General features: G+C 42.5%; 1 long non-coding RNA gene across 4 annotated transcripts; it reads right to left on the reverse strand.

Annotated features, from left to right (window-relative positions):
• Positions 1 to 21,660: 21,660 nt before the first annotated feature.
• On the reverse strand, positions 21,661 to 117,534 carry LOC137570543 (uncharacterized). Of its 4 annotated transcripts, none has more exons than XR_011031081.1 (5): positions 117,354 to 117,534; positions 79,548 to 79,616; positions 77,857 to 77,985; positions 61,294 to 61,350; positions 21,661 to 22,020 (listed from the first exon to the last, which is right to left on the reverse strand). It is a non-coding gene; the product is annotated as an uncharacterized lncRNA (long non-coding RNA). The 4 variants fall into 4 exon arrangements; XR_011031080.1 differs by having other exon boundaries at positions 61,294 to 61,361; XR_011031082.1 differs by lacking the exon at positions 21,661 to 22,020 and adding an exon at positions 60,742 to 61,146.
• Between the last annotated feature and the right edge of the window lie 26,645 nt (positions 117,535 to 144,179).

Genomic DNA, 144,179 nt, shown 5'->3' on the forward strand with positions numbered 1-144,179 from the left:
ATTTGCCATGTTGTGATTGCTTTGTGGCTTCTAGTCATTAAGAAACCAAAGGGGACATATATTTTTGAAAAATGTGCCCTAGCACTCGAAACAAAACTGTGCCCCAGTCAATTTAATCTAAATCACTTGAACATGAATTAGGCAGATCCGTGTTTAGAACCACATTTCACATGGTATTATTTAGGTTTATTACCAAAATCATTTATAGTGAGCCATTTGTAACAATAATATACAGGTGAAAGCATTGATTCAATTAAATTGTGTTGTTGGGAAAGATTTGACGGATACAGTAATAAAACCAGTTTTGCGTGGATTTTGCTTGCTTTTTTTATTTCAGTGGCTCCAAATCTCTCATTAGCGTGAAAAATGATAGATGGAGACAATAAGGCAGGTAACTAAGGGCTGCAAATTAAAAATCCCCAGGAAAGGGCGAGAGGAATTCTGCTGCTGGTGAGAAATGCTGAAGAAGTTCCCTTACTGAGGCCTGGGAAGGAACGTCAGGAATCTGCTAACACAAAAGGCAAAGTATGTGGCAAGGAGACATTCTTTTATCAATCAAATTAGATGTATCAACAAGCAAAATTTGGGAGTGACATTGACCCTGATCTGTGGCTTCAAAGTATATTTGGAAAACGTTTTATTCACAGGGCCCCGATTGTGTGACATTTGTAAGAAATAAAGAAGAAAGGAACGCAGTTCAGAAGTTTAAATCCCTTTATTTGTAACCCGTTTTGCCCATCGCAGGCATCTGTTTTTATATTTTGTCAAACTTCCTGTTTCGGAGTTCGTTGTTATTCACAGGTACTGTAGATAATGCAAATTTAAAACTACCAAGGTGATTTATTAAAGACTGACACATTTTACTTCAGTTCAGATAGCTGGTGAAAAAGGAAGGAAAAGTTCCACTAACCTGATTTATTGTTCAGGAAAGACATAAACGTTATGTAGTGAAATAATAAATCATGCACCACATGTAAACCTGACCAAATACAAACTTCTTGTTTCAGGAACACTTTTTAAAGGAGAACTCAGAAGAACTAAAAGTTGTAATATAATGCAAAATAAGCAAAACTGAGAGATAATAATAATGGAGAGGTATGTCCCAATCGATCACAAAATTAGATTTCAAGTAAAAAAATTAAAATGTTATTAATACTCACAACATTAAAAACATTGGTAAATTTTAAAAGTGTGTGAAAGGATCCCTTTACAGTCTCAATCCCCTCCCCCACTCACTCAAACCCGCCAAACTTGTGCCCTCAATGGCAAAATAAAGTTCATATGATGATCTTGGCCAACTATAACATAGAAATGACATTAAAGTCTATCCATTAGTCATGCATAGAATGGCACAATGTAGCAAAGCAAAGCAGCATGGAATCAGGCAGCGTCCACTGCTATAACATGGATAAGCAGGTTCATATAGACAAGCAAGCAACACAGCTTAGTAAGTTTCCAGCAGACTAATGAAAGCAAGCATAGCAGACTGATAAGCAGAGTCACTTGCTTTAGCATACACAGAGTTATCACTTAGGACTACAGCAGAGCATGTTATGCAAGATTGCTGTAACAGTAAATAATGAGCAACATCCATTCAAGGATAGCTGGCATGCCGTAACTCATAGGTTTGTTGGTCCATAGTCCACAACGCTAGATGGCTTGCCTTGAATTGTCTGTCAACGCTGTCCTTGCTGCGGTGGCGGTATGCAGGAGAGGAGATAGTGGGAAGTGTGGCTGGTTGGATCCAGCAGGCTGGATGAGGTAAGATGGAGAGCCATGAGGGGTCTGGACATAGAGTTTGTGTCACATCAGCTGCTCCTACATTTTTTGCCTGACTTCTGGCTTCATCAGGAGGCGTGGCAACATGCACACTTAGTCACATATATTTGACAGGCACAGCCTGCAGCCAATCGCATGCCAGACCCCACCACCTCTGCCCACCCCGCCGCTCAGGATGTCGGGGCAGGGCAGATAGACACAGAGCACAAATCTCATCTGCATGCTTGTTCAGGGTTTGTGGCTAGAAGTATTAGAAGCAGATGATCAGAAGGATTGTCAGGCACCTGGTATTGTTTAAAGGAAATAAAATTGCAATAAAATTGATTTAAAGGGACACTGCAGTGACAGGGATGTGAAGCCATTTTTTATTGTTGTTGTTTATAAACTATGCCAATTTCCTGGCTCTCTTTCTAACCATATTAGCCACATGCTTGTTTCAGGTGTGGTTCACTATTGCAGCCACAAGAATCTGCAGGACTGTAAAGCAATTTGCATTATTTAAAAGGAAATACATATGGAGGCATCTCTATCCTTTTCATCGACCATTTGCAAAAAAGAAGGGAAATGGAAAATAAGGTGTAGGTAAAAAAAAAAAATAAAAAATAAATAAAATGTAGTCATTTACTAAATGTTACACCAAGGTCTTGCTGCCTAAATCAAAAAGGGCGCACGGGCTGGTGACCTTAAACTCTAGCTTTAAGGATGGTCATAGAAAGGTAAAGAAAGCCTCTGATTAGCTGTGTGACCTGACAGTTAGGTAGCCAATCAAAAGCTTTGTTAAGGCTGTCATTCACTGGTTGATTGCCACCAGATCTGCCAACAGATAAATCCCTCTCTGATCAAATCTGATCAGAGAAGGATCTAATGGCTGCCCATACACTGCACACAGATTTTTTTATCGATTTCAGCATGAAATTGATTCACCACCTGTGGAACTTCCGCTACCTCCTGCCTCTGCTCGCCTGGCCAGCCGCAATACATTACCTGTCCGCCGGCGTGAGTCCCTTGGTCTCTCATTTCTTCCAGCATACTCCTCCATCTTCGCTTCACTTTTTGTCCCGTCCTGTCACAAGCAGAAAGTTCAAACAGTAGAGCACCCTCTACCGTTTAAACTTTGCGTTCTCTCAGGATGGGACAGGAAGTGAAGATGCCGGAAAAAGTGAGAGACTGCAGGGACCCAGTGACTCGCGACGGCCGGACAGGTGATGTATTGTTGCACTGATCGTCGCCATATCGAACACCGCTAACGATTTGCTCCTGACCCACCGGCAGTCGAGCAAAATTTTCTGCCTGGGCAGATCGACACAATCGATCGATTTCAGATGGAAATCGGTCATTCAGTCCGCGTTTGAGTTATCGATTTCATAGCAGATTCGACGATCACAGTGATCAAATCTGCTGTCTATTGGTGGGAAATCGCATTAGTGTATGGGGACCTTTAGTCTATGAAAGCTAACACCTACCACATAAAAAGTGTTGAAAACCCCCAGTGAACATACCAGTTTGTGAAGAAGGCTGTCACCTCAGAAATCCAAATCAGCCTTAACCCTCATCTGAGCATAAACCGCAACACTGCTAGGCACTGGTCTCTCAAGGTCCTTCAATGCCCTTCCCAAAATACTTAATTGGACAGGGAGAGGAGGAATACGGAGGCCTTATAACCAATGCCAGTTGCCTGGCTGTCACACTGAGACTTTAATTATTTTTAAGTCACATACCTGCAACAAGCATGCAGGCAGTGGTGTCAGATGACAGTAAAAGCATCTGCATGCTAATTTCGGGCCAGTGACTTATTGTGAGAAAACGCGGAAAAGCCGCCGCGTGTACTCAAAACAAGGCGGCTGATTCCGCGTCCAACGCGGCGGTTGGCACTCATAGGCCTACACCTGGTAGTATGGCCAAGCGCTGAGAAACCGCCGCATGCTTTGATAGCGGTGCGGCGGATTCCGCGTCCAGCACGTCTGGTGTAGCTGGGACTGATAGTCCACACAGGTTCAGAAGGACGTGCGCGCGCGCTGAGAGGCAGAACTTATATGACAGCCAGAAGGGAGTCAGCTGACCAAGCCGGTCAGCTGACGGTTCTACCACTTCCCATTGGTCCAGCACTTAGGGGAGGCGCTGGAGAGCGATTTGCTATATATACTGGGTGCTGGTCATTCTCTGGTTGTCTGCCGTTGCAATCACTGCGTGGTAGCACTCAGACCTTATTGTCAGAATCTGTATTATCTCTGTTATACTTCAGACTAGTTCCAGGGTGTTGATGATCAAGGACCTCACACCCAAAGATTAGGAATCTGTGTTATCATTCTGTTATACTTCAGACTAGTTCCAGGGTGTTGATGATCAAGGACCTCACACCCAAAGATTAGGAATCTGTGTTATCATTCTGTTATACTTCAGACTAGTTCCAGGGTGTTGACGATCAAGGACCTCACACCCCAAAGACTAGGAATACTGTGTACCATCTGTGTTATACTTCAGACTAGTTCCAGGGTGTTGACGATCAAGGACCTATCACCCATAGACTAGGAATAATGTGTATCATCTGTGTTATACTTCAGACTAGTTCCAGGGTGTTGATGACTACGGAGCTCACACCCAAGACTAGGAATTAGCTTTACCATCCTGTTATTCTTCAGACTAGTTCCAGGGTGTTGATGATCAAGGAGCTCACACCTAAAGACTAGACATTTTTGACTATTTGTTATGACCTTCTGCTTTCCTGACCTCTCTTCTGATCTCTGATTTTGTACCTCGCTATATCTGATACTCTGTTGCCAAACCTTGCTTGTCTTAGGACTCCTAATCAGTCTCTTTCCACTGTATCTTATCTGTCTGTCTGTTGCCGACCTGGCTTGTCCGACCTCGAGAGCTATCCCCTCTGTTTAGAGATAGTTCACAGATCTGTCAGTGACACTCCACCATTGGTGTCACTTACACTCTGGTCCTTCCCTCTCTCAGCCTGACTCCTCCTCTTAGGGAGCTTCAGGCCATTGGAAGGAGCTTGTTCTTGGGCAGGATCTCTTACTGCCTTGCACCCTCGATACGGGTGCTCTCCTCAAAGTATTACTGTTGCACCAAACACTCATCTTACTCAGGTGTCCAGAGGTTAGAGGTATATCGGATTATCGGTGATACTGCAGATCATCAATAATCGGGTATATATCTGTATTCTCGGTGATACTGCAGATCACCGATAATCAGATCCTCTCTGTATTACACCGATCGTTACACTTATAGCATTAGAGGCAAAGCATCAGTTCAGACGTCAGGCAACCAGGGCCGGCCCTAGACTTTTTGCCGCCTGAGGCAAACTTAAATGAAATCGCTGCCCCCCCCACATGGGTGCGGGGGGCCGGCCGCCGAGCTGGAGGGGTAGCGGGCAGGTAGGGGGTATTGGGCCTAGCGGCGGAGAGGGGGGTCGGACCCCCCCTCCCTCACCTGGGTCCCCCAATCTGCGCTCCCACCTCCAGCTTTAAAAAGTTAAGTTGCAGCCGCTACTAAGTAAGAGGCACGGGCGGGGATCACTCACCTTCCGCGTTCCAGCGTGCGTTCCACTGTCGTCACTTGCTGCAATGCCGCCCACTGTATAGTATCCAGAGGCTTCCCCCTCTAGAGGTAAGTACCACATAAGGGAACTTTTTTCACTTACAGATTTAGGTCATGAATATAGTTAAAAGCAGGTTTGTTTTAATTTATAACATTTGTATTTAATATACAGACTTAAAGTTTCAGTATCATGTGCAATGATGTTGTACCTTCAAATGCTTTGGGTAAAAAATTAAAAGAAGTTAAAAAGTGAAAAAAAAATCTGAGGACAGAAAATTAGATAAAGAAATCCAGTGTGCTTGAGAGATACAAAAAGGTGCATAGAAAGGCAAAAAAAGGCAAGTGAAAACTTCTAGGTCATCGTACATCTGCTGTGTCAGCATTTTTCCATTTATTATTCTTAAATGGAATGAATACCAACATGTTGAAGTCTTGTTCCACGTTATGCCATCACAAACACATGAGCTCACAAGGGGACCTTTAGTGTTTGCTCAGCAATTTAGAAACACAGGTTGTTTTATTTTAAGCATGTTTCCTAGCAATTATCTTGTTAACTTTTTTATTTATTCAGTATGCAAAAGCAATACTTACACCGCATGTATAAAATACCCCTTGTAAATTTGTTTTGTGTACATCTAGTGCAGCATCCTCTACCTGTGGATTCTGGGCCTTTTTTAGTTAATGCTGATTGTTCTGGCCTTGGCACCTTATGAATGGCTTTGTTTTCTTTCCCTTTATGAATTCAGTTCTGGTATTTAGTTCCTCTCAGGCTATTTTCCTTTCATTTGCCTTATTAGTAGGTAGGTCAGTGGTCGTTGCCACCCACTGTGGGCATCTAAAGACTTTTCTCTGTTCTCATTTTTCATCCATGCCTGAGAACTTTACGTGTTTTCATATATAACATATAAAATTAATCTAGAAGTAAACATATTGAAAGAAAAATGATTTTTTTTTCCTGCAATGTTAGAAAAAAAATGAATGATGATGTTAAAAAAAATAATAAAATAATAATAATAATTCAACATAGTTTGTAGATAGCATATGAAAATGTATTTGTTTTCATAAAAAAAAGGCTAGAAAGATTAATTAAATAGTGAATATTAAACGGAACCTTAAGTGTCATGTTACCGGTTGAGATAGACATGTGTATGTACGGTGCATAGCACACAAATATATACGCAGTGATGCTATACTTCTTTCCCTGTCTGAAATAATTAATATTCTACTATGCAAATGACAGTTTTTCTCTAGTCGGGATCCAGTCGGACTACTGATAAAGAATTACAGCCATAAAATACTTTGCTCTAGGAAGCCCAGTTCTGGCAGGAGAGGATAGATTAAAAAAAAAAAACAGTCAATAGTTCATATATTTGAGGACTCTGAGAGACAGACTGTTACATTTAGCTGAGACAAAACAATAAATCTTCTTTTTTTAAGTTCATAAACATAACATAAAACTGTGGGATATTGAAAAGTTATTTTTAGGAGTAGGATGATAGATGTAATTGTTTATCTGTTCACTTTTTTTTTTACTTAAGTATCACTTTAAAGGAAACCAGAGAACAATAAAAAAAAGTTTAATACACACCTGGGGCTTCCTCCAGCCCCATGCACACGGATCACTCCTATGCCGCGGTCCTCCACTGCCTGCAGCTCCGGTACTGGGTCCTGTAACTTCTGCCAGTCGCGGCTATTCTGTGCAAGAGAAGTGCGCCCTCTATGAATCTCTCCAGTGGCTGCCAGAAAGATATGTAGAGAGCGCACTTCCTCTTGCGCAGACTGGCCGTGACGGGCAGAACCAATGGGACTGAGGATGGGGGCATGGGAGCGATCTGTGCGCATGGGGCTGGAGGAAGCACCAGATATGTATAAAACTTTTTTTTAATTGGTCTCTGGTACATTTTAAGCACTTCATAGCTTTCTTGGGAGACACAAGTAGCTCACTGACACCTTTGATGTTTTTATGGCAACTTGTGTAGAGTGCCAAGTACCTGCCTACGCACAGGGAGAGTTATTCACTTTTGGAGCACTTTCCCCATCTTGTGATATGCATATTTTAATCATATAAAGGCCCTATTTACTTCAGGGCACTTGAGGATCAGTGGTGGGTGGCTCATTGGGTTAGTCAGGCACTATTTAACAATCAATATTTTACTTTCTGCAGCCAAAAAAAACATTTATACTGAAATCCAGAGGGCATTTGAGGGAAGGAAGATTAAGGTCTGCATCACTGTGTAACTGTATGTAGGGTATACAGCAGGAAGTAAGCTGTTGTATATCAGTAAAAGCTCAAATAATAACTTACACATGACAGGAAGGTTTTTTAGAGCTCCCTTTGATAATGATCTAGATCTTAGAGCCAGCATTTCTTTCTCCCTGGGCAAGACTTGCATCAGAATACAAGTGATCATTAAAGCCTAAAGGTACCCACTAATGAAACAATCTTGATTGTACAATCTTACCACTTCTATGCAATATCAGGAATTACCTAATGTATATATGCAAAGTATATTCACTCAGTTTGCCTTTTTTACTATATAGCTTAATCAAGATTGTACATTCAATATTGTATCATTAGTGGGAACCTTTAGACAGGATGTAAGAGATTTCCCCCCCAACAGCAAAACAGACAGCACTTCAATCATGACAATTTTAACACTACACTACACAAAGTAACTCACAAAAAAAAATGGACATATTTTTACTGGGTTTTGGTTTTAAGGGACATCAATACACCTTTGCAAGGTGTTTGATTAATGTAACTTTTGGTTAATGGAATTTTTAGTGTTGAGCTCTAGGAACTGGAAAGAAAAAGGGGAAACAGATGTCAGAGAACACCAGGGTCACATGACCACTGGATGTGACATCACAGGGGGTACTCCTAGTAGGGGAGGTTGTCTATATGAAGTGGAAGGATGCGACCCAAGATGTTATGGATAGGATATATATGGAATAAATTAATAATTTAAAACAGTCTTACCTCGATATGTTGATTAAGAAAATGTTTATTGTATACAAATACAAGATGATGCGTTTCACAGGATTTGCTTGCTTCCTCAGCTCAACACAATAGTGTCTAAAATATTGATAAAGTATCGATACACTTTAGTACTTATGTAATATAAAGAATAGCAGTTCTACAGAGTACTCCATTAGATTATAGGGGACCTGAACCAGTAGGATTTTACAAGAGTTTAAACGAACCAAAAAGATCTACCACTGAAAATAATATGGTGGTAAGTACAAGTTCTTAAACATCTATTGTTTTAGTTTGAAGAATAATAGTAACAGGATGTAAAAAGGCATACATTTTTTCAAAAGCTGCAAATTAAAATGTAAATTTCCCAATATTCTACTACCTCCTTTTAGTGTTAGTAGAATATCAGGAAATTGACCGATATTCCTCTATTCCTTCACCCTAACCTAATTCTCACATTACCCCTCCCCCCACCTATGCCTAACAATAACCTGCAATTGGCCTGGTGCCCAAATCACCTTTTTGACGCCAGCTTCTGCTGCTGAATTTGAAAGCCAGAGTTATGTTATAGTATAGTGGAATTCCAGCACCTGCCTAAATTACCACCCCTGAGCTGACATAGCAGCAATTCTGACAGTGGCCCATGGCCGCACCCAATGTGCAATCTGTGTCTGCATGAACTGATTTGGTACAAATACTCATTTATAATGTTACTATAAAATGTTACTTCAATTGCAATATGATGACTCTCTGCAGTACATCAGAAAAGGAAAATGTTACCCTATTAATAAAAATGTAAAGTCTTCTTCAATAACTATGACACAAATGATCTAAAATGATATTTCTCCCACTTGCAGATAGACCTTTAAGACTTCTAACCAGTCCCACTGCTAATTACATGGAAGCTGATGCTCTGCAGTAGTTTACCTCTGGGGATTACCAGTTTAGTATCAGGAAAATTTCCTTAGTATGGTCTGTTGCACCATCACTGAAAAGCTAATACATCTTCTCTGAAGTGGGCTTATAAAAAACAAAACAAAAGGAGAAAGTAAGAAAACAGCAAAGAAATATTTTATAGGGAGAGTATGTTCATTCATTAGATACTGTAGGTAAAATATAGGTGTATATTATATTTTTGAAAGAACCCAGCTGCGAAAATGACATAGAAGTTGTCATCTTTGTTTTCTTTTTTTATAGCTTAAAAAAAAATCCACACTGGAGACTCTAGCTCAAACAACCCTCTGTCCCATTTATTGCACTATTGGATGGACTGTTCCATGGCTGGTTTTTCCCTGATTTGACTCGTGACTACCTGATTGTTTTTACAATAGACTTATGGCCTTTAGTTCCTGAATTGCTCATTGCTACAATACAGACCTTCTACTTTGCATACAACTCAGGTCAGTAGTGTAGCTAGAGATTATAGGGCCCCATAGCAAAACCTTTATGGGGCCCTCAGATGTAGGCACTCTTTAGTTATGCCACATGCCCCACCCTATGGATATGAGTTAATAATTGGCAATTTACATTCTCTTACAATCTACACTGCATATAGTCCATGGGCACCGATAGACACAAGCTAGAGGAACACAAAAAAGTTAATAGTGAATACATCAAGTACCACCTGGGCCCTTCTGCTCAAGGGCCCCGTAGCAGCTGCGCCCCTGACTCAGGTCTGTGTTCACTATGATTCCGCGAAAATGAATTTTCCAATTGGAAATATTTCATTTTCTAGGGAAATTTTGCATTATTGCAACTCGGTAGTTTTAGCCCAATCACAGAACTCGGAAGCATTGGACCAATCAGAGAATGCATAGTCAGTTTGGAAGTATTTGGCCAATCAGAGAATGCAAAAAAAGGACCAAAAAAAAAAGACCCCCCCGGGAATCAGAAATCAGTGGAATCGGTAATCGGCGTTGGCAGAAATCCATTTTTTTGTGGAATCGGAAATCGGTATTTCCGACCATCCCTAATAGATTCTACTCAAGCCGAAAGACAGCAAATTGAATTTTGTAAAAAGCCACAAAAGATCAGTAAATGATTTGTTTTCATACCAGTATTCCTGTCACCAAAGAAGGTCCACCACAAATGCTGGTGAGGCTTCTAAAATCTGCAAACTTTGCTCTTCCAGAGGGTTTTAGGAAAATAGACATCACAGGAAGCAACTAAGTTTTCTTGAAGACTCCAGGGTTCTTTATATCTTGAATTAGTTGCCACCATACCCGCTCCTATGGATATTGTATGATAATACAAAAGTATAGATATAGTACATGCTCTAGCAGCAAAGCAAAAGACCTATACTGTATGTTTGGATTAGCACCACATCACTGTAGGTGTGATCAGCCTGTGGTCAAACGTGTGGCAAATCCAGAGGAGAGTCAATTACAAGGAAACAGCCACGCAAGCAGGGGCGTAACTAGAGGGAAGCAGCCCCTGCGATTGCAGGGGGGCCCAGAGCTGTGAGGGGCATCATCTACTAACCTTCCCTTCCTCTGATACAAGGGATTATACTTCTGATCAGGTATTTTCGCGGCTACACTTGTTATTGGTGTGAAGATCATGCTGGCCACACTTGTTTTATGACCATTGTGAGATGGGCTCCAAGGCAGTGAAGGGCACCAAGAGAAGGCAAGGGAATATTTAGGAACCCCAACAAAGCTTTGCTGGGGGGCCGTATGGATTGTAGTTACACCATTGCACACAAGCCACTGAACTAGACTAGCTAATACAGAGGATAAATGTAATACTGCATCCAGTGTACATCAAAAAGCACAGACTAAACAACGTTTAAGGTCCTCATGCTGTCAATATGTCAGCCTGAAGGATTGGATATTTGAAGGTTTGTGCTCAGGCTTAACGATAGCGTTCTGCTGCTTTTTCCACGTGAGATTCTTCTTTCTTTGTACAGATACTAACTCCTTTAATAAAGACCTAAAACTGTATTCTGAAGTCTATTGACTTTCTGGACTAACTTAAAACACATACAAAAGCTTTCATGAACAGAATAGATATCTCGGGGTCAGAGCATAATGTTTGTGTTGAAAGGAAGAGCCAGAATCCCAGGCAGCTGACTGACTATTCCAAGAGGTCAACCCTTTTATAGATTATTAAAGACAGAAGCAAAATGAACATTTCTGAAGGGAGCATTGCAACCAGGAAGGCTAAAGAGCTCTACAGATTGTTTGTATTTGGTTTGCCTGCGTCTGGAATGAGAACATTCATCTCAACATAGGCCAGGAGTGCAGTGGAGATTAACAGTACATTTAAATTTTGAGAGGATTTATATCTGTAACGACATCAACACTTATAACAGAAATGAGTCAATAGAAAAAAAATGCTTAACACGATATACTTCATATTATGTTTGACAGCTCAATTTCATGGGAATAATAAGGCAACAGTTTTTAATTTTATTATGTAAATCAGTCAAACAAATCTACTTGTACTCTAAGATGTCAGTTTTGTGTAAATTGTCAGGACTGAGGAGATGTTCTCTGAGGTTCCTTCATCCACAGGGCTTTATAACAATCTGATTGTGGCTAAAGCCTCATACAACATGCTAACCTGCTCTCGGATAGATAGAGCCATCTCAGCTGAGAATCTAGCATATGTATTGCTTCCTTAGGTCTGCCGAGGTGACTTAAAGAAAACCTGAACTGAAAATTAAAAGTCAAAATAAGCATACACAAGTCATACTTACCTTCCATGTAGTCTACTCCTCAGTGTCTTTCTCCTGTCCCGCGTCCTGTTTGTTCACTGTGTTCAAGGGAATTTTCCGTCCTCCATTTTGAAAATGGCCATTACCCATAACAGCTTTCTGGTCAGCACACAGTTAAACTGTAACATCGACCACTTGAGCCATAGGGAAACATAGACATTACCTGGTACATCAGTTTTCCTCTCAGCTGTAACTGACAGCAACTGATATTTTACTGACAGCAACTGATATATTTCAGATCTGACAAAATATTGTCAGAACTGGAAGGGATAATTGTCAGAAGAAAATGGTGAGCTTCTGAGAGAAACTGATGGCAAGGTAACTATGTAATGTTCATTTGAAGTTACCTCATGTGTTTATTTTAAATATTTTTACTCAGTACAGGTTCTCTTTAAAGCAATACTGAAGTGACTGTGAGGAAAGGAAGGCAATTACTCACCTATGGAGAGGGAAGCCTCTGGATCTCATAGAGTCTTTTTTGGTTCTCTCTCGTGTCCTCATTCCCGTACTGTCCCTCATTCTTATTTGCCATCTATGGAAGCCCTTTGGAAGGCTTTGGAAAAACTTGTGTCCCCGAGTTCTTCCAAAGACAGGTGGCTCTGCACTGCACATGCGTGAGTGTGCAAGAGTGAGCACTTGCACATGCACAGTACAGTACAGAGCTGCCTGTCTTCAGAAGAACTTGCAGACACAAGTTGTCCTGTTCCCCTTATTGTGAAGAATAATTCGACAGGTAGTTTACTCGCCCTTCAATCATCACACTGTGTAAGTTCCGGTAACTTGTTTAATGTAAATGATCAAAAGAAAGTAAAATTGTAAATGCAAATAAAAGCATAGTATCAGACAATGCATGCACTGTACAACATAGAATGCTGCTGCAGATGAGGAAACTATCACATCATGAACTAAGGATCAGAACATGTATAACAGCATGATGAATGAATCTGAGTGCAGAAGAACTACACAGATCTCAGAGCATGTGACAGGCATCTTCGAACATACATGAGCTATGGCCTAGCTATAAAGCTCTAACAAATGCATGTATACAACAAATATGCATTCTACATTACAGATATAGGTAATAGATGAGGTTTGACATACCATCGATGCTTGGATTGGCGTGGATGATGGATAGATGGATGTGGATTGCAACAGCACAGTGGGAATCTGGCTGGGCCTGTACAACAAACTGCTTCCTGTTCACAGAGCATCTACTTCCTCCCTGTCACATGACTTCTGCATAATACAGCAAGGAACAAATCCTATTTTGAAAGTGTCCACTAGAGGGAGTAGAGTTCAATTATACTGATTAATAGAATCTAGCTGTGGACAGACAGCACACAAGTACTTCTGATGCTTCCTGAGGATCCCTGAAAGTGTATCGGACCAGTTGCTCGAATACCTGCAATGGGGTTGAAAGTACTGGAATGAGGACACCAAGAGAGGAGAAAGCTCCATGCGATCCAGGGGCTTCTCTCTTTATAGATGAGTGTCTTTTTCTTTTCACAGTGGTGGTGGTGAGTGGTGGAACGCTTCTTATAGGTCGCGTATTACAGCAATGACACGCATAGGATCCACGGACTTCTTCTAAGTTAACCCACCCATCCCGCAGTCACAGGTGCAGTAATTAATCTTCATTAGAATTCCAAGTTCAAGTAGATCGCTACTCAGAAGCCCATCCCTGCTTTTAATATCACATTGACATAGGCTTAAGTTGAGATTATACTGTAGTTGATGAATAGAACTAGTCTGACTGAGACAGGATGAATGGTAACAATTATAACAAACAGGCAAAAATGTATGCAAAAAAACCAAACTAAACTAAACTAAAAGCTGGTTTAAAACTCGTAACTTTTCCCACTAACATGAAATATAACTTACTCATGTTAAATCCGCTAAGGTTAGACTTTTTAAAAGAAAATAAGATGAGGATTACATTATTCTATTCTTCGCTGCAGAGCCTTGTACAATAAAACTGTAAATTGGCTAACACCCGTAAAGCAAATAAAAATTTCTGTTGTTTTCTAAGACATAACTATTTGTAAACCTAGATGTATAGACTACATTTCAATTCACACGCTATCTCTAAATTCAGCATTTCAGCATCTGACAAGGTATATGTCTTCTGCATGTTTTATAACCATTACTATATTTTATTCGCCCATTTTTAAAGCCGTTTAGCATCTGACATCTTTTGCGACTATTTTGTTTTATTATTTTACAGCACGACTCCCATATCATAACATTTATAATGAATTAAAAGAGCTAAAGCAAGGAGAAAAAATGAATAATAACTCTTTCAAGGGTGATAAAGAAAAACCTTAGCTGAGTTAAAATCAGCCACAGGAGGCTGCTTTTCTGGGTCATTTTTCAACTTGCTTGGGGCAAATGAAGATTAAGTCATTCTTAAACCTTCTACCCAGCAGAAAGGTGTAATCCATCTAAACTTAAGGTAACTTATAAATGTCGAGTGCTGGATGGCAGCTCATTCTATTAGTGGATAATGTGCTTTGACTTCTTACACTCTTGGACTTCCCAATGCCTTTGATAATGTCAGACGGTGTGTAGATGTATTTCCTAAAAACATCTTTTTTCTATGACAAATAGGAACATTGGCTAGAAGAATAATAATTCTACAGCCATGTGAAAATTATTGTTAAATTAGGTTCACTTCTCCTTTATAATCATGATGAATAATTGTTAGTAATGGCTCATTGGTTTGATACATTTGACTTAGGAAAGTATTTTCTTATTTTCATTTTATTGTAAATACTTTCTTTTTTTAAGAAAGCATTTTTTTTTCATGGCATTTTTTTTTAGTAAGAGGGTGTTTTGGTCCATTGTGCCCCTTACACACTCCAATAAGTTCTGGTTCACCATGAGCTTGCTGTTTACTCTGTACCTCTGGGTGTTTCAAGTTCTACTTCATAGAGCCACATTATCAATGCCATGCACTGATGAGGATCAATCAATTCAAAACAGCCTATATGCACATTGGATTAGTGTGGCTCTGTAACGTTAAAAAGCTGACACATCGTTACATTCCAGCAGATCTGGAGGTGTGTTTAGCTTACAGGGACAACAATGGGTAATTTGCATATTTCAGCAGTGATGCACTGGGAGAAATCTCGGAGCTAACTCCAACCTGATTTATTGCAAATACTTACTGTTTTAAGAAAGCATTTTTTTTTGTTTTTCATAGCATTTTAGTAAAAGGATTTTTTGGTTCATTTTAGCTCCTTACACACTCCAATGGATTTTGGTTCGCCATGAACTTTCTGGGTAGTCTGTAACTCTGGGTGTTTCAAGTCCTACCCCATAGAGCCACATTGATCCATGCCATGCACTGATGAGGATCAATCAATCAATCCGAAACAGACTGTATGCATGTTGGATTAGTGTAGCTCTGTAGTATTAAATAGATGACACATCATTGCATTGCAGCGGATCTGGAGGTGTGTTTAGCTCACAGGGCCAACAATGGGTAATTTGCATATTTCAGCAGTGATGCACTGGGAGAAATCTCGGAGGTCACGCCAACCTGAATTATTGCAAATACTTTCTGTTTTAAGAAAGCAAATTTTTTGTTTTTCATTTTCATTTTACAAATGCATAAAAAAAAATCCCGATCAGTAGCCGATACCCCTTTTCCCACAAGAAATCTTTACCTTTTTTTCAATACATCATCAGGGGATCTGTGTGGCTGATATTGTGGTGGAACCCCTCCCACAGTGTGATGTCAGGGCCATGAACCGCATTGCATTGTGGGAAATAACTACTGTTTCCGGCGGCCAAGCAAGCATTATATTCCTCTGTGCATAGAACTCTCAGTAAATGAATAATCTGCAGAGATCACCTAATAGGACTAAAGATGTTGCCACCTGTGATAAATTCAGAAATGCACTCAACACCATGTTACCATCACTGTTAGGCCTTGTTCACATTGCGTTTGGCTTGTGTGCCTGTCGGCGGTGGGCTTTTCTTTCTGCATTTTTTAAAGCGTTTTCCGGCAATTTTTTGCATGTTCACTCGTTTTTGTGGGCATTTTTGTAAGCGCTTTTGCAGAGCGCTTCCGTCTTTTGATCCGGAAAAAAATCCAGAAACAATAAATACAATGAATTAAAAAAAAAAACGCTTGCACAATCGCTTGCCAAAGTTTGTGTTTTTCCTATACCTTCCACTGAGGCAAATCACCTCAAAAATGGCCCGAGCACCGCTTTTCTAAGTGGATCGCAAACGAACCACTCAGATATAAACTCTCTCGTAGAGAATCATTGCACAAGCATTTTCTTGGTGATTTTGAAAATTGCCCGTGCTTAAATTTTTACAAAAACGCCTATAATGTGAACAAAGCTTTACCCAGCAAGCTCTCCCAACCAACTTTAGCTGAACTTATCTGCATATAGAGAACCAACTTCTTGACTGATAGCAGAAAACATGTTAGGCTGGGGAAGCACATCTAAAACTAAGTGACTGTTTGAGATGATCACAGACTGAACACTAAGGCCCATCTGCACTTCACCTTTTCTCCTAGGTAATATTCTCGCAACTTGTAAATAAAATGCATTTTAAATTACCAGCCTGCAATTTAATACTCAAAATAATTTTGATAGCAGTTTTTCAACTACTTTTTAAGTATTTTTTTCAATTGCAAAATGCTGAGAATGCAAAGTTATTTTAAATACCAAATGAAAAATTAGAGGAAAACCTTGGAGAAAACATTAATTGCAGGGGTGCTCGTTTGGGTTCTGAGGAATTGAAATTTCTGCATTTCCGTTTGCAAAGCGAAAATCGGAAAATGGAAATTGGAAGTTGGAATTCTGTGGAAATCGGGTTTACCGCAACTCTGTAATTTTAGCCCAATCACAGAACTCGGAATCATTGGACCAATCAGAGAATGCAGAATGTCTCTGTCAGGATTTCACTTGTTTTGCACGTCTGCAGGGAATCTTGCACGCCAGGAAGCCAATCTGAAAGCCCAAATTCTTCAAAAGGCATGCCCAGCTCATCTGCAGACATGCTCTCTGCAAAGTTTGGCTGTTCTAATAAAAAAGGCCTTCCAAGACACGGTTTCTGGAACTAAACTGAATATGTGGAAAGCCACTCAGGATGTGCGCACTAAGAGTCGAACACGCCATTTGTCTCCTACAATGCATTACGTTGTAGACGTTGAATGCTGCAGATCACTGCTCATTGCTATGCGTGAGTGATCTGCAGGGTGTGGTTTCTGATTACTGCTGGGAGGTGTGGTCTGTTGTATATAAGCCTGCTCAGATCATTGTACCCATGCCCGTAATAGCTCTAGTTTGTTACTACTGCTGGGTGTGATAAAACTGCTGGATAACTATGTTTGAACTTTGCTTGGCTTGACTACTCCTTGCCTGCTGCCTGAACCGACCTTGGATTGTTACTGGAATCTCCTTGCTTGCTGATTTGGTACCGTATTACTCTGATTTACCGTGTATGGCCCTGGACTATTACTGGATGTGTTTTGTCTGCGGATTCTGTGCCATGCAATTCTGATCTGCTTTGTATCACCCTGGACTCTTATTTCGATACGCTTGACTGCTGATACTATGCCACATGATTCTGATCTACTGTGTATGAAACGGATTGTTTCTGGATTGCTTCTGTCAGTTTCTGTTTGGCTCTGGTGGACTATTTGTCTGCCTTACCTTCAGCTCCTATACCTTGCACCTTAAAGGCCTGGGTATAAGCGAAGTCGGGCAGGTGTTGTTTCCTCGCCTCGCGTTCAAGCAGGGACGCACCATACAGGGTGAAGACGGTGGAGTTAGATTGGGAAATAGGCCCTGTTCTGTGGGTGAATAGTCTGCCAAGCCTTACAGTTTCCTTAAAATTTTAATTTTAGACCAATCACAAGATTTTTTGTTTTTCCGATTTCCACATTTAATTTTCATTTTTTCCATTCTCTGAAGCAAAAAATGACTAATAATATACTCCTTGAAAATAGGAAATTGGAAAAATGGAAATTCGGAAAAATTAAAAGATCGGAATTCAGAATTTCCACGGAATCTGAAACGAGCATTTCCGACCATCCCTAGTTAATTGCGTATGGGCCTCCGATATTTAGCATTTAAACTGCAGATCATGGAATACTGTAAATAAATAAATACATAAATAAAAAAGACGGAAGATTTCCTCCAGAGAGTTTCCATGACAGCAGTTTTCACCATCGGCCTTCCATTCTACAAGACACCTGAGATTGGACTAAGTAGTCAGGCACTCCTCATATCAACAAATTGAGAGGGTTTTAATTTATCACAGATCTAATATACTTCAGCCTTGTCATCAGTCTATGGGAATTGACTTTGTATGGAACAATGAATAATGCTTACAATAAATAGCCTGCTGAGCATCTCAATTATATAGGAAATTTCAAGCATATAAATATCAAAGATAAAGACTGCCAGTACAGCATTTAACAGCCTTTATCTACAAAGAGAAGTCGAGAAAAGACAATCTGTTTATTAATCAGCAGTTCTGCAATAAAACTTTTTTTTCCGTAGAAGTCACTTGCCGCAGTATAGTAGTTTTTGAAATTACAGTATAAATTAATTGGAAACAAGTGTTCTCTGGCGTCTAGTTATTAAGACGTTTTCTAATTTATCCATGCAGGGCATATTCAACCTGACAAGTCATGTAGCGATTAAAAATTGGTATGCTTAAACAACAGTGTCAGAATTAGGATCAGTGACTGGTTTAACTCCCACTGACAAGGCAAGCTTGGTGAGTAACTTGTTTCCCGTCGGTAGGGAATCTTCAGCCTCACTGCATACTTCCAATAAGCACTGACAACTCACATTATGGCAGCATCCACAAGTCTCCCAAATGGGTCTGGAAGTGTTTTCTTAATGCTGAATTCTAAACAGGTGTCTTAATTCGTGCTAAATGAATTACAAAGGAACAGCGTCCTATTACTTTCAATTATCAGGAAATTTAAAAGCACTGTATGGTCGTATAGCAACCAATAAGATTTCAGCTTTTATCATCTCTGAGAATGGTAACACCTATGAAAGGTGACTTATGATTGGATTCTATGGATCACTGTACATAAGCATATCAAGCCTGGTTGAAGAAAATATGGTGCCTGGTGGAGGACAGTGAACCTGAACTACATAGGCTATCCTTAGCTGGTGAAACATTAGAGATATTAAGTGATCCATCAAATCTGGCCTGGAGGTGTACTGTGATATGCAAGAAGAGGGACCTTGAAACATCTGCAAAGGAGGATATATATATATGGTATATACTGTATATATATACCTGAAGGTGCATACACATGCACACTTTCCCCTAAATTTGTGTTGCTTACCAGGATCAAACTTGAATCTGCAAGGGACATTGAGGGGTCCTGCACCGACTTAGGCTGCTGGGGGGCATTATGATATGGTGGGGGGGGGGGCGGCATGTACCTTTGTTAACACTGCACAATTTATATCACTCCTGACAAAGCCCTTTAGGGTGAAACCTGTTGAGTGTATGTGTATATAATATGAGAAGCTTTTAAGTATCCTTAGTATCTCTGCTAACTTAGAGTTACCATACTGCTCACTGCTGTTTTTTGGCTGACAGTGTCACACTATAAATAGTATAGTGTATAGTATAGCTCACTAATGCTGTGTGTTCTGTTGAGTTATAAGTCACAAGAAGTTGGGTGATAGCAACAACCCCCCCTTGTACATTTACAAGCAACAAACTCCCCTTGTACATTTACAGGGATGGTGGGGTTTGACAAGGAACCCCTCCATCCCCTCTGATAAGTGTGACCTACCCGGCTAACTGGCCTACACTAAGCATTATTATAGTCCTATATGTATGACCTTGAGACATTTTAAATTATACTAATAAAATTATACTATTTATCTGTACAAATGGGGTTTTTCCAATCGGATGCAGTATTCCTGGAGTTTTTAGCCTTGTGTTTGCAGGGTCCTAATGCTGTACAGATGTATCACTGGGAAACAGCAGAACAACTCGTTCTGTGTCTTTGAAGAAAGGAGGTGGGAATAATGGTGCCAGGAGCAACAGAGTGATGCCAGAATACCTCTAGGGACACCAACTGGCTGTCTCATCTGAGAACAGTCTAGTATGTGTACAAGGCTTTAAGCCACTGTGAGGAGAAATACAATGGCCCCTTCAGCCACCAACCACTGACTCAAGCAATCATCAGGGACACTGGCATCACACTGCCCCAGCAGCCATTGGACCCATGCTCTCCTCCACCGCTGCCAGAGCCTCTCCACCACAGGGGCAACAGGGTACCTGATGTCCTGCACCCCACCACCACTGTGCCTGCAGCCCCACTGCTGTACATCAGCTGCTCCGACAGCCATTGGGACATTTGACCAGGCCACTAGCCAGCTGCAGCAATGCCCAGGGACTATCTCTCTCCTCTCTCTCTGCTCTGTCCTCACTTTCTCTCTCACTTTATCTTCCTCCTTTTCTCTTGCATCTTCTCTCGCATCTCTCTCCTCCCCAGGGTTGGAGGGGGGGGGGTGCATCTGATTCAAGTATCGCTGCAGAAGCGTTTGAGTGCCATATACGGCAGCGGATTACCCCCTCCAGTCCTTCTCCTGGGTCCTTCTGTAAGCTTCTATTCTTGCTATCTCTCTACACTTCTTTTCCCGGAATCCTGGGGGGCATCCAAATAGCTGCAGAGCTGTTGAGGGCTGCAGAGAAGGTAGCGCTCCACTCACATAGCACTGGATGCCTCCTCGGGACCTTCCACTATGTAACTATGTAACTAAGTATTATGTTCCATGCACTGTGTACTCACTACTAATGTAATGTACATTACTGCTTGTGTTTTGCTGTACCATCACCGACCCTGTATGTGCCAAAAATAATTCCGGGTACAACCCCCGTTGTACTTGGCGAAATAAATGATTCTGATTCTGATTCTGAACTGATAAAGAGACCACCACGATACTAGAAGGTAGAGCATATTCTGCAGCAGATGTCCAAACTCATTCTTTAAGATGTGTACACGGGCTATACTAAACTCAGCCGGGGCAGGCATTCATGGCTGCCGCAGCCAAGAACCCGGCTTCTGTACAGGTGTTCACAAGCTCCTTTTATGATCTGGAGTGCTGTATCTTTAAATAACAATGTCTCCCAGGTGCATTGTTCCCCTCTCCACCTCTCCTGTTGGAAGCCACTACATCACTCGCTGTGTCAGCATCCCTCCTCCCTTTTCCATAGCAACAGCATGTGTTGCTCTCTTATAGCAGAGTAAGGTGTCTGCCTAGCACTTGTGGGTGATAACCATTGTGCATATGTATGAACCTTCAGGCTGCTTACACACTAAGACGTTACAGGCGCACGTTAGTGCGCCTGTAACGCTCCCCCAACGCACAGCAATGTAATACAAGTGGGCTGTTCTGCCGAAAGTGCAGCATGCTACGGCGTTAGAGCGGCTATAGCCACGTTAGACTGTTTGCACATGCGCAGTGGGGGGTGAGAGGAGGCAGGGAGATGCTGCTACAGTAGCCGCGCACATGGCTACTTAATATTCACTGCACTGGCGGCCGCTGATTGGCCGGCGGGACCACGTGATGCGGAGTGTCTCGCTCCGCATCACGTGGTCCCGCCGGCCAATCAGCGCCACTCTGGGAGACCTTATACGGATAGAGCCGCCTACGCGGCTCACTCTACCGTCCTCTCCCGCACCACCATGCGTTGCATTAGGTGCACATTATGCGACCTTAACGTAGCACCTAACGCAATGTCTTGGTGTGCAAGTAGCCTTAGAGTAATCTAGGGGATAATGTCTGTGATAGATTCTTGAATTAAAAAAAAAAATTTCATTGTAGAAGTCCGATGCACACTCCAGATACACTGCGGACTTGTCTTTGATGGGGTTATTTAGCCTTATGTTCCCAATCAGGGTGCCAAAATAAATCTCTTGATTGCCGTTATTACTTTCCAGTGTATTCTTTTTGCCGCCCTGTTACGCCCTTGAAAGATGATCTACACTCTGAAATATATGTTTAGAAACAGTAAAATAGCATCAGTCACATTGTACACCCAGTGTAAAAGTATGCTCATACTTAAAAAGACACGGAAGCGGAAAAAAACATGATATAATGATTTGTACGTGTTGTACAGCTAAGAAATAAAACATTAGGAGCAGAGACATAAGTCTAATATTGTTTCCAGTACAGGAAGAGCTGTTAATATCTATGCAAAAGAGCCATTGAGCTCCAAGATTTTCAAAGTCGCAGAGAGCTCTGTCTGCTGAAGCTTATTATCTCAAGTGTCTGGCACTGCATTGTTTTTGCTCTGTAAAATCATTTAGAATGCTGAGTAGTGTGTAAACTGCAAATATTATTTAGAGAATGATGCAATGTTATAAAAAAACAATTATACAACTGAAAATGAAAATATGATATATATTTTATTTGCTACTAATGCTCTATTAATTATCCGTACTACACAACCAGTTCATTATATCATAATGTTTTTTTTCGCTTTAGTGTCTCTTTAAAAAGAAAAATCCATCTAGGACAAATTGACATATTGCAGAGTTTCAATAAACATTATTTTATGCACTTTCTCTACCTTTCTTAATAATTTATATTACTTTTTTTTATTACCTACATAATACTGTGGTAGGAGCACCAGTTAGATACAAGAGAATGCAAATGATCAGTCAATTATGGGAATCCCTTATGTGTTTATTATCCCTCTTCACTTAAATGACATACATAGTACTAAAAAGTCTATACGTTTGTTTGTTTCTTGTCCTTACGGTGTTTTAATTTCTTAGTCAATAATATGTATTTGTTATTTTTACAATTATCAGTTTATATAATTTGTGGGATGCGCTTATGTAGATTACATTGTCTTGCGCAATGCTACAGAAAAAACAAACAAAATAACATTAAATAACAACAATAATAAAGTTATTATTAGTCATAACACATCTTAGGGAAAATCCAGGCAATTTGATCAGATATTTGTTCCAATAATTACATCATATAAACTCAGATCCAGCTGTGAGGTGAGGCATAGTATAAATAAGTAGATCTTATAAGGAGAAGAAATACTAAACCGAGAGTAATAAAGCAGTGTTTATTCCTTAATTTTTTTTATACAAATATATAATAAAAATGGTAGAAGATAATAGAGACAGTCTGAGAAGGAACAAAAGGAATAGCAGTGGGGAGAATTTTTAGGTTGCCTGCAAACTCCTACCGCCACGCTGGTATCCTCAATAGATTCAGTTCCTAATTTTTCCAAAAGGGACAAGGAGATCATGTGATACATGTTTTAGTGATAGCTTTTGGTGAGAAAAACACTTACAGAGTCTGCAATATCTGTGATAGATAAAATTCATGTTTGTGGAAGGTAAGTAATGCATCAGTTGATTAAACATGTTACAAATATGAATGCTCATTCGAATTCTATGAAAGGTGACTTATGATCGGTTTCTATGGATCACTGTACATTGCGTGTAGGTCCAATCAAATAAGCATATCAAGCTTGGTTGAAAAAAATATGCTTCATCGTTACAGAAATTTATTGAGAATATCAATAGAAATGATTGGAGAATATCATTTACAGTGGATGTTAGTGTACACACTGTCAATTTTCTGGACTTAGAATTATACGTGGAGGACAGTGTTTTGAAGACTCGAACGTTCCACAAACCAGTGGATGTTAATAGTTATATTCTATATACCAGCTGTCATCTACCACGATGGCTCAACAATATTCCCAAGGGACAGTTCACGAGACTCCGCCGGAATTGTACAAACATATCGGACTATGACCGGGAAGCGGAGAATCTCGGGAACTGCCTCATGGACAAGGGATATCCAGAGGAATACGTTGATAAGTCCAGGATGGAGATTAGACGAAAGGAGAGGGAAAGTTTACTGGGTCCAAGGGTGGATCAAAATTGGGAACACAATGATTTCAGTGTTGTCCTGCAATACACGTCCCAATCGAATAAGGTTACAAACATTATACGTAAGCACTGGGATGTGTTGAAGGAGGACAAGATTATTGGGGACAAATTACCAAATACCCCTAAGGTGGTCTTTAAAAAGGCACCTAACATAGGACTCTCCATTGCCACGGCAGCCAATGAAAAAGGGGGGGTTGGTATTGATGAGGGAGGGAGGGGAAGATTGGGATTTACTAGATGTGGGATATGTCTTAATTGTAAGAGAACCAAGAACCCAGGTAGAATAATAGAAGTTCTGGCGCCAGACTCTATAAAATATAAGATCAAAGACCCTATAACATGCACTACGTGTGGAGTTATTTATTGTGTACAGTGCCCCTGTCATAAGAGGTATATAGGTAGGACCAAGAGGTCACTTCAGAGTAGGGTGGGTGAACACTTTAACAATATAAGAAAGAAGTGTGTGGAACACCCTTTGTCCAAACATTATACGGAAGAACACGGGGGGAGTCTAAAGGGAACGATATTTTTTGGCCTTGAAGTAGTTAAACATAATGGGAGAGGTGGGGACTATATAAAGAAAATGTCAAGAAACGAATCAAAATGGATTTTTCAGATGGACACCCTTATGCCTAAAGGTTTGAATAGCGAGATGGAGCTATTCGCCTTTTTTAGCAAATAGGTCTATAATTGGGAACTTTGGTATGGCAGTGGGTGAGTCGATTTCTTATCCCCTTTGCCCCCCTCCCTCTCTCCCCCCCCTACCCCCTCCTGGCCGCATACCCATTTCCCTCATGCTTCCCTCCTATCCCCATCCCCTATCCTTGGGCTGGTAACTATTTATTATTTATATGCGTATATTAAATGATTGTAAACTCTAATCCATACAACTGCTTACGTGTGTGGGGAATCTTAGTGAATATCGGCTCATTGGTGATGTGGAAGAAAAGATAATTGATGAAGAACAGCTAAATGGTGGTGAATGATTGTGTGTAAATATTGCAGAGAGCATTGGTCTGCAAACCAGGGTGTTGAGGGGAGTATGCATGTTGCTGTGTGTACACCTCATTTTTATTGATTTTTATGAACATGTTTTTTATTCATTTTTATGCCCGATCCATGGAGTGACCATATGCATATTTTATAAAGAATTTTAATTATATATTTTTTGACATGAGAAAGTAAATTAAGGCACAAACAGTAATATGCAGAAAAAGTGGAACTTGAACTTGGGAAGGAAATATTGAAACTGTTGCCAGGTACACTATGACCTATGACCCCATTAACCCTCTGGGCGATACAATTATATCGCCCAGGAGGTGGCACAGCACTATTTTTTAAAAATTTTTATTTTTTAAATCATGTAGCGAGCCCAGGGCTCGCTACATGATAGCCGCAGCGCAGCGGCATCCCCCCACCCACTCCGATCGCCTTCGGCAATCAGAGTAAGCAGGAAATCCCGTTCAGAACGGGATTTCCTGCTGGGCTTCCCCGGTCGCCATGGCGACGGGGCGGGATGACGTCACCGACGTCATGGACGTCGTGAGGTCGGAGGGAGTCCAGATCCACCCCTCAGCGCTGCCTGGCACTGATTGGCCAGGCTGCGCAAGGGGTCGGGGAGGGGGGGGACTGCACGGCACGGCGAGCGGCGGCGGATCGGCGGCGAGCGGCGGCGATCGGAAGTTACACGCAGCTAGCAAAGTGCTAGCTGCATGTAACAAAAAAAATTATGCAAATCGGCCCACCAGGGCCTGAGAAATCCTCCTGCACGATATACCCCGAGCTCAGCTCGGGATTATCGCTCAGGAGGTTAACATGGGGTCGGAAGATTGGATGATTGGTATAAAGGAAGTGATAATGAGTGCAGCCTCGGACTAGCAAAACCCTCCTGAAGAAGGCCAACGTCTATTGGCAGAAACGCGTTGAGGTTTCTCCCTTCTTTTAACTTTAATTTGCTTGGTGGAGACTGAGGACGAAGTGATATACCGCGTAAGCGCTTAGCGGATATTCACGGAGCAAGTTCCAGAGGTCTTTTGTTGAGTGGTGACGTCACCCATAAACACCAATAGGAACGTGAAGCCAGCTGGGCGGAAGTGCGGCGAGCGGAGCACTGTATTCTTCACACGGAAGTGACGCATGCCGCATTAGGCCAGCATGGAAGTACACGGAGAGAGCTGTGTAACAGCGGACGGTCCCAGCTTTGCGGATGATGGTAGGATTATCGGGAAGGACACTTAGATCTTGCAGGAACTTATACTGAACTGTAAGTGAACAAATCCTTAATATATAACTGGATCTATCAGCCCATTGATCCTCTGAAAGCGGGACACTGTTAGAAGAAATACTCATTAGGACTAACTCCTTTTTTGCATAAGGTCTTACATAGTTTATGTACATAGCACAGTGGGAACTCCATACCCCGAATTTTGAAGCTGTCTAGTCTCTTTTTTTAGAAGGGCCCTTCTATAGTGTGCATGTAGAGGTGGTGTGGAGTGGATGAATGAATTGCGGGTGGTTTAAGTTGTTTTTATTCTGTGAGTTTGATATTGTTGAATAAAGAAAGACCTATTATACTCTTAGCGCGTGTTAGACTCATACATACCTCTGAAAAAAATATGGTGCCTGGCGGAAGGCAGTAAATGTGAACTACTTAGGCTCTCCTTAGCTGTGGAAAAATAAGAGATATTAAGTGATCCATCAAATCTGGCCTGGAGGTGTGCTGTGATATGCAAGAAGAGGGACCTTGAAACATGTGCAAAAGAGTATATACACATACTCACTTTCCCCTAAATTTGTGTTGCTCACCAGGATCAAACTTGAACCTGCAAGGGACATTGAGGGGTCCTGCACTGACTTAGGCTTCTGAGGGGCATTATGATATGGTGGGGCCTACATGTACTTTTGTTAACACTGCACAATTTATATAACTCCTGACAAAGCACTTTAGGGTGAAACCTGTTGAGTGTTTGTTTATATAATATGGGAAACTGTTAAGTATCCTTAGTATCTCTGATACTCATTTGGATTCGGATATCCTTAGTATCTCTGACTCATTCGGATTCTGTGGAAATTAAATTTCCACATTTTCGATTGGAAATTGATATTTCTGATCGGAACTTGGAAATCAGAAAACGGAATTCGGATTTCTGCATAAATACCACATTACCGCAACTCGATAATTTTAGCCCAACCACAGAACTTGGAAGCATTGGACAATTAGAGAATGCAGAGTCAAGAAGTAAGTATTTAGGCAATCAGGGGACGCAAAAAATGACCCAAAAAAACCTCCTCGGAAATCGGAAAACAGAAATCAGATTTCTGCGGAAATACTGTTTTACTGCAATGTTGTCATTTTAGCCCAATCACATTCAGGAAGCAATTAGAGAATGCAGAGTAAACTCGGAAGTATTTGGCCAATCAGAGAATGAAGGGAGGGATTAGGGATGCACACAATTTGACTTCCTCTTCGGTGTCTTGGTTTCATTGAGTGCAGGACATCAGTCATCACATGACCCGCTGCCACCAACAGTTTACTCGATGGCTTGCGCTGCTGTTGTCATTGGAGACCAGGAGGCTGAAGAGGAAGTTGGATTGTGTGCATCCCTTCCACCACCAGATAAGTGAGTCACTTTACCCCCTCACTCTGCTGTGCTCTCTCCATCATGGGGGACATGTAGGAAGCACATGTGCAGAGGAAGACCTGCAGTGGGGTGGGGCAGAGGGGGATTGTCACATAATTTTTTCAAACACCAGGCACATTTGTAACCATATAATTTTCTATTTTTGGGCGGAGGGAGAGTGGGGGGAGCTTGGGGACTCTACAGCCAATTTTGTAGGTATACACAGAAGGATCCGCAAACCGACCATTGGTTGAAAAAAGCTGGTATTCTTTATTCAGGAATTCCACATGACAAGTGCATAAAACCACAAGGTTCAACTGACGCATGTCGGGCTTACAATCTGCCCTTAGTCACAATTTTGTAGGGGAGCCCAGTGATTTCTAGTTGCGCCCCTAATCAGATTCACTGTTCCTGTCCATGATGTTGCTGTGGAGTAGTGTGAACTGAGCCCAACAGGATATATAGTTTTCCCTTTTACATTCACGTTTTAGCATCCTAATATCTGATTTGCTTTGAGTGTGTTACTACTCCCAAATAAACACTGTATTTTAAAGACTGTCAGACAGTGAAGAAAACACTTTAACTGTAGTTTAATTTTAGTCTATTGATATAAATCATACACATCAATCATAATGTTTTAAATCGGAATCAAAGGACTTAATGCATTAATTTCCTTTTTTGAATAATCATGGTATGCTCAAAATCCTACAAGACATGTTAATCGCAGCCAAGGATTTGTAATGTATCAACAGGTCAATAGTTCAGTAGCAGAAGAAACCATAAGTTGATTGGACAGTAATTAAAAGAATCAATTCTTATCCTACCAGATATGTCCAGTCTTATTAACACATTTCCAGATTTCTTACTCAGTGAACTAGTCAAGATTAAAGGATTTGCTAATATGGTTGAATTGAGTATACTTCCAAACTGACTAAGCAGCTCTGAGCACAAATGAGTTCATTTAACATTGACAGTGAAAGATTGATTTTGCACGGAATGAGTTACCTAAGGTATTCATCATTTTCCTCTGCTTCTGTGCACAAGATGGAGATCTACTTCTCCGCTGTTCTGATTGTAATAGGACTTCTTACTGAGCACCTTTATTTTACAGCCATGATTGCAGACTAGTGTTCTTTTAATTTAGACATTTTTACCCTCCTAGTTAGACCTTCTAGAACAACCTCTTTAAAATCACTTTGGCTATCTTAAAAGCCTCTGTATGGTGTAATGATTCATTACATGACTTGCTCAAATCAACCACATTGCTTTAAATTATAATGCAGAAAGATTGCTAATTACTGAAATGAAAGTTCAGCTACGCAGCGCTCGCTTTGATTTGCCGGGAAAGAAATTGACCAGAATGGACAGAAAAGAATAGTAGTCTTGAATTTAAACTATAATAATTACTGAAATATTTCTGCACTATAAAGTAACAGGGAAAAAAATGTATCATTCGGTAGGCTATGAGACTCTTTTTTTATTTTAAAGGGTGATCTCTCCAAGGTACCATTCTGCATAGAAATACTTAAAAGAAATGGTTGTGCTTTTTCTAGAGGCATTTCTACCGGCTTTTAGTTAAAAGAACAAGCGTTCTCCTGATTATTATATTATTACTATTTTCCGATCCCAGAGTACCTTTGTTCTTTGAAGACTGGTGCTTGATCATTACAAAATGTCACATGATGTCATAAAAATAATACATGAAAAGAAAAATTATAATCTGAAGTTTCATGTTTTAGTTCAATGTGTCCGTGTATGAGCAAGGATCTTCTATTAGCTCTACAAGACTAGTAATATTTTTACCTTATGACCTTATCTTGGACATTTGACTGCATTTCTGGGAATGAGATAGCAAGCAGAGGCATAATTACTTGGGGAGAAGACCCTCGCAGGAGGGCCCGTGGATGGTGAAGTCATGATGTCATACCCTTCCTATCTTCAATACAGGACCTCTTCAGAGCTCATTCTGTAGGCTCCAATGTTAGGCATGCAGAGCAGGGAAGCAAGTATAATTATAGCTACTTCTGGGTGCTGCCTGCCCGGCTCTCTTGGAAGGTGACATATGGGGAAGAGGAAGGTGACATGGTGGCCACTCTTTAAATGAAGTAGGGTGGAGGAGGCATCAAAAAAAGTTGTACAGTAGCAATCAATAAATAATAATAATAATAATAAAAAGTCTCCTCCAAGTAAGGACAAATGCCTATATATGAGGTAAAAGGTAATTTATTGGTCAGACACTTAAATATTTATGTATAATTACTTTTTATGATAAATTTATCTACATGTGTACATATATACTGATATCGCTGTTCTTTTAAGTTTCATTTCATTTTTATCATTCAAACAACTTGTTAATAGGGTACCTGTATTATTTTCCTTGCAGACACTTGTTTTTACTAATCTGAGGAAGTGGACTGTGATTTTACGAAACACGTTATCTTTTTAGTGTCTGACCAATAAATTACCTTTTACCTCATGTATAGACGTTTGTCCTTACTTGGAGGAGCCTTTCTTTTTTTAATATTATTTAATGATTGCTACTGAACAACTTTTCTGGGTGAACCTCCTCCACCTGACTCCACTAGTCCAACAGCCCCCCGTTTCACTGGAGGAACAATCAGCTTTAAGTTTTTTAAACTTTTTAGGTTTTTTTAAACTTTCCTGGAGCTGAAAGTTCCTGACAGTTAACAGTTGCAGTAAGCATAATGTGCAATGCGTTTTTTCCCTGTGTTGAGTAGCATTCCTGCAGCCAAAGTCATTGTTTTGGTACAGAGGGGCTGTTTTATCAAGAAAATAGGAACACAAGCGGCTCACCTGCCAAGAGAAATTATTCAGAATCCTTGTTTCATTTTGCATTTTGAGTTTTTAGCTGTGAAGGGAATGTTGATAGTAACTCTGTTGTTAGGTTTTGTGCTCACCAGATGCAGCTGCAAATGAGTAATTGATAGTTACTTAAAGAGAATCTGTATTGTTAAAATCGCACAAAAGTAAACATACCAGTGCGTTAGGGGACATCTCCTATTACCCTCTGTCACAATTTTGCTGCTCCCCGCCGCATTAAAAGTGGTTAAAAACAGTTTTAAAAAGTTTGTTTATAAACAAACAAAATGGCCACCAAAACAGGAAGTAGGTTGATGTACAGTATGTCCACACATAGAAAATACAACCATACACAAGCAGGCTGTATACAGCCTTCCTTTTGAATCTCAAGAGATCATTTGTGTGTTTCTTTCTCCCTGCAGTTCTCATGCACTGAAGTTTCAGGCTGCTCTTTTTTCTCCTGCAAACAGCTTTGCCCTTGTCTGTAATTCTTCAGTATGTGAAAGCCCAGCCAGCTCAGAGGACGATTTATCCAGCTTGTAAAAGATAAGAGAGAAGAGAGAAGCTGCTCTAATCTAAATAATACACAGGCAGTGTGCATAGAGGGGCCTGGAATGGGGAATTCATAGCAGAACCACATCACTGAAGAACTTGGCAGCCTTCCAGACACAGGCTGACAAGTCTGACAAGGGAAAGATACATTGATTTATTACAGAGACTGTGATAGCAGAAAGTGCTGCAGTAAGCCAGAACACATTAGAATAGCTTTTGGAACTTGTAGGATGATAAAAAACAGGATGCAATTTTTGTTACGGAGTCTCTTTAAAGTTTAAAACAAGCAGAAGAGTGATACAAACTCCAACTTAATCTTAGAATCTGCAAGGCATTTATTAAAATAAAAATAGTACATTCTTATATGATTTTAATTAATTGATGGTTATAACAGGTTAAGAGATGATTCTAAATGCAGACTTCTCTGTTGCTTAAAAAATACAATGAACAATTATTATTATTATTTATTTATATAGCGGCAACATTTTCCGTAGCGCTGAACAATCTTGTTACATCAAAAGGACAGAGATCAGTTTTCTTCATTGCCAACTGGCAGGAGCTTGCTCTGCTGCCTAGCGATGAGGCTAAAGAATTTAGATCACTATACAGTTTAAAGGAGTAAGATTACATCATCTGAGCCTCAAAAGATCAGAAAGTACAATTACCAAGATGGTGCTGGTAAACAGGGGCGTAAGGAGACTTAATAGGGTCCTCCTGCAAAAATGATAGCATGATAGCATGGGGCCCCCTTGGCCCCCGAACCCCACGCGATTGGTAGCTGGAGAATGACAGCAGCGAGTGTTCTGCTGTGAGGCAGTGTGTGGAAGCAGGAAAAAAATTACTCACGCTCCTGCACATGGTTTTTGTAAGTGAATGGGGAGGTTTCTTTGCTAATTGGCTGCACTTGTGGTTGGCGAAAAGGAGGAGAGGCCCTGAAAGCCTCTGGGCTCCCCTGCAATGGCAGGGGTCACAGGGGTGATTGTTACACCCATGCTGGTAAATGTTTCTTGGCCATGCGCACTAAAAACTCTCCGCAGAAAATGTTAAAGTGGACCTGAACTCAGAACTTCCTCTCTGCCCTAAAAGAGAAGCAAAAGCTTTACCACTTAAGCCTATCTGGACGAATATATCCGTCCAGATAGGCTGTGCTGCTGCCAGTGCTCCCGCACGCACTCCTGCCGCCTGCCGTTCCCATTCATTGATCTAAGTCCCCCACAGAAAAACTGACGGCCTCTTATCAGAGGCTGCGGTCTTTCTGCAGAAAAAAAAAGTTTCCCGTCCTCCTAAAGCTTCCTGGAAGCGAGTTTTTTCGCTTCCAGGACTTTTTGACTGTAGTAAAATAGTAATGAAGTAGTGTAGTGAAATAGTAAAACTACACCCATCCATTTTTTTTTATTAATTAAATACATTGAATTACATTTAAAATGAGCTGTTTACCTCCCACCACAAAAATTACCTAAATAAAATGTTTAAATTAAAAAAAAAATTACAATTAAAAAAAAAATCATAAATAGTTACCTAAGGGTCTGAACTTTTTGAATATGCATGTCAAGACAGTATATTAATATAATTTTTTAAATCATAAGCTTGTAAATAGTGATGGGCGCAAATTGAAAAAATGCACCTTTATTTTCAAATAAAATATCGGCGCCATAAATTGTGATAGGGACATAATTTAAATGGTGTAACAACTGGAACAAAAGGGCAAATAAAATACTTAGGTTTTAATTACGGTAGCATGTATTAATTTCAAACTATAATGGCCAAAAACTCAGAAATAATGATTTTTTTCCATTTCTTTCTTAATCATCCTGTTTATATGGATTTAGCATAAAAGAATTCTTAGCAAAATGTATCACCCAAAGAAAGCCTAATTAGTGGCAAAAAAACCAAGATATAGATCATTTCATTGTGATATGTAGTGATAAAGTTATTGGCGAATGAATGGGAGGTAAAAGTTGCTCGGATGCATAAGGTTAACAACACTGTAGACTGAAGTGGTTAATAACCTTTAAAGAAAAACATTTGTTTGTTACAACTGATACATATTCTGCAATGTCTGCAGCGCGTCTACTTCCTGCTTTCATGGAAGCAGACATATTGTTAACATCCTGTGTTTACCACTTAGTTCTCTGCCGCGGCAGGCAGTTGACACAGCTGAGGGATTAAATTACACTTGTGATTAGTCACAGATGAGGGGGGATTAGACAGGCTAAATTCTGAAAATACATACAGGGTGCATTTCTCTCTGTTTTCCTTCTGTCCTGTGCAAGAGTTTAGGTCCACATTTAAGGAAAATGTAAAAAAAAAAAACAGTTTAACTCACCTGGGGCTTCTAGCGAAAGCAGGAAAAAAGGGCTCCGGTAGCTAGTGGACGAAAAGGGCGCCGCCATAGACTCTAATGCATTAATCGTTAATACGGCACCCAAAGCAGAAAAAAGGGCGCTCGATAACTATCGTTAACAACATTAGAACATTAAAGTTTTTTAAATGTGTTATCATTTTAGAAGCTTGCAGCGTTATAGTATTTGTCATAGTATTTCATTTGTATGTACAGATTTTACATTATCAAAGATATTATTGTTTTTATGTGTGTAAGAGTGTTTCTGCAGGGGGAGTGGTTAGGGTTAGGCACCATAAGGGGGGGTGGTTAGGGCTAGGCACCACTCTGGGGGGCGGTTAGGATTAGGCACCACAGGGGGAGCATTGGTTAGGTTTAGGCACTACCAGGGGAGTATTTAGGTTTAGGCACCACTAGGGGAGGGTTCTGTGTGAGAGTAGGGTTGGGTTAAGCTCTATTGTTGAATTACATAATGATTTTTAACGTTAATATATTTTCGTTATTATCTCCTGTCTGTTTTAAAATAGTATATATCGTTAACCAATTTTGTTAATGATGTTTATCGTTAATGAGATTTCGTTATCCACAAGCGCAAATTTGTTAAACAGCCGAGCCCTTTTTCCTGGCGCCCTTTTTTCATGTACCTCTTTTACCTTAGTCAGTCACTATGGGGGACTGGTGGATCTTAGTCAGTCCCTGTGGGGGAGCAGAGGATCATTCCATGGTGGGGCGGGCACATGGCGGCTGTAGGGGGCCGGTAAAGGTCCCAAATGAGTTAAACTGTTTTTTTGTGTGAATTAAGATTTTCTTTAACCACTTAAGGACCACAGGCTTTCAACCCCCTAATGACCAGGCTATTGTTTACAATTCAGGCCACTACAGTTTTAACAGCTTGCTGCAGGGCCATACAACTTAGCACACAAATGATTTTTGCCATGGGTGTTGCTAACCCAAAGATCAGTGGCACGTGCCACGGATCTATTCTGGAGTGCCCCGGATGTCCCCCCGGCAGACTCAGGGAGTACTCATCTCCATCCGCTTGGTCTCCAGATTCTCCAGACATCTTCTCTTCCTGGCTTCTCCCCTTAGTGACTGAGAATGAATCAGATGCTAAAGCTTCTAGCATCTGTTTCTCGGATGCGAGTAGAGATATGCCAGCTACAGAGGATATCCCCAATGTAATCTCCTGTTCATACTCTCTGGTTTTGCTGATCACTTTTGTATTTTGCTTTTATATTATATTATGTACAGAGATGTTTGTTTATTTTTCTGATTTGCTTCAATAAAATCCTCTTTGTTCAACCCCCCTCCCCTCCCCCCCCCCCCCCCCAAAAAAACAAACAAAAAAACAAGATATCTCCAGACTTTCAGAGCGGTTTGAGGAGATGAGTAGTTCCTCCCGCTGTGCTTTTTGTATTGATAGAGAGGGGGCTTCATCCAACATTTTGCTGGGCAGGCCTACTTAGACCACTTGTCTAAGTCATGTAAATTTGGCTCCACTCATGTCCACAACCACATTCTGGTCTGTGGTCACAGCCATTTTTCATCTGGAGTGCCCCGATCCTAGCAACTCCGTTGATTTTTGCCTCCTTTTGTTGCCACCAAAAGATCTTTCTATTGGTGGCATCTGATTGCTTCTGTGATCAGTATTTTTTTTAAATTAATTTTATTGTATTTTATTTTTTTTTAATAAAAATGTTTATTTTCTTTATATTGTATCCCTCCCCCTGACAGCCAATCCCTGTGATTGGCTTTCCTAGGCATCAGCCTATGAGAGTGATCACTGTCTCTGTGTCTCCAGGGGACAGCCAAGTGACTGGACTGTCCCTAGTACAGCGCTGCGGTAGATCGTAGCGCTGTACAAAGTAAAAAAAAAACGGCGTTTGTAGTTGTAACAGCCTGCCAGCAATGTTCGCCCCTTGGCAGGCTGTTTACGGACCTGAGATCCGTCACTCAAGTGGGCATCCACGCCACCTTGCGGCTGCCAATTGGCGTTAGGCAGTCGTAAGGTGGTTAAATGAATAAAAACAGGACTAGCTTCAGGCCTACCTGAAGAAGATCTAAATTGATTACACACAGCAGAACTGTTCTTTTGTGATATTTAGTGTAAGAAACAATAGAGGAACCAGGTAACCATCCCAAACCTTTACCAGTGTTTTATAGAGGTTAGAAATGTGATAGTGTTTTTATTACCACAGGTTGTGATAGTAGATTCATTTTCTGCCAATTGCTAGTAGTTTTTGGGGTTCATCTCTGGGACCCCTCTTTTGTGCTTCATCTTGATTGCAGATTCTTCTTTTGTTGATTGCAGTGTGGCGCCTTCTGTGTTGCTTGAAGTCTGCTAGCTTGATTAAATAAATACTAAGAGAGCCGCTGCCCTTCTTTCTGGGAGGGCAATGGGATTCAATGGGATTCCTATTGGTATGTGCATGCGAGACGCACCTCACTTTGTCATTTACACTACGTCCATGGCCTATAGACTTGTATTGCCACAAGCTCCGTGCGTTAAAGGGAGCCTTAATGAAAAGTTGGAAAAATGAGCTTCACTTACCTGTGGCTTCTGCCAGTTCCCTGTGGCAGGGGATCTTCCGGACCCTGCCGCAAGCTAATTTCATTTTTGCTGACTGATCATTCCGCGGCCACTGCACCTGAGCGGCACATGTATGTGCAGAATGGCCACAGCGATGGGAGCGCGATCAAGGATGCGAGCCGGAGGATCTGTGAGTGACTATGCAGGCACAGGAAGGCTGCAGGGGGCTGGTCGAGGCCCCAGGTAAGAGAAACTCTTGTATTTGTTTCGGGGGGGGGGTTAAGGTTCACTGTAAGCAGGGTGCTTGCGGTAATGCACTTCTGCCCTAGCATCGGATGGGATACTTCTGGAGCACTGCAACACCTGGTGCACTGCAAAAGTGTGAAAGTCTCCACAGACTTCCATTGCTTTTCTGCCCCCTTGCGGTAAGATAGGGTAATACAACTCAAGTTTCACCTGCAAGTGTAAAAGGTGCCTTAATTACAAAAGCACTTTCAACACTGAACATGATGTTTTTAACTATGATAAATATATGGAAGTCTAGGTCAAACAACTCGTATTCATCACTATATTGTTGAATAAGTATTTTTTATTGGTTTTACACTTTCACATTTTTTCATCATTTGTGGTTCATCATTTTAATAGTTTTACAGGTGCTTCATAAATAAAGGACAACTGTAACGAGAGGTATATGGAGGCTGTCAATGCTTATTTCCTTTTAACTACCTAAGGACCGCGTCACGCCAATGGGCGTGAACGCGGCGGCAGCCCCAGGACTGCCTAACACTAATTGGCGTCAGGTCCTGGGTCCGGCTACTGCAGGAGATCATGCGCAGGCTGCGTGCGCATCTCCTGCTTGGGGGGCGGAGTTCCACCCAGCCTTCAGTCTCCGAGCGGCCGCTCGGAAGACTGTTAGATGGCGAAACCGCCATCTTTCTACTGAATACAGTGCTGCGATCAGCAGCAGCGCTGTACTGGGGACAGCCGTGTGACATGGCTGTCCCCCTTGGACACAAAAGAGCGATTGGCAGTGATAGGCTGAAGCCTATCAGGCTATCACAGCCGATCGCTGTGATAGGGTGGCTGTGGGAGGGAGGGAGGGTGACTGGGGAGGCAGCAAAATATGTATTTATTAAAAAAAAAAGAGTATAAATATTTATAATAAAAAATAAACAACTGGAGGGCGTTCAGACCCCACCAACAGGAAGCTCTGTTGGTGGGGAGAAAAGGGGGGGGATCACTTGTGTGCTGAGTTGTGCGACCCTGTAGCTATGCCTTAAAGCTGCAGTGGTCAGTTATGTAAAAATTGCCCTGGTCTTTAGGGGGGTTTAACACTGCAGTCCTCAAGAGGTTAAACAATACCAGATACCTGACAACCCTGCTGATCCTGTGCCTTTAATACTTTTAGCCCTAGACCCTGAACAAGCATATTTAGATCAGGTGTTTTTGACATTATTGTCAGATCTGCTGTTATTCAAAGACTACTGCAGCCAAATAGATAAGCAGGGCTGCCAGGCAACTGATATTGTTTAAGGCTGGTTTCACAGTGGGACGTTAAAGAGAATCTGTATTGTTAAAATCGCACAAAAGTAAACATACCAGTGCGTTAGGGGACATCTCCTATTACCCTCTGTCACAATTTCGCCGCTCCCCGCCGCATTAAAAGTGGTTAAAAACAGTTTTTAAAAGTTTGTTTATAAACAAACAAAATGGCCACCAAAACAGGAAGTAGGTTGATGTACAGTATGTCCACACATAGAAAATACATCCATACACAAGCAGGCTGTATACAGCATTCCTTTTGAATCTCAAGAGATCATTTGTGTGTTTCTTTCCCCCCTGAGGGGGGAGAGCATAGCAGAACCACAACACTGAAGAACTTGGCAGCCTTCCAGACACAGGCTGACAAGTCTGACAAGGGAAAGATACATTGATTTATTACAGAGACTGTGATAGTACAAAGTGCTGCAGTAAGCCAGAACACATTAGAATAGCTTTTGGAACTTGTAGGATGATAAAAAACAGGATGCAATTTTTGTTACGGAGTCTCTTTAAAGTCCCACGTTACAGCAGCCAGTAACACAGCCTAACTCACAGCACTGTAAAATCAATGTTGCTGTTCACAGTAACACGCTGCGTTACATTATAACGCAGCACGTTAAAAACAAAGTGCTGCATGCTGTATGTTGTACTGGGCTAAGCCACGTTAGACTGTTTGCACATGCTCAGTAATGTTGGAGGAGGAGGTCTCCCCTCCTCCTCCGTGGCCAGCCACATGGCTAATTAATATTCACTGCACTGTGGAGAGACTCGTGGTGGGACTGTAGTGTTGTCCGGATCATGAACGAATCGTTCATTTGATCCGGATCTTTTTTATGAGTCGAATCATCCGGATCATCACAATGAAAGATTCGGTTCACAGTGGATGTCTGTCTGGAAGAAACAGGAACATACAGAATCTACAGTGCAGGGAAAGTCCTGTCCTGCTAATCATTTCACCCAGTCTGCTTCAATAGTAAAATGATTCAAATGATTCGGTTCAAAGATCCGGATCTTTTCAATGATCCGATTCAAATGATCCGAATCCTTAAAATGATCCGGACTTCCTATGACTAACCTGGAGCGGCTGCTTTGAGAGCTGCAAAACGCAGCTCAATCTGACGTCCAACTTCAACACCACCATATGTTGCGTTAGGGGCACGTTATGCGACCATAACGTCCCCTAAAACGCAACGTCTTGGTGTGTAAGTAGCCTAAAGGGAAATAAATATGGCAACCTCCATTCTTTTTTCACTTCAGTTGTCCTTTTAACAAATACCATCCAAGCAAAGGTTAGGGATGTTAAGCAATAGCTTGAGATATTTCTTTAGTCTGTTCTACTGTCACTGTAAGATCAACAATATTGTTCTTAAACAATTTACGATTTAGAAAATGCTGAGCTATTTACAAGATACAAAAAAGCACGACTCTATAAAACAGGCCAATTTGAAATGGTTTTCTATTGTTTTTATCAGTCTGAATGGGCTCTTAATAAAAAAAAAAAAAAAAAAAAAAACCCACAAAAAACATTGCTCCCAAGAAAACACATAAAACAACAGTCTACTCATTTCCCAATAAAACAGATCCCAATACCAAGAAATAACGCATTCACAATGCGTAAAAAAAATAAAAATTTCCGGCACATAATTAATTGCTGTTAATCTCTCTATTTCAAAAGCACATGTGTTATTTTATACCTCTGACTCTCTGTGAAGATAAAAATCACCTGATATTTTTTAATCACCGCCATTGTCATAAAACATGTATGATTTTTACCTGATTTATTAAACTAATGAAATCATCTTTATTGTTAGTGATTAAGTGTATTTTACTTTCCAAATGCAGAAGAACTGGAAAGTAAAATCATTGTTATAATCGGAATATAGCCAGAAACATACAGTAAGTTCATTAACTTGCCTACACTTGTGCATCATAAAAACCTTATTAAAAATGACTCCCTAGCCTGCTGTATTAGCTTCTTTATGAGGCAATTTCTCCATACAATAATAAGATTCCTCTTTTGCTCTCCCATGCATATTAAGCCCACTAATCTTCTTTTATAAACTATTGTTTCAGCCACTTTCACAATTTACTCACTTTACGGGTACCCTCCTATTAATATTAAAGCTTACAAATGCAAATACAAATTTTTGCATGGCGTCCATGCAGATTTATTACGGCCACACGTAGCATTCTGGCAAAGCAGAGACCAGGAACGCAGATCGCCTAATCGCATGCAAAACAGTTGCAGTTGTCTTCAATTAGAAACATTTATGAGTAAAATGAGGACAGAGTCGCTCCTTTTAATGGCAGAAAATAATGATATATTGGCTTAATTTGCCGAGAGGAAGTAATTAGAATTTTCATACGCTTTACTCAACAATGCAGTCATTTGCTGGTTCGAAACAATAACGGCGCTCTTAATTCAATATTCATCAGGCTCCTACTCCTGAAATAAGCTCCCAAAACTGACGCATTCTTCAATGTTGTTGTAACTGCTATGCATGAACTCTAAATTTAATTATACATGAAACGTCTATAAACCTCATAATGCTTATCTATCTATCTATCTATCTATCTATCTATCTCTCACTCTCTCACGTTTTCTCTCTTTCACTCTCTCTTTTTGCTCTTTCAACCATCCTTTTTGCTCTTTTTGAGTATTTTTGAAGTGCATTTCCGGACATCTTTAAAAAAATTACACTGCTCGTGTTAGGCAGAATGATGCGGGGGGGGGGGGGGGGAGGGTATAAAATCTGGATGCTACTAAACTCTTGGTCCTTCCTGCCCCTTTTAGCAGTAAAGAATGGACTTCTGTCCCCAGTGTGTCCCCATCTGTCCCTGGTGTTTCCTCTCTGTCCCCAGTGTGACCTGCACCCCCATGTCTCCCACTCCACCCCCCATTTATCCTGCGCTCACCCCGTGCCTCCTGCTCACCCCCCCCTTTGCTTCCTTCTCTGCCTGTGTTCTCCTAGGAGAAGTGGCAGCATGGCTCACCTAATCAATGGTTCCAGTGGAGAGCACAGACCTGTTCTCTCCTGAGCGGAGCAACGCAGGAGAGGTATATGTTCCCTGCTGGAGACATTGATTAGGTGAGACAAGCTGCTGCTTCTCCTAGGTATATAAAGGGCAGCTGGTGACAAACGGGGGGACCAGGGGTCAGGAGGGGAATGCAGAACAAATGGAAGAGATCGGGAGACATGGGGGTGGGGGAGTGCAGGAAAAGCGGGGACAATACAGGGAGTCCCCGATGTTGCAGCGGGTCAGCTGTTCATATCGGTGGGCGTTCCTAAGTCGCGGACTCCCTGTATTTGGCATATAAAATGCAGGGAGTTTTTCTCCCCTTTTTTGGGGGAGAAAAAGTACATCTTATATGTCGAAAAATATGGTAGTTCTGAGGATGGCTGCATCACTGCGGTGCATGTGCGAGCCTTGTACATGCACAGTAGCAGTGCACTCGTCTTGAGAACTACTCATGTTGAATAAGGGTGGTGGTGAAAAGCAGAGGAAGGGGAAGGCTTTATACCATCCAGCTATACAGAGCCTTCTCTCTACTAAGGTAAGTATCAAACTTTAGGTTCCTTGTAACTTAAATCACTAAGCTAGATTATATTATATAACTACCATTAGCTTTACACCAAACTAGGAGCCTTTGTCTTCTTCAGTAGCCATAGTGGTAGTATGATATTATAGGCCGCAAAATCCATCTCTCCAGTTGATATTTTGATTACAAAGACATACAAAAAATCAGGTGTATGATTATGCACCACTCATGTAAGAGGAGAGACTTTGGTTACATAGACACCTAAAACAGAAACAAGAAAAACCTCAGTCGCTACTTGTGCTTATGCATCATATTTTATTGGTGGCATACAAAAATTCCCAGCATGCTGTCAAAACCAACGGTCAATACAAATGGAGCACATACTTATAATCCTACTGTCACTGTGAGGTGTATATGACCAACTTTGATCGCCCACCTCACGCCTTTGCAAACCAATTTGGTCCACCAATCACAATCTGACGTCTGTGGGCCCACCACAGACGCACATCACAAGGCCTCCACACTCACACTGATGTCACTGCAGTGCCTTTTTGGGCTTGTGAACAGCTGTACGCTAATTTTGCTAGTAGATTTCACTCACTGGCTATAATCATTAATATTGATAGTCCGTGCTAATCCACAATGGACTTCCTTATTCTCTGTTATATTGTTCCTTATTGCAGGTCGATCTTAACAACCACTCAAAACTTGTGTCACTTCTAGATTGCACTTAATCATCATCTTATCCAGTAGCCTTCGTTGTGCAACACAGCTGTAAATTGCAATAGCATTGCATGTATCTCTCACCTCACCCATGGCATGCAGTGTGTTTGGGAGATTCAGAAGATGCTGCCCCCAGGCCACTACTACTCACAACACCTTCAGGCATGTCATACGAGGGAGCTTAGCTCAGGGACGTCACTGCCTCTGTCTGCTGTCGTCAATCTTCTCAGGGGAACGTGTGGATGCAATACGGCGTTCCTATTCTCGTGAGTGCTCACTTGGTAGAGATCATGCCCGCCCGCTGGCGCATTTTGGCCTGCCCACGGGGGCTTTTTCAAAGTGTAAATGTGTTGTTAATTGGTGTGAGTGTGGAGGCCTCATGTGTGCGTCGGTGGTGGGCCCACAGACATCAGATTGTGATTGGTGGACTTAATTGGTTTGCATAGGCGTGAGCTGGGTGATCAAAGTTGGTCATATGCACCTCACAGTGACAGTGGGATTATAAGTATGTGCTCCATTTGTATTGACCATTGGTTTTAAGTGGTTTGGGGGGGGGGGGGGGGGAGGGGTTTGATGCTTGACAACATGCTGGGAATTTTTGTATGCCACCAATAAAATATGACACATAAGCACAAGTAGAGACTGAGGTTTTTCTTGTTTCTGATATTTTGATTATTCTCCAATTTGCCAATCCTCTGAAAAGCCAAACATTGTTAGACGTGTATTTAAAAACAAATAGCATACCTTACATTTTATTTTTTAGACTATAGAACCTATAGACTTACCAAACACACAATTGGAGAACCTCACTCCCAAACAGTTCTCTGCTGCTTTATAAAGCCTGCAGGCTGCTTATAAGCCAATGAAAAGTGCACACATAATACACCTAGCTTGCAGTGATAATCAAGCAATCCTAACTAAACTGCATGGGATACTACAATAATTAAAAACAATGGTGCATGAGCCAGCCTGGGGCCCCGGGAACTCTCACTGCCCGGGGCCCCAGAACCAGCATCTAACACCATATGTGAGCGCAGCCAAAACCTTGGAGCTGCCACCTCCAAGGCCTGTCTCCTACTGCTCTAAAACTTACCAAACACACAATTGGAGAACCTCACTCCCAAACAGTTCTCTGCTGCTTTATAAAGCCTGCAGGCTGCTTATAAGCCAATGAAAAGTGCACACATAATACACCTAGCTTGCAGTGATAATCAAGAAATCCTAACTAAACTGCATGGGATACTACAATAATTAAAAACAATGGTGCATGAGCCAGCCTGGGGCCCCGGGAACTCTCACTGCCCGGGGCCCCAGAACCAGCATCTAACACCATATGTGAGCGCAGCCAAAACCTTGGAGCTGCCACCTCCAAGGCCTGTCTCCTACTGCTCTAAAACTTACCAAACACACAATTGGAGAACCTCACTCCCAAACAGTTCTCTGCTGCTTTATAAAGCCTGCAGGCTGCTTATAAGCCAATGAAAAGTGCACACATAATACACCTAGCTTGCAGTGATAATCAAGCAATCCTAACTAAACTGCATGGGATACTACAATAATTAAAAACAATGGTGCATGAGCCAGCCTGGGGCCCCGGGAACTCTCACTGCCCGGGACCCCAGAACCAGCATCTAACACCATATGTGAGCGCAGCCAAAACCTTGGAGCTGCCACCTCCAAGGCCTGTCTCCTACTGCTCTAAAACTTACCAAACACACAATTGGAGAACCTCACTCCCAAACAGTTCTCTGCTGCTTTATAAAGCCTGCAGGCTGCTTATAAGCCAATGAAAAGTGCACACATAATACACCTAGCTTGCAGTGATAATCAAGCAATCCTAACTAAACTGCATGGGATACTACAATAATTAAAAACAATGGTGCATGAGCCAGCCTGGGGCCCCGGGAACTCTCACTGCCCGGGGCCCCAGAACCAGCATCTAACACCATATGTGAGCGCAGCCAAAACCTTGGAGCTGCCACCTCCAAGGCCTGTCTCCTACTGCTCTAAAACTTACCAAACACACAATTGGAGAACCTCACTCCCAAACAGTTCTCTGCTGCTTTATAAAGCCTGCAGGCTGCTTATAAGCCAATGAAAAGTGCACACATAATACACCTAGCTTGCAGTGATAATCAAGCAATCCTAACTAAACTGCATGGGATACTACAATAATTAAAAACAATGGTGCATGAGCCAGCCTGGGGCCCCGGGAACTCTCACTGCCCGGGGCCCCAGAACCAGCATCTAACACCATATGTGAGCGCACCATTGTTTTTAATTATTGTAGTATCCCATGCAGTTTAGTTAGGATTGCTTGATTATCACTGCAAGCTAGGTGTATTATGTGTGCACTTTTCATTGGCTTATAAGCAGCCTGCAGGCTTTATAAAGCAGCAGAGAACTGTTTGGGAGTGAGGTTCTCCAATTGTGTGTTTGGTAAGTTTTAGAGCAGTAGGAGACAGGCCTTGGAGGTGGCAGCTCCAAGGTTTTGGCTGCGCTCACATATGGTGTTAGATGCTGGTTCTGGGGCCCCGGGCAGTGAGAGTTCCCGGGGCCCCAGGCTGGCTCATGCACCATTGTTTTTAATTATTATAGAACCTATAGAGTCTGTAGTCACAAACACAGTTAGAAAATGCTGATTGGTGTGCAGTACAATTTAAAGGCATATTGTGATGATAGGTATAGATGGAGGCTGCCATATGTTATTTCCTTTTAAAGCATATCAATTTCCTGATCCTGATGTGCTGATCTCTTTGGTCATAGTAGTGTCTGAATCCCAAACCTGAAGCAGGTATATGGCTAATATGCCCAGACTTTAATCACAGCAGCTGAAAATCATGCTGGTTCTGGGTCAGTGGATGAAAGTATTAGACACACAGAACCAGTCAGGACGGCCAGGAAACAGGTGTAATTTAAAAGGAAAAAAGCAGCCTTTACATCCTTCTCACTACAGTGTCCCTTTAAGTTCAGTAGCCTGTCACAAGTGAATGACACATAATTTTTATAACCTTTAAGTACCTTATAATAGGAGGCATAATCCACACTTTCAGGAAGAGCCATAACTATGGATTTTCCAGGATATGTTGCATAGGAATGCTCTCATCACATAACTAATATACAAACTTGCACACAGCTATATTATTTTCTAGATACAACTAAGTGATGTGCTAATTAGTTAATTATGTATGCAAAATCCAGGAAAAAGCACCAATTTAAACAACACCAGCATTAAAGTGTAAAGAATCACTAATAATATTCTTCTTATTAAAACGGTATGTTTCTCTTTATTGAAGTTGTATCAAAAAGTATTTGTTCTACAGCCAAACACAAAATCGTCTAAGAACAAGGCAAGCTATACTACTTGCAAGCAAACTCCCACCATTCAGACATCCATAGGCAATGACAGAATTAAAACTACTGCATATAGAGTAGAAATTAAAGGACGGCTGAAGCAAGAGGGATATGGAGGCTGGCAGGCTTCCATGTGTATTTCCTTTTAAACAATACCAGTTGCTTGGCAGCCCTGCTGATCTGATCTCTTCATCTATTTGGCTGCAGCCTGCAGTTGTGTCTTAATCACCCACCTGTAACAATCATTCAGCTAATCTTGTCATCTGATCTGCATGCTTGTTCAGGATCTATGGCTAAAAATAACAGAAGCTGTGGATCAGCAGGGCAGCCAGGCAATGGCCTCAATTCACTAAGATCATGCTGGAGATAATATGGCAAGAGAAAACTTACCTCCACACAGTGAGAGAGTTATCTATCTCTTCATTCCTTAAGTTACCTCCTCTGTAGTTAAGTTACCTCCTCTGTAGTTAAGTTACCTCCTCTGTAGTTAAGTTACCTCCTCTGTAGTTACGTCACCTCCTCTGTAGTTAAGTTACCTCCTCTGTAGTTAAGTTACATCCTCTGTAGTTACGTTACCTCCTCTGTAGTTAAGTTACATCCTCTGTAGTTACGTTACCTCCTCTGTAGTTAAGTTACATCCTCTGTAGTTACGTTACCTCCTCTGTAGTTAAGTTACATCCTCTGTAGTTAAGTTACCTCCTCTGTAGTTATTTTCACATGCAGTTAATTAACAGCCTGTCTTTAACTTTAAAATTCTGGAGTTATTTTAAGGATTGAAGAGTTAACTTACAACGATCCATGATTGGCCGACACACCATTGCTTATATTCCAAGATGCTTTTATTCCATCATAGAATGCACAATATGACAATTGTTTCGGGGCCGCGGAGGGTCCCCTTCATTAGATACAGTGCAGACATGTATCTGATGAAGGGGACCCTTCACGGCCCCAAAACAATTGTCATATTGTGCATTCTATGATGGAATAAAAGCATCTTGGATTATAAGCAATGGTGTGCCGGCCAATCATGGATCGTTGTACTTGATGGATGTAGCTTTTTGCATCTAGGCTGTGCACCCGCACTCACACGGTAAGGTGTGCCTCTCCAGAACCTTGACATTGAAGAGTTAACTTAAAGACAGTAGAGCTAACTTTAGGTTTGCCTGAGGTAAAGTGTTTCCTGAATACTACATGCCTCATCACCATGGTGATAACTCTAGAAATGTTATTAAAGACAAGAGATAAGCTTAGTGAATTGAGGCCAATGTGTGCTGTTTAAAAAGAAATAAATATTAAAGCCTTCACATCCCTCTCACTTCAGTTGTCCTTTAACCCATCCAAAAGATGACCCAAGTTATTAATGAGCAAAGTGGTGGTAAAGTATAATGTAGTTGGCATGCAAAGCAACAGTAGACATGCACCACATACAGTATATACCAGCGATGGCTAACCTTGGCACTCTAGCTGTGGTGGAACTACAAGTTCCATGAGGCATTTCAATACTCTGAGAGCTCTAAGCATAAATCGGGGAGGCAGAGGCATGATGGGATTTGTAGTTTTGTCACAGCTGGAGTGCCAAGGTTAGTCATCACTGGTTTATACATGTATACATTTATTATATGAGATCCATTAATGCACACCTCTGATTGCTGTTCATTATCAATGCAAACCTAGAGGCAATGGCAGCCTCACACTGGTAGAGTTAAATAATAATCACCCATACTGCACCTGATCGATATTAGAGGATGCTGGAGTGATGGTTAATCTGCTGATGGAGCTTTGCAATGGCATACATATGAAATCGCCGCCTGTAGATTTGGCCGCAGGTTAAAGCCGGTATATGGCTTATCTTGCTCCTGCACAAGTCCCGGCGGCGTTAATTACTATTCCTCCTCCAGGTCCATGTAATTGGTGGGGAATGATATAATTCGGCTTCTAGCTATTGCTGGCGTCCGAATTAAAGTGTTTTAAAAGTTACTTCAGCTCCGTTTTCTGACGGCGCTGAAGTTACTCACTGAGCGCCACTATAGCCATAATTCCTATCACAGTCTACGGTGGCGCCGGCTGCACCCAAATCTCCTGTGCCGTTGTTACAACGCTTGTTTGCAGTGAGCCAAAATCCTGTTCAGTATTTGACATTGCACTGGTGTAAAAATGTGTTTTCCCCCGCTAAAGTTTTAAGTCAGTTTTCCCAAAAAATGATAAGGTATTGTGGGAAACTATTTTGATATGTTCCTTGTGTTGATACACACATACCACATTTGGTGTCAATATCATGTATGGGGGCTTTGCAATCAATCATGAAATTTGGCCCCATAGATTTCAATGCAAATTTGCAAATGGCAAATAGTGAATTTTGCAAAAATTATTGCAATTTTGCAAAAATGTGTGACTCATTTGGGAAATTGTGCCCATCCGTAGCACTGACCTCTTATTTACAATTACAACAGCGAATGTCCTGCATTTTACTGGGAGCACAAGAGTGACATGAGATGTACTGTCATATTAATACTTTTGTGGGTGGTACGCTAGCATTGACATCTAACAGCCATACCCATGATTTCATGGTTTCTTCCATTGGTAAAAGAAAGCTAGCCAATGGGCTACCTCCTTTAAAAATGATACAAATCAACAGAATATATACATTCTAATCTATTTAAACAGGTATATTTAAAATATAAAATAGAATTACAAATAATAATAATAACAACAACAACAACAGACACCCTGATGTGGAGGGGTTCAATTGAGTTTTCCAGAACAAAGTAAAGGTTAGTGCTGCAGAGTGTGTGTGAGGTGTCTGTTTGATGCTATATGGACCACTTTGCTTCATCACTCTCGGACATTCTGACACATACTCATTCTATGCTTTCCTTTCATGTTCATTATTTACACTCGGTGATCATAAATACACTTAAAAGATGTTTCTGGTCTTGGGGAGTTTGAGAATGTGATGTATTTTGACATCTATGATGTATATAAAGCAGAGCTACACTGGAATTGCTTTGGGTGACAGTTGAAAGGTCACATCATTTACAAATAATGGCATTTAAACTAAAAATATTTGCTGCAAGTGTAGTCACACGGAAAGAAATATGTATATTTATTACTCTGTTGTTATAACCACAAATGAGTAGTGCCCATGAGTGTGTAAAATATGGATGATTTTGACTTTTGAAGGGCAGAGTGAAATCAAATAAGATTGGGGTTGCGACTACAAATCGCAGGGTCATACAACAAAGTATTGATGGTTCTCCCAGTTAATGCTTGATGCATCTCTTCCATTCCCATCAAAACACCAAAACCCACACAATCCTAACCCTGTAAGGTTAGGCCTTGTCTTTAGTCTAAAATGGTAATCTATATATATAATAGAGTAAGTGCCTCAACCTTCAAGCAAGAAGAAGAAGTAGCACTCTGACCCCAGGGCCGGTCCAAGCAAGAAGAAGGGGCTGGTCTAAGCAAGAAGAAGTAGTGTCATATCAAACCAAGGGCAAAGAGGGATAATTTGCATATTCAGCAGCAGTGCATTGTGGGTAACCACAAATGTTCACTTATAGCTGAATTATCGCAGATTTGCTTCTGTTTTAAGAAGGAAAATTACACCAAACTTTGCTTTTTTTAGTAGGAGGGCTTTTTTGGTCTCTTTTATCCTCCTATACATTCTTAGTAGTTTGGGTCACCCTGAGCTGCTTGGTTACTCTGTTGTACTGGTCCAAGCCCTATCGCATACAGCCTTATCAATCCCTGCTGAGTACTGATGAGTACTGATTCATACAAATGTCTGAAATAGGCTGTCGCATGTGGGTTTGCTATGACTGTGTAAAACTTAAAGCTATAGGCTTGCTTGACTTACCAAGGGTGAAAAGGAATAATTTGCATATTTAGTAGCAGTGCATTGTGGGTAATCACAAATGTTCACTTATAGCTGAATTATTGCAGATTTTCTTTTGTTTTAAGAAGGCAAATTACACCAAGCTTTGATTTTTTTAGTAGAAGGTCTTTTTGGTCCCTTTTATCCACCTATAAATTACGAGTGGTTTGGGTCACCCTGAGCTGCTTGGTTACTCTGTTGTACTGGTCCAAGCCCTATCTCATACAGTCATAGCAATCCTTGCCATCTACATATGAGGACCAAAAGTCTGGAACAGGCTGTTACATGTGGGTTTGATATGGCTGTGCAAAATGTAAAGCTATAGGCTTGCTATACACCAGTGGTTCTGGATGCTTGCTTGGCTTACCAAAGGGGAAAAGGAGTCATTTGCATATTTAGTAGCAGTGCATTGTGGGTAACCACAAATGTTCACTTATAGCTGAATTATTTCATATTTCCTTCTGTTTTAGGAAGGCAAATTACACCAAGCTTAGCTTTTTTTAGTAGGAGGTCTTTTTGGTCCCTTTTATCCCCCTATACATTCCGAGTGGTTTGGGTCACCCTGAGCTGCTTGGTTACTCTGTTGTACTGGTCCAAGCCCTATCTCATACAGTCATAGCAATCCTTGCCATCTACATATGAGGACCAAAAGTCTGGAACAGGCTGTTACATGTGGGTTTGATATGGCTGTGCAAAATGTAAAGCTATAGGCTTGCTATACACCAGTGGTTCTGGATGCTTGCTTGGCTTACCAAAGGGGAAAAGGAGTCATTTGCATATTTAGTAGCAGTGCATTGTGGGTAACCACAAATGTTCACTTATAGCTGAATTATTTCATATTTCCTTCTGTTTTAGGAAGGCAAATTACACCAAGCTTAGCTTTTTTTAGTAGGAGGTCTTTTTGGTCCCTTTTATCCCCCTATACATTCCGAGTGGTTTGGGTCACCCTGAGCTGCTTGGTTACTCTGTTGTACTGGTCCAAGCCCTATCTCATACAGCCGTATCAATCCTATCTCATACAGCCATGTACTGATGAGGACCAAAAGTCTGAAGCAGGCTGTCTACATGTGGGTTTGATATGACTGTGTAAAATTTAAAGCTATATACATGTTATACACCAGCGCCTCTGGATGCTTGCTTGGCTTACCAAAGGGGAAAAGGGGTAATTTGCATATTTAGTAGCAGTGCGTTGTGGGTAATCACAAATTTTCACTTATAGCTGAATTATTGCAGATTTCCTTCTGTTTTAAAAAGGCAAATTACACCAATACAGTGTGCGGCATTGCAGGAAGTGACGACAGTGGAACGCACGATGGAACACAGAAGAGGTGAGTCATCCCCACCCACTGCCTCTTACTAATAGTGGCGACTGCTACTGTGCTTAAGCAGGAGGGGGAGCGCACATGGGGGACCCAGGTGAGAGGGGGGGTTCCTGCTGAGCTTAAGCTGGAGGTAGAGCACACATGGGGGGACCCAGGTGAGAGGGGGGGGTTCCTGCTGAGCTTAAGCTGGAGGTAGAGCACACATGGGGGTCCAACCCCCCTCCCCGCCGCTGTGCCCAATACCCCCTTCCTGCCCTCTACCCTCTTATGCGGCGTATGCTATGCCGCGGGTCGGCTAGTAGCTTATATTAGTTCAATAGGGATAGCATGAAAACCTAAAAGCCAGGTTATTAAAAACACACAGCAGGGTTTGTGCTGACTACCTCAGTACCAAAGCAAGTTGTTTTGGCGCACGGCACTTGGAGATTAGTTGCGGAAACTCGGATGGGGAATAGTATTTAATGCCACCAGGGATCATTTGGCTCACCCTGCGTCCAGCTCACCGGCAGAGTACTAAAACGTAGGCCTCAGCACTGCCCTGCAGTACTCAATGGTCCCCACTGTCATGCTTTTTCTACTTATTTGGGCTCACTTGGTTGATTCATACAACTTCCTCATGTACTGTTTTCCTTATCTGTTTTATCTAATTAATTATCTTTCCTTATCTATCTTATCTCATCAATTACCTTTAAAGGCTCGTACACACGGCCAACATGTACACAACCACACGACCTGTATGTCTACATGCCTAGATGGTTAAAAAACAACCAACTCAATTAACATACTGTGCACTCTAGAGGAATGACTGACTACACACTCTAAACAAGTACACCAACTGCATGATATCAGACCAACATAGATCCAATAGTAGGATCTGGCAAACCTCCTGTTATCAGTTGCTTGTCAAAATTGTGTGATGCGATTGTCCTGTGTCAGCCTCATCTGCCCAGGAAAAAATGTGAAAAAAAATACAGTACTGCTGATCTGGGAGGCGTGCTGGATCAGATAGAGCCTCTAACTGCCGCTCCCCGCTGCTCTTGAACCTAGCTCTCTTTTAGTTTTGGTTCTGTAAAAAAAAAGAATGGCCGCACTACACTGCAGCTTGCCTTTCTGCTTTTCCTCACAGGCACAGGGGTGGGATAAAGGCAAGGGAGGGGCTAGGAGGGGCGAGATAGAGGCGGGGGGAGGCACATAGAGGTGGGGAAGGGTATTTAAAGAATAGTAACCTTATTCATACCCTGATGCGTAGCTGTGGTAGGATTGAAGGAATCAGCACAAGGTACAGCGGCGCCTGTGTGACTCGCCAGTGTTGCTTGCGAATTTTCGCCAAAGCCATTTTCGCATCGAAAATCCCATTTTCGATTTCACTGAATTTTCGCGAAAATAAGTACTTTTTTCGCTTCAAAATTTTATTTTCGCATTAATTTTCGCCTAAAGTCCGTTTTTTTCGCCTTGAATATCTAAGCCCCCTTAAAGCTAGAATCACCAAATTTGCAGGGTATATTAAAGAGAAATGTGGGTACAAGGGGAAAAAGAAATTTTTCAAAAAGACCTTATAGTTTTTGAGAAAATCGATTTTAAAGTTTCAAAGGAAAAAAGTATAAATTTAAATGCAAAAAATGACAGTTACTTAAGCAAACCTAGAGGTAGTGTAAATGTACTAATAGCAAAAGAAAGGGCCAACTGCCAAGTGCGAACTGCCAAGTGCCAAGTGCAAAGGACCAAGTGCAAGGGCAAAGGGCCAAGTGCAAAGGGCCCTTTGCACTTGGCACTTGGCCCTTTGCACTTAGCCCATGGCACTTACACTTGGCCCTTTCTTTTGATATTAGTAAATTTACTAATATGTGTATGGCTTTACCCAGGAGGGCAGTAAAGGAATGGAACCACTGCACTCAATGGAGAGATTAAATTAACCTAAAGCAGTTTCCTAACATATTGGGCTTGATTCACTAAGACAAATAGCATGCCTTATCAAAGTTAGCACACCTTATCAAAGTTAACATGCCTTATCAGAGTAGCATAGCGAACTTATGCCTGCTAATTAACAATGACAAGAGCTCCACTCGTGCTGCCTTGAGCCCCTGCGGGTTTGTAGCGCCCGTTGTGCTACTCTGATAAGGCGTGTCAACTTTGATAAGGCGTGCTAACTTTGATAAGGCGTGTTATTTGTGTTTAGGGGCCCATACACCTAATGATTTTCCCACCGATATACAGCAGATTCGATCACTGTGATCAAATCTGCTGTGAAATCGTTGCACAAACGCTGACGTCCGTCCGAAATCAATCGTTCCTGTCAATTCCCGTTGAGCCGTAGGTGCGGAAGATTTTTCTCGAACGCCGGTGTGTCGGGAGTGCGCCAATAGCAGCGTTCGAATGCCCGACGACCGACGCAATACAGCGGCAATACATTACCTGCTCCGGCCCGCTGTCACAGATTTCTTCTTCTCCACTGGGTTCCACGTTCCAGTCAGGCTGGCTTCACTTCCTGTCCCGGCAGGAAGTTTAACAGTAGAGGGCCCTCTACTGTTTAAACTTCCCTGGACAGAAAGAAGTGAAGCCAGCCGGACCGGAACGCGGAACCCAGTGGAGAAGAAGACATCGGTGACAGCAGGGACACGCGCCGGCCGGAGCAGGTAATGTATGCGGGGGGAGGGGGGGCAGCGGCAGCACCACCATCGATTGGGATCAGATTCATGCTGAAATCGATTCACAATCTCTTTTGCAGTAAAGGCAGCCATACGATCCCTCTCTGATCAGATTCGATCGGAGAGGGATCTATCTGTTGGTTGAATCTGATGGCAAATCGACCAGTGTATGGCCACCTTTAGTGAATCAAGCCCATTGTATGTAATTGCAGCTTTGATTCTAAAGTGGCCCATACACTTACCAATTTTCCCGACGATATACAGCCGAATCGATCACTGTGATCGAATCGGCTGTGAAATCATCGCGCAAATGCTGGCAGAACGATCGATTTCCGTCTGAAATCGATAGTTCCCGACGATTCCGGTCATTCCGTCCATGCAGAAGATTTCCCTTGATTGCCGGCGGGTTGGGAGTGCCTCGATAGCAGCATTAGAATGCCAGACGACCGACGCAATACAGCGACAATACATTACCTGCTCCGGCCGGCGCGAGTCATCGCTCTTCTCCGCTGGGTTTCGGCTGGCTACTTCCTGTCCCAGCAGGAAGTTTAAACAGTAGAGCGCCCTCTACTGTTTAAACTTCCCCAGACTGGAAGAAGTGAAGCCAACCGGTCTGGAACTAGGAACCCATTGGAGAAAAAGACAGCGGAGACCGGGGGACTCGCGCCGGCCGGATCAGGTAATGTATGCAGGGAAGGGGGGAGGGGGGAGCGGCGGCGGCAGCTTCAAAGATTGTGATCAGTTTCATGCTGAAAAAACGATTCACAATCTGTTTGCAGTAAAGGCAGCCATACAATCCCTCTCTGATCAGATTCGATCAGAGAGGGATCTATCTGTTGGTCAATCTGATGGCAAATCGGCCAGTGTATGGCCACCTTAAGTGAAGTTTTAATTTACAAATACAAATTTGTTGCGCTAGAGGGCAAAGTGCAGTAATCCATTAACAGTCAGAATTTATCTTTTAACCTTCCGAGTCGACTTCAGTAAACAAATATGGGGTACAGGCACAAAGCATAATTAAGTTTATTGTGTGCTCACTTTAGAACTGTTAGGTATATTTTGCATACACTGCTATCATGTAAATAAAGGGTCCAAACTACAATGAAATGTATCTCAGATGTCAAAGTCGTCTGTGTTCATCCCCATAAATTACTTTCCAGTCCCATTAGATGTATGAATAAAATGAGAGAATAGTCTATTCTTAACCATAACCATATAAAAAATGATGCATAGGCTTAATTTAGTACAAACCAGTAATTAGAATTTCTTTCAAGTCTGCCAAGAGGCAAAATTAATTTTCATCACAAATAGTTGAGAGATTAGCGGATGACTAAATATGCAATCTAGTCTCATCCTCTATGCTTTATTTGTTCATTCAGCAAAACCATAAACTATTGTGTGAATAAGGGCGCTGGAAGAAATTGTGTTACTAAATCATGTTTTATTTGAATAAATGTAGATTGTACATGCGGCATGGCAAATGGTGTGATATTTAGGGCACACACTTAAGAACACATTACACTTTGAAATAAAGGAAATGGCTGGAAATATTTAGTTTTCAGTAATGTCTGGTTATTCTGTTGTTTATTCATCTATATTATTAACTAACGCACTAATACACGGGCTACTCAAGGTATTGAAAAAATTCTTTTAAAGGATACCCGAACTGACATGTGACATGATGAGATAGACATGTGTATGCGCAGTGCCTAGCACACAAATAACTATGCTGTGTTCCTTTTTTTCTTTCTCTGCCTGAAAGAGTTAAATATCAGGTATGCAAGTGGCTGACGCAGTACTGACTCAGACAGGAAGTGACTACAGTGTGACCCTCACTGATAAGAAATTCCCTTTTTTTACCTATTTCTTGCTCTCAGAAGCCATTTTCTGCTAGGAAAGTGTCTTATAGTTTGAATTTCTTATCAGTGAGTGTCGCACTGTAGTCACTTCCTGTCTGAGTCAGGACTGAGTCAGCCACTTGCATACCTGATATTTAACTCTTTCAGGCAGTGAAAGAAAAAAAAGGAACACAGCATAGTTGTTTGTGTGCTAGGCACTGTACATACACATGTCTAACTCATCATGTCACATGTCAGTTCGGGTATCCTTTAAGATCTAGTCTATACTGGCAAGTTTGCAATTTCTGCCGAAGTTATCAGTTGCACATTTATGCTACAGCATGGTGGCGTAGTGGTTAGCACTCTCGGCCTTGCAAGGAGTTTGTATGTTCTCCCCGTGTCTGTATGGGTTTCCTCCGGGCACTCCAGGTTCCTCCCACATCCCAAAAACAAACAGATAAGTTAATTGGCTTCCCCCTAAATTGACCCTAGACTTTGATACATGCACTGCACAGTATAGACATATGACAGTTAGTGACAAGACACGCTGTGTAATATGTTGGCACTATATGAATACTTAAATAAATAAATACAAATCTCATTTTCTACCACATCCCAAGCACCACCTTCCTGGATTGTTTCCATAAGGGTGCGTACACACATCCAATTTTGATTGGGCAAAGATTGGCCAATTTCACAACATCCATGTAGTATGAGAGCATCCCTACACTCTCTGTTCATAGCATCCAGAATCTGTGGGCCCTCATACTACATGGGGGTGGTAAAATCGGTCAATAGGGCAAATGAAATTAGATGTGCGTTCCATGCAGGTTAGTTGGTTGGTCAGTTGTTGATGTTAACATTTGACCATACCATCTCCATGCTTCTGAAGAGACTATGATCCTTCAGAAAATGCTATGGCTTCAGTCTTCAGCTGTCCAGCCTAGTTTAGACCCATGATCTCCACCCTCACCTTGGTGCTGATCTGACTGAGGTCTGTTACTTCTCTATTATCTATTTTGTTTTGCGGCCATTGCTATACCCTGTGATTTCACTTCTGATGCACTGGTTGCACTTTATTTCAATAATTAACACTTTCTTGGCACTTTGCTACTTATTTATTATTCCATTGATTTATAGTTAATGAATGTTTGATTGCAACTGGGCACTTTGCTGCATTATGTAGGTAGTGACAGCTACTAATTTGACATTTTTGTGATCTATTGCAGGTGATTAGGTATTTTTGATGGAGAGAGGGATTTTGCATGTTTAAATTGTTTTTAATCAAGTGGACTTTGAGTAATTGATATTGGATTTGATGTACTTGATTTATTGGAATAAATAATTATTTAATATTTATTGCTGGTGGTGTGGACTACTTAATAGGGTTTCTGTGTCTTGTTGTATTACATGTATACCCTAGGCCCAGCACACCATGGAATAGATGAACTATGTATATAATTGTCCCCTCTACCTTCTGTAATGTTTTCTAATATGTGACCAGTGCAGCCCCAGCTTTCTGTTCTTGGCAATTGAAAACTGACTTGGTTTGATGTTTGTGCATTCTGAGATTCTTTTCTGCTCAGTTGGAAAGAGTGGTTATCTGAATTACTGTAACCTTTCTCTGAGTGTAAACCAGTCTAGTCACTCTTCTCTGACCTCTTTCTTTGACACGACAAGTCCATCAGCAGAACTACTTTTCACTAGATTAATATTTTCTTGCTCAATTCTGAGTAAACTGTGGAGATTGTTATGTGTGTGAATATCCAGTGAGATCAGCAGTTACAGTATAATACCCAAGTCACCCTGCCTGGCACCAATAATCATGTCATGGTCGATATCTTTTTTTTCCCATTCCCACTCAAAACAACTGCAGCAGTCTATATAGGAGCAACATAATATATAATCTAGAGATTATGTTAACAGTGTAACAATGTAACAGTGTAATAAACATGGTAATAAAATGTAATACAGTAAAACATGTTTGTGTTGAGAGTGGTAAATAAAAAAAAAATAGCTAAGAAATTGATAATTCATTAGACAATAGAACAAATGTTACTATAGGAGTGTCAAGAGTGGAGAGCGGTGACTGCAGTCCTGACAGGTCAAAAGGTTCAGCTGAAGCTGGCATGGACAGTGTTGAGTGATGGTGCCAGGGTATAGTGTTGAGCCTCATGAGTGGGGTGAGCTGTATGGCTCTGCCAGTGAGTACAGCAATGCAGTGGACCTTCTGGGAGTTTGGGGATAAAAATAAAAGCTTTGTCAGCTGGTAAGCAGCTTCTGCTATCAACAAGCAAACTGCAGCGAGTCCCTGTGGAAGGCCCGGTTCACATTAGCGGTGGCCATCCGGAATCGCCGTGCCGGAGCCGGACCGCTTGCAGAACGGACGGAACGGACGCACGGCATAGCAATGAAAGCCTATGCGTCCGTTCACATGCGTCCGTTCTGCCGGACCGGAGCCGGACCGGATCCGGGCCGGATCCGGACTCCGGCGTCCGTTCCAACATGCGCTATTTTTTGGTCCGGCTCCTCCGGCAGCCGTATCCGGGGCGGAGCCGGACTGCACCATCCGGCCAATACAAAGCAATGAGAGCCGGAGAGCGCACAACACACTGGCTACAAAAACCGGACGTTCTACAGCACTTCCTATGCATTTTGGATGGGGACCACATGGGCCCAGCGTTCAAAGAGTGGGGCAGCAGCGATTTCATGCTGGAGCTCTTTTTGGCAGCAACATGTCTGATATATGTCTGACAAGGAGGCGAACAACAGGAAGGAGAGAATTCCCAGGTTTACGAGTAAAAAATGCCTGGATCCATGGTCCCAACTGCAGTCTCTGTATCCACGGATGGTCTCCACACGTCCACTTGTCTCCAACAATGACCCCAGACCCTTCTGCTGACCTCCCAGACCCCAGGTATTTACAGGATGTGTATCTCCTTAAGAAACCGGATCCGGACCGCAACCGTGTTCACACCGCACGGAAACCGGATGCAAACGGACCGGATCCGGACCGGATCCGGATAGGAACCGTACGGATCAGGTCCGGTCCGGATACGGTGCGGTCCGGACATCCGGTGCGGTTTTTACTAAACCGCAAGTGTGAACGGGGCCGAATAGGCCTAGTCAGGTCTATGTTGCCGGTGCACAATCCCTCTGTGGGTCACCACTCCACACACGGTTCAATGTAGTAAATACGAAGGAGGCACTCAATTGGCTTCAAACTTGCGTTTTATCAAATCCCAGTAATACACAACATGTTTCGGGGCATATCCCCTTCATCAGGTACACCTGATGAAGACACCTGATGAAGGGGATATGCCCCGAACCATGTCGTGTATTACTGGGATTTGATAAAACGCAAGTTTGAAGCCAATTGAGTGCCTCCTTCGTATTTACTACAGCTTCTGCTATCACCAGGTCGCGTAAACAAGCAATGACTGACCTCATGATGGCAGCACACATAGGATCATTGTCTGTGTCTTACAGGAAGCTGATATATGAGGAGTTCTCTCATTTATTTTCACTGATTCTGCAATTCTGATGGCAGTGGAGTAATGACATGGTTGAAAAACAAAAAATTATGTCTGTTGATACAATGGAAAAGAGGGTAGTATAATTAACTATTGTCATAGTTATTGATCCTGAGGCTTCCCCTATCCCTCTTCATCTCACCGTTCCAGCAATGGGACCCCCAGAAACTCTTTAACAATGATTTGTTAAAGAGTTCAATGCTCCCATCCCTGAACTAGCACAGCTGCACTGTGCAGGTGGAGGATGCCTCGTGCTTGTGCATTAGCACAGAGTTCATGGACAGGAGCGGGGTAGCAAAGTTTCAGAGGGTCCAGGTGAGAAATTGTGCCTTGACGAAGGGGACCCTGTGTAGCCCCGAAACGATTGTCTTACGATCGATTGTATGTATATGGTGATGGAGCAATAAAAAGTTCCTAGTTAAAGTGGTGCGCAGACCATCTTTGGATACTTGTATAAACTTTGGCTACTTGGTCCTGCACCCACCACCTCTGCTGGATGTTGGTGTGCAATCTTTGGGATTACAGTGGTCTGGAGCAGGAAGTAGGAAGCCTCTGGAAGAATCTCAGTAAGAAGATAAGTATCTGATTTTTCTCTAATTTAAACTCACAGGTTTGCTTTAAACATTTTTAAAACCATTGCTAAACCATAGACACTGAAAAATATTTTGAAAAGATTATCTATTTGTCGTGAAAAATAGTCACTAAACAATCTTTACAGAGTATTGTGTGTCCGTGATTGTTAAGTAAATCACTTTTGAATATGATTGTAAGCTCATACGGGCAGGGCCTTCTCTCCTATAGTGTCTTGGCTATGCTGTATTTGCTGATTGACCCAATTATGCTTACTTAGCACAATGGGGTTGATTATTGTTGCTATGTGCAGACGGTGCACAGCAGCATTTCCGGTATCACAGTACTCTGCTGGCGCATATATTGGTAATATTGAATAGGAATAGTAGTAGCTGTGAGTGCATCAACCCCAAGATTATTATTATTTAGTGTTTATGTAGCACTGCTATCTTCCGCAGCCTTGTACAGAGTATATTGTCTTGTCACTAACTGTCTCTCGGAGGAGCTCACAATCTAATCCCTACTATAGTCATGCGTCTATCATGTAGTGTATGTAACGTTGTCTAGATCCAATTTTAGGGGGAAGCCAATAAACTTCTCTGTATGTTTTATGTATGTGTGAGGAAACAAGAGTGCCCAGAGGAAACCCACACAGACATGGAGAGAACATACAAACTCCTTGCAGATGTTGACCTGGCTGGAGGACCCAGCGTTGCAAGGCAAGAGTGCTATCCCCTAAGCCACCGTGCTGCCCAAAATGTGTAATACCATTGTGCCTTGATCCATAGCGTCCTTGTTTTCCTAGGTTACTTATCTTAAGACGTTTATCTGTACAGCGCTATAGAATCTAGGATAATAATATAGGAGAAATACAAAGCCAGTCTTTTATTAATGCCTGTAAGTCTAGGATAGTACGCAATGCTAAAGCTCAGTAACTTGGGAGTGGATCTTAAGTTCTGCTTAATACAAGCTGATATCTGTGCCCCTCAGTAGTGTACAACGTGACTAATGTCACCTTACAAACCCTGTCAGCCCAACAAATTTAAAATGCCAAAAGCCTGAAGTGAAAAAGAGCAGCAAGAGTGAAAAAAAAGTATTTTGGACATGCCAATAAATTAATGATACATTATTTAGGCATGATTGGAAATATTGCAATTTTTCACAGCTGTCAGTTTAAATATAAAGCATCAGCACATTAAACTAGTTACTGCTTTTTCATAATTGAGACTTTAGCTTCTAGCTGTGCCCTGCAGCTTTTCATTAATCACTGGGACTGAAGTTCAAGCACAATGACAGCTTAGAAGGCATTAAGTGGGCAAAGCATTTTTTTTCCAGGTACAGCGAGAAAGGTCCTTCAGTTCTATAATCCTCAGCTAATTGTTTTCCAGACCCTAAACAAAAATCTGCTCATGGCGTCTCCTAGTGACAGAATTAGCAGCAGACTGATTACCTTTTATCTTCGCCGACTTCACCTTTTGGAAATCTTACCAAATGCAGCTAAAGACTGCGGCAATTGTATTGTGCCATACATTGTATGTTTATATAGATACATTTTGAGATATATATATATATATATATATATATATATATACCTAACTGTGCCCATTTATGAAACTAAGAATGGAAGAGGCCATGAATAAAGGGTGTTTTGCTTTTGTAACTTCGGCATTATCAGATGCATAAATGTATATCACATTCGGTCTCCATAGAGATGAATACGTCTCTACCGGTCCCCAAAGAGTGATTAGGAGGGAATTGTGTCTCTTGGTGACTGCACTGCTGCATATATCTATAATATCCCTGTAGTGAAAGCAAGAACAAAGATTTACCCATGTAGTCTTAATTTTGTGCCTATGGCAACAAGAGGTGAATACAAGTTTAAAGTATGAACTCTGATGCCCTCTATAAATGCGCCAGTGAAGTCAGTAGTACTGAGTGACTCACACCTTTGTCCAGGCCCAGTGACTCACTTAGTTGTGAAGTTTTAGGGTGATAATGACAACCAGAAAACTGACAAATTCTAAAAAGAATCCAGAAATGACACATTTAATTGAAAGTACTTGGTTGTGTTGAATATATCATAATACAAATTGTGTGGAATATATCTTAATTTCTAAATGCAGAAAGCATTACATTATTATTTTTATGATTAACTAGGTTGGGTATGCAGTACTGACTCCCTGTGCCATTGTCAAATGCCTCTTGCCTTGAATGAACAGCAGTGTCTGTCTTGTTCAGACTCCACTGGGAGGGGGTAGCAGCTAGTCTTTCCCTCTGAGCACAGAGATGTCCCTGCCCACCTTACCACATACATGTGGTATGATTCAGTGGCTATCCAGTATACAAGACAATTATGTGACTGTCTTGGAGGATTTCTTTACACCACCTGGAGATTGAAGAAGAGAGAGAGAAAATAGAAATATGTAATGTACAAATACATTGTAACAATGTGGGTGGGACTAGAGGAAGCCTGCAAAAACATGGGGAGAACATGCAATCTCCATGCAGACAGTGCCCTGGATGAGTTACTTACTTGGGGCTTGAATTTTTAAAACTGCAGCGTGAGCGCACGTAGCCACTGTGCTGTTACCTAAAGAAAAACTGTACATACATTAAGCATCTTAAAGTGGTATTATACTATGAAAACTAAAATTTCAGAAATGACTCTTAGATACATAAATGAACATTTGAACGCATTCCCAATCATTCACTGTGTATAACATGTTTATTTTCATTGCAGAGAGCAGTACAGGCTTACTTATCCCTGGCTAATTGGCAAATCTACAGTAATCATTCCTGGACAGGAGACACTCTCTGCCTGTGTCTTGATTCTGAGGGCTGAGGGTCTTTGCTGACCCCCCCACCTATATGATAAAGTGGGGTGTAGCTATCTCCTTCCACCACACTCCACTCCGTTTGTGGCTGCACAATCAGTCAAAGGATGACCTGTATTGATGTGACAGATCCGACTCCCACAGCCTGTCTTAGCCTGTCTTAGAATTACTGTGGTAAGAGTGGTGCTATCTATCACTCACATACTATTGACACCATAGAGGTCACTGAAACAGGTGTAAGCCTTCACAGAAGGTGTAGCTGAGGCGTATGAGAAATAAATATAAGGGTGCATAAAATATATACAGTGGGTGCTACTCAACAATTGTTTCACCCCTTAATTAGGGTGTCGTCAGGAGAACAGAAGTGTACAAATCAAAATACAGTATGCATAATCCCCCCAACAAAAATTCCCCCACCATCAGCTCAAGTCAGAGCTGTGGAAGTCGGATCTATCACATCAATACAGGTCATCCTTTGACTCCACAAATGGAGTGGAGAGTGGTGGGAGGAAGTAGCTACACCCCACTTGATCATATAGGTGGGCCCCCTTACATGCTAGAAACACCAAATTTGCCAGATATGTTAAGAAGAACAGTGGGAACAAGAGGAAAAACATATCCTGCCAATTTGGTGTTTCTAGCACGTAAGGGGGCTTTGCTGTATTAACCGATAAAGTTGGCGGGTTTTCAGGTAATAATCACGGCCGTGATCACGGGTAAATCCATGATCACAAGCTGGATTTGGACCACCATCACAGGTGCATTTCGGAACTGAACTCGTGATCGAGAGGTGACCACGAATTCGGAATCCGACCTTGTGATCAGGAAAAACAGCTCATGATCACAGGTTACCTATGATCACGAGGCAGTGGAGAGCATCCCTGCTGCTGATACCCAAGTGGTTAAGGAAGTTGGTATTTCCAAACATCAAGGTGGGAACTATGGAGTATACATCAGCAGCTTAGATAATAAGTATGTGAAGGTACTTTATGTTTTTATGTACAGTTTCATTTACTGTATGTACACCACTTTTAATATTACAGGCAGGGATGAGCAGAAACTATGCCAGTGCAAATTTACGCATCGTAGTTCGCATCTACGCATTGCAGTTCGTTGGTGAAGTCTCAATACTACGCTTACGAATTTACACATAGCGAAGTACCGCTACGCGTAGCTTACGCTTACTATACATGTGTATTGCGCAGTGAACTACGAATGCGTTACTCGCGTCTAATTTTCCGCGCTCCGATTGTATGCTTACAAATGTACGCATTGGAAAGGGGAATGTACGCATAGAAGAGTTCCCGGTACAAGCATTTAAAAGGAAATTCATGCGTAAAATTTCCTGCATATCTGCATAAGCATCCACATACACTACACTTCGCACTACGCGGAATTGCGTATTTTAACACGTAGTCTACGAAATGCATACAAAGCGAATATTTGATTTCAAAGCCGTAGTTTGGCGAAGCGTAATTGCGTAAAACTATGCATAGTTACAGCATAGCGAAGTTGGCTAACTACGACCATCCCTGATTACAGGTACACTTTACCAGATTCCTGGTTATTTGCTCAAGACATCATAATTCAGCTGATATAAACACTGACAACTTAATTCCTAGATCATATACTTTAAGTCAGTTTAAAACCTTTTAGTTAAATAAATGTAAATTCTGGATACATCTTATAAAGTGATGTGGATTGCAGTTTAATGGATGTGCCAAAACACATTTTCCTTTTGTATAACAAATTATCTAGTGCATTGAGGTTCATTAATTATGTCATCTAATTGGATTGAGGCAGGTGCAAAATACCTCCGATGAAGTGGTCACTGGCAGATAGGCCTGAGCGCAAGTTTTCTATTAGAAACCAGCATGTCTCCTGACTCCCGGAATTACTTTGTACTTATTGATTAATGGCCATAATTTATTACAGTGCAGAGGATCTTGCATTGAGTTAAATGTGTGATTAATCAATTTTCCATCAAATTATGAGCAGTTGCCACAGGAAAATACCAAGTGATTTTTCCCATGGCTTATATATGTAAGGTGCTAGTGTTTTTTTCTGGAGGAGAACTAATAACTGTCTGTCATTTGTTTAACTCACTTAGACACTGACAAATGTCAGCACTCCAAGTGTTCTTCCAGGAGCATTAGGAAAGATCAGTGAGTGCATTGTTTACCCCTGCCTTGCAAACCAAATCAAATGCTAATTACATTCTTGTCTAGGATGTGCGTTGCTAAATATATGTAGTAGGCAAACAGGTCAGTCTGCCTATCTAGCTATCTATCTAGCTAGCCAGCTATCTATTTCTATTCAGCTTTTTACAGCTACATTTGCTAGCATTTATGTAAGTATGTTTGCTTTGCCTGATTCTGCATGCAGTGTTATACTGGGAATACACGATACGTTTTCCGCGTTCGATTCTTCGTGCGATCTATAAATTCTGCTCGATTTCTCATAGAAGTGAATGGAAAAAAGATAAGAAAAATGAGCGGAAGATAAGAGACTCGAGTGGGGAATCGCATGGCTAATAGATTGCGTGGAGAATTGAACGCAGAAAACATATTGTGTATTCCCAGCATTAGATTGCAGTCTTGGCCAGGTTTTGCATGCACATTTGGTGTAATGGGAGTTCAGGAATCATCCACCAGGCTAGCAGATTCATCTCTCACATATTGCTCCATACTCTGTACATGTAAGTGAGGCCATTGAGTTACTGGGGCAGTTTTAACATACTGTACGGCATTTACTGAAGGGTGTATAAGAGATTTTTAACTGTGTTTTGGGACGGGCAGCACGGTGGCGTAGTGGTTTGCACTTTCACCTTACAGTACTGGGTTCGAAACTCAGCAAGGTTTCCTCCCACATCCAAAAAACATACAGATAAGTCAATTGACTTCCCCGTAAATTGGCCCTAGACTACAATACATACACTACATGATACATAAATAGAAATAAGACTATGGTAGGGATTAGATTGTGAGCTCCTCTGAGGGACAGTTAAGTGACAAGAGACAATATACTCTGTACAGCGCTGAGAAAGATGTCAGCACTATATAAACCTCCTGACATATTAGTACCTCCTATGTCACATTTACCTGAAGTTTTAAAATGTTTATTAAAAGTTGTTTTATATAGTTCTATAGCTCTCTACAACAAGCATACAAGGGGCTTGATTCACAAAGCGGTGCTAACCTACTTAGCACGTCTAAAGTCTTAAGGCGCGCTAACCAGGGTGCTAAGTAGGTTAGCACCGGATTTCTCAATTGAGAAAACCAGTGCTAACCTACTTAGCACCCTGGTTAGCGCGCCTTAAGACTTTAGACGTGCTAAGTAGGTTAGCACCGCTTTGTGAATCAAGCCCATAGTGTTTTGATTGTTATGTTCTCAGCAGGGGCACAACTATAGTTCTCCAGGCATCCCAACAAAAATCTTTTGCCCATCCGCATTACAATATTGCAGCATTAGGTAGCTTCCAAACACACACTTGCTCCCCAATTGGGCAGAACAGCGCCAGTAGAGCTTAATACATTACCTGCTTCCAGTGACTGGAAGCAGTACAGGTCCTCCTCACTATGTAGCTTGTAGCCATGCAACCTATCAAAATGCGGCTCTAGATGCCTGTCATGTGACATTGGGAGCCGCATGGTGATAGACTGCATGGACGGTGCCCAGCTACACTAGAGGAGTAAAGAGGACCTGCCCTGCTGCTAGAAACCAAAGCATGTAATGTATTGTTCTCTGCTGCTTCACTGCATATGAGAACAGGATTAATCCCCATTAGCCACCGGGCCCTGGGGCTATTATTAAAACCCTGGATCTTGGATTTCAAGTTGAGAGATGTACCCCTGAAATCTTGATAATGACTTCCCTCCTCCTTTTCCACGATCTTTCTGTAACACTATAGCTGGCCATATATTCAGGTCTGTTTCTAGGGTGCCCTGAGCACTGAGGGAGAGAGTGGTGATAGAGGGAGAGCCGCAGCTGTGGGGAGAGCGGCCCGACCTCATCCTCCCTTCCTCTCCCGCGCCCCCTCTGTGCTCCCCCCTCCGATGCAGAGTAAAGCGCAGCAGGAAGCAATGTAGAGAGCAACTCACCTGCCTGTGTTCCAATCGCCGGTCACTAGCCGCTGGTCTCCTCTTCTGCATAGCCGCTTATACACACTATACTTCCTGCTAGCTGCTAGTGACCGGCGATTGGAACACAGGTAAATGAGTTGCTCCCTACATTTCTTCCTGCTGTGCTTAAAGGTGGCCATACACTGGTCGATTTGCCATCAGATCCCTCTCTGATCGAATCTGATTAGAGAGGGATCGTATGGCTGCCTTCACTGCAAATAGATTGTAAATCGGTCTCACTATGAAACCGATTCACAATCTGTGGAGCTGCCGCTGCCTCCGCCCCCCCCCCCCCTGCATACATTACCTGATCCTGCCGGCGTGAGTCCCCTGGTCTCCGCTGTCTCTTCTTCGCTCTGAGCTCCAGGGCTACAGCTTCACTTTACTTCCTGCCGGGGGAAGTTTAAACAGTAGAGGGTGCTCAACTGTTTAAACTTCCTGCCGGGACAGGAAGAAGTGAAGCCTGTAATGTATTGCCTCTAGTGTCGGGTCGTCGGACATTCGAATGCCGCTATCGACGCACTCCCAACCCACCGGCGATCGAGCAAAGTCTTCTACACAGACGGATCGACGGGAACGATCGATTTCGGACGGAAATCGATAGTTCGGTCAGCGTTTGCGCGACGATTTCACAGAAGATTCAATCACAGCGATCGAATCTGCTGTATATCGGCGGGAAAATCGTTAAGTGTATGGGCCCCTTTACTCTGCATCGGAGGGGGGAGCACGGAGGGCGGCCCAGGAGAGGAAGGGAAGAAGAGGTCGGGCCGCTCTCCCCACAGCTGACTCCCCCCCTCCATTATGGGGGAGGAGGGTACCTACCTATCTAGCCTATACTGGGGGCTCCTACCTATCTAGCCTATACTGGGAAACCTGCCTATCTAACCTATATTGGGGGCATCTACCTATCTTACCTATACTGGGGGTACCTACCTATCTAACCTATACTGGGGGCACCTACCTATCTAGCCTATACTGGGGGTACCTACCTATCTAACCTATACTGGGGGCACCTACCTATCTAGCCTATACAGCAGGAACCTACCTATCTAACCTTTACTGGGGCCACCTACCTATCTAACCTATACTGGGGGGCACAAACCTATCTAGCCTATACTGGGGAAACGTAGAAACGTAACTATCTAACCTTTACTGGGGGCACCTACCTATCTAACCTATATTGGGTGCACCTACCTATCTAACCTATACTGGGGGCACCTACCTATCTAACCTATACTGGGGGGCACCTAACTATCTAGCCTATACTGGGGGGCACCTACCTATCTAACCTATACTGGGGGCAGCTACCTATCTAACTTATATTGCAGGTACCTACCTATCTAACCTATACTGGGGACAGCTATCTATCTAACCTGTACTGGGGGCTCCTACCTATCTTTTTACACCCTCGCCCTGGGTTTATTTTTACCTAGAAACTGCCCTGCATATGTTGGTTTATTTTGGCCCAATATGTCTGATTAGTCTGTATTGTAAGTGATTGTAATTTGATCACATAATGATTGATTCCTTCCCTACACAGCATATTCAGACTGAATAGATTTCAGCATTACAGATCACTCCAACCTGAATATTTGGAACTAGCATTTTTTTTTCTTTTTTGAGTTTTCTTTAAATGTTGCTGTTTTTATATGGACATGAACATTATGGTATTAGTAAAAGTAGGGATTAGAGATGGCCTGAACCTCCGATTTTAGGTTCGCGAACCTCCACAAATGTTTGCGAGTTTGCGAACTTTCGCGAACCGCAATAGACTTCAATTGGGAGGCTAACTATGAAAACTAGAAACTTTTATGCTAGCCACAAAAGTGATGGAAAAGATGTTTTAAGGGGTCTAACATCTGAGTTTTTGCATGGATGAGTGGGATAAACGCCAAAAGTCCCGGGGAAAAATCTGGATTTGACGTAAAGCAGCGTTTTAAGGGCAGAAATCACTTTGCATGCTAAATTGGACGCCTAAAGTGCTTTAAAACATTTTGCATGTGTATACATCAATCAGGGAGTGTAATTAGAGTACTGCTTCACACTGACACACCAAACTCACTGTGTAACGCACCACCAGGCTGAGGTAGCTCAATGACAGAACAACAGTGACTGTCCAGCTGATCGAATTTGGTCTGTCCACAATGAAGCAACGACCTTATTATCTTTGGTGTGCCACCCCCCGAGACACTCATATCGCAGGCGGTCATTGCTTCATTGTGATACGCAAGCCCCTTCACCACGACAAGGTAACAATCATGAAGGGGAATCGACACATGTACATGCCTTTTGTTTTGTTGTTGCAGCTGCAGTGCAGCCAGAAAAATTAGGCAGGCATGTACACGCACCAGAAAAATTATTATAGCGGCCGCTGCTAGCAGCGGCCTTAAAAAATTCAGGAATCCACCAGGAGTCCTGGACCCTGTTGGTGGTGGCGGAGAAGGCAGTCAAGCGGCCTGCAGGCAGAGATGCTGTGTGGGGAGCGACTTAGTCTTGGGACAAGCAGTCACACGGCATGCAGGCAGAGATGCTGTGTGTGGGGACTGACTTAGTCTTTGGGCAGGCCTGACCGTGCTTTGTAGACCACGTGGTCAGATGGACCCTTGACCCAACGCTGTGTGCCAGAGATGACACTATTTGCCTTTCAACATCACGGTACAGTTTGGGTATTGCCTTTTTTGAGAAATAATTGCGGCCTGGTATCTTCCACTGCGGTGTGTGGCTTTGCTTTTGTGTGCTGCTTTTCCTCAGGTGGTCATCCCATTGCAGTTTGTGCTTTGTCATCATGTGCCTTCATAAGGAAGTTGTCCCTACGTGGGTCTTGGTCTTTCCACGGCTCAATTTTTTGGTGGCAGAGAGTACAGATGGCATTGATCTCATCTGATGCAGACACACAAAAAAATGTCCACACTGCTGAGTCCTGGGGTGATGGCACTTTGGTGGTGGCGGCCGACTGAGTGTTAAGTGGGGTGCAAGAATCAGAGCAGGAGGAGGAAGATATGTCACACTTCCGTGCAGAAGCTGAGAAAGATGAGGTGTTCTGTGCTAAATAGTCAACTACGTCCTGACAATCTTGGGAGGTAATGGGACGTGCCTTCTTCTGAGCACTGTATTTTGGTCCAGGGCCACATGCAGCATGATTTAGTGAATCAAGCCCTATTTGTCTTAGTGAATCGAGCCCATTCACTAAAATCACTCAGTAATATGCTCCTTTGTGTTTAAATATCAGGTGGCCCAGTAGGGGTTCCATCACCACCAAGATGGAGTACAGCCTTTGCTGCTCATTCCTGGCTCTGGTGTTGGACCAGGGATTAAAGGAAGAATCATGGGGCCTGATACACCAACTTGTGGTAAGATTGCAATGCACAGGTAGCTACTGACTCCAGGGGGAGCATCACCCATCAACACCCATTAGCGCTACTCACATTACTGGGTTAACAAGTGGATCGCTATGGTAATGCAGCATATAACACACATTACCATAGCGATGTGCACATTACCACAGTAACACGTGTGGTGCTAATGGGTTAACAGGCGGTGCCCCCCTGGTGTTAGTGACAATAAAATGCCATGCACTAACTCCACATGACAATCTTACTGCTAGTTGGTTCATCAGGCCCTGGATATCATGAGAGAGCCTGCTATACGGGCCCACCTATGTATCCGGTGCCGGGTAGCTGGGTGTGGGAAGAAGCCGAGAGACAGCTCTTCCTTCACTAGGCATTGTAGGGGAATATAACAAATATATTCCCCTACTGATAACTAGTGTTGGGCGAACAGTGTTCGCCACTGTTCGGGTTCTGCAGAACATCACCCTGTTCGGGTGATGTTCGAGTTCGGCCGAACACCTGATGGTGTTCGGCCTTTTTAGTTCGGGTTCGCCCGAACTATTCAATGCCCGCCGAACAGGGCCGAACAGGGCCCCTGTTCGGCCGAACAGGGCCCTGTTCGCCCGAACATGCCGCAATACTGCCCCCCTATGGGGTCACAGGCATAAGGGGGGAGCATGCCCCGATCGCGGGGGGGGGGGGGGGTCGGAAATTCCCCCCACCCCCTCCGCTAGCGCTCCCCCCTCTGCCCGCTTCCCCATAACAAAAGTTTGTTTTAAAGTTAATACTAGTACCGGTGGCTGGCTGCTGGCCTGGCAGTGGAGTGAGTGAGGAGGAGAAGTCCGCCTAGTATAGTGACGCGTTGAGGCCGGGCAGCGGGCGGTTCAGCGGTAGTACCCTTGTGGTACTTCCGCCCTTTCTCTGACCTCACGTCCTCTACGTGATGACGCATATGAGGGTACGCGTGACGCGTACCCTCGTATGCGTCATCACGTAGAGGACGTGAGGTCAGAGAAAGGGCGGAAGTACCACAAGGGTACTACCGCTGAACCGCCCGCTGCCCGGCCTCAATGCATCACTCTCCTAGGCGGACTCCTCCTCCTCACTCACTCCACTGCCAGCAGCCAGCCACCGGTACTAGTATTAACATTCAACAAACTTTTGTTATGGGGAAGCGGGCAGAGGGGGGAGCGCTAGCGGAGGGGGTGGGGGGAATTTCCGACCCCCCCCCCCCCGCGATCGGGGCATGCTCCCCCCTTATGCCTGCGACCCCATAGGGGGGCCGTATTGCGGCATGTTCGGGTCCCCATTGACTTCCATTGAGTTCGGGGTTTGGGCCGAACATGCTGAACATCTGGCCCATGTTCGGCCTGTTCGGCCCGAACCCGAACATCCAGGTGTTCGCCCAACACTACTGATAACCTAATTTGTCCTTTTGGCCATGTAATTCGGGGTCTGGCTATGTGGCTATTGCCATTGTTGCAACAAAGTACCATGCATTGTCCAAATAGCATACATTTATAGTGAAATCAATGGAATCAAATGTCCCCTTGCCACTCACTGGGCTTTTGTTCTCCACTTGGATAGTGGACATTGCCCACCAGGACACTCGACCACTCACTTCGGTCACTGGGCTTTGGGCAGGAAAATCAGGTTGCAAGGTTAGTGCTGCTGAAGGGCATTATGGGGTTGATTTATGTGTTTCATGACTTTGCACATGCTCGGTAGCATTTGTGTGCTATTTTGATGGGTATGCTAAAATATTGGAACACCGGCACATAAATTACAATTATTTTGTGAAATATCCCCCACCTCCTGCTCCACAATTGCTGTAATTAACATTGCGGTCTATGGCAGCACCCAAGTCAGGCACTACGTGGTACCGTGAAAGCCAGGCACCCGAGAATACCTGAATCTTGCTATGCCATCTAAATGTATACCTGAATTTCAGCAAACTTATGGATTCATCAGTTTGGTTCAAATGATTGACATTTGGGTTAAATAAGAGGGTGACACAAATTGAAACATCAACACTATCAGTAGCCACACTTTACCGATATTTCAACTTTTGAACAGGCACCTCACCAGAATGTATGTCTGAGTATGTGTATATTTGTTATTCCTGGCAAAGCAGAGTGCAAGGAGCTGTGCAAATATAGAAACCTGAAGAGGAACTGTAACTAAGGATTGAACTTCATTCCAGTCAGAAACTGATACCCCCTTTCTCACAAGAAGCCTTATCTCGAATAGGTCATCAGGAAGGTCTGTATGGCTAATATTGTGGTTAAACCCCTCCCACAGTGTGATGTCAGCACTCAGCACCTAGGTCCTGACAGTTTGCTGTCTGTGATCTTTGTTGCATTGTGGGAAATCACAGCTGTTTCCAATTGCCAAGAAATGAAGCAACCAGTATCTCCCTCTGTGCATACGTATATCTATTAAAAAACAACCTTTTTTGTGAGAGTTTTCCCGCTTTGCAGGGGTTTGCATACCTTGACTTCCTATGCCTTATTTGTGTCAAGAATGTGTTTTTTTATTACCTGTTGTAAATAAAAACTTTAAAAAACAACCTTTTAGCCTATCACATTGTTAGGGGGTGTGCTTATAGATAATGGCAGTTAGTGCTGTCTGTTTTTTTTTCATGTCTGCCAGTAGTAAAGATGATTGCTTGCAAGCTGATTGTGGATCAAACAAATGAGCAAATTACATGGTGAATATCAATCATTTCTTGATCTCTGTTCTATTTTTTAACTTCTCACATTGCAATGTATTGATTTACTTTTTCCCCTATTTCGCTACAGTTCCTCTTTAAAATCTTTCTTCATCTAACTGTTAAAATGATAAGCCCAACTGGTACAGATGACTCTGCTTAGTATACTCTGTCTTTGTACTTTACACTGCTTTATTTAATATACCCCATGTTGATCACAATGGGCAACTATTGTACATTTTATCTATAGCAATTAAAGCTAAAAATTAAACCTAAGGATGGTTCGGTAATATTTATGATTAAGAAGCTCAGATTAATGGGTACTTGCCTTCAGCAATAGAAATAGAGAAACTGATATTTATCAAGGAACGTCACATATCTCTTGCAACTCAAGGAACAGGACTGAATGACTGACCGACTCTACAATCTACCAACTTATAATACCTGCATTGGCCTATTTTAATGTTAATGTTCTTGACATTCATATAAAGCCATTAGTTTAACAATTAGAGAAAATATTTTGCATGAAACAGAATCTCTCTTTACTTTAACCACTTTGGGACCAGGGTGCAAAATTTGGGGTCTCTCAATTATAGATAGCGTGGCATAGGTATCCCTAGTATAGATAGCAAGGCTAATGTGTCCCCAGTATACTGTAGATAGGCAGCAATTACCCACCTCCCATAGTTCCAGCAAGGAGCAGCACTCCCCACCTCATCTCTCCCCGCCATCCAGCCTCGCACTGCCACTGAGTTCCAGGTCCCAGCTTGATGATGTCATCAAGCCGGGACCCAACACTAGACGCAGTGAGAGACTGGATGCCAAGCAGAGCGGAGTGGTAGCGACAATAACCGGAGGAATGTCAGGAGAAGTGAGTGGATGTTCTTCTTCCACCGCCGCCTAGTGATCACTACATTCGGCGGCGATCGCAGTGATCACATGATCAGGACCCAATCGCCATGGCTCCTGATCAGTGAGGGGAAATGTCAGCTGTCATATGACAGCTGAATCTCCCCATTCGGCTGTGCACAGTGGGACAAAGGGACATTACAGTTACGTCCATTCAGCAGCGCAGGATGTAACTGTAACATCCTTGGTCCCAAAGAGGTTAACCTAACGCTGTACACAGATTTGCAATGTTATCATGTGTTTCAACTCTTGCCAATGAGACCGGAAAATTTACATGTTGTATAATTATAATCATCTAACTCTACTATCATGCTTTCACTAATGGTTAATGTGATACCACACTCCATTGCCAGTTTGTCTATGAACCATGCCAACTTCCAGCTGGTACAATTCATATGCAGACCAATCCCATGACCGTTTGAAACCCCTATATATTAGACGGTCCTCTGAATAAAGATTGCAGGTGGAGAAAAGAATGGAAAGTGCTATTATACTGGCTGCAAAGGGCTACTCAGCAAATTTAAAGGCACATACTGTGCTCACTACTGCTACGACTGGTGCTGAAAACCATTATACTCTCACTCCAACTTCCTTAAAGCAGACCTCCAGTGTCATTTAAAGTTAATGTCAGGGTCACTAACTTTCTGTGTTATAATGAATTATGATAGATGCAATTCTATGTACTCACCCACTCCACCCACGTTACGCCATATATGGTGAAGGCCTTGCCCCAATACAGAAAAATGCAATGGTGTTTTTTTCTGGAGCCTGGGTTACTTCTTCCACAGGCCAGCCTCCTCTACAGCCCCCAGCTTTGTGGCTGAGATATAAATGTGTGATAATTCTCTCTCCTCAAAGAGTAATGTTGTGTGGTTACGCCATGGCCACAGAGCTGGGAGTGGGCTACAGAGCTGGAGGCTGGGCTGTGGAAGAAGTAACCCAGACTTCAGAAAAAAAAATGTCAGGGTGTTTTTCCCTAATGAGGCAGGGCCTTCACCATATATATGGCGTAGTGTAGCCGAAGCGGGTTAGCACGTAGAATTTTTAAAATCATAATACTAAATACTAATATGCAGTTGTACAGTAATTATGCTCAACATGGACTTTAAAGTTAAACTGCACAGTTAGCAAACAGCAACTGCTCATACAAAAGCCGATCTGCCAGGAAGCCTAAACTAAACTGAGGATGTACAGTATATATGCATGGACCCACAATGGTGATTGTGGTGTGCGCGCATAGGCTTTAGTGTGTGCACTCGCCGGCTTTGGGCGGAGATGTTGTTCATATTGTAGGTGGTGGACTATCGTTCACATTATAGGTAGCAGTTGTGTTGTGCACGCGCAGGTGCGTAGTTTAATATATAAAACGATTTGTAATACTTATGAGAATTGAGGGTTTACTGGTTCACGGTAACATAGAGAGTTAGTGTCCCTGACACTAGCTTTAACGAGGACCTGTAACCCTGTAACCAAGGATTGAACTTCATCCCAATCAATAGCTGATAACCCCTTTCCCACAAGAAATCTTTACCTTTTCTCAAACTGATCATCAGGGGGCTCTATATGGCTGATATTGTGCTGAAACCCCTCCCACAGTGTGATGTCAGCACCTAGGTACTGACATCACACTGTGGGAGCCTTGTTGCATTGTGGGAAATAACAGATGTTTCCAACTGCCAAAAAAGCTTCATCTCCTTCAACGGACATCACCTGCCAGCAGTAAAGATGTCACCATGTGATACATTTGAGAATGTTAATCAGGGAGAGGAAAGATTTTACATTAGGCAAACACTGACTAAATTATTTATTAATGAATTGTATTGTGAAAATTAAGCACTTTTTTCATGCTTCATTGCGTTATTTTTACTGCAGTTCATCTTTAATTTACATGCTAGGTCAGCTTAAAGAGGAACTCCAGTGAAAATAGTGTAATAAAAAAGTGCTTCATTTTACAATAATTATATATAAATGATTTAGTCAGTGTTTGCCCAAAATCTTTTAAATCCCTGATTTACATTCTGCCATTTATTACATGATGACATTTTTACTGTTGGCAGGTGATGTAGCTGCTGCATGCTTTTTTGGCAGTTGGAAACAGCTGTAAACAGCTATTTCCCACAATGCAACAAGGTTCACAGACAGGAAACTGCCAGGAGTACCACGGTCCTCAGAGTTTCTTGTGGGAGGGGTTTCACCACAATATCAGTCATACAGCGCCCCCTGATGGTCTGTTTGTGATAAGGAATATATTTCTTATGTAAAAGGGGGTAACAGCTACTGATTGGGATAAAGTTCAATTATTGGTCGGAGTGTCTCTTTAACCTATTTTGGTTTCTGGACGTAGAAACTAAGTCCAGAAACCATGTGCGCTACCGCGCGCCCCCGCGGCCGATCGCGCGCGTGCACGCGCACTCCCGGCCGCGGATTCGGTAGTCAGGGAATCAATGTATCGGACTATGAAGTCCGATCACTGATTCCTCTCCCCCGCTGAAAAAGCGACAGCTTCTCTCGGAAGCTGCGCCTTTTCTGGCCATTCACTGCCTGACGCGCCACTCTAAGCGTGTGTTACGCTTAGAGTGACGTCATGTAAACAAACTCATGGCCGCCATCTTGTGGCCAAAAAGTAATACTACACCTGAAAATAAAAATGAATTAAAATCAACACACATTTACATTATAAATCTATTGTTTACCCCCCACCCTCCCAAAACTACCCAAATAAAATGTTTACTATAAATAAAAAAAAAACATTACAATAAAAAAAAAAACATGTAAATATTTACCTAAGGGCCTAAACTTTTTAAATATCAATGTAAAGATGAAATATTTCTATATTTTTTTTATTTTAAACTTGTTAATAGTGATGGATGCAAAATGGAAAAAATGCACCTTTATTTCCAAATAAAATATTGTCGCCATACATTGTGATAGGGACATAATTTTAACGGTGTAATAACCGGGACATATGGGCATATACAATACGTGAGTTTTAATTATGGAGGCATGTATTATTTTAAAACTATAATGGCTGAAAACTGAGAAATAATGAATTTTTCCATTTTTTTCTTATTCTTCCTGTTAAAATGCGTTTACAGTAAAGTGGCTCTTAGCAAAATGTACCCCCCAAAGAAAGCCTAATTGGTGGCGGAAAAAACAAGATATAGATCAGTTCATTGTGATAAGTAGTGATAAAGTTATAGGCTAATGAATGGGAGGTGAACATTTCTCTCGTGAAAACCACGGAACCTGAATGGGTTAAAGAGAGACTGTTCCACAAGATCAGTTTCACATATTGTAACTCATGTTAGCAAGTACGCCTCTTGTAGGCTGTCTCATGTCACCTCCTAACCCAAATTGAAATGTACCCAATAGCTACATGGTCCTATAGTAGCTAGCACTCTCGCCTTGCAGCTTTGGGTCCCAAGTTCGTATCTCAGCCAGGGCACTATCTGCACGGAGTATGTATGTTCTACCCGTGTCTGTGTGGGTTTCCTCTGGGCACTCCGGTCTCCTCCCACAACCCAAAAACTTACCGATAATCTAACTGCCCCCCCCCCAAATTGGCCTTAGACTATGATACATACACTACACAATACATACATAGACATAGGACTATGGTAGGGATTAGATTGAGGGACAATTAAGTGGCAAGACAATATACTCTGTACAGCTCTGTGGAAGATGTTTGTGCTATGTAAATACTAACTTGTAATAGCATGCATGTAAACAGTGACTTTAGAACCAGCTTGCCTGGAGCCAGAGGAAGGGAGTGCCGCACACACAGGCAGCACCCCAGTTTCTCTCACCACCCAGGGACACCACCTGCAACTGCACCCCTAGGAAAGACCAATACAAAATGTATAGAAAGAAAAGAATGGCAAGCGCTTTTAGCGCAAGCTGCACCTGATTCATACTGACTGTAAAGGGCTATTCAGCCCCCAGTCCAAGAGTGCTTGCCATTCTCCCCATGCTCTCAGAATAAAGACTACTATATGATCAGAAAAGTAAAAGCAGCATATGTACTGCATATATGGACAACGACATAAAAGCAAAATAAATATGAATACCACAAGTGCTAAAACTAAGGAATGGATTCTTTATACAGGAATTCTTTAAAACTATTTTTAAGATAATAAAACTGTTGACTTGATTTAGTAAATACACATTTATAAATAAAACTGCAAACCAAAGAAAAAGATTTTTTTTTCTTATTATTAGTAAAGGCAGATTTGAATGTCATTCTAGTCAACAGGGTATTCTTCTATTGAGTAGACATGGAGAACCATTGAGGCAAGTAAATCCACCTACAATCAGCTTAAGGCACAGAGTAGTTTTATTCACTTCTAAATTCTAAAACCTATTCAGACTGAAATGCATCCTTGGCACTCCACTCAGGAGAAATCCCCGGGCTCCAGTTTTAACCTAATTCAATATTCATATGGGGCTTCTTCATTTAATAATGTAAAAAACACAATAACTATCTCTTTTACTTACAATGCTTTAACTCAGAAACGGGTGATTTAAATAGGCAAAGTAATTAAGAGTTAACAATAGAGAACAGGCTAGCGGACCACCTCGCACAAAAATGACACATGTAAGCTTCCTACTCACATTTCTAAGTGGTTTAAAATCCCATTAGTGACACACTCTAAATCACTAAAGAAAACATCAATACCACCTGAGTAAAAGATTTACTGGTGAATCAATCAAATGACAAATGGACTGTACTATTCAAAAGTAATTCAAAAATAATTCAGTTTTTTTTTCTTTATTATTACATCGAACTACAGCAAAGCTTTTTCTTTGTAAGTAATAAATGATCTTTCTCATTTTTGACATGTTTTTTTTCTAACATGAAACACACAGAACGTTAATAAGATTTGAACCTTTTAGCTATTTGGATCTTTCGGTACATTATCAGCAATATGGGCGCAATAGGATGGGAATTATAACTGAAACTATAGCTGATGGCGTAGGTACAAGTAGGAGAAACTAAAATAGATTCAGGTCACTAAAATAATTTTTTTCTTGTCCCTCAGAATAGAGATTTCTGGATTGGTGCCCCTCACAACTTTTAAGTGAATTGCAGCGTTTACGTGAACTAAAAGAGTACCTACATTATAAATTACAGTTTGCTTTAAACCTAATAAGTTGACAAGATGTACTGTACATGATAAAGTGTGATTTTCTCACCTCCAGGGTCTGTATTCCACAGTGTTAAATTGGGCACTGGCCTTTTTTTTCTTCTTTCCAACTCATAGGTGCAAAGGATGCTGGGGGATTGATGTCATAACGTCACCCCTCATGTCCATGTGATCTAATCTAGGCAGACAGACAGACATCTGAAATAAGAATTATAGCAACAGACATGATAAGATGGCTGCAGCAGTTTTTCTGTAATTTGATCTAGGCAGCCAGAGAGCAGGAGAGGGAGGGGCAGGGGAGTTAACCAGGCTGAAGAGGAGGGCACAATGCTTTAGCAGGTCTTCAGCTTCAGGAGAAATAAGTAAATGATACTTACAGATATAATTGTGAGTCTGTTCTATCCACTATGATGTACCAGATGTAAACTTTATATGTTTATCTAACCGTACACAGTGCATAGACTACATATATGTATTGCCATTCAGACCTTGGCTGCAGGTGGTCTTTAAGCAATGTAATGTATGAACAAATGAAATCTTTTGGTTGTTTCTCACATATACAAGACCAGATTTATACTTTTTATGTCTCTGTGGCTGTTACAGAAATCCAGCACTGCACATATACTGTGAGTACCATTGGCGCCGTTGGTGTTTCTTGTAAGTTAGGCTCGGTTTCCACTTCGAATGGATGCCAAATGGCACTGAAAAAGTGCATCAGCTCAGGATGCGCTGCACTCCATCACATATCTGCTGTTAAAGCTTTTTTTAAATGTTTTCACTGATTCATTCAGTTGAACTGGCTCATGCATCATGATGACCTGGGGAGTCAGCAACCTAACCAGTCCACTACTGGTCATGTAATACATACACTTGAGCATGCAGATATACAAATACACCCCCCACCCCTCTCACACACACACACTACAGACACATGCAGACACACACACACACACTTGGCACACACACATTTAGCACACACACACGCATACACACACACACACACACACACACGCATTTAACACACACGCACACAAACACACACACACTCATTTAACTACCTAACGGCCGCGTCACGCCAATGGGCGTGGCCGCAGCGGTAGCCCCAGGACCGCCTAACGCCGATCGGCGTAAAGTCCTGGGGATGCAGTTTTGCAGATTGCACGCAGGCTGCGCGCGCATCCCCTGCTTGGTAGGCGGAGCCGAGCTTTGCTGCTTGGAGACTGTTAGACGGCAAAACCGCCATCTAATTCTAAGCCTGTGGTCCAGAAGTGGTTAACACACACACACACATGCGTGCACACCCTCACACACACACCCTCACACACACACACCACACACACACACACACACACACACACACAGTACACACACACACACACACAGCACACACACACACACACACACACACACACACACACACACACAACACATTTTCCAGCCATGTTACCTTTCATTGTTACACAGTACACACACACATAGTATACACACACACACACACACACACACACACAGACACACACACACACACACAGACACAGTCACACACACACACACACACACACACACACACACACACACACACACACACAGACACACACACACAGACACACACAAAGACACAAAGACACACACACACACACACACACACACACACACACACACACACACACACACACACACACACACACACTGTCTGTGAGTACTGGTTCACACATAAAACACATTTTCCAGCCATGTTACCTTTCATTGTTAATAGCAGTACTCTCATCTTCACAAATTCAGGTTGGTTGATTCATCTGGATAGGAGTCCTGTGATGAAGGATTGACAATTTTTAGCACATATAGTTGTGTGTAATTTATATTACCTTTATATAACCTTCTTTTTATATATATTTTTACATAATTGTACACAATCCAGAGACTCCTTCACAGCGTGTGGTAGTTCTGCCAGCCAGCAGTGAAACCGCAAGCAAATTTAACTGGAATTCAAGCCAAAAGTTAAGTTTCATAATTATCTAGTTTGAAAACAGACAGATATCACTTATGTTGAGTCTCTTGAACCTCTCTGAACCTTGATGAGGATGAAGGGGAGAGAAACAAGGATCATTCTCTCTCTGGCTGCAGTATCACCATCTTATACCTAGTAATTCTAGCTATGAATGCTCTTCAACGTAAAGAGCCCATTCATACCTTTTTCAAATTCAGATGTAGAAATTGTCATAGCCACTGTTATTCCCATAGTAATATATGCCTCGTCTTAACAACTCATATTTCATATTCATATAAAGAGACCCTATCAAACTGGTGGTATAATCTGCTTTCCTCCATACGCAGTTGATGTCCACTTGCCAATTCTACAGACCTTGGAGTAAAAAAAGCTCATTTGACATGCATTTATATTGTACTTCAATATATTAATACATTTTGATAAGGGATGAGTGATAATGCCTCTGGCACACTGAGCTATACTAGCAAGCAAGGGTAGCTATGCTCATCCTGATAAGAGCCCAGGATTTAATGGGAAAAGGATGTGCTGAAGGGTGTGGTCAATTTACATACAAAACAATAATTAACCATCTACACTCAAACACTTATAGTAAGCCAGAACTCAATAAAGTAACAATAAAAACAACTAGATTGTAAGTTACTTTCAGTTGCACTAATGGAGGCTATTCGCTTCCAAAATGGATTGCATGCAAAAGCATTCTGTACTAAACTTTTTCACCAGTATTGAGATTCCCTGTGTTCCTACTCTACCTACACCAGTATTGAGAGTCCCTGTGTTCCTACTCTACCTATACCAGTATTGAGAGTCCCTGTGTTCCTACTCTACCTACACCAGTATTGAGAGTCCCTGTGTTCCTACTCTACCTACACCAGTATTGAGATTCCCTGTGTTCCTACTCTACCTACACCAGTATTGAGATTCCCTGTGTTGCTACTCTACCTACACCAGTATTGAGATTCCCTGTGTTGCTACTCTACCTACACCAGTATTGAGATTCCCTGTGTTCCTACTCTACCTACACCAGTATTGAGTTTCCCTGTGTTCCTACTCTACCTACACCAAGGTTAAAGTGCGTGAAATGTTTGCTTGCTTGCTGACTGGTGTGGGTAGAATAGGGTACCTTTTGAACGGATGGAACCTCATCGCTGTTGAAAGGGTTTAGTACAGAATGCTTTTGCATGCAATCTATTTTGTAAGTGAATATCCTTTATTAGAGCAACTTGGAATCAAAATGCTGTTTTTATCATTACTAGAATTCCAGGTTGCTGTGAGTGATGGAGTGCAGAGGGTAAATTATTGTTTTTCTGAACTATAGTAACCCTCTTGGTCAATGTTATTTAGGGGCTCTGGAAGAGAGGAGTGGTAAAATCTCCTTTTCTCCCCAGAGCCTGCCCTTTGCCCATACCATGGACAAGGGGCTTCACTTTAAATTAAGGAGAACTGGGCACAACACTAACCCTTGGGGGACTACAATGCTAACATTGGTATATTATGAGTACTGTTACTATTACTTTTGTCCTACTCAGTGGCGTAGCAAAAAACTGCAGGGGTAGTGTCCACACCAGGGCCCCTGGATCAGAGGGGCCCAGTTGGTGCCCTCTTTCAACAACTGTATTAGCTCTTTATTGGTGTTAAACTGGTATGTGCTGGATAGTTGTAACTATTATTAGGTTGTTCTCCTTCCAAACCTACACCTCTCTGACACTGCAGCTGTCCTTGGCAGGCTTTGGTGCTCAATGTCAATTGTTATGTATAGAGTGCTTGAGGTGGCCCAATGTAAAACTCGCACTGGCTCCTAAGATACACTACTGGTCCTACTTACTTTTATTTGCTGATTAGTACAGGAGACCATTCCCCATGGCCTTCACTGTAATGTCTGTGATGGGGAAACTACAATGAGAAGTGAGTTGTATTTGAAAATGTTTCAGCTGTTGTAAATACAGAAATTGGGAATTAAACTCCAGTAAGGAGCCTGTCCCATTGGCAGCTGGAAGAGGAAACTGTGATTTCCAGTCATTCTACATAGTCTTCCTCTAACCTTCTTTTGTGTCTCTGGAATAAGAAACAAGGAATTAACTTCCACGTGGAAACACATGTAGCAGTAAAATCCTAACAGAGCTTTTAATCCTTGCCTATTCTTTTTACAGGTAGTATGTAGAGATAGCTCAAACTGTTGGCCCGGCACTGCCGGCAGGCAATTCCCGGCGAATATTGGTTGTTCGCATTTGCGTCTGTTCAAGAACATATGGTGTGTTCCACCCACCCCCTATACATTATAATGGAGCCAAAAATTGACCCCTCACCACAGAGTCAGCAGACACATGGCAGCCAATCAGCTATCCCTCCCACCTGGACCGCATCCCCACCTATCAGTGGCAGATCAGGGAGAGTGAGGTGCTGACAGGGATAGCATTAGTTAGGCCTGTGTTCGGTGTGCTCAGTGCAGATTCTTTCTGCAACCACAGTGGTAGCACTGGTTCGCATACGTTTGCAGCATTCGCAAACTGAAAATTTCGCAACATCACTAGTAGTATGCACTTTCTGTACTGTGCCATACAAAACCATTCCTGGCTGTATTTTATATGAAGTTTCCCAAAATTGCATATAGTTTGAAAGTCTAGTGCAGTGCGCTTTAAATGAATATGCTCCCAAAAAAAAGGTAGCAGAAATTTGGGCGCCCATGGCTAATGGACTATTTGGGTGCCACAGAAGAGGCTAATGCAACTATCGTTAATACGGCGCCAAAAGCAAAAATTTGGGCGACTGATAAATATCGTTTTCAACATTACAATATTACATTTTTTAGATATGTTATCATTTTGAAACTGGCAACCTTATAGTTTTTGTAATATTATTTTGTTTGTATGTACAACTGTTACATTATCAAATAATTTATAGTTTTTACATACACATTTTACGTTTGTAAGGGTGTTTGTGCGGAGGGGTGGTGGTTAGGATTAGGCGTCGGGAAGGGTGTTTGTGTGTAGTTATGTGTGTAGGGGGGTGGTTAGGGTTAGGCACCCCTAGGAGAGGTCTTAGGGTTAGGCCCCAGGGGGGGGGAGTATCTTTGGATTAGGCATCAGTAGTTGAGGGTTCTGTGTGAGAGTAGGGTTAGGTTAAGCTGTAGTAAAAATATTAGTAAGATTTTCTACTGCTTTATTATCGTTATTACCAATTTTCAATCGGCAATATTGTTACGATAATATACATCATCTACACTTAAATAAACGAAGAATATCAGTAGATGTTAACAATATTTTTATTAATATATAATAAACACAAACTGCGCCTGCCAAAGTACAAACGGGTGCAATAGCATATGCTTCAATCGAGTGTTCGCTATCACAAGTCCTTGAATATCAGTCTATAGTGCTGTGACAGCGCTCCTCTTCTTTTCTACAATTTAAACATAGAAAAAACAATCGCACATAGTGCATTACTGTGAATCGCAAAGTACAGTTCCCCACACGTGCATAAGTGCTCAATTGTGCATCACTCGTGGTCTCTACAGCCCCTCCACACTAGCAGCTCACCAGATTGACACCACCTCACAGTCCAGGTGGGTCTAGCGCTTAGCCTATAGAGCGGCCAACTCCAATGACACTTCCACGATAGTTTAGTTCACAATTGGATGATCCATATTTAATGACAAGTTCCACATGAAAAACATATAAGAACACACATAGCATAAAACCGTTGGGTTAAAAGTTATGGCCTGCGCAATATCAGCGCACTCACTTGTGTAGGAAGATAACAGGCATTTCAGGCATTGCAGCCTAGCAATAAAGCTTCTCTGCTGGCGGTGTCGGCGTCCCGAACTTCCCCGCTCCTCGTGGCAGCCTGTCTCCTGACCTTCCAGATCCCAGTGACCCCAGCGCTCCTGGTCACGCCCGACGCGTTTCGTCCAATGGACTCATCAGGGGCTGACGTCACTAGGGCGCTGACGTCTTTTATACTGAGGGCTAGCTCTATTGTGTAGTCTATGGGTGCCTAGGCATCCACTACTTCCTTATTATGACGTCATCAGTGGCCGTCTGGAACACTGATGTCCCGGCCCTATCTGATGACTAAAACCTGTGATGAGGGTTAATGCCATCTTGTGGCCAGATAACTAACTTCCACCCTTTTGGCTGAAGAAAATCTTACAGTCTAAAACAGTGCCATCTTGTGGCCATTTAGCTAACTTATTAAAGCTAGGTTTGCCAGTATATCAACTCATGATTGAACATAAGGGTGGAACACCCTTGTTTAAGAATATATTTTATATTTTAAAAAATCCCAATGTTCCAGTTTTTTCTTGTTTATTCTGGTTCAATGATTTTCATTATCTTTTTCATTCGGAATAAAAAATCTTGTTAATAAAAACCAAAAACTAAAAACTAAAAAGGACACATTTAAGATTTAATAGAAATCAACTCCTCCATCTTGCCTATTAATTTCAACATGGGGGACTGGTTAAAGGTGGCCACTATCACCATCCCTATGATACTCAAGGGGTCGACAAAGCCCAGATGAAAGGGGGCTTTGCACAAGGAGCTCAATATATTTGCTTCTATTACTTACATGTTTCCATTAAGGATCTTCTACTTGAGGCACCTTGTTGTTTAATTGGGCAATAGCTGTTTATTCCTGGGCTGCAATACCTTGCCCTCTAATTACAGACAACAGTCACAAAAAGATTCCTTTAGGCCCAAATATCAACACCTCCTCAGTTTACATGCTGCAGTGCCTCCATTGGCACCCGCCTACTGAGTGAGAATGCTGTGTATCTCCTCCCCATCATACACTGTGCCCTTAATTGGCCTCTATGTCCCCTCCCCTTAGCTGGTGTGGTATTGTAAACAAGTGTGTGACCCCCACTTTAAATATACAAAGGAGCCACAGGATTCTCAGTGTTCAAAAATTCATACATCATTTGTAATAAAACAATTTAAATCAAAATCTACATTGAGTCCCCTCGGGGACAGTGATCGCATATTAAAAATCCATCTCCCCTCCGCTTGGGAGATGTCCCTCACTACACTCGAACCTCTCCACCTCTTAACATGTGACTCTACCCCCATAAACTTCAGTCCAGCGGGGTCTCTATTGTGATGTGTTTTAAAGTGATTGGAAACACTATGTGTGGCCAGTCCTTTAATTATGTTTGCCACATGTTCCCCTATCCTTTTGTGTAATGATCGGGTGGTGCGCCCCACATATTCTAGCCCACAAGGGCATATCAAAACATATATCACCCCCTTACTGCGGCACGTGATGCATTGTTTTATCCTGTGTTGGTAACCTGTGTTTTTTGCAGTGAGAGTGTCCCCTCTACATGGCTGTGCCTCTCTACAGCCTCTGCAATCCCGGCAGGGAAAGAAGCCCCTTTGACCCAGGAGGTTGGCCGTATTTACCTTCGGGGGGTCCTGGAAGCTGGGAACTAGCTTCGACCTAAGATTGGGCGCCTTCCGGTATATAAATCCAGGTTTTTTTGGGAGTGCCCTCCCCAGCGTCCCATCCAGTTGCAGAATGCGCCAGTGTTTCATAATAATCGACTCAACATCTCTGTATTGATGGCTATAGTCAAGCAGTAGATCAAATTCTCTGCTCCTGCCTCCTGATGGCTTTCTGTTTTGTAATAGGTCAGACTGTTCCATCCTGGATACTTCATTCACTACGGCCTGTAAATGCGCAGGGTTGTATCCCTTATCCACAAACCGCTGGACCAGAATTTGGCTCTGTTCTCTAAAATCATACAGGTTATTTTTTATTAACAAAATGGATATTAACAATATTTTTATAAACGAAACTCCGCGCCCATTTTTCCTCGCTCCCCTTTTTCATGCATGCAAAAACAAAACCCTTACTTGTCCTTATATGCATGTAACCATCTATGCTTCTGTTTAAATTATATCTATAATAATCTACATGAAAATCACATATAAATATATGATAAAGCATCCCATGTTGCGTTATAGCACACCAACACAAAAACACATTAAAATGTCCATTGCCTATGCGAAGGTATGGAAGGGATCTTACTATAATTGCTTGCAATGTTCATGCCTATTAACCTTACACAGCATTCTATACTAGAATCATTTTGTGCAGCTACTTATTCTTCCTATTTTGTGTACATAGGTGTAAATAGTATGTTTGCCTGGTTATTAGGAGTTATATAAATTCACAATAGAAATGCAGGTGAAATGCGAATTGTTCTAGCTGTGTATAAAAATAGAAATTGAAAACTGAAATGATAGCAATGAAACGTTTAAAGATGCATATTTTATTTCCCATTCATTAGAGGTTCTCCTTTTTTATATGTTTCATCTAATCCATGAAGGTCATACATTTCCCTGATTATTCCTTTACTGCATATTTTTTTCCAGTGGTCTGATTAATACATCTATTAATAGCTCTAGTGCATGCCACTAGTTAGAAGGGGTGGAAAATATTTTTTCTTAAACACTGAGAAGTCTAGGAAAAATGTAAGGAAAGTCATGTATGAATATCAGTGCTGAGCAGATCAGCTTACCCCCACAGGAATCAACATTGGATCGGATGCCAAAGATCCATTTTCTGTTCAATAAAAAAGCTTTATTGACTGGACTGTTAACTAGTAAAGGGGCTCGGTTCCTCCTAATGTCCATTATGGACAATTCTTGTTTAACTGCTTCTGTATCAAAGTGATTGAAATTTAAGCCCTATTTACAGTCTGTTATCACTGCCAGGGCATAGATTTCAAACACCCGCCACCGCGCACTCATGCCACTCTCACTCTGGTGCCATCGCAACCAACTTGCATAGCTGTCCTAGCAACAGAACAGCTGAGGTCCGTACGACCCTGTGATCACTGTGAGCCAATCCCAGAAATCCCAGAATGAATTCTGTGAAAAAGGAGCCAGAAACATATGGGGTACTAAACGGGTTAAACCAGAAATAGGTAATCCATGAGATGCTTTGGCCTACCCCATTGATGATGATGTGAAATAGGTCAATTTATATCATATTATGGAAGCTGACAGACAGCGTGCTTCTACTATATGTTTATATAACAAAAGTAACATCGCACCCCATCTTTATAACAAAATTAAAGTGTTGTGTAATGGCTGAAAATATGTCTGTTGCTTTGAGCTGAGGACTGGTTGACTGTAAAATAATAATAACATTTTTAGCATTTGTATAATGCTTTTCTCCTGTTGAACTCAAAGTGCACGAGAGCTGCAGCCACAGTAGGCCACCCTTCAGGGCTAGGGAGTCTTGCCCAGGGACTCCTTACTGAATAGGTGCATGCATTAAAAATATCTTATTACATTAGTTGCTTTGAAAAAAAAAAGTGCATGTTTTTCTGCATACAAACGCACATGATTTGAGGAAAACACATGGAGAAAAATGCGTGCAGAAAACTAAAAGACAAGTGTGAACCCTGCCTCAAACCTCATTTTTAGGTATCCCTTAAAATGCATTATTTTTGCCATATTCTACCTTTTCTACCTCTCATTTCATCTGTTAGTCCAATCTGTAAAAAAATAACATAATTACCCTCATGCAAAATATTGAATTAATAACGATTTATTGTTGGAAGCCATGGTAAAGGCTAACAGGACATAATAAAATTTAAGACTAGCTGACTTTTTTGTGATCTGATTCCAAAAAGGCTACTTTAGTGAAAAAGATTCTGCTAAGTGTGTGGTGGGGCAGAAACAAAAAATAAGGAAAGCAAAGGGCTAAATTGTGAATGGGGTAAATAGTTATGCTGATGACAACACACTGACACCTAGAAAGGATTAAAATGAAATGGGGCCCAAGGCAAGGTGCCAGCCTAATGCTTCCTCCTACAGTCTTCTGAGGTGGGAGAGTAGTCAGAGGAAGTAGCAGTGGTTGCCTTGGGGATGATCCTGCTTAGGCTGGTACATAGACCTGCTTTATATCTGAGACAGGGTCATGATACATCAGTGGTGTGTAAAGTATGTGATAGCAAGAGAAGGGGGGGTGTTTTGGCTCTGAGGGGGTGTCGGCAGGGGCGTAACTTAATAGGGCTCTACTACAAAAATGATACCATGGGGCCCCCTTGGTCCCCGAACCGCATGGGGTCACGTGATTGGGAGCCAGCGCATGGCAGCAGAGATTGTTCTGTTGTGAAGCAGCATCTAGAAGCAGGAAAAAATGACAGACACTCCTGCTACAAGGCACTCTGCATGTCGGGAGGAGGTGGCCGGGATGTTTTTTGCTAATTGGCTGCACTTGTGGTTGGGGAGAGGGAGGAAGAGTTGCCCCCAAAGCCTCTGGGCCCCCCTGCGATGACAAGGGTCGCAGGGGTGATTGTTACTAGGGATGCTCATTCGGATTTCGCGAAATTGAAATTTCCGAATTTCCGATCGGAAATCTGAATTTCTAATCGGAACTCGGAAATATGAAAACTGAACTCGGAAAACGGAACTCGGAAATCAGATTCGTTAAGTTTAGCCCAATCACAGAACTCAAAATCAATGGACCAATCAGAAAATGCAGAAACAACTCGAAAGTATTTGGCCAATCAGAGAATTCAAAAAATGTTTAAAAAAAAGCCCCACTACTCGAAAAAATGGAAACTGGTTGGAAATCGGATTTCTGTGAAAATACTGCATTAATTACCACAACTCGGTAATTTTAGCCCAATCACAGAACTCGGAAACATTGGACCAATCAGAGAATGCAGAGTCAACTTGGAAGTATTTGGCCAATCACAGAATGCAAAAAATGACCAACATACCCACTACTCGGAAACTCGAACTCGGAAATCGGAAACCAATCGGAAATCCGCGAAATCGGTAATCAGCATTGGCGGAAATCGGAATTTCTGCAGAATTGGAAATCGACATTTGCGACCATCCCTAATTGCTACGCCCATGGGTGTTAGGATCCAAACACCTCGTATGTCAGCAGTGCAAGGCAGCGTGCTCTGACTACACAGCTAATCTGTAAAGCGTGGAGGAAAGATGAAAGTCGGCACTGCTGTCAGCTGCTTTATTTCAAACTTGCAGGTACATATACATGCTATGCAAAACGTGCAATAAGTGGATATAAGACATAGCATTCCTGCTCCTTTGCCCACAGCGTGCCTGCTGCCTTCCTTGGATGTGTGGTGGTGGTAGCCGTTTCTCTGGCTCCCACTCCGGACCAGAATAGAACCCTGATTCCCCGGCCGTTACCCGTGGTCACCAATATGGAAACTTGTTTATCAGTCACCCAGTTGAATGAATGGCAGACTTGCCCTCCATAACAGATTCTCGTTAAAGGATTTAAAGTTGATTCATCTCATATACAGCAGGGCCTCGAAAGTCCTCCTGTATTGTTATTTTTTGTCACTACCTCCCTGAGTCGGGAATTGCATGCCATGCCTGCTGCCTTCCTTGGATGTGTGGTGGTAGCCGTTCCTGCTCCTTTGCCCACAGCGTGCCTGCTGCCTTCCTTGGATGTGTGGTGGTAGCCGTTTCTTAGGCTCCCACTCCGGACCGGAATGGAACCCTGAATCCTCGGCCATTACCCGTGGTCACCATGGTACTAAGAAAGTAATATGTTTATCAGTCACACAGTTGAATGAATGGCAGACTTGCCCTCCATAACAGATTCTCGTTAAAGGCAAGTGGCGTCATCTCTGGCACACAGCGTTGGGTCAAGGGTCCATGTGACCACAGATGCCTGGTCTGCAAAGCACGGTCAAGGCAGGTACATTACTTATGCAGCACAATGGGTCCTTCCTTGGATGTGTGGTGGTAGCCGTTTCTTAGGCTCCCACTCCGGACCAGAATCGAACCCTGATTCCCCGGCCATTACCTGTGGTCACCATGGTACTGAGAAAGTACCATCGAAAGTTTCACACGGTTGAATGAATGGCAGACTTGCCCCCCATAACAGATTCTCGTTAAAGGTACTGAACAGCCAGCAGAAAAAGTCATTTAAAAAATATATGTAAGCTTTAACAATGGTAGAGAAAGAACCATCGAAAGTTGATAAGGCAGTCAGACGTTACCTGATATCACTGAGGTAGAGCAATCTGGCCATCGTGCGCACCAGTCCAGCATGGCCGTCACTACACAAACAGCTATTTGCGGTGCGTTACACAGTGAGTTTGGTCTGTCAGTGTGAAGCAGTACACTAATTATACTAACTGATTGATGTATACACATGCAAGATGTTTAAAAGCACTTTAGGCCTCCAATTTAGCATTCAATGTGATTTCTGCCCTTAAAACGCCGCTGTGCATCAAATCCAGATTTTTCCCGGGACTTTCGGTGTGTATCCCACTCCGCCATGCAAAAACACAGATGTTAGACCCCTTGAAACATCTTTTACATCATTTTTGTGGCCAGCATAAATGTTTCTATTTTTCAAAGTTCTCCTCCCCCTTTGAAGTCTATTGCAGTTAGAAAAGTTTGCGCAAACCGAACTTTTTGTGGAGGTTCGCATTTGAGGTTTGCGAACCGAAAATCGGAGGTTCGAGCCATCTCTACTGGTTGAGAGCTCTGACACAAGAGACCTGGGTTTGAACCTTGGCTTTTCCTGTTCAATAAGGCCCGGTTCACATTAGCGGTTTCCATCCGGAATCGCCGTGCCGGAGCCGGACCGCATGCGGAACGGACGCACGGCATAGCAATGAAAGTCTATGCGTCCGTTCACATGCGTCCGTTTCGTCCGGACCGGAGCCGGACCGGATCCGGACTCCGGCGTAAGACCCAACATGCGCTATTTTTTGGTCCGGCTCCTCCGGCAGCCGTATCCGGAGCGGAGCCGGACTGTTGCATCCGGCCAATACAAACCAATGAGAACCGGAGAGCGCACAACACACTGGCTATAAAAACCGGACGTTCTACCCCACTTCCTATGCTTTTTCTATGGTATAGTGGCCATTTTGGATGGGGACCACATGGGCCCAGCGTTCACAGAGTGGAGCAGCAGTGATTTCATGCTGGAGCTCTTTGGCAGCAACATGTCCGACGATCTGTCTGAAAATGAGGGGGTGAGGCCCTACACAGCAGAAGACCTCATCCTACAGGTGCAGCAGATACCAGCCCTGTGGGACAAGGGGGATGCGGACCACAGCAACGTCAAGAAATGCAGAGGCCTGTGGAAAAAAATTGCCAAGCTGTATGTGGAGGGCTTTGATAACTTGAGCAAGAGACAGCAAGGCACAGAGGGTATGTTGACTACAAGTGTTTGGGGGGGCTTGTGGTTTTGTTTGCTTGTGATGTATTCCACTTTTGCTATTGATTTGTGTCACCCACGTGTTGCCCATCCACCTGTGGCCCACCCACCTGTTCCCCACCCACCTGTTCCCCACCCACCTGTACCCCACCTGTGATGTATCCAACCCACCTGTGATGTATCCAACCCACCTGTGATGTATCCCACCCACCTGTGATGTACCCCACCTGTGATGTATCCCACCCACCTGTACCCCACCTGTGATTTATCCCACCCACCTGTGATGTATCCCACCCACCTGTGATGTATCCCACCCACCTGTACCCCACCTGTGCCCCACCTGTGATGTATCCCACCCACCTGTGATGTACCCCACCTGTGATGTATCCCACCCACCTGTACCCCACCTGTGATGTATCCCACCCACCTGTGATGTACCCCACCTGTGATGTATCCCACCCACCTGTACCCCACCTGTGATGTATCCCACCCACCTGTGATGTACCCCACCTGTGATGTATCCCACCCACCTGTACCCCACCTGTGATGTATCCCACCCACCTGTGATGTACCCCACCTGTGATGTATGCCACCCACCTGTACCCCACCTGTGATGTATCCCACGCACCTGTGATGTACCCCACCTGTGATGAGGGTGGGGGTGTAGTGTATAGCTAGGTATACAGGGGTGTGGGGGTCAGGGTGGTGTGTTTAGCTAGGTATACAGGGATGAGGTGTTGTGGGGGTGAGGGTGGGGTGTTTAGGGATGGTGGGGGTTGGTGTATTTAGGCCTAAATACTTACAGGGGAATAGACATCCGAGTGTAGCTGTAGAACTTCTGTGGGTGTCGTCTGAGGTCCCGGTAGAGGGCCTGGAACTCTCCCTTCCTCTGCCTCCTGGCTAGTAGAGGGTGCACCCACCATCTCCTGCGAGGAGCACGCCTTCTCCCCACATAGTAGTAGGTGAACAACAGGAAGGAGATTATTCCCAGGTAATAAGAGTAAAAAATGACTGGATCCATGGTCCCAACTGCAGTCTCTGTATCCAAGGATGGTCTCCACACGTCCACCTGTCTCCAACAATGACCCCAGAGCTTCTGCTGACCTCCCAGAACCCCAGGTATTTATACAGGTTGTTATCTCTTTAAGAAACCGGATCCGGACCGCAACCGTGTTCATACGGACCGGATCCGGACCGGAACCGTACGGATCAGGTCCGGTCCGGCTACGGTGCGGTCCGGACATCCGGTGCGGTTTTTACAAAACCGCAAGTGTGAACGGGGCCTAAGCCAGCACCTATTCAGTAAGAAGTTCTTGGACTAGAATGCCTCTGGGCTGGACCCCACTAGTTCACTTTTTTTGAGCATTTATGGATCGATTTAAATCACTAGCGATTTCCCTTAACGCTCTGCCAGTGTAAATAAATGTAACAAATTCCACAGTAGTGATTAGCAAAATCGCAGTTGCAGGACACTCAGCATTTTGGGAGTGTTTGCGCTTCAATGTAAAGTATTGAAGCACTGGCAAATCACTCATGAATCGCTACATATAGCGATTTGAGTGCGATTTTAAATTACTGTAAATTGTAAAAAAAATTATAATAACTTGAAAGGACCAATCTGAATTAAAATCCCTAATCACAAATCGTTATCACAGTCGCTGGCAAAAAGCTTACACTTTTTAAAAGCACTACCAAAATCGCCGAAAAATGCTCATGAAATTGCTTTCAAAATGCTAATTCAAAAAGCTAGTGATTGTGATAGCGATTTGCGTCTTGTAGTGGGTTCCAGGCCTAACACTGCTACTGCCTATAGAGCACTGCAGCTCAAGTGCTTTGAACCTGCCAGGAAAAAAAGTGCAATATAAATGTTATTTGTCTTTTCTACATGAACTCTTCTTTATACTCTGCCAATGATTGCATTGTTTCCCTGCAGACACTCCAGTTTTCCATGTAGTGGTGGTGGTGGCTGGTGGGCTAAAATGTTTCTTCCAAATTGGTAAGGTGTACTTTTTAAAATACTCTGGAAAATGGCAATGCTAATATACACTATGCTCATGAATGCACAGGTAAAAATGAATATTTTGTACATTAAATTTCTCTGCATTTGAGATGAGCTTTAAAGTGTACCTAAACTAATTGCTGAAAAAAGATTCTCTTACCTGGGGCTTCTCCCATCCCCCTGCAGCCATCCTATCCTGCGCTGGTCCCCTACAGTCCACAGGACTCTATTGCGGATGGGAATCCGAGCGAAGCCAAGCATGGGGAGGGCCGCACAGCTGCAGTGGCTCACCGACTCCCAGTCGGTGTAATCGGAGAGGAGCGGCGCGGGACAGGATGGCTGCAGGGGGCTGGGAGAAGCCCCAGGTAAGTGAATCTCTTTTACAGGACTTGGTTTAAGAGACTGTCAAAAATGGTCATTTAAAGGAATCTAATTTTAAATTATTATCACAGTAAAAAGTTAGTAGTAAGTGGCAGCTGTTTCTCCTATTTATTTGCTTTGATATCCTGATTAAGGTATTAAGCATCTTGATACTGTGAACATAGTATCTTGCTGAGCAGCATCTTATGCTGACAACACCTAGAAAATTCTTAAAGGACAACTGAAGTGAGAAGAATATGGGGGCTGCCATATTTATTTCCTTTTAAACAATATCCATTGCCTGCTGTTCTGCCGATCTGGCTGCAATAGTGTCTGAATAACACCAGAAACAAGCATGCATCTAATGTTTTTAGATCTGACACAAATTACACACTGGAATGGGCAAGCACCATCATTGCATATATAAACAAATTAGTGGAGTAGACCACAAGGGTCAATAATCATACATCAAAAGGCCCTCACAAATAACTCAGAATGTGCAGAACAGTGAGAAACAGACCAAAATAAACAAAGAAAGAGCCACCAATAACCGCACCAATCTGACAAGGGCCAAGGTATAAATCACATCTTTATTTGAAAAGAATATATATAAAAACACTTAAATTCATGCAAATCTGATGGTAGGGCATATATAGCAATATAACATCAAATGATCATAATAATACAGGCCCCCCAAAAGAGGGAATAAAGTGTCAATAATGCAAGTGCATAGTGCGAACCAGGTACCATATGCAATGGTACAATATACAAAAGTGACAATAGTGCAAAGTAACAACAATAAATATAATAATAAATGTCAGTAAAAGAGAAATCCAGGAATTAAATCACCAAACCTAGTGAAAAATATGATGAATAATAAAGTGCTTTGCAAACTGAAGCAACCAAAAGCATGGAGAGTGGTGAAAAATTGCACAAGATAAAGGTAAAGTCCATCAGCGGGGAACAGTGAAGTAGTGCACATCAAGAAAGGAAGTAGACAGATCCCTCAAGGAGAGCCCATGAAAGGCCTTAACTCCCGATATCGCGATTCGCTGTCTTGCGGCTTCCACAAAGCAAAGCACAATGTGATTTATACCTTGGCCCTTGTCAGATTGGTGCGGTTATTGGTGGCTCCTTCTTTGTTTATTTAGATCTGACATAAATGTCAGAAACACCTGATCTGAATATGCGTGTTCAAGGTCTATGGCTAAAAGTATTAAAGGCAGAGAATTATTATTATTTAGTATTTATATCAACATCTTCCGCAGCGCTGTACAGAATATAGTGTCTTGTCACTAACTGTCCCTCACAGGAGCTCACAATCTAGTTCCCTACCATAGCGCTATGTGTATATGTGTATTGTGGAGTGTATGTGTTGCAGTCTAGGGACAATTTTTTAGGAGGGAGCCAATTAACCTATCCGCATGTTTTTTGGGAGGATGTGGGAGGAAACCTGAATGCTTGGAGGAAAACCCACACAGACACGGGGAGAACATACAAACTCCTTGCAGATGTTGACCTGGCTGGGATACAAACCAGGGACCCAGCGCTGCAAGGCGAGAGCGCTAACTACTAGGCCACCGTGCTGCCCGTGCTGAGAATCAGCATAATAGCCAGGCAACTGGTATTCAGAATCAGAATCAGAATCAGAATTTATTTCGCCAAGTACAACGGTGGATTGTACCCGGAATTGGTTTTGGCGCATACAGGGTCGTTGGTGAAAAACAGAACAAAGAGCACGGTTAAGCATGGTACATACATAGACATGGGACAAGCACACATAGGACAGCATTACAGCTTGTGCGTACAATTAAGCAGAGCAAAGTTGTATACAGTAAGCATGGTACATACGTATAAACAGTAAAAGCAAAATAAAAGCAAGACAGAGAGCATTACAGCATAAACGTACAATTTACGTAATACAAACAGAGCAAACATACGTACAATTAACGTAATACAAACAGAGCAAACATACACTGATAGCAGGAACAGAGAAGAGTGGGACTGGAGGAGCAGCCTGAGAGCTGATCTGAGTGCTGCCATTTTCGGCACTGGACGCTACACAGCGACACACTCCCAACGAGACAGGTGCTCCGATTGTCCATGAAAAGTAGAGAGGAAACTGAGGGGGAAAAAAAATGGAGGCGGACAGCAGAGATAAAGCGAGAAGGGATAGCTAAAGAGAGAATGAGGAAAGAAGAGAGAGAACCAAAGCGAGAGGCGGAGGCAGGGACCTTTTTGGTTGAACAGATTAAAAACCCCTGGTACAGTCCAATAATCAGTCACCATGTGCTTGATCCGAGGAGGTCCAGAGTCCTTATGCTGGTGGTTGCGGGCAGAGGGGGCCCAGTGGTGGTGGTTGCTCCACGTGGATTGCGGTGGCTGCTCAGCTGATCAGGCCCAGGCTGGTCAGGGCAGCAGCTATGTGCCTCCTGATTGTTGTGGTCAGATGGGGAGGCATCCTGAATGTGCCAGAGGTGGCTTCCAGGCAGCGGTGGTGAAGGACTCAGAGGCAGGGCGAAGCAGAGCATGAGCAGTGCCTGCCTGGGCCCCTGGTCGCTCCACGTGGGCGCTCCACGTGGGTGGCGGCGGCCGCCTCAGTCGATCGGCCCTTTGGTGTTCTGGCCGTGCCCGAGTGAGCAGCTCACCGACGGAGATGCGGCGCTGGTGATCAAGGGGTGTTTCAGGGGGGCCCTGGGATGATGCCAGGGGGGCCCTGGGGTGATTCAGATGGGGGTAGGCTGTGAGGCGCTCTGAGGTTGCGGCGAACTGGAGAGCTCGGAGGAGAGGAGCTCCTCAACGAGGGTGGCCGAGCAGGCTGGTGGAGACCCTCTCAGCGGCCTGAGGATCTCTGTGTGGTGTGTGTCTGGCCCCAACCAGCAGCGGTGGATCGGCAGCGGTGACATCTCCCGGTCTGAGCACGTGGGCCCGACCAGCTGATGATGAGTGGTGGAGGACCCGTCTGTGTGCCGCGGCGATGATCCCTTGTGATGAGAGGCGGACCCAGGCAGCAGTTGAAGAGCGCGGTGTCTGGCCCCAACCAGCATCGGAAGTTCGGCAGCTCATAGAGCATCCTAGCAGCGGTGGCGTCTCCCGGCAACCCCCGATCTGGGCACGTGGGCTCGCACAGCTGATAGCCCGAACTGCCGGCTGACCACGGACTGCTTCCCGATGTCAGGCACGCACAATCAAGCATGCCTGTGTCCTCCACGACTTACCCCGGAGGCAGAGGGGCTCGGAGGTGAGCTAGAAGATAGGGTTACAAAAGAAAGTTGAACGAAGCCCGGAGCCCTGTGGCCGTGGCGACCATGTGCAGCGCCATCTTGATGTATTGCATAAATGGAAATAAATATGGCATCCTCCATATCCCGCTCACTACAGTTGTCCTTAGGAGTAGGTTCACACTTGTTTTGAAAACGTATCCGTGGCTCCGTTTTTTTTTCCCGGATCAAAAACGGAGCCACGGACACCATTGTTAAAAATAGCAGCCGTCTTCACTCAATTTCGAAACGGATCTGTCTGCGTACAGGGGGATCCGTTTTGAAAAACTGAACGGACGGTCCGGATTTGCATGATTTTCACGGACCGCACATGGATCCAGATACACAGAGGGGTAGTGAAAATCTATGGCAAAACGGTTCCCCTCTACACAGGCATCTTTGGACACAGAAACGGATCCGTTTCTGTCTCCTAGCCTGTGGGTGGAGAGGGGGCCACCATGCTGGAGGGAGTAGCAGCCAGGACGGAGGTGACATAGTCGGCAGGGAGGGGGGGTCTACCCCCCCTCACCTGGGTCCCCACGCCCACGCTCCCCCTCCAGCTATTTGTGCAAAAATTGTTAAAATATAATGTACGCAGCGAGCGGGGAAGCCTACCTTCTCTCCTTACTTCCTCTGCTCGCTGCGTCACTTCCTGCAATGCCGCCCTCCAAAGTATAGAGGGCGCCATTGCAGGAAATCAAGCGGCGCGCGGTGGAACGCAAGGAGAGAAGTAGCATCCCCACTCGATGCATATACTGTATTATACTTTAACAAGTTTTGAGCAAATAGCTGGAGGGGAACAGGGGCAGGGGACCCAGGTTAACGGGGAGGGGGGGGGGGGGGGACCCCCCTCCCTGCCGACCGCTGTCACTTCCATTCTGTCTGCTTCCCCCTCCAGTTCGCCCCCCCCCCCCAGCAAATGTTTCTATATTTTTCTGCAATCACGCAGAAATGCGGAGGAAAAAAGAACATTTACCCATTCGAATCCATTTCAAACGGATCCGATCTGCAACGTACAAGTGTGGACCTAGCCTAAAAGTTATCTAAGAAACAATCAATGTTTGTTCCTGATCATCACTTGCAACGTAAATGAAAGAATTGTCCAGGATACCATCTTTTATTAGATCTTGTCTTATAAAAATGTTACTGGTTTTTCAAATGTTCAGTATTTCATATCAAAAACCAACACAGTTTCCTGCTGATATAATTATTTCACATCAGAATGTGATTGATTGGCTTATCATGTTGTTTCTTTCTGACTAGCATTAAAGCTTTAGTCCTGGGACAAATGGTTTCCTTTTCTTGTGACATACCATAATTTTCTCTATATATAGTCTCTTTGATGTCAAATAAATCATTTTTATAGTAGCTGATGTCAAATAATGCTCTGTTTAAAGGGAACCTGAGGTGAGATGGATATGGAGGCTGACATGTTTATTTTCTTTTAAGTAATGCACATTGCCTGGCTGTCCTGCTGACCCTCTGCCTCTAATACTTTAAAGAGACTCCGTAACAAAAATTGCATCCTGTTTTTTATCATCCTACAAGTTCCAAAAGCTATTCTAATGTGTTCTGGCTTACTGCAGCACGTTCTACTATCACCATCTCTGTAATAAATCAACTTATCTCTCTCTTGTCAGACTTGTCGGCCTGTGTCTGGAAGGCTGCCAAGTTCTTCAGTGTTGTGGTTCTGTGATGCATCTCCCCCCTCCAGGCCCCTCTCTGCACACTGCCTGTGTATTATTTAGATTAGTGCAACTTCTCTCTTCTCTCTTATCTTTTACAAGCTGGATAAATCCTCCTCTGAGCTGGCTGGGCTTTCACATACTGAGGAATTACATACAGGCAGAGCTGTCTGCACTCTGCAGGAAGAAACAGCCTGACACTTCAGTGGAAGATAGCTGCAGGGGGAAAGAAACACACAAATGATCTCTTGAGATTCAAAAGGAAGGGTGTATACAGCCTGCTTGTGTATGAATGTATTTTCTATGTGTGGACATACTGTACATCAACCTACTTCCTGTTTTGGTGGCCATTTTGTTTGTTTATAAACAAACTTTTTAAAACTGTTTTTAACCACTTTTAATGCGGCGAGGAGCGGCGAAATTGTGACAGAGGGTAATAGGAGATGTCCCCTAACGCACTGGTATGTTTACTTTTGTGCGATTTTAACAATACAGATTCTCTTTAAGCCATAGATCCTGAACAAGCATGCCTATGAAAATTTGACAAGATTAGCATGTTTATTTCAGGTATGTGATTTAGACCCTGCTGACCAGAAAGATCAGCAGGACTGCCAGGCAACTGGTATTTCTTAAAAGTAAATGCATATGGAAGCCTCTATAGGTCTTATACCTTGGGTTCCTTTTAAGCAACTGGTGAGAGTCAACTTACTTCACCACCCATTTCCTCTAGCAGACCTCAAGAGCAGCAAACTGTAATCTTCTCCAAGAGCTTAGTCTGTGCCTTGCCCCTTTCCATCCAAGCAATATTGTAATGATACTGAATAAAGTAGCAGTACATTGTTTAACCCCCTTGGCGGTATGAAAAATACCGCCAGGGGGCAGCGCAGCAGTTTTTTTTTTATTTATTTTTTTTAAATCATGTAGCGAGACCAGGGCTCGCTACATGATAGCCGCTGCTCAGCGGCATCCCCCCAGCCCCGCCGATCGCCTCCGGCGATAGGCGATCAGGAAATCCTATTCAAAGAACGGGATTTCCTGGAGGGCTTCCCCCGTCGCCATGGCGACGGGGCGGGATGACGTCACCGACGTCGGGACGTCATTGGGAGACCCGATCCACCCCTTGTCGCTGCCTGGCACTGATTGGCCAGGCAGCGCAGGGGTCTGGGGGGGGTGCCGCGCGCCGCACCGGATAGCGGCGATCGGGCGGGCGGCGGCGGCGATCGGGGTGCTGGCGCAGCTAGCAAAGTGCTAGCTGCGTCCAGCAAAAAAAAAATTATGAAAATCGGCCCAGCAGGGCCTGAGCGGCACCCTCCGGCGGCTTACCCCGTGTCACACACGGGGTTACCGCTAAGGAGGTTAAAGGACACCTGAACTTTTTCTCCTGAGTTTTCTCCAAGGTCAGGCATGTGCAAAGTCCGGCCCAGGGGCCAAATGCAGCCCACCAAGCCTTCTGGTGGCCCCTGAAGCTCTCTACAGTTGTTAATTCCATGCAGCCCCCAGCCAGTAGCCAGGGCCGGCCCGCCCATGAGGAGGGGTGAAACTTTTGCCTCACCTCTTCCTTGTTCCAGTGTGCGCTCCACTGACGTCACTTCCTGCTACGCCGCAGGAAGTGACGTCAGTGGAGCGCACGCTGGAACGAGGAAGTGGTGAGTGATCCCCGCCCGTTGCCTCTTACAATAGCTGCAGCCAGCGACGTAACTTTTTAAAGCTGGAGGGGAGCGGAGGATGGGGGACCCAGGCGAGGGAGGGGGGGTCCGACCCCCCTCCCCGCCGCTAGGCCCAATACCCCCTTCCTGCCCGCTATCCCCTCCAGCTCGGGCGGCCCCCCACACCCACTAGGGGGGGGGGGGCGATTTCTTTAAAGATTGCCTCAGGCGGCAAAAAGTCTAGGGCCGGGCCTGCCAGTAGCTTTGGTGCCGCATGCAAGGGCCACCTTGTTTAATTGCTCTGCCTCCTCTTTTGCTCTCCTGTAGGTTATCAGTCACCACTGTAGCAGTAGCAGCCAGTGATTAGCAACCACCACTATGCCAGCAGCAGTAACAACCATTGATTGGCAGCTGACACTGTGACAGTAGCACTATGCCTGCAATATTGAACAAGGGGCATGCTAACTAAAAATGATATATGGACTATTTCCAGTGGAAATATTTTATTTGACAAAATGTCACAGGCATCAGTGGTGCTCACCACGAGCTTGTGATCATGAGTAACTCCTGATCACCAGCCGTTTTTTGCAATCACAAGGTCATAATCGGCATTAATGATCGGCTCTCGGTTTTGGGCTGGTTAGGTAGGCCTGGCCCAATAATACAAGTACGAGGTATTCATAGGAAAGGAGCACACAATAATGTAGACTACACCAGGGAAGGGAGGACCCTGCCAAAGGCTTACAATCTAAGGGACTGATGAAGCTTGTCCAGGTACAGACTGTCAGAACTCCGACCAGTTCGGGGATCGCGGCTAGCGCTGCAAGGCCACTCCTCCTCCCCTTTGCACGTGACATCACACGTGAGGATGCCTCCCTTTCTCAAAGTTTGGCAATCCCCGAACTGGACGGAGTTCTGACAGTCTGTACCTGGAGTGAGAGGGCGCCCTCCGCAGTCCATGGGAGCATCAACTACTGATTTGGATAAAGTTAAATTCTTGGTCAGAGTTTCTCTTTAATATATTGATTGCTTAAATTATGACCTGTAAAGAAATATTTTACGTTAAGGTTCAGAAATGGGGCACTTTTAGCTTCTTCTGATAATCGCAGATTTTTTTCTAGGGAATGCAGATGCTCCGGCCATTATATTTCATGCCGCTTGTGGAAGTTATCCATAAATATAGTCAACAACACCATAATAAGGATCTATATGCAATCCTCTCGTTTCAACTTCCAGTAGTCCTGCTGTCCTTGGCTTGAAGTTATGTACTGAAAATCTATTGTTCACATGTGGACCAGGCATGCCGCTAGTGAAGTCAGAAGGAGTCAGGACATCTAATCAACACACTCTTTGCTACCATCAGAGTGTTCTGGGCTATATTCCTCTCCTCTGTTACACCCACAATGCTCTCAAAGATCGTCCAAGCTTTCCAGTTACAGAGGGGAAGGGAACACACTCCATCCAGAGATGGTTTGGGCACCTGGGAATATTTAATAAGGAGGACATCCAGTTATATTGGTGGCAAAGACAAAGGGAAATGCTACAGTGCTGGAAAATATTAGTAAGGACGGAGACCGTGTATAATGGCAGGATATATGAGCCCATTTATCTGCAGGCAGGGTGTGGCGGCCCCTGTGACTACTGGCAAGATATGGGGGCTCCTGAGACTGCAGATAAGATGTGCGGATCTCCAGGGCCGGTTTAAGGGGCCCCCGGGCCCTGGGGCAAACTGAAGCAGGGGGTCTCCCTGTCCTTCACTTCCCCTTCTCCCCCGGTCATTACCCCACTGCTCCCTTGCATGTGTAGCAGCAGCAGCAGTAATTTCTCACCTGTCCCGGTGGGCAGCGGAGGATGCACAGTCCGTGCACTCTTTGCCATGCTGTCTGCTTCCTGCTCTATGATCCGGTGCATATTTACACAAAGCACACGCTGGGTCATAGTGAAGGAGGTAGACAGCGTAACCAGAGTGCACGGGCAGTGCACCCGCCACCGCCCACAGGAACAGGTAAGAAATTACTGCCGCTGCTACACAAGTAGGGGTCCGGTGGGGAGCAGAGCGAGGAGAGCAGCATTTAACAGGGTCGGCAGCATGAAGGCCCTTGCAGAGGGCCCCCTTTATCTCTATGGCAGTGCCGGCCTTGAAGATCTGTGCCGACCTGTGATTGATTTATTTATTTATTTATGTGAATTCCTGTAATGATTGATAGCTTGCAGAATGCTAAGTGCAGAGTTTTAACACACCTCCTCCCTGACTGTAGCTGTGGCAGGGACAGGGAGTGGCACTCTAATTGCACCTTGGTTGTCAAATTGGGACAGGGTGGTAGCAATTACCACACAACGTAATGTACCCCTTCCCCCCTGTCTTTTCTCTGGCTCACCCACACTTCACCCACCATATTCCTACCAACCCTTTGCCACCCCTCCACCACTACCACATGCTATTCCTCCACCTGCTTCTCCAGCTGGTCCCAGTACTTTCTCCCTCCATCCTCAACCCACCCATCCCTAGACCCCCACTGGTCCCTAAACTCCCAGCCACCCCCCTTCCAGCCCCATCACACTCCTCTAGCATCCGCAGACCACACCTTAATAATCTCATTCCCATCCCTACAACCCCCAGGCACTCTCTCCCTCTGTTTTGTGGTCTCTGGAATGCCAGATTTGTCCGCAACAAGCTCACATACATCCATGAGCTCTTCCTCTCCAAATCCCTCACCTTCCTCACCCTCACAGAGACATGGCTCACCCCCTCTGACTGTACCGCAGCCGCTGCTCTCTCCTATGGGGGACTGCATCTCAGTCACACCCCCAGACCTGACAACAGGTCTGGAGGAGGAGTGGGTCTGCTTCTCTCCGCATCCTGCACCTTCCGGGTCCTACCACCGCCCCCTTCCCTGCACTTCTCATCCTTTGAAGCCCATGTAATCCGCCTGTACCAACCTCTCCCAGCCATCATTGCGGTCCTATATCACCCCCCATCTGCTCCAACTTCACTCTTCCTGGACAACCTGGCCTCCTGGCTCCCCCACATCCTGTCATCTGACCTCCCCACCATCATACTCGGGGATTTCAACTTACCTATCGATGAGTCTATCTCCACTGCTGCCAAGCAGCTACTCTCCCTCACCAAATCCCTTGGTCTCTCTCAGCACACAAATTCCGCCACCCACCGCGCTGGTCATACTCTTGACCTCATATTCTCAAAGTCCACCTCCCTCAGCAACCTGGACATCGCACCTTTCCCTATCTCTGACCATCACCTCCTCACCTTCATCATCTCCCCACCAACAACTTCTCTCCCCACCCCTCAGCCTGGTCGATGGCAGAGAGACCTACGTAATCTCAGCCCAAATGTCCTAGCAAGTTCCCTTCTCTCTCTCTCCCTCTCCTCCCACCTACCCACCCTAACATGCCCCAATGAGGCGGCTGCACAATATAACCTTGCCCTCTTATCTGCTTTAGATCAAGCTGCCCCCTCAATCTTCCGCCCTAACAAGCCCCCCAACCCCCAACCCTGGCACAACACCCACACACGTAACCTCAGGAAAGATACTCGAGCTGCCGAACGGAAATGGAGGAAATCACATCTCAATTCTGACTTCCTAGATTACAAGGCCAAACTGTTACTCTTCCACACTGCCCTCTCTGAGGCTAAACAAAGGTGCTTTGCAGCACTGATTGGAACCCAAGCTTCCAACCCTCGACAGCTTTTTGCTACCTTCAATTCCCTCCTCAACCCCACTCCTCCCCCTCCCAGCTCCTCCCTCTCAGCCAACGACTTTGCCAATCACTTCACCACTAAAATTGCAACAATACGCAATGAAATTTCCCTCCTCCATCCCTCCCTTCCCAACGCCTCTCAGGTTGTCCCCTTGCCTTCCCTCCCAGCTGCTCCCCTGTCTCATCCACCCCTCGCCTCTTTTGCTCCTGCCACCATTGATGAAGTCAGCCTGCTGCTAGTGGCTTCCCCCCAACATCCTCTCCCTGTGATCCGGTACCCGCGAATACTCTTCGTCCCCACTTCCCTGACCTGGCCCCAGTCCTCACCTCCTTGTTCAATCTCTCCCTTTCCACAGGCATCTTCCCCAAAGCATTCAAACAGGCCACTGTACTTCCCCTGCTGAAAAAACCCTCACTCGACCCATCCCTACCCTCAAACTACCGCCCAATCTCCCTACTTCCCTATGCTTCTAAACTCCTCGAACGCCTAGTCCACCAACGCATTATCCAATACATCAACACCAATACCCTACTTGACCCCCTACAGTCTGGATTCCGACCTGCGCACTCAACTGAAACAGCCCTTGCCAAGGTGGTCAACAACCTTACCCTTGCCAGGGCCAAAGGCAGTTATTCCATCCTGCTCCTCCTTGACCTCTCTGCAGCATTTGACACTGTTGACCACTCCCTCCTCCTCCAATCACTACAGTCCATGGGCATCCATGGTCTTGCCTTGGCCTGGATCTCCTCCTACCTATCCAATCGCTCCTTCACCACTTCCTTCAATGGCTCCTCCTCAACCCCTGCCCCCCTCTCAGTTGGGGTCCCCAGGGCTCTGTTCTAGGCCCCCTTCTTTTCTCCATATACACTTCCTCAATTGGCAAGCTTATCTCCTCCCTGGGCTTCAATTACCACCTTTATGCAGATGACACTCAGATTTACCTCCATACCCCCGATCTCTCATCCACCACCATAAACAAGGTCTCCTCGTGTCTCTCAGCAATTTCCTCCTGGATGTCAGCTAGGTTCCTAAAGCTTAACCTAGACAAAACTGAGCTCCTGATCTTTCCACCCCATGCTGCTGCACCCCTCCCAGATTTCCACCTCACAATCGACAACACAACCATTCTCCCTACCTCCCAGGCCCGCTGTCTGGGTGTCACCTTGGACTCTGACCTCTCCTTCATCCCACACATCCAAAACATCACCAGAGCCTGCAATTTCCACCTCCGTAATATCTCCAAGATCCGCCCCTTCTTAACCCCGGACACGACCAAACTGCTCATCCATGCCCTCATCATCTTCCGCCTTGATTACTGTAACTCCCTCCTTTCTGGCCTCCCCCTGAAACGCACTGCCCCCCTTCAATCAGTGATGAACGCGGCTGCAAGACTCATCCATTCTTCGCACCGCTCTGCATCCACATCTCCCCTTTGTGAATCCCTGCACTGGCTCCCTATCCGTTTCAGGATAAGTTTCAAGATTCTATGCCTGGCGTATAAATCTGTGCACAAAACCTGCCCTACCTACATCTCGAAGCTTGTTCACAGGTATACACCAGGTCGCCCCCTCCTTTCCTCCAACGACCTTCGCCTCACCACCCCACGCATTTCACACTCCGATGCCCGCCTGCAGGATTTCTCAAGAGCTGCTCCCACCCTCTGGAATGCCCTTCCACCACCCATCAGACTTGCTCCCTCTTTCAACATATTCAAGCAAGCCCTCAAAAGTCAAAACCCACCTCTTTATGATGGCCTACCCACCTCCTACCACACAGTAACTCTCTAAGGAATATTTAACAGCCCCACCTAGTGTTTCCAACCCTCCCTTTAGATTGTAAGCCTCTGGCAGGGTCCTCCACTCCCTAGTGTAATCTACAGGATCATGTGCTCCTGTCCTATGACAGCCTGTACTTGTATTACTGGGCCTACCTAACCAGCCCATATTGCATGATCATGTATTTTGTACAATTTGCATGTATAACTTTGTTCTATGTGTATAACCCTATGTATGTCATCCTTGTATCAGTGTATATATTTATTGTCCAGCGCTGCGTAATATGTTGGTGCTTTATAAATACAATAAATAATAATAATAATAATAATTACATGTCCATGGGCTCCAACACTACTCCCACAGCTGATCTTACTCTTCTCCTGCTTTCTGCCACCACTCATTGAACAATCACAAAGGATACAGTCAGGGCAGAAACCAAAAGATGCAGCATTGCAGAGATGAGAAAGGATGGATAAGTGATCAAAGCTTAAACAGCAAGACGTGTGAATACAGACTTCCTGAACCAATCTGCCAGTCTAGGACAGGTACAATTAGATCAGCCACCACCACCATATTGAAAGGCAGTGAGGGGGAAGGCTATGTAGAGCAGGCTCAAAAGTCCAAAGCCGACAATAGGCGCGCTGAAGTGTGCTGGAGCACCGGGCACCAAATATTGCCCTCCTGCCCCCATGATGGAGACCCTGTGTATACCAGTTCTGGATGAGCACCTCAGAAAGTAAGAAAGGCAGAGTATAGATACAGTCAATCAGCAATGTATTTTTCATTTTCTATGAGTTTAGTTTTTCTGTAAGAGCTTGTATGTCTTGTTTCCTCCTCAAAAGGTAGTTTTCTCTAGCATATGCTTTAACTTTTGCCTAATTTGTCAAAGAGTTCCAACTGTAGGCTCAAATCTGTAATGTCTAGTAGATTATAATTATTAAGACGCTGTCGCTGGCATGTGCGATGATCTACCACATGTACCAATGAGGATGACGGCTAGTAGAAGATACTTGTTTATACCACGTCTTCATAAAACATGATTGCAAAAAAATAGTTAAAAGCACAGGCTGTAAGGCAGCTACCGCCCACTGTATCCGGTATGTTGCCCTTTTCCGAGATGCTGTTTTGTGAAGACATGGTGTAGGTCAAGTTAAGTATCTTCTATTATAATTATTAAGCACACATATAACTATTGTTAAGCAATAATTTAGCTCTGACATTTTCCTCAGAGTATATAGAATAATTCAGGTCACTCACTCTCTCTCACAATCTTATCTCAGCCAGAGTTATTTCCATGTAATGTCTCTACAATTGCCTAAGGCCAATTTGGGAGGAAGGTGACAATTAACTTACCTGTTTGTTTTGGGGAACTGAGAGGAAACTGGGGTAGGCAGGCACTTCACATGTTAGCTGACTATTTCATGCAAGGGAGCCCATACTTTTCAAAAACACAAAGGATCCATGATAACCTGGGCAACGCTGGCAGGACCACAACTGTTTATATTGCTTTTCTGTTTTCAAAAGCAAGAAGCAAGCTTTCAGGGTGGAATAGGGTTCATGTATTCAGTTGAGTGTGAGTCCATGTATGCACTTTGATAAGAGACTTCTTCCCTATCATATTTTTTTAAATAAAAAACTTGCAACTTAGATTCAGTGGCAGCTCCAGCTTCAAATTTTTGGGGGGGCACAAAAGGGGCAAGATGGTTGGCTGGCCAATTTGGGTGATCAAAATCGATGTTTGAAGGCGAGCTTTAGATATTTTTTGCTGAACTCAGGTGATAAAATTAAGGCTAACTAGTTCAGCAATGATAGGAACCAAATGTAAACATCACACACAGAACCCAGAGGCTTCGTTGTCCAAATGATGGTGCTATTATTGAAGAAATGTTAATAAAAATATAAGGGTCATCCAGATATATTAATAACAAGAAAACTTGCAGGGATTTGTAGGTATTTATTTATGGCTAATGTATAATACCCTTGGTTTATTTAATGTCTACTAAAACTCAGGCTGAGATGGAGAGTTTTTTACAGACCCTATCCTGTTCACTGTACACTGCTGGAGCCTGGAAACAGTTAATTCTAGGTTACTGAGCAGGGGGGCACTCAGGGGGAACTGATGTAATTAGTGGAAACATCTGTATAGAAACTGCTGAAAGCACACCTGAAGTGAGAGTCATATGGAGGCTGACATATTTATTTCCTTCTAAACAATACCAGTTGCATGGCAGTTCAGCAGTCAAACTGATCTACATGGGTTGAGGTAGTGTCTGAACACATCTGGAACAAGCATGCAGCTAATCCAGTCAGATTTCAGACAGAATGATGTGATCTGCATGCTTGTTCAGGCGCTAAGGGTGGGTACACACGTCAGATAAAAGTCTTTGGAAAATGAAAGATCACAGACCAATTTTACCCCCTTTCATGTAGTATGAGAGCAATACTCTACACAGTCTATTCTATGGAGCTGAACTCCCCATCAGACAGAAATCTTTGCAAGATGCTGCACACAAAGATGCTGTACACATGCAACAGATCAGTATCTGCAAAAGATCAATCCCTGCAAAAGATCCATTCCTGCAAAACGCATTCATAGTCTATGATATCTGCAGATCTCATACACACCTTGTTTAACGGACAATTATCTGTAGCTCAGATCCACCAGGTTGGATCTTCAGATCGGCAGATAATTGTCTGATCTGCAGATGAATGTCCATTAAACAAGGTGTGTATGATGATCTGCAGATATCATAGACTATGAATGCATTTTGCAGAAATGGATCTTTTGCAGGGATTGATTTTTTGCAGATACTGATCTGTTGAATGTGTACAGCATCTTTGTGTGCAGCATCTTGCAAAGATTTTATCTGATGGAGTTCAGCTCCATAGAATAGACTGTGTAGAGTATGGCTCTCATACTACATAGAAGGGGGGTAAAATTGGTCTGTGGTCTTTCATTTTCCAAAGACTTTTATCTGACGTGTGTACCCACCTTAAGGCTCAGAATAATAAATGCAGATGTTCAGCAACACAGTCAGGCTGTAAGCATTGTATAAATAGAAATACATTTGTCAGCCTCTGTTTTCCTCTCATTTCAGGTGTACTTTAAAGGGAGCCTAAATTGAGGCTTCCATATTTATTTCCTTTTCAGTTGCCTGGCAGTCCTGCTTATCTATTGGGCTGAATCACACACCTGAAACGAGCATGCAGCTAACACAGCCAGACTTCAGTCAGAGCTGCTCTGCATGCTTGTTTAGGGTCTATGGTAAAAGGATTGAAGTCAGAGGATCAGCAGGCCAGCCATGCAATGTGCATTGTTTAAAAGGAAATAAAAATGGCAACCTCCTGATTCATTATACTTTTCTCCCGAGTTTTCTCACTGTAGATTTTAATTCACCGTGTAAATAAAATAGTTTTTCAGCAACACCCCATCCAAAATTGGTGGAAAGTTGATAATACTTGAAATGCTTTTTAGTTCTTTTTCTTCTGCTGTGTGCTGGAATGCACAAGAGAAAATGTTTATTGAGTCAGAGTCAATAATGTTTGAAATCAAATGGCGATTTTAAAGATGCATTAAACTAATTTTTTTTCAAGTAGAGACAACATGAATTTCATTCTCTGGTCTTCGTATTTTATTTGAAGTCTGTAGGAGTGGTTACATAAAGCAGATACAGTATGTAGTAAAGAGCAATAAAGAGAAGGTGTGGCTAATCTCAAGCATCCTATTAGGTGCAAGAGAATTTAATAATAAGTTATTCTCTGCACCTGATTGGATGTTGGAGCCCTGCACTTCCTCACACTATTCACTTGAGGGGTATCTGTGGAAAACAGAATTATTTAATACTGTCAATGCATGAAAATCATTCTGCCAAAAGGACTTAAACAATCAACTGTAAATAGTTTTCTGTTTTAGGGAATGATTAAAGTACACCTTAAGCTAGTAGTATATGGCGGCTGCCATAGTTATTTCCTTTTAAACAATCCCATTTGCCTGGCAGTCCTGCTGATCCTCTGCCTCTAATAATTTAAGCAATAGAATCCTGAACAAGCATGCAGCAGATCAGATGTTTCTGTCATTATTGTCAGATCTGACAAGATTAGCTGAATGCTTGTTACTGGTGTGACTCAGGCAGTACTGTAGCCAAATAGATCAGCAGGGATGCCAGGCAACTGGTATTGTTTAGAAGGAAATAAATATGGCAGCCTCCATATACTTCTTGGTTCAGGTTCCCTTTAAATACACTACAGTTACGCATGTTGCATACGGATGAGTATTGTTAAAAAATATACCCAGTAGAGATGTTGGCGAACCGTTCACCAGCGAACCTCTATGGGCCGCTACTACTTCCGGGTCACTATGACCCGGAGTAGTACGGCTGCGCTTGGCCGGCAGTGCGCGTCTTTGATCGCGCACCTGTTGCCAGGCACTCTCTGCGCATGAGCGTGACATCACTTATGACGTCACGCACATGCGCAGAAAGTGCCTGGCACCAGGCGCGCGATCAAGGACGCCCACCACCGGCCCTGCGCAGCCGTACTACTCCGGGTCATAGCGACCTGGAAGTAGTACAGGGTGAGGGGTTCTCCGGCGAACGGTTCCCAAACCGTTTGCCGACATCTCTAATACCCAGTAAACTTACGGGGACCCAGAACCACCAGGAACGTTTAAAAGGGCTAAAAGAGAGCAAAAAGCCCCCTACTGAAAAGAAAAACTAAATGAAATGTTGCCTTCTTAAAACAGAGGGTATTTGCAATAATTCAGCTGTAAATGAGCAACTTTGTTTCCCCATGATGCATCACTCCTGAACATGCAAATCATCTCTTTCTGCCCCTGAAAGCAAGGCTGCACATGCAGGACCACTGGTGTATAGTGAGCCTGTAGCTAATACATATGACCGAGCCACACCAATAGTTTTAAGGTCAACCAAGGAGGCCTGTTTACTTGTAAGCTGATGGGAGGAGGGTGTAAAAAGTGAGCAGCGATGCTCGGTACTCATTTGCCTTTGGAAGAACAAAAGTAATTGGTAATGAAAATACAACCTAGCCAATCCCATTCACCAAAAACAATTTATGGCTACAGGTGCAGGGGATGCCTATATAGACATCAGGTATTTTTAAATTGAATTATTGAGTGTCTGTACACATCTTTATAACAGTAAATATTTACATGAAAATTCAATTTATTTCCTTTTAAACAATAGCGGTTGCCTGGCAGCCCTGCTGGTCTCTTTGGCTGCAGTAGTGTCTGCATCACACACTTGAAACAAGCATGCAGCTAATCCAGTCAGATTACAGTTAGAGCACCTGATCTGCCTGCTTGTTCAAGGTCTATGGCTATAAGTATTGATGGCAGATGATCAGCAGGGTAACCAGGCAACCTGCATTATTTAAAATGATATAAATATGGCAGCCTCCATATCCTTCTCAGTTCAGGTGTGCTTCAAACTGGATTACTGTTCTTATAGATTTGTACTATACATGGAAGGATACAAGTGATATTTTATCAATACAAGATAACAGATTTGAATCCACATTCCTTACAAATGTTTACAAAGGGCTGGTGCACACCAAAACCCGCTAGCAGATCCGCAAAATGCTAGCAGATTTTTAAACGCTTTTTTTTATTTTTCTATGGCGTTTTGCTAGCGTTTTGCGGATTGCTGCTGCGGTTTTCAGTATAGTAGATTTCATGTATTGTTACAGTAAAGCTGTTACTGAACAGCTTCTGTAACAAAAACGCCTGCAAAACCGCTCTGAAGTGCCGTTTTTCAGAGCGGTTTGCGTTTTTCCTATACTTAACATTGAGGCAGAAACGCATCCGCAATCCAAAAAATGCCTCACCCAGGCATTTTTCGTTTCTGCAAAACGCCCCCCGCTCTGGTGTGCACCACCCCATTGAGATACATTGACCAAGCAGATCCGCAGCCGCAAGCGGATCTGAAAACGCCCAAAAAGCCGCTCGGTGTGCACCAGCCCAAAGAAGATAATTGTTCATTTCTAAAAGTGACTGCTGCAATTCCAGAATAAATTGCAAAAAAAAACCCTATTGTAAATAAGCCCATTGCACTAGTCAGATTTTCTTGTAGAATCTAATTAAACACAAACTGTAGCACAAAAAAAATGCCTTTGTTTGATCACCTGCAGCCACTGAAACTATTTATTTTTAGATATCATTTTGTCAAGACAAACATTACCCGTGGCACAAAATGCTCAAGTCCCATAATGGTTAAACTACAGCAAATTTAAAAATGGCTAAGTTATAATTATGCATATAGGTTCACAAAATATGGTTCATACTGCAGTACAATTGTGGTGCTGCCAAAAGTGCCTGCAGGATAATATCAGAAAAAGTATTAAAGGTAGTGTTGGGTAAATTGGCATAAGATAAAGATTCACATATTTGTGAGACTGCCTATGCATACTATATGTATCATATATAGTACATATAGTACATATGCTACATAGCAAAAAAAGCATATGTATATATACTGTATATTTTACATTGTTACTTATTTTTTACATGTTTTTCCCGGAATATTGACTGCTGAGGATGGAAGCCAAGTACTAGCACTCGTGTATCAACAAACTCTAAACGTCTCAAGAATCTATGATTCATAATTAAATCGTGAATATATTTTTTAAGCATCTTTAGGGTCTTTTTTTGTATTTCTTTGGTATTTTTCTGCCTTGTGCAAGTTTCTCACGATGTAGCTAAAATGCTAATCATAATTTGTTTTCAATAGGTACAAGTAACACAATAACTTGATTATTTTGTGTTCTCGCCAATATTCATATTTAGTGTAAAAATCAAAGAAGTATGACATTGCGCTGCAAAGCACAAAATATCCCTGCACACCCGCATGGCTACAGGATGGGGATGCAGAGATCAGCAACTTCTTTGCTTTTTTTTAATAACACAAAAAAAGTCTTACTTTATTGCATCAATATACAGTATAGCACTAAAAACAAGCCAGGAGCACTACATCATTTGCAGTACAAAAGTTCAGAATGTAAAGCACTACTGGATAATAATACGGGGCACGTACTTGGATTTCTGGCAAAAAGAGTTGCAACGCAACACAATCTGGCTAACTTTACCTAGTTTGCAGTTTACTTCTGCTTTTCTGATTTATCACTCCTATTTATATTCATGGTTTTACTTTGAAAATGTACTTTGAAAACACATAACACAGGAGGAGAGTGGGATCCTGGCCAAAAGGGTTTACAACAAAAATGCTGGTTTGTTATTGTCATTGATAGGTATTTCAATAGGTGAACAGATATGTAAAGATCATGTGGATAAAAACACAAACTTGTAGTGGCATACATGTTTACAATGCACACTCACAAACATATGTACAAACACACACACACGTATACAAAATGTTTCCTAGGATACATAAAGCGCACACAGACATTCACATCTGTCCTGGTCCAAAATGTATAATTGCATCTTTACAGAAATACATAGTCTACTGTATAGCTTACAGTTGTGAATGTTTCCTTCAGTGGCTAAGTAGAACTAATACCTGTTAGATTTGAGTGCTGGTTAAAAAAAAAAACCATACACACGCATTTTATGTTTTCTTTACCAGCCATCAGCTACAATGTGTGAAGCCATTGTGCTGAAACCCAAATTGAGTATTAAGCATATTATTCACTAGAACACTGATTATGTTTCCTGCCTGCAGAATTTGCAGCTAATCCTAAAATCATATTAACAATCAAAGCCCTTGTATTTCATGCTAGGAAATAGCAAGTTATACAATAGATTTTATATCATACCTCGGTAGTTTTATTACACCTTTTCATTGTTTTCCAGCAGTTTGACATGTACACTATTTTAGCGCGTTAGATTGAAGGAAGGAACCTGCAAATTTTGTAATACTTAATAAAAAGAGATCAAAAAGACTTGTCAAAATTCAATAAACACATTCCTACATCCGAACAGTTTATCAGCTCCAGAAGCAATGTAAATATTGACTGGAACAGATCTGTTACGCTCTGATGTTTTTGGAAATAATATCCTCAGATGAGCTTTAAGTTCAAATAAAGTTTTTTCTTTTCTAGGTAACCAATGTGTCTGAGTTTAAATAAATACCAGGCCAAATTGTTAAAGTCACTTTTACATATATAAAATATTTATGTAGCATTTACTAAAAAAATATATATATAAAAATAAAAAAAATATTTACATGTAAAAAATTCAGACGTTATTACTACGCAGATGTCTGTGTTTCTTTTTATAGTTTGTTTGTTTGTTTGTTTGTTTTTAATCCAAGCACTATACATATATGCAGTCAGGAATGCAATGAACTTTTTGTAAGGTTAATGATGATGTTTACATTTACTGGATGTATGTCTTAAACACAAGTTTCCAGTGTACTGCGGTGTACCAGCTAAAGTGCGTATACGTCACAGCTATGGTTATATATAATAGTGTACTGTTACAATTACGGTGATTACCTATTATATGTTGTCCTGCTGTATTCTACCCTATTAGCAATGCATCCCATAGGTGACAGATGTCAATAGAACAACCTTGATGTCTTTTGGTTAGCTGTAAATGAGACTTATCCATTTTTATGATCATCTTTTGAACTGAAGGAGAAAAAAAATCAAACTACAATTTACAGAGTAACCAAATTACCAAAAACTAGTAGAGCAACTCTTAATGAGAAGAACCTTTAACAATTTTCTGACTGCGGTCTACTGCAAACCTTGGTCACCTTGTTAGCACAGAATGAGGTGTTCAATCAAGAGACTGGGAATTGGAAGTACCAGGGCACAGTTTTTTTTTCCTGAGTGGTGATTACAAAGGCATGAGTGTGAGTGCCAAAGTAACAGTCTTCTACACTGCAGGAAGCTGAAAAACCTTCAAGGCTGCATTTGTAAATCAGCCTTGATGATTACAGCAGTCACTAGCAAAGAGCAGGGGAAACAATGATTTTCACCAGTCTTTCACTACTTTAATTTTGCCCTTTACATGTACAAAGTGATACAAGGAAACACTGCTGTATTGTCCTAACATTGCACTGTATGGATTAACCCCAACAACACCATCCCCACATTCATTTAAGGAAGAACCATTAACGAGTTGCTATTGATTTAAACATACTGTCAGATATTAGTAGGGAGATTAGGCGGAGGCAATATTTATCTGACTCTGTGGGTGATAAAATATTGGCTCCAGATTTTTTTCCCTCTTTCATTTGGTCTTTTTATTGTTTTTAGAACATTATTTAAATGCATGGACATCAGAACATAAACATGAACAGATCCCAGATGTTTTATAATATGTTACCTTATACATACAAAGGAATAAAACATAACTGATATGCATAAAGTATGAATTCATGGTTTAATAAACAGCTATAATATTATTAAAATGTAGTCAAAAAACAGAACAAAACAAAAAACAGAAAACAAAACATTATTCAGATGCATGACACACTAAAATATATCAAATAAAAGACTATGTAAACATGATCACTCCGGTAATAATAAGTGTATAATGAACAAAATCTGTTTAACTATTATAACGTGTAAATCTTATCTGACAAAATAATACATCTCATAGCCATGCAAACACAATATATCTTGTCCAAGTTAAGTGTGTTATTAGTTATATTATTACAGATATCTATCTATCTATCTATCTATCTATCTATCTATCTATCTATCTATCTATCTATCTATCTATCTATCTATCCATCTTATCTATATCTTTGTCTTCAACTGTGAGAATAACAAAAGTAAGCTTTCTGTTCTGTATAGCTGATATTTGATATTAAAGTCAGAAGAATAGAAACAATCATACAAATTCTGAGGAACAAAAGCTCATAAGTACATATATTTTTTTGTAACTGAAGGTGCGCTAGACATATCAGGATCCTATTGTCTCGTCTTCAGTAGGATTTGGACTCAACGCAGTGGGCTAGAATTGATTCAGGTTTCTTTGTTAATGCACTTTGAAATGTAGAATGCATTGATAAACTGTAATTATCAGTGAAACACTTAACTGGTAACCATTGGTCAGGATTCATTAAAAAGGAGTGGATAGGCTCTTAATTTAAAAAAATGGCAAAAGTAAGGCAAAAAGCAATGTATTATGTGTCATATACAGTGAGGCAATACTACAGAAATTACCATGTACAATCTGACAGGAAAAGAAAATAACATTTAAACTGTATGTATTTTGCAAATATACAGATATGTAACATATGGCAACAGATAAGGCATGCATTATTAATCAAAGTTAACTTTTCTATAGCATGATTTCCTTTCTTTGTCACTTAGCTTGATACGTATTTAACCATGCATTATAGTGTTCAGTGTATGTTTGTTTTAAATGCAATTCAGTTTCTCATTTTTTGAATATTTAATTTTTAATATGCTAGTGGGGCTAGATCTGTTGTTAACGCCAGCACATTTTTACTTGCATTCATTGCTTTTTTTGTACCACTTCTGTCTTTTAAGTACTGCCAGACACAGCAGGGTTTGTTGTTCATAGTTTATAAATGATGAGTAACATAAGTTCAAAGTGCAGTAGCAACATTACAATGGCCATGCGTGTTTGTTTTACCTGTGAAACACATGCAAACAGTATGGGCTTCTCAGATTGCATTTCTGAGCACAATGCATCTAGAGGGCGCTGTTGCTCATGGATTCCCTGAAAAGACTGTAGCCTAACACAAAAAGCCTTTGCTGGATAGTCTGGCGTTTATATTTTTTATTAGCTCTCACTAAATTATCAGAGCTATTCTTGGCACATAAATTCTAGGTTCTTATTTCTGCAGTTGGGTCTATTGAAATAAATCTCATATGGCCTTTGAATGTGGTTTGTTAAATTATTTTCCTAAAGACAAATGCTTGGCATTAGATCTGCTCAGATGTCTGTGCCCATTGCAGGCTTTCTGCTCTTTATAGTACGCTAACAAGCACGCTGATGGCACAGGATTCACTGAGGTTGTGTATATTTATTTCAGCTATTACGAGTCGTGACCTCCGCAAAGAAGTACATACAAGCAAGACCGTTCAGCGGGGAGAACCACTTTGAATAAACATTTAAGGTACTGAAGATACTGCGTAGGGTAAAAAAAAAAAAAAAAAAAAAAAAAAAGAGTAGATAGAGTTTTCTGCTTTGGATGTTTGGATCAGTATAAAACAGCAGTTAAACCACAATTGTCTTGATCTGAATATTTAAAACTGAAGGGCTGTATTATACTGGGCTCAATTGAAAATTAATCCAAGTAAATGAAAAATTAACGTGCCTTTTGTCTGCTGATCTCCTTCAATGCTGCATGCCGAGCTGGCAGCTCTCTTTAAGTTGCACGTTGGCCCTGGACTAATGTAAATTAACAGCATCCAAACAAATCCTGACATGGCATTGAAATCCTGAGCAAATGGGAAAAACGGAAGTGAAAAACAACCTTGTAGGTCTGCACAGATTAAAAAAAAAAAAAAAAAAACCTCCCCTTTGATCTTGAATACTTTTAACCTTTCTCTCTTTTTCTTTTTCTTTTTTACCTAACGCTGGAGATATTTGGCAATGTATGAGAAAGTCTGCTACACAAAAGTGAATAGAGCACCCTACAAACAGACAGTGTGTAATGCGTGAAATATTTTCTCGCAGACAGTAAAAAATTAATTACATAGGCTGGATATATGAAGCTGTCAGGATGCTGTCACGGGAAATTCTGTTTTTTTAATTTGCAACAGTTGCCTAGTTAGACAGCCCAGGAATTATGTTATATTCATTTTTAATGCATTGCCAGGTATTTGTCAAAATAGAAAAAAAAATGATGTAGGGAGCTGCAAGGATCTAGTGACTCGACAGTAATGTGTGGTTACGTTCTGCAGCTACATTGTGGAGTTGCACGTTAGTGGAGTCTAAAGCAAAAAAAAAAAAAAAAAAAAAACGTACCTGATTCTGAATAATCAAAATCCCGATGACGTCACGTGTTAAATTTAGCACAAAGAGAGTCCTGCAAAGTCTGCTATAGCAGAGCAATGTTATACTGTTTGCTGAACACCCAAATGTGGATCATGTAGATAGGACACATTCTAATGTTCTGTGCAGTAGGAAATTTTCCTCTTCAGTTGTGTGTAGCTTTTGAAGTGCTGCCTAAAAATCAGCCTAGGGCTTCAAAGAGAAGGGATTATAGCTTTTATCAAGCAATTAATATGGCTGTAACTCAGAATGTCAGCACCTGATGACTAAACAGGGTGGACAGTACATTAGGGGGTCAAGAGCAGGCTTCACGTTGAGCTGGCATTCATAAAAAAATAAAAGATAAGCGTAAGATATTTTTGAGGGGTTTGATGCGGTCTACGTGCAAATGTAAACTAGAGGCACAGGCCTCTTTTCTATTAGCTGCCGAGCAAGCCGACTTTAACGTGTTTTATCCACCTAGATTATTTTAATCTGCCACCAACTGTTAAGGAGAAAGGCGTGTCATTAAAAGAAAGCTATTCCTTGCCTCTTAACATAGTTCAGATGGCAGACTGCTAAAAGCCCTTGCTTTTTCCAGAGTTCAAGGGTTCAAAATTGGTCAGCATATCACACAACAGCCAATCAGCAGGACATTGCAGAAGGAATTTAAACAATATGAACTGCTGTCGAAGGAAGACAAATACCTTATGGGTAGTAATTATAAATGCATGAAGCATGTGCAGACAGTGTGACAGTACAATATGCAAAATCATGCTTGTAGTTATTGTCCTTTACACAAAATATTAATAGATTTAACTAATCCCATTGTAGGACGAATGGGGTGTAGTCCCTAAATACATATTTTGGAGAGCACAAGGGAGCAGGTGTCTGACGATACCTAGAAATGAAGCACTGGAGAAATCTAAATCTTAACCTATAAGCTATTCATTTTGATTTAATAATTCTCAAGAATTGGCACACTTGACCTTACACAACCAATGGATGTTTACTCTAAAAGAAGGAAAGAAACAACTGGGTCTCCACCTGGATTTTGGCCTAATTAGGCCAGTTTATCCGAGTGCTACAGAGGAAATGCAATGTTTCAATCTATTCCACCTTTATCAAGCCAAATAGACCAAAATGTTGTGCTTTTCTCTGTAGCACTCATTGAATAAACTGGCCTAAATCCAGGGGGAGACCGAATAGTTTTTTTCATTTGATTCTGACTTGCACATTTAGTGGATCCAGTTGGGCCAGTTGACTCCCTGGTGCTACATTTAGATTGAGTTGCAGAGCTGAGGACTTCTTAATCAGAAGTACCCAAACCCACAACTTAAATCTGGCAAAGATGCTAGATGATTGCCACCTGTGCAAAAACTGATCCAACCATCTTCATGCCAGACCATATAAAGCAAAAGCTTGGCTTGACTGATTACACCTAACTTCTTCATCTCTATCGGACGGGGAGTGGGAGTGACTGCTAGGGATGCAGCATAGATTCCTTGGGAAAACCCAGCCAGTCAGATTGCCATCTCCTTTAGAGGGTATGGTCCCACAGATCCATGGAGTCATGAAAAAATGCAAAATTGAACTAGAAAGTTTGTACCATTTGTACCATTTTCACACATGCTCCTGTTTCATTCTGTATGCAGGTGTCGGAGAGAAAAAAATACTGAAAATGGTTTTGCACATGTTATTTGTATTATTATTGATTTATGCAGTATGTGTTATTTTGATTTATGTAGCACCTGAAATTGCATTACAAAAGTATTTACAGCATTTTTGGCTCCGTCTTGATTGATTGTTACACCTTTATAATTACACGGATTTCTAATAGGTACTTAAATATCTTCCCACAATATAAATATGCATTGCTCAAGACTATACTTGCACAATTCCCACCTCTTTTCTCCCAATTAAATAATTTGGAAGGCCTCAGATAGCTTGAAGATAGCAAACAGGTTACACTCCTTGTAAAGAACAAAAGATAAAAGGTTTTACTTTTACAAAACTTTCAACACCTTCAAACAAGCCTTCAAAACTCACTTCTTCAAGAAGGCCTACTGCACCTCAATGCTGCCCTAACTCTCTCTGCCGACAACTGCTCAATGCAGCAACCCTCCTTTTGTGTCACCACCCCCTCCCTCTTGATTGGAAGCCTTTGGTATGGCCCTCCCTCCCTGTGTATCATACTTTATTGTGCACTCTACCCACAGAATAATGTGAACTTGTATTATTGGGACTACTACTCCAGTGTATGACGTGGCATTTTGTATCTTATTGTTTATTACCTGTATTGTGGTGTCGGTCACCCCTGTTCTCATTGTCTGTAATCTCATGTATTGTATTGCGCTGTGTAATATGTAATATGTTGGTGCTATACAAATCCAATAAATAATAATAACCAGTGGTATTCAGTATAAACTTTAGTTCTGTACTTGCAGGGGCATTCTGACAAGGGGCTTCAGGTTCTTCCGGCTTCAGGATCTTTATTTTCAGGTAACTTGTTGGGAGATTCAATCTTTAGGCACCGTCTTAGTCCAGCAGAATCCATGAAGGTGGGGGAAGGAATATTTTGTAGAGGTGAAAAGAATTAATATTGCTTGTAAGTACAAGATCTCATAGTGAAGCAGGTGATCAGCTAGTGCAAACAATAGATTTGTAATTACAAATTGACACTGAAGGAATCTATAACCTGAGCAAAGTGACCGCCTGCTTCTCAAGTTCAGGTACAAATGAGCAACACCAAAATAACACTAGTGGTTTCAGAACAGATGAGATTATGCTGGTCTCAAGTGGTGCCAGCACAGACTAGTATAAATAATTTAAACAGACCAAAGTCTGCAAAAAGTAGTCAGCAGAAGCAAAATACAACAGGGTGGAGTGCAGTCAAGGCCTAGTTGAGTCAGTTATCTAGGAAATACATTGGAATTAAACTAACCACTTAACAGGCAGAAGAACTGTCTTTGAAAGTCTTTCAAATCATCAGATAGTCTGCAAAAGTTAAGTAGTAGCAAGTTTAGCAATTGATGCTGCAGGCTGAAGCAAGGTCTGAAACAAGTACAGGTCAACAACAAATGTAGTGCAGCAGTAAAGTCTACAGGCAGTGTTTATGTGTGCTGCATCTCAGTGGTTGGGGAGTTCCTAGCCATGGGTAGGTACCATAGTCTGCGTTTAAGGTAGATAACATGCATATAACGTTTATAAAATATCAGCAATATTAACATTTGCTATAATAAAAGTGCATATTTACCACTGCCTGCTCTCTCACACTTTATGCACACCCATAACACCACCTTCCACATGCCTGAATGTTGTACTCACAGAGCCCCACTGACCAAATTATAAAAAATAACAGATTACTCAGGCCAGGGAAACCTTCCTTGGCTGAATAGTGCAATGGTTAAAGGCTCTGCCTCTGACACAGGAGACATGGGTTTGAATCTCGGCTCTTCCTGTTCAAAAAGCCAGCACCTATTCAGTAAGGAGTCCATGACTTCCTAACACTACTACTGCCTACTGAAGGTGCCCTTGTGACTGCAGCTCTGGTGCTTTGAGCCCGCCAGGAGAAAAAGCACAATATCTATGTTATTTGTCTTGTCTTCTCTTCCTCAACCCAACTAGTCTTGTAAACCACATCTGCAAATTCATTACATATCTACAACTATTACTGAGAGACAGATGTGGTTTTTACTGAATTCAGTTGGTGATGGAAGCCAGTCATTCTGCATCCCCAAATATTCTGTTCCCAAGCCTCTGGATTTTTGATGTTACTACTGTAAGGAGTATAATGATAACCATTCCAGATCCTGACCATAAATGATAATTAACTAGAGACTGCCAAGAGATCCAATAACACCTAGTGGAGAGACACTGAATCAGGGGCGTAACAATAGACCCTGCAAGGGATGCAGCAGTGGGGGGACCAGAAGCCACAGGGGGCCCCATGGGGAGAGTTTTTTTCCCTGTCCTGAAAGACTGACAACTAAAGGCAAGGAGTGAAAAAACTTTATGCTCTCTACACAACTGTTCTAATGACTGTATCTGCTCAGCCATTGATAACAAATCATACAAAGTTTTGTAGACAGTCCCTATTCAGTGTGCAGGGGGAGGGGGCCCCATCACAAGTTCTGCAGGGGGTCCCAGTGATTTCTAGTTACGCCCCTGCACTGAATGATTATTTGACCAACAAACGAAGCTCCTCTGCACAGTGTTTATGCTTTCCAACATATTGGTTTGGCTGTATACAAAGTGCAAAAAAAGTTTATTCCCGGTGCCAAGGTTATCCTAGTACTGGCATTGAAGAGCAAACACCAATCACTGACAGCTATTTAAAGAGTCACTGTTGCAGAATGCAGTAAATTATTTAGGAAACCCACTTTTACAGTATGTATACTGGTTTCAGCATCAGAAACACTTCCTATAGCTATATATAGCCATATATTGGTATGTAACTCCACCCTGCCAGTGATGTCACAGCCTAGGCTGATTAGATATGTGGAACTCTCAATACCACCCCCTTCCCCCCTACTTTCTTTCCCCAGAGCAATCCGGGAGACCAGGTATATTTTCTACTGGCTTAAGTACGCTCAGTAAACAAATATTTTGCTGGGATCACCTGCCAGGATTAACAATGTCACATCTGTGTTACATTTCATAATGTACAACAGGGAGAGGAAAGATTTTACAATGGGAAAACACTGACTAAATAATTTCTAAATGAATAATGTAAAAATATAAGCAATTTTAATTCATTATGTTATTTTCACTTCAGTTCCCCTTTAAAGTAAACTAGAGATGCTCTAAAAGAAGATTTGATACTCACCTGCGGCTTCCTCCAGCAGCATAAACACAGTGAGTCCCACGCCATCCTCCCGCCGTCTGCCGTTCAGCCGCGATCAGTCTTGGTAACTGGCTCAGTTGGGTCCAGTCTGTATCTACTGCGCATGCTTGGGAGGTCCGCGCATGCGCAGTAGACCCAGACTGGACCCGACTGAGCCAGTTACCGGGGCTGGTCATGGCTGAACGGCAGACGACGGGAGGATGGCGTGGGACTCACACGTGTTTATGCCGCTGCAGGAAGCCGCAGGTGAGTATCAGATCTTCATTTTAGGACATCTCTGGTTCACTTTAAACCTGTTCATAAGATATTCCAGGTCCAGGGATGAATCAAGGATATACGCCCCCGGGCCTACTTTCCTTAACATGCACAAGTATGTTTAAGACGAAAGAGAATTTTTCTACTGTACAATACAATGTTTTTAATATATGTGACTTCATATGTGTTTCTTGAGTGTTTCCATGTGTTCCTCCAAGTGTTTTAAATGTGTTTTCATACATGTGTTACTCCAAGTGTTTTAAATGTCTTGTCATACACTTAAATCCATTTTTATGAGTTAAAATGAATTGCTTACAAAACTGTCTAACCAAAACTGCATATAACTGCTTTCATACGCATTAGTTAGTGTTGCAAATAGTGGTAAGATGAAGTAATTAATTATGTGCGCCACACTAATATTTTAGTGTAAACAGGAAGTAGGGGGTGTACCGCTCAAACCTCCTCCATCCAGGCAGCAGTGCTGGAGACAGACATGGCTGGAATTCTGGTAGAAGGGTCGTCACTCGCTGAGTAGTAAATTAGATTCAAACTTTATCGGGCATCAACAAGGCAAGTAATAAAGGCTAACGTGTTTCAGACGATACACCCTTAACCATAGCCTGTTTGTTTGAAACGCATCAGCCATTTTTACCTGCCATGTTGATGCCCAATAGAGTTTGGATATTTTTTTCTGCTCAGTGAGTGTGGACTTTTCAACTATAAACACTATTATTTTAGCACTACGTTTGTTATACTACACAGCACAGTAGTGCAAGACTAGTATAAAAATGTACTTGTCATGTATGTGGCCTTGGTCATATTTGCCACTCCTCTGCTGTTGCTTCCTATTGACATACTGTAATACATAACGGGCACTGGGCATGTGCTGGATTGTCAGTATTTGATACAGGAAACAAATTATCATCAGCCCTATTTATAAAACAGTGTCAGATCACACATTTATACTTTGCCACACCACACAGTACATAACAGGACCTGGTAAATATAGACAGCAGTGTTACACGCTGAAGCCTATGACAGCCGATCACATTGATTGGCTGGGGGGGGGGGGGGCGGAGGGAGGGATATAAAATAAACAAAAAAATAGTAAGATTTATAAAAAAAACAAAAACAAATAAATATTCACTAAAAAAAACAAACATCTAGGGAGTGATCAGACCCCATCAACAGAGAGCTCTATTGGTGGGGAGAAAAGGGGGGTAGGAATCACTTGTGTGCTGTGTTGTGCGGCCCTGCAGCGAGCCCTTAAAGCTGCAGTGGCCAGTGGCCCAATTAGGAAAAAATGGCCTAGTCACTAGGGGGGGGGGGGGGGGTTTAACACCGCGGTCCTCAAGTGGTTAAACCTATGGTTTTGAAGTGGTTAAGTACATGAGTACCAATGCTCCACTTCCTGCTGACACCCCTGATTGGCTAAATTGTGTGAAATAATGTTGGTAACATCATGTGACCTGGCTGATCATGGAGACAGTGGAAGAATACCTTGCTGTTTAACTGAACCCAATGGCTGCTATTAGTAACCAGATTTTGACAGAAGGTAAGCCTCATGTGGGAGGGGCTTACTGTCTCTTCTGAACATGGCTGCATGAAGTTTAGTCTTTAGAGACATAGCTAAAAATCATAGGGGCACATAAAAAATTATTCAGGTTTCAGAATCAGAAACACTTCCTATATCTCTATATTGCTGCATATTTGTATGCAGCCTTGCCCTCCTAGTGATGTCATAGCCTACACTGTTTAGATATGTGGACTTTTTCCCCAGAGCATTCTGGGAGACCAGGTGTTATTTCTACTAACTTCAGAACAGAGAGTAAACAAACATTCTGCAGAGATGCTCCTGACAGCACTAAAGATTTTGCCACCTGTGATGAAGTTCAAATTGTAAAGCCGGGTGAGGAAAAATTTTACAATGGGCGAACACTGATTAAATAATTTATAAAGTAATTATGTAAAAACATAATAAATTGTATTTGTAAAGTTATTTTCACTATAGTTGCCCCCCAAAAAACATTCATGATTGTTTTGGGAGACAGCATGGGTTAATACGTTAACTTTTTAAAGATGCTAATTACCTTTATAAATCAGTCTTGAAGCTCAAAGCTCAAAACCTTTTAACTCATAACAGGCTATCATAAATGTAGTTACTGAAGACTGATCAGGTGGATCATTTGGAGCTCTGAAATGAAGCAACATAGCTCAGACACTGTCTCATATGACCTGTGGAAGTGGACAGGTCCCCTGAAATGTGTTGTCTTTTTATTGGTGTCTAACAATAAAAATCTTAACCTCTTATGTGGCAAGACTGTTCCTATTACTTACCTCCTTTGACTACATATTGGATCACAAGTGGGAGGCCTCCTCCCATCTTACATTGTCTCCTCCCCTGTCCCAAGGGATACCTCTGTGACAACATCCAGTGGTCTTTTGTTTTTTCTGCAGCGTGACTCACGTTGACCCAACCAAGTCATCATGGCCGCATGGAGATGGTCTTTCTCCATGTGCTGGACATTGTGGTTTCCTATAGCAACTCATGTTTGTGAGTAGTTGTTATTTGTTTACCTTTCCCATTTCCCAGAAATCCTACACTATTGGTGCTTCTGGTGCTCTTTTTGTCTTCTTTTCTTACCTGTACCTGGGTTTCCAAACCCAGGATCATATGAGCTGCTAGTCTTAGCATATTTTGCTTTGCTCCTTTAATAGTCCATTAAATAATCCCACCAGAGTCTGTGAGCACCTCCATGCCTAGGTTCATATAAGTAAAACCTTTTTGCAGAAAAACATTCACTCTAACATGGATGGACAAAGGAGGCCAGATCCCACTTTATTATAAGGTAAAGAAACATGAATCCACACACAGTAACCTGGTTCAAGGATCAGCCATGTGTCACCTCATTCCATAGCTGTAAATAGTGATAGTTTCAGCTCTTAAAGGGTGTTAAGGGCTTGCCAAATATTCCTGTTTTTTTAAAGCATAAAAATGTGTATGTTATTACACGGTAAGTCAGTGTCTACAGTGCAATGATGTCTCTGCAGGGCACCCAAGGTCTGTACTATGTCTTTTAACTACTCATTCCTAACTGTTCACAGTTGTTGTAGTAACACGTTTCTTCCAGGATTTTCCACTTGCTTTTGAAGACAACACCCCACTGAGCATCCACACTTAACGTTCTTAAAGATCTGTATCACTGGATAGTCGTGGTATTTTTAGCACAGCTGAAACAAAATCCTTTAGTCAAACAAGAAGTAATGTGGATGTATAATCTTAAACTTAGAGCCTAAAAAAAAATAAAAAATCTAATAGGGCATATTTGCTGTTTTAGCACGCTGGAGGTAAAAATAGCTGCATTGTGTCATTAACTATTTAACAGTGACCCTTTCCTTTATACATCTCTGTATATTTCTCTGCCGCAAATATTTGCAAAAGGCTGAAGCAGAAATTCACTGCTGATATTCAGAGGGAAAGAAAGTAGCACAGATTCTGTCAAAATCTGTACTCGTTAAATTATTTTCTCTGGACAGCGAGTTCATTCCCCAGCCCCCCCCCCCCCCCCCCCCTGCTTATACAGATGAATGTTGTGCATGTTATATCAGCAAAGGCAGAGCAAATCCTGCGATTATGAATAATGCCATTGCATTCCAGCTCCCCGTTGAAAGTTGACAAGCAGCAGTAGCGTCACAAAAAGTGTGGTAGGTGCCGACCACACTGGGTGTCACCTGCAGAGGGGGTGACACCAAGCGCCAAGAAAAGGCAGAGTGGTGTAAAGCTATGTAAATATAGCTTTCCACCTCCTACTCTTCTCCCTTCTGACTGCTCTGTGCTGAGCTGATAACAGTTCAGAGGCCACAAGCACAAACACTGCACATACACCCACTGCAAAGTGCGGCCTTTATGACAACTCCTCATTCCCCCCAATAGCAAGGGTATCCAGTGTGATACTGCTCCTTCACATCCCATATCCAGCATGGCCATAGGTCCCCCCAAACACATAGCAAAGTATGGCCAGTATAATTATCCCTATATCCTCCCTCCCCCTCTATATCAGGCGTATCCAGTGTGGTACCACTCCTCCCCATCCCCCCATAGCAAACATGGCTAGAATAGAATCCCCTTCCCCCACAATAGCAAAGTATGGCCAGTATAACAATCCCCAACCTAACTCCTCTCTCCCCTATATCAAATGTGTCACGTATAACCCCTTCAAAACCCCATTCTCAACAAATGTCAGTAACAAAGAATGTTCCTACAAAAAAAAAGTTTTGTTGGTTTTGTTTAGCCTGGTGAGGTTGGTGGTTCATGGGGTAAGAGGGGGGTGACACTATGAGTTTCAGCACCGGGGCCCATATGCAATTCACTTTTTCTCCTAAGTTTTCTCCTAGGAGGTAATTTTCCAACTTCTTTTTAAAATAACTTTTCAGCAATTTGCAACTCAAAAAGTCGGAGAAAGGGTACTATCAAAACTATTTTAAGTATTTTCTTGCTTGCTGGAGATTTAAAGGGCATTTTATTGACGAGTTTGAAAATATCACTTAGGAGAAAACTCAAGAGAAAAAAATAATTGCACATGGGCCGGGGTGACACCAAACCTAGTGATGCCTCTGACAAGCAAGGAGTATAGAAGTGATTACCTGAAAAAAGAAGTGTAGGGCCATGAAAGCATGATGGGTCTACCTGCTAATATGAATCTTACATAAGTCTAAGGGTATCACCGGCTTGGGGCAGCTAGCCTACATAGTCTGTACTTCCAAACATAAGTCCCAGGTTATCTGAATATTGCATTGGCCCTCCCCCAAATACCGGATTTGTACTAATGGCACCAACAGTAGAGATACTTGATCAGTGGAGTGAAAAGAAGTAACAGTGGTTTAATTTGGCATTTACCAAGTGTAGTTATGGTTTCAATGGACCCCAGTTGGATTTGTGCTAGAAATCTGATTAAAATCCATTCTGTAGTTTGGTGCATTGATCATAATTTTTAATCAGAATACAGAATGGGAAATTTCAATTCTGAACAACCCCTTTAGATGTATGCCTAATTTAATCTTCATTACACCGGGTATAATTGAACATTTCGATTTTAAGGTTTCCATTAAAGAGACACTGAAGCGAAAAAAAAATGATATAATGAATTGGTTGTGTAGTACAGCTAAGAAATAAAACATTAGGAGCAGAGACATAAGTCGAATATTGTTTCCAGTACAGGAAACTCCAGTTTTTATGTATGCAAAAGAGCCATAGAGCGCCACGACTTTCAAAGTCGCAGAGAGCTCTTTCTTCTGAAGCTTGTTATCTCAAGTGTCTGGCACTGTATTGTTTTTTTTTTTCCTGCAGAGGACAGTTCAAAAGTTCACTAACGTGCTCCGTAAAATCATTCAGAATGCTGAGTAGTGTGTAAACTGCAAATATTAGAGAATGATGCAATGTTCTAAAAAACAAAAAAAAACTGAAAATAAAAATAGGAGAATATTTTCTTTGCTACTAATGTTCTAGTAATTATCCGTACTACACAACCAATTCATTATATCATATTTTTTTTTCTTCAGTGTCTCGTTAAAAGCTAAATACACAAGTAAACATTTATGTATTTTTCCAAGAGATGTTCTGGTTTTATCTAGAGACAAAAAGCCTGGTGGCTGAAACAAAGTGTAGGTAGTGGTTTTGTTTGCTACAGCAAAGTTGAACAACAGAACACAAAATAGTTTAGAAATTCACTAGTTTTCTGGCATAAGGAAAAAGCCAACAGGTATAACAGCAAAACAATGGTGAGGCTTAAGGGGCCCATACACCTAACGATTTTCCCGCCGATATACAGCAGATTCGATCACTGTGATCTGCTGTGAAATCGTTGCGCAAACGCTGACAGAGCGATCGATTTCCGTCCAAAATCAATCGTTCCCGTTGAGCCGTCCGTGCGGAAGATTTTTCTTGATCACCGGTGGGTCGGGAGTGTGTCGATAGCGGTGTTCGAATGCCAGACGACTGACGCATTACAGTGGCAATACATTACCTGATCGGGCCGGCGCGTATCCCCTCTGTCACCGCTGCTCCGTCTCCGCGCTGGGCTCCGAGTCCAGCATGCTTCACTTCTTCCTGTCCCGGCAGGAAGTTTAAACAGTAGAGCGCCCTCTACTGTTTAAACTTCCCCAGACAGAAAGAAGTGAAGCCAGCCGGAACCCGGAGCCCAGTGGAGAAGAAGATAGCGGTGACAGCAGGGACAAGCGCCGGCGGAGCAGGTAATGTATGCGGGGGAGGGGGGCAGTGAAAGCTGAATTCGATTCACAATCTGTTTGCAGTAAAGGCAGCCATACGATCCCTCTCTGATCAGATTCGATCAGAGAGGGATCTATCTGTTGGTCGAATCTGATGGCAAATCGATCAGGGTATGGCCACCTTTAAGGTGTTGTACTGCTTTCACCAATACGCAATCTGAAATGATATCTAACATCAAGCAAACACATAAAACAAACACATAACACACCAGTAATTTAAAGCTTTAGTTTACAGAATTAACTTGACAGGCATAATCTGCAAGCCAGTTGTCAAAGTAAACCTGTCTTCACCTTTAATTTGTTAAACTATAACTATGGAAAAAAATGAAGGGACCTACATTAACCCATCCTGGAAATCCTTCTTTTTACTAGAGTCCCAGGGGTTCTGAGATCTGAGGGCTTCAATTATAATCAGCTCTTTTCATGAATTTCTCACAATGCCCAACACCTTGGGAGCGCTTATCCAAGCATTTATGCTCATGGAGAAATGAGAAGACGTGAGCATAGGGGCAGCAAAAACATGGGTGCTGCTTATTTTTTTATATTTCAGCCTTGCATCCCCCCCAGTGTAAATGGGTGTTGTATTGTTTGTGTTTTGCATATGTAACCTGCATTTGTAAAGCACCTTGGTTGGTTCTTAAAGAGTAACTGTTAGCCCCCAAATTGAAATTTAAAACACTATTGCAATGTTTTATTTATTATATAAGTGAGCCAAAAAGCCAATGTACAAGTTAAAAATCAATCTAATTTTGTTACTATGTAACCTTTTCCCCCAGCTCCGGACGCAAGCCGCATATCAGATACTGTAGCATGCAGAGCATGCCTATGTCTGGCCGACCCCCCTCTCCCCCCCAGGACCAGGTGCCAATATATTCTCCCCACCGCAGCTGACCGCTCTGACATGGAGAGAGAGCGGCAGCACTTCCAGAGCAGCACCGCAGAGCAGCCGCCGCCGAGTCACATGTGAGAGAATCACATGTGAGAGAGATGCACGGCGCTGGCTGCTCTGCGGTGCTGCTCTGGAAGTGCTGCCGCTCTCTCTCCATGTCAGAGCGGTCAGCTGCGGTGGGGAGAATATATTGGCACCTGGTCCTGGGGGGGAGAGGGGGGTCGGCCAGACATAGGCATGCTCTGCATGCTACAGTATCTGATATGCGGCTTGCGTCAGGAGCTGGGGGAAAAGGTTACATAGTAACAAAATTAGATTGATTTTTAACTTGTACATTGGCTTTTTGGCTCACTTATATAATAAATAAAACATTGCAATAGTGTTTTAAATTTCAATTTGGGGGCTAACAGTTACTCTTTAAGTGCAGTCTTTGAATACTGAATTGAATTTTATGGGGTATGGTAAGCCTTCATTAAAACTGCGTTTAACAATGTTTGAGTTCTCCTTCTCCTCCATCGTTAAATTGACTCTGGCTCTTCATGAACATATGTACTTTTGCACACCAGAGGTGTCTGCCAATCACTGCTTTTTTCAGCTGTCGCATAGGCATGTTCATAGCTTCATATATGCTGTCTATTATCTTAGCCTCTGCTGTCCTCTTCTTCTTTGCCCTCAATTTTTCCAAACATCAATCGATCGCTCCCACGCCGCCGTCCTCCACTGCCCGCAGCTTCGGGAACCAGGTCACGTCACTGACGTCAGCCATGGCCAGTTACGCAGGAGAAGTGTGCTCACTACGCAAACAGTGCACTTCTCTTACATTAGACTGGCTCCAACTGACGGAAGTACAGGGCCAGGGACCCTGTTCCCGAAGCTGCGGGCAGTGGAGGACGGAGGCATGGGAGCGATCCAGGCAGATAGGACTGGAGGAAGCCCCAGGTATGTATACAATCTTTTTAATTTATCAGCTCTGTACACTTCAAGTATATTGACTGGTTAGATTTTCTAGCAGTCCCTGTGAACTCCAAATTTCACAGCCATATGTTACTTCTGGGAAGACCATAGCTATAGCTATCCTGATCTTTGTTGGTAATGGTGAAGTGACATCTCTATGTTTTAGTATCTTGTCCAGGATCATTCTGCGCTTGCACAGTATGTAAAAATTGCTATGCCGAATGCTCCCGCACATAGGAATGTGAACAGGGGGTTAGCAGCCTAGGGCCACATACTCTAAGTGATGGGTCCACTTTCAGAGGAGCGCTGCAGCTAACTGGTATGTTGTGAAAAGACAGCGAGAGCACACGACTGCAGGGGGCTGGATGAAGTCCCAGGTAAGTTAAACCAGCTTTGACACTTTCTTGTTTTACATTTATGATGAGGCTCTTCAATTCTTCCTCAGTTTCAGCCATCAGAGAGGTATCATCGGCATTTGTCAGATTTTTTATATTCCTGCTAGCTTTTTAATTCCTGCACGTGACTCATCCAAACCAAATTTCCACATTAAATATTCGGCATAGAAGTTAAATTCATAATGAAACAATAATAATGAAGCAATATGCAACCTTGTTGCACTTCTTTGCCACTTCTGAACAAGTCAGTTATTCCATACTCGGTTTTAACTGTTGCTTCTTGGTCTGCATGTAGATTCCTCAAAAAGCTGATCAGATGGCCTGGTGGTATCCCCATTTCTACACCATCAAAAGCTTTTGAAAAGTCAATAAAGTAAAAGTAGACATTTTTCTGGAAATTACTTGCTTTCTTTGTTATCTATCGAATGTTGGCAATATGGTCCCTTGTGCCTCTCCCGCTTCTAAAACCATCTGGCAAATCTTGTAGTTCTCGCTCCATATATTGCTGCAGTCTGGCTTGAAGTATTTTGAGCATTACCTTGCTAGAATGCAAGATAATTGTTAGATAATTTGACCACTCTTTAGCATTGCCCTTTTTTTGGTATTTGCTTTGATTTACATTACTGTAAAACAGGGGCGTAATTAAAAATCACTGGGCTCCCCTGCGAAAATTTGGATGGACCCAACCACCCCAGGTATAGGTGCCAAATCAGACGTTTTTTGCGCACAGAGCTCACCGCCAGGTGCTCCCAGTACAGATAGCCAGGTATAGGTGCCCATCCCAAGTATGGCCAGGTATAGGTGCCCCCAGTATAGCCAGGTATAGGTGACCCCAGTATAACCAGGTATAGGTGCCCCCAGTATAGCCAGGTATAGGTGTCCCCAGTATAACTAGGTATAGGTGCCCCCAGTAAAGTGAGGTATAGGTGCCCTCAATATAGCTGCCCTCAGTATAGCCAGGTATAGGTGCCCACAGTATAGCCAGGTATAGGTGCCCACAGTATAGCCAGGTATAGGTGCCCACAGTATAGCCAGGTATAGGTGCCCTCAGCATAGCTAGGTATAGGTTCCCTTAATATAGCTAGGTATAGGTGCCCCCAGTACAGCCAGGTATAGGTAGCTATTTAGGTGCCCCAGGGTCGCAGCGCATGAGGGGAGAGCAATGGCCAACCACAGCGGCTGGGAGGGGGAGGCCCCTCCTCCCTTGTCTCACCTCGGGCTCTCCCTTCAGCGCTCCCCCCTCCAGCATTAATCAGCGGCAGCAGCCCCGGGCATACCTCTTCCATGAGTTCCACGTGATGGAGGTCCGATCTCTGTAAGTGCCTCACACTACTTCCTGATAAACAGGAAGTAGTGTCAGACGCTTACAAAAAGGAACCTCCGGCGCGTGGAACACAGATGAGATATGTCCATGCTCCCTGTTCCTGCCTGCTGCTGCCAATTAATGCTGAGTGGCCCCCCTCCCCACCACTGTGGGTAGCCATTGCTCTCCCCTCATGCAACGCGCCCCCTCCTGCCCCCAAAAAGGGCCCTGGACCAGCCCTCCACGGCTGCATCCCTTGCTGCCCCTATTGTTACGCTACTGCTGTAAAAGCAGCCTGTCAAATTATACCACATTTGAATTGCTTTCCCAAATGGACACAGTATAAAATTCAATGTCTGGCTGTGGCGAATGCTATTCAAACTCAAATCAAAACCTATTCAGAAATAAATTAAATGTCTATTAAATGGCATGAGTGATCATAAGCTGATGTAAGGCAGGATAAATGGAGGTGAGATTAGCTGAGGCAAGGCAAGGCTAAGCTCAGTATGGGCAGAAAAAGGTGACATAACCTTCATAGCAGCCTCATAAGCTTGATAAAGTCCAGGGATGCTTGCCATTTTTCACACATGATTAACTTATAGTAACAGCATACTGAAGATGTAGGTAGTTCATCTTAACTGACCTAGTCTACCTCTCCCTTCAAAGCACACAGCAGCCAGTTTGAGGTGAGCAATGACCAGGATCCCTCTACCCTCTTTTGTGACAAACCACTTAGGCTCTTTGACACAGATGACCATGAGCAGCAACTGAGCTATTTCAGCATTCTGTGCTGCAAATACTGATATGGAGCAACAAAGCGGTATGTACAGGAGGACAAGGGGGAAGTTTCTTAGAAACAGCTTCGTAGGAGAAACACAGGATTACCAAAAAACAGAGGCCCAATACATTGAGCATAGAGTACCAGCAGCATAATGTTTTTGTCAGCAGAGGTACTATGGAGCACCTGATGGAGGACCGTGATGGTTTATAGCATCTAGTGTGCTGTTTTGTCATGCTACAATACAATGGCAGGAACTTAGGTTTAGACTTAATGTGCCCATTAATGGTACAATATTTTCTTCAAATGCAATCATTTGATCAGAATTTTATGATCAAATTGTACAAAAAACCACACAGTATGTGGAGAAAATAAACATTTTTGATTTGAATACAGAATTTTTTGATTGGAATATTGGATTTTATGATCTTATCTGAAGAGAGCTTAAGGGGCCCTAATCGAACTGTTTATGGGAACAATCAATAATTACTTTTCTGATTACGTGCGATCCCTTAAATCTGATCGACTGATGCGTCTAAAGGAAATTCTGTACCATTAATGGGCACCTTTAGGTTTAGGTTTTGCTAATCACCCACTTGGCCAAGAGGATGGCCAATGATCAGCTTGTAGGACATGTAATGGAGATGCCTGCAAAGAAGCTGGAAAGAAAATAAGGATGGTTGTTAACATCAGATTCATTAACCCACCCACCGCTAATGTAGACTAACTGACTATTATCAAAATGAATACACAAGGGTAACATTCCTAGAGGAGACCGAAAGCTAAAACATGACTTTTAATAGTAGTGAAAGTTAAAACAATTACACCATGATTCAAAACAATTGTGAAGTGACAAAGTACTGCAGTGGTTTGTTGTATATGTCGCATCAAAATGACCCCAGATCAATGCCAATAGGGGTCCCCCAATGCACACTGTTGTATCGATTACACTGAACACCCTACAAAAAACCTTACATGTTTCACCCCCTTAAAATGGGGGCTTCGTCAGAGATAGAAAAGAAAGTGCTTGTTTAAGACTGCCTAGTGCTTAAAGGGAACTAAACTGAGAGGGATATGGACGCTTCCTTTTAAACAATACCAGTTGCCTGGCATTCCTGCTGATCTCTTTGGCTGGAGTAGTGGCTGAATCAGACACCTGAAACAAGTATGCAGCTAATCCAGTCTGACTTCAGTCAGAGCACCTGATCTGCATGGTTATTGAGGTGCTGTGGCTAAACGTATAGAGACACAGGATCAGTGGGAGAGTCAGGCAACAGGTATTATTTTAAAAGAAAAAATCCATTTCCCTCTCAGTTTAGGTTCCTTTTAAGTGCATACATCTATACAGGGCAGCCATCAGGGGGGGACAACTGACACTGCAGTGAGGGGCCCAGGGCTTCTGGGGGCCCTGCTCTCCCCAAAGCGCTGGAAGGGCCACATCTGCTTGCTGCGAGAAGCATGACATCAGCGCATGAATGTGGGGAACAGATGAGTGAGCCCGCTACAGCAGACTTTCTATACTGAGGCACCACCTATATCTAGCTACAGGCTACCTATACTGGGCCACCACCTATACCTGGCTACCTATACTGGGCCTGGAACCACCTATACCTAGCTACCTATACTGGGACACCACCTATACCTGGCTTCCTATACTGGGGCACCACCTATACTTGGCAACCTACACTGAGGGCACCACCTGTACCTGGCTACCTATACTGGGGCACCACCTATACTTGGCTACTTATACTGGCGCACCTATAGCCTGCTACCTATACTGGGGGCACCTGTACCTGGCTAACTTATACCAGTGCACCACCCATGATGTGTGAGGGGCCCCACAATTTCTGATGGCGGCCCTGCATCTATACAAACAATAGAAATCACATTATCACAAATTGTAAGCCTTTCAGCTATAGTAGCATTAACAAAATGACCAAGCTTGGATCTCATATGACTTCCTATACAGCCCCCCACCCCCTTCTGGGTAGATTATGCAAATTATCTGCAGCACCCTGACAAGTATTTTGGTTTATTCCAATTGTACATTTAGGAAATTAAGGTTACACAAATTAAGAGGGTGTGTTTAAAACTCCATCCCATTTTTCTGAGTACAATTTATTTTTAAAGAAAATCATAGATATTTACAAGATTCGGGCTCCTATTTTGCTGGTTTATAAAAGAAAATAGATGTGAAAAGTACCAGCAGCTACCTTTCCCAATTCTGTGATATTATTTTATCACATTGAGCGTATGTGAACTTTCTCCAGTGACAAATAACAACCGGCAGGATCATTCAACATCCTTCCGTTCTGCCAGCCATGAAAGGCGAAGAAAAACAATATCTTTTTATAGACAATAAATCATTCAATAACTATGGCCATCAGATATTGATCGGAGTATATTGAATAATATATGCCTCTAGGGTGTAAACTTGCCTCTTGAAGGTCAACCTTTTCATTTTAGCCTAACTTGACAGTTTCCATTTAAACATGTTTTATTTGTGCGAGTGCACTGAGCAGTAACTGGGATTTCACAAAGCCAACTTAGCAGCATATGTCAGTATTGGAAAACCCTCATCTTTATATAGCAGTAACAGGTATCCCTGAACAGTTTAGACATTCTCCAGTATTAACATGTACAGATGAACTACTAAAACACAAATACCATTACAGGGTTACACAATAAGACATGGAACAGCAGCCCATAACTATCAATCAGCATTCTGATTTGCTGTGAAACAAAGAAAAGTGTGTCCTGATTGGTTACTTTTAGGACTATTGTGTTTCACATTTAAGAAACAACTCTACCATGCACTTATTATTATTATTATTATTTACTTATAAAGCACAAATAGATAAGCAAGTATTATCTGGATCAACTGATATATGTCAGGGTACAGGCCAGTGTGGTACCATTTTCTGTTTGAACTCAATAGACGTATTTCAACCCCAATAACTATGTAACTATTGTGTGAGAAATAATAAAGAAAATACAAGAAAAGTTGAAGCCTTCCAGACAAGTACAAAAGTAAAACAGTGTACCCTGTTCAAATCTTCTTTGCATCCAAGGCAGGACCGATTCTAGACTTTTTGCTGCCTGAGGCAAACTTGTGAGGATGCGTCCCATCCCCCCCAGCCCCACCCGATTTTTAAACATTGTGCGCCACTGTGCACCCCAATTTCTGCTTTGGTGCCGGCTAGCCAATGTTTTATATGGAAGTCAATGGCAGCACCCAATTTGTCCAGAAGCCACATATGCCGGATTTGACTGATACCCTCAAATCCTGAGACAACAAATATATTTTTATAGAAAAAACATCTATCTCAGGACGTTAAAGAAGACCTCTATCCTGAAAAACAAAATCCTGCAGCGCTGCTGATATGAAAAGTTATATTTACCTCCGGAGTCTTGTCCCACGAAGCCGTCCCATGAAGCCCCTGCATCACTTAATTTCCGTTGCTTGGCCCTGCCCCCCCTCTCTTCTCCAAAAAACCCCGTAAAGCTACTTACTGCATTAAATCGCCGGATGTTTTTTTCTCAGAGGAGAGAGGGGAGGTGGCGGCAAGTGGCAGAAGTGAAGTGATGCAGGGACTTTGGGACGGCATCGTGGGACAAGAGGTAAATATAATTTTTCATTGCAGCAGCATTGCAGGATTTTGTTTTTCAGGATGGAGGTCATCTTTAAGAGTGTGAAAAGAATTTGGACATCTTCGTCTTTTTTTCCTGCAATATGCACATGGCAGGTCACTTCCCCTTTTTACATTAAAGGTGCCCATACACTAACTCGATTTCCTGCCGATAGACAGCAAATTCGATCACTGTGATCGAATTTGCTGTGAAATCGATAATTCAAACACGTACCGATTGACTGATTTCCATTCCAAATCGATCGATTCCATTCATCTGTCCAGGCGGAAAATTTGTCTTGATCGCCGGCGAGTTGGGAGTGCATCATTAGCAGCATTCGATTCGACGACCGACACAGCAATAATCTCACCTGTTCTGAGTGCCCAAGTCCCCGGGTCTGTGCTGTCCCTTTCTCCGGCTGGCCTTCTTCTCCATCCTCTTCTCTTCACTTCCTGTCCTGTCCTGTGAACAGCGGAAGTTCAAAAGTAGAGGGCGTTCTACTGTTTGAACTTCCCCTTCTCACAGGACGGGACAGGAAGTGAAGAGAAGATGAAGAAGACCAGCCGGAAAAAGGGACAGCACGGCCGGGGACTCGCGCCGGTGGAACAGGTGATGTATTGCTGCTGGTGGGGAAGCAGAAGTGACCTGACGCAGGCGGCAGCGACAGTTCCGCATATTGTGAATTGATTGGTTTTTTTGTGTATTGATTTTATGTTGAAATCGATTAAAAATCGGTGTGCAGTGTATGGGCAGTCATTAGATCGCTCTCTAATCAGATTCAATCAGAGAGGGATCTATCTGTTGGTTGATCTGGTGGCAATCGACCAGCGTATGGCTGCCTTAAGAAACGACACTGCTAGCTTCATCCACCTTCTGTTTGCGAAGTAGTGATAAGACCTGCACAAGGATGATAAAGACTGGCAAGAGATATTTCACAGCAAGTGGAAAGAAAAGGAACACTTCAGCATACACTGTGCCTATTTTAACATCAGTATAGGCACAAAGTAAAAAATTACTCAGCTTAAAGTGAACCTCCAAACTAAAAATCTACTCAGCAGCACTGAAAAGGCTTGGTGTTTCTTTAACAGTTTCACAGCATCAGAACTTTGTTTATCTTACCCAAGCCTCATTTTTAGCTGCACAGAAGAAAACTGCCCAGGAATTTTCCCTTGATGCTGTGCAAATCATGATGAGATTTCTGATGTTGTTGTACTAATTCTGCTCTTTTGGTGCAATTTTTTTTTTAAATTTTGAATTTGAGATTTGAAGCATATCACGTGCAGCTGGAAGGGGTGATCAGGACCATGGCCGGATTTGTACTCTTTACTGCCCAAGGCCACTGTCAGCAGCCACCCTCCTTTATGATAGGTAGCCTGTTGACTCTTCCCTCTAGTATAGGAAGCCAGATGACCCTTCCCCTACCTCCAGTACAGGTACCTAGATAACCCTTCCCCCCTCCTCCAGTTATGACCCCCCTTCCCTCCAGTATAGGTAGACTGATGACCCCTCCCCTTTAGTATAAGAAGCCAGATGACACTCCCCCCTTACGTATAGATAGCCTGATGACCCCACCACTCCAGTATAGGTAGCCAGGTGACCCTTCCTGCCCCCCACGCCAGTATAGCCTGATGCCCTCTCGCCCTTGATCCTGTGGTGCCCAGGCCATGGCTTATGTGACCTTGGCTTAAATCTGGCCCTGATCAGGATACAGGATAGTTGGAAATGTGTCTCGTGCTCCCTGTCACCTCCTTTCAACCAAAAATATGGCTGTCCTTATGAAAAGATGGCTGCCCCCATGAAATCACAAACATTTGCCTGTTCTTTTAAAACAAAGTGTGTAAGAGATTATATTACTATTTTAATTAACATAACTAATGTAACTTAATGACAGTATGCTTGTTTAGGCTGAAGTACTGTATAAGGGTGTGATGCCATGTAAATGTAAAAAAGGCACCTGAAAAAAGGGCACCGGATATCGCCACTAATATTATATGTGTAAAATGTTCTAATATTTCTTTTACTTAATTCCAATAGTAAAATATTGATTATCATCTCTGATATTTAACTAAGAACTAACCTAACCCTACTCTAACACAAAACCATCCACTACCGATACCTAACCCTAATCCCCTCCCCCTGGTGGAGCCTAATCTTAACGTACACACACACACACACTCCTAACACTAAAAAACCCACAAGTCACATGGCCACAAGCCACGATTAGCGGAAATAGATACAAATGCAAAGGCGCATGATAAAATAGCAGGTGTCAGGGCTACCCACTATGTGGCTATAAATAACAGGTGCCCAAATTTCCATCTATTGCTGCTAATTGCGACTTATATAATTGCCATATATGGCAGTGCCCCTCTCTCCAAGGCGCCTTGTGCGACTGTGCGACCTTTTCTTCTGCTTCAATGAAGTTAGTATTATGAGGTGGAGCTAAACTCAGTGCTGAAAGTATATTGCATTATCGTTGAGGACTTAGTATTAAGACATGTTAAGCACAAAAGTAAACAAAACACTTCAGAGATTTGAGTTAATATGGACGGTTCCTATAATTTCTTTACTGAAATGTTCCCTGCAATAATAATTTAAATCATTCTCTCGCGTTGCCTAGAATTCCTTTTTTGTACACAGCAATTGCTTACAGGCTCATATTGCTAATTTGATCAATTACAGCATGTGGTGTTTGCCTGTGAATTTATATCGCTTTTCAAAGTACGTTAAACTATTACAAGCATAAGATCTTTACCGGTTCAATTTCAACTGCTAGAATGACAGACAAATTATGTTACTTCAACAGGCAACTTTTTATCTCTTTTTTTCACACTGATTTTAACTGACTTGTAACTGTAAACTTACTTTGCACTTGGCAGTGATGAAGCAATATTTGCCTGATGATCACCTCTAACATTTCCATAAATTAACAGCAAACAAACACTTCTAAGTGTTGACAGTCTACAGTATTTCTATTTTACAGCATGCTGTTAAAGCTAGATCCCAATTGTTTTAAATTTTTTGATTGCTTTTGGGAAAAACCTAAAATAACAGAAATAAGTAGGCTTCTATGTTTACCCCTATTTTACAAATGCCCTTTGCCTTGATGTCAGGCTGTTATTTTTGTTTTAGTTGTGTTTAAAGGACACCTAAAGTGAAATAAAGGTGGCCAGTTTAATTTAACTGGGACTCCTTCCTGGCCCCAGTAGTCCTTCTGTGCCCTTGTAAACATTCCGTGCCGATCCATGCAGCAGCTGTGCCCCTCCAAAAGCTGCATGAGAAACCCAGGCAACACGCCTCCTCGATCGCGATCCTATAGCTGGGAGCATTTTGCACTTGTGTAGTTCATAAAAATTGCAACTGCGCGTGCAACAAACAGTCCTGCCACGGGAGCGCAATTGAGGAGGTGCTCGGGCAGGGCCACGCATGTGCAGTAGCCAGCTTTTAGAGGAGTACAGATGCCGAGTGGAACAGGGCAGAATGACTATGAGAGTCCTGAAGGACTATGGAAGGCTGGAAGAAGCCCCGGGTAAGTTAAAAGGGCCACCTTTATTTCACTTTAGGTATCCTTTAAGTCACACATTAAAAACAAAAGCAAAAGACTGAGAGCCCAAATTGTGCGGTATCTTCAAACAATTTAAAATAAGTAATTATCAAATATATTATACTCACAAACACGGGTTGCCCCTAGGCAACCACTCCATATGCCAGTGGGGAGAATTAGAACCTGACCCCACTCAGGTATAAGATGTCGCTCTCTGTAGAAGGAAAATAGGAAGAATCCTTGCCACCATAGGTGGATCACTTAGTTATTAGGATGCAGACCAGATCTCATTGGACTGCTGTAATGTAAAAAGTAAGTTTATTTTTATATTGTTTTAATATGTCTTGGCATATTGTTAAAATTTTTTGGAAATTCCAATAAAAAATATTGAAAAAGGATGCAGACCAGAGGTGCCAAAAGAGTAAAAGCACAATAGAACTTAAAAATGGGGGGAGACTTGTAATCACGACTCACCACCCATAAAAACCAAAAACCAGCATAAGACTCAATGTTCAGTAAGAACAAGAAAAATTTATTGGTACACCCAGGTGCTACGCGTTTCACGGGATTATCCCGCTTCCTCAGGCAATCATACAGGAGTACAAGCACTTAGGGGTATGGTATGCACTTAGCGCCTCAGTGTCTGAGGCGCTAAGTGCATACCATACCCCTAAGTGCTTGTACTCCTGTATGATTGCCTGAGGAAGCGGGATAATCCCGTGAAACGCGTAGCACCTGGGAGTACCAATAAATTTTTCTTGTTCTTACTGAACATTGAGTCTTATGCTGGTTTTTGGTTTTTATGGGTGGTGAGTCGTGATTACAAGTCTCCCCCCATTTTTAAGTTCTATTGTGCTTTTACTCTTTTGGCGCCTCTGGTCTGCATCCTAATAAATATTTAAGTCACACATAATTGCTCTTTCACAGTGATTAAGAAGCTATTGGGAAAGGAAATCCACACAACAGCAAGGCAGGTTGTAATTTAAAAGAAGGATTACTTTCTATACTTTTATACTTTAAAGTATACAAACCTCCTTCCCTAAAAAATGCTTACTTTATATATATATTTTATTTATATGGTTTAAGTATTTAAAAAATGTATTACGCAGCCATACTGTACCATTGAATTCTCTGATGACTGTTCTGCAGCCATTCTTGTGTTCTGTTGTAATAACTTCCTGGTGTTGCTGCCACCTGCTGTTGATATGGAAGTGATTACCCCAGTTGTGATATACACATCCCCAGCATACTCAAGGGCTTGCATGACCCTTTTCTGTGTAATGAATTATTCATTGATGTAAAAAGGATGGCGATTTCCCATACTATATGCTGTTGCCATGGTTTTTAGCAAACATGATAGAAATGTATGGATTCTGAAGGAGAACAATAGAATGTATTGTCGTTCAAAACAAAACAACTTGAATCGTGATAATATATATATTATTTTGTACTTAAGTGGATTTACTTTTTCAGGTCAGATGACAGCCTCCTTGCTTTCCTGAAGAATTCTATATTTCATTAAAATCAGGGACTGACTGTGAATGGGCCCATGGGAAAGAATGGATTCATTTTGCTTGTTCTTTGGCTCACTGTCATCTGATCTAGGGAATGGTCCAGCAGAAGACCTAGTGTGAACCCATCTATAAACACAGGTTTGTCTTACATGTGAAGAATGTACCCACAAGGTAGCTTGTGGTTGAAACCAGTGTTTTCATCAGCACATATTTATTGGTTAGCAGAAATTTTTTAGCGCAGTTTTGAATCTTCTGGATACCGTTCTAGAATAGAACTTGCTTTAGCCTTCACCGCTCAATGCCTATAGCAGGTCATAGTCAACAAGTACAATTTAACAAAATCTTTCTTTCTTTTCAGACATAGAGCATGTTGCTTACAAATTACAATACAGAGATATGTGAAGATTGACTGACCTGCAATGCACCAAGCAAATGTCCAACGAGAAGATAATATTATGTACGTTTGATCATTGATATTGCTGCAATCGATTCACCACTGCTTCCTCCTTAATCATCTGGCAACCTGTTTACCTTAAAGTTTATCTGTAGGGGAAAAAAATTGCCCCATTTAGATACTTACTTTAGTAGAGGGAAGCCTCTGGATAATCTGGTGGCTTTCCCTAACCCCTTTGTCTCCACCTATCCAGTGATGGGACCCCCCGAACCCTGTCAACAACGGGCGTGTTGAGAGGTATGCAAGGTCATGCTTCCATTTGTGAATGAGCGTGGTCGCACTGCACAGGCACAGGACGTCTTGCGCCTATGCAGTAGCATGGAAATGCTCAGGCTTGGCCTTTTTCCTCCGTGACTTTGTGTTACATAAGGCATCCTATGCCTGCACTATGCAGCTGTGCTTGTACACAGGCGGGCGTGTGGCCACAAACTTCTAGAGGTCTCCAGTGCTGCAATCACGATCTCAAGGAAGACATGGGAAGAAGTCTCTGGAGGTTTCTGAGGCTTCCCTCTACTGAAGTAGGTATGTGACTTTCTTTCCTTTTAAAGTCACAGGTTTGGTTTAACTCTAGCTATCTTATTCCCTTTCCTCATATCCTCCTTTTGTGCTCTTTTCCACTAGCTATGATCCGCTTGAAAAAACGGATTGGCGGTGATTTGCAGATCACTAGTGCAGCATGATTTACATCTAAATTGCGGTGTACTTTTTCCATTCGCGTGTTTCAATTTTTACTCAAGCGCAATAGTAGTGCTGTGCGATTATTTCCATGATTGTGTTTCGCTCCTGATGGTGCACATTACAATTGCGTCAAGTGGAAAAAGTAGCTTTTGCAAGCGCAAACGCATTTGCAATTGCGCTTGCAAGTGGAATAGGAGCTGTTTACCTTCATATTGTTAACTCATTACTTTTTGCAAGTTTCACTTGCATATGAACATTTTTTCTTGAAAGTTTATGTATAGATAAGAGAAGATCTTTTTGAATTTCACGAGCCTGATTCTAACCAGTCATATGTGCAAGAATCCCTTTTGCACAGTCAGTTTTCTAGCAATATCACAACTTCCCCGTAACCACCATTTCTCTGGATGAAGAAGACCAGTATTGCCTCTTGCTCTAAATCTCTGGTCTCGGCACGGCCGGCACACACCTTAAAAACGTTCCCCATGCCTGAGATTTTATATCCCATAAAGAGTATCCCTCTGTTTCTGTCAGTTCAGCTGAAAAGACTATAAATACAATAAGTATGGCATGGCACCGTAATCTTCAAGATCTGTTTGACTGAGGCATCATTTACCTCTGTGTAATTCCTGCCACACAATTTCACAATCTATATCGCTTATGACAGGTTCATTGGCTAAAACAATTCTGTCATTGGGTTTCCAAGCTACCGTGCAGCTTGCTGTTATTTCCACTAGAGTAGCTACCAGATTAATTCTTTTTTTTTTTTTTTGCAACTTAAAGAAAATAATAATAATAATTGTTTTGTAAATTTCATATAAATGTCATTGCTTGCTTCAATTTTCTTTATGGATTCATTTATTGTTATTTTTCCCCCCTTTTACAGAAACCAGCAACACAGAGAAAGGTATTGACTTTAGCGGCGATCTCTCAAGTAAACTCTTTTGCCCTGATTTTTAGTATCTATTGATTCTCACATTGAAATTTATGGTGCATTACACAATGCTCCCCGCTGAGCTCCTCATCAGATCTTGACTGCTGGGTCACTAGGAAACAAGCCTTGAATAGTGGATAACCCTGTGGCTATTCCTAACTAAGGAATAGTAAACATGGTCAATCTACTCTTCACAGTGCGTTAGTCTAGCAGAAGAAAAATTATAAGCAGACAACAATTTGTAAAAAAAAGGCAATATTTTCTTCTTCTTTTATAATTTGCCTGGACTAACTTTGCAATGGAAGCAGTGAATCACTGATAGATTGTTTTATGTCTAGGGGCAACTGTATAAAGGCCATCTGTT

This window comes from Hyperolius riggenbachi, chromosome 4 (genome assembly GCF_040937935.1).
Source record: "Hyperolius riggenbachi isolate aHypRig1 chromosome 4, aHypRig1.pri, whole genome shotgun sequence".
In the NCBI taxonomy this organism is placed as follows: domain Eukaryota; kingdom Metazoa; phylum Chordata; class Amphibia; order Anura; family Hyperoliidae; genus Hyperolius; species Hyperolius riggenbachi.